The sequence below is a fragment of the Sparus aurata genome, chromosome 22 (genome assembly GCF_900880675.1).
Source record: "Sparus aurata chromosome 22, fSpaAur1.1, whole genome shotgun sequence".
Lineage (NCBI taxonomy): Eukaryota > Metazoa > Chordata > Actinopteri > Spariformes > Sparidae > Sparus > Sparus aurata.
The window spans coordinates 11,572,889-11,693,358 of record NC_044208.1 but is presented as its reverse complement, the minus strand read 5'-3'; the positions used below and the strand labels follow the sequence as shown (position 1 = coordinate 11,693,358).

General features: G+C 41.0%; 3 protein-coding genes across 3 annotated transcripts in view; 2 read left to right on the top strand and 1 right to left on the bottom strand.

Annotated features, from left to right (window-relative positions):
- Window positions 1–6,544: 6,544 nt before the first annotated feature.
- scara5 (scavenger receptor class A, member 5 (putative)) lies at window positions 6,545–87,182 on the bottom strand. Its single transcript, XM_030406304.1, has 12 exons — window positions 86,896–87,182; window positions 80,155–80,276; window positions 75,138–75,266; window positions 51,525–51,724; window positions 49,281–49,459; window positions 49,056–49,182; window positions 48,764–48,932; window positions 38,423–38,503; window positions 33,475–33,582; window positions 27,567–27,632; window positions 17,702–17,890; window positions 6,545–9,656 (listed from the first exon to the last, which is right to left on the bottom strand). Exons 2-12 carry the CDS (start codon window positions 80,264–80,266, stop codon window positions 9,523–9,525), a joined length of 1,494 nt encoding a protein of 497 aa, XP_030262164.1. The 5' UTR covers window positions 80,267–80,276; window positions 86,896–87,182; the 3' UTR covers window positions 6,545–9,522.
- Window positions 87,183–88,163: 981 nt separating this feature from the next.
- On the top strand, window positions 88,164–94,715 carry LOC115573678 (sterile alpha motif domain-containing protein 12-like). The gene is made up of 4 exons (XM_030404562.1): window positions 88,164–88,246; window positions 92,434–92,581; window positions 92,750–92,890; window positions 93,269–94,715. Exons 2-4 carry the CDS (start codon window positions 92,461–92,463, stop codon window positions 93,283–93,285), a joined length of 279 nt encoding a protein of 92 aa, XP_030260422.1. The 5' UTR covers window positions 88,164–88,246; window positions 92,434–92,460; the 3' UTR covers window positions 93,286–94,715.
- Window positions 94,716–112,163: 17,448 nt separating this feature from the next.
- Window positions 112,164–120,470, top strand: part of LOC115574023 (exostosin-1) — a 339,107-nt gene continuing 330,800 nt past the window's right edge. Inside the window, exons 1-3 of the mRNA XM_030405211.1 lie at window positions 112,164–113,657; window positions 114,883–115,501; window positions 116,415–117,166. Of these exons, the coding sequence (XP_030261071.1) occupies window positions 115,208–115,501; window positions 116,415–117,166 (1,046 nt within the window). The 5' untranslated portion in view covers window positions 112,164–113,657; window positions 114,883–115,207. The remainder of the gene's footprint in view (window positions 113,658–114,882; window positions 115,502–116,414; window positions 117,167–120,470) is intronic.

The following is a 120,470-nucleotide window of genomic DNA, read 5'->3' as shown; positions in this document are numbered from 1 at the left end:
TATTGAGATTACTAATCAACATCTTTCCTTAAGCCGAGAATATGATGCTGCCTCTTCCATCAAATGTTTTTCTTTGCGTTTACCAATGAAGACAAAGTCTCTTCTTCCCACATAGACGTTTTTCCAATCATATGTTTTAGAATACAGAATGTTAGGGCTTTTCTTTTCAATGATATACAATCCTTTATATGATAATCAGCCACACCTGCTTGGTTATTGGTGAGCCCTGTAATAAAGTGTAGTGATGATTTAAAGGTGCCACAGCCTCGGTTTCACGGACACATGTGAGCAATAAGATGAAGAAAGAAGAGATTTGTTTAAATTTCATCTCCCAGCATGTGTCTGTCCTTTCTTTAATGTCGGGGGCATGTCCGAAAGAATTTCCTCACTCTGATGCTGAAGCTGACCTCGACCTCGACTCTCATGATCCCATTTTTGTTTCATCTCCTTCACACGCTGCAGATGTTCCCGGCCTGCTCTCCTCATTGTGCAGATGGATAACCGTTTCATTATGAGGAAGAGGAGAAGGAATGCGGTCTGATGACAAATGGACATGAATGTGAAGACTGGGACTATTGCTTTTGTGTCTTAATCGTTCCCCCTGGAGTGAAATGAGCTAATGTTTGTGGGCTCTACTGCCACATGTTGTGGTGCGTTTTATAGAATAAGGATGGGTTACACTCTGGTCAGACCGCAGAGGAACAGGCAGTAAGACAAAGAAGAAGGCTAACTTGCATGAACAAGTAAAAAAAACAATTCCATTTTATTTAGTGTTTTATACAAAAAAATAAGACACTATTGTCTGAGTGAACTCCTGTTTTCTCATTTGCATGGATGATTCATGCTGCTTGGAAAAGGTTATTGCCATTGATGTACTTGTACATTTAAGTTTGAAGTTTAGGTTGTCTTTTACTGGGACTGTTGAAAAAAAGCCCACAGACAGGGAGGATAATGGAGACACAACGAAGAAAAAGGCTCAAACCAACCAAATACTATACTTCATATATGTAAACTTACACAGAGGGCCTGTTGTCCATGAGTAGATGTACACTTCTGCACTGTGATATGTAAATAAAATATCTAGAAAACTCAGCAACTTCAACCGAACACTGAGTGAGGATACAAATAACCCTACAGTTGAGAGGATTTGGGGCTAAACTGTTCCTTTAAGGAGCATGAAGTCCAGTTTTATTCCTGGGCTAAGATGTAAACCAGACTTCTTGTAATGTAAAATGATGCAGCCTCATAGCTGAAGAAATGAACGCTGGAATAAATTGGATGTCTTGCTCACATCTGGTTCAGAACATGCACTATAATGATCATGTAAACAATGAAAAAATGCTCTTTTCAGAACAGTTTTTAACCACGTTCATGTTTACGAAAATAGAGCTGATAGGAACCCAGGACCTTTATGCACCACAAACCAAAAATGATGTGGATATTACACCCCTTTTTTTTAAAGTCACGGTTATTAATATTCTGCTACGACAATCCATGAAGCAACTGTTGCCTTTCTCTTCTTTCTTTGTGGTGGTCCAGTTAAGTAAACAATAAATGTATAGAGTAGTATATCTTCAACATCCAAAATTCAGACACTCCACAACAAGTGCAGGGCCACCCAGGATTTATGTGTCAAGAGATGGTTTCTGTCTCTCTCTGGTTGTGATTTCCACTGGTGAGAATGTGGCTTTTCTACATCTACAATCACACAGAACTGCAGCCCATGAAAGATATTTTGCTGCAGCGCAAACATTCGGCATCTGTCCTCCAGTCTGGCGCTTTCTTCTCACCTGCACGGGCACAAAACACTTAAAAACAAAACCCTCTCCACTGTTAGACCCGTCCTATAAACCACAAAGCCGCAGTCTAACCAGCACTCATTAATGTCAAATGATGGGATAAAAATAGAGGGATGGCAGCTGTGTCATATGGAGCTGATGTTGAGGAGAAGTAAAAGCATCTGTTGTCTTTCCCTTCTCTTTTTTTTCGTGGTGTCAAACCAAAAATTGAAGCAATTTTTTGGAACATTTCATGTGCCTGATCGCTGGATGTGGTTCCTGCTGGATGAGGACCCTGTAAAAAATGTTTTTATGTATCGTGAATGTAGAATCAGAGCAAGGAATATTATGTAACTTCACATGCGAAGATACAGATGCTGCTATTGGTTTATTTGAATACAGTGGTTGTCAAGTATAGGTTAAAGGGACATGCAGGGGTACAGTATTATCACAACATAACATTACGAATTGAGCTTTAAGAAACGCAAATCTGCCACATAAAGAGATATAAAGTGTCAAGACATCTGTGGTTTGGCGATTGGGTTGTTTATTCCTTAGTGAAAATGCCATATTTGAACAGAAATCTGTTTAAAATCGGCTTGGTCATGTCTTAATTTCATCCTGGTCAAGACATAAATTTATAATGACCAAGTTTACATAAAAGAAAACACATAAAAGATGCTATTTTCAGAATTGTCACACTGAGGTCACGTGAACATGTGACAGCCAAACATACATCTCCAGAGAAGATATTATCAAGTCAGTGTGTTAGTGTTTCTGATCTCCATATGTGTAAAACCACTTGCATACCTTTACATTTTACTGTATCAAATAAAAACTTATAAACTCCTACCCTCCTGGAGGATAAGTGAAACCATGTTGACTCAAATCAAACCGGCCTCATAGTCTTTGTTCTGACTGTCGGCCATGTGTGTCTGAGACCAGGTGATTTTTCAGCCAATCATTTCTACATCCGGCAAACATGTGGAAACATTCATACCTGTAATCACCGCTCAGAGCCGTCAGTCAATGCACACACATAATGTACGCGTCCACGTGCTCCTGCGCCTGTGATCATGTGTGTAACTCATACACACACGTCCAACTCAACTTCCTCCCTCTCTCTTCACCTGCTGAAGGGCCTGTTTCCAATTCACCTCCACTCAGTGTTATCAGGAAAAACAACATTCACCTGTTTAAACAAATCTACTTTTTATTATTTCAGCAGTGCATATACAGCATTGAGTGGTACAAACAGAACATAAAGTAAAGAGTGTATTTCTTTAACGCGAAGCACTTTATCAAGTATTTTTTTTGACATAATCATGTATGATGTATGTTGTATGTAACTCCATAGCCCTTATGTGTGTTATGACCAGCACAATGTAATAAAAAACAGACACGTGTATACGCATATGAGCTCAGCCAGTGTGCCAAAGCAGCATAGTGAGTTCTTTGTACAACCACGTTAAAAAACCAAACACAAAAAAATGACATAAGTGGTTAAGTGCACATGGTTTTGCAATGTGTGTTCTCACTTTCAAAGGTAATAGACTGCTTTACATTTTCAAGGTATTTGAGTTATTTGACCCCGTGAGGCCGAAAGCATTGATGTGAGGTCAGAGGAGCCTCTGACCAATCAGGAAATCACATTACTACTGTTTTATCCTTCTGATATCCGATAGGCTGCAACTTCACAGAAAGGGGAACATCAATCAGAACATATTAAGCTGAGAGAAGAGAAAAAAACCCACTGGCATTGCATATTGCATTGTGCTGGCTGAGTTGTGCCCATTAGGTTCTCATATGTGGTTGGTCTCCACTAATTTCACCATTCACAGCCTTTAGAACCCTATATAGAACCCTATAGATATATATACATATATACATATATATACACACATATATCTATATACATATACATATATATATATATATATATATATGTATATATATATATATATATATATATAAATATATATACATATATATATATATATAAATACCAGGAACTGAAGTTTAGTTAAAGGAACCTAAACCTAAAGGAAATCAAACCTATTTGGGCCAAAGAAAACAGACATTTGTTGCATGGAGACAAAAATGTCGCGTGATTGATTATGCTTTAAAATTTTAAACATCTGTCCAGTCGCTACAACAAAAGCAAACCAATACATTCACACTTTTGTACATGTCATATGTAGTAACATATTGACATTTCTGCAAATCATGCCATATCGCGGTCACATGACACATTTTTGTGACCTGACTGTTGTATCAGCAGGTGGAGGGGATGGTGGTGGAGTTTCAGGCAAGGAGGCTGCCAAGCCAGTGACCGCTGTTCAAGACTGCGTTAAACTTTTGTAAGTGTGAAACCCCTGGATATTTTTTTTAGAAGACATTAGGACAGTTTCCAGCTGTGTTTTTGGTGGGAAGTCAATACTGTCATTAAGTTCTCAAGGAATAATGCATGGATCTTGATTTTGAGTACAAGACGGTATGCGCACTACTACCCTATCCCTCACTGTAACTCTATGTTCATGGCAACCAAAACAGGTAGACTATTTAAAGCCACAACATGATCTTCTCCTAAACATTACCAGGTGTTTCTTTTATTCCTAAACCCAACCAGATCACCAGCACAGCATCATAACAACATACAATTTTAAACTGAGTCCAAAGAAATGTGAAGTTGCAACATATCCTGGTTTACAGAAACACACATTGCTAACATTTATTCTGGTGATTGGGTTGCAAATATTAAAAGATAGCTAGACATACTTTTTATCTATGAAGCAAAGTTATATATGCAAGATGTATAATTTCTATATTTTTTGAACATCCAGTCCTGTTCAGGCTCTAGCCCTTACACTTTACATATTATATTTTTGTTTTTCTAAACTAAACTAATATAGTGTATAGTCCCTTTGATAGCCTATTTACTGCATGTGTGGTGCTGTAGTTAGCTTAGCCTACAATTCAAGATCACAGCTGTCATGGTCATGGACGAGAGAAGCTGTTGCAGTGAATCTGTTTTAGGTATATTTTGTAATGTATAACCCTGCAGCAAATACAGTAACTCCACTGTTCAAATCTGCTGGAAAAGATCTGATGACATGATAAGGAATGAAATTCAGAGTAGACCAACCACTTTTCTCATAAAAATTATATGCAGAGGTTTGAAAAAGTTAGAAAAATTGTCACTTTCTAAGAGTTGGCCACTACTTCTTCCACTTTGCAACTCTTTACTAATAAAGGAAATGGAAGAGAAGTTGATAAACCGTCTCTCTTCAGTGGCTGACAAGTGAAGAAACAAAAGATGGGAACACCGCCATCTTCTACACTCATAGCTGCAGCTTCTTACAACACTCTATTGTTCAACATGCTTTAATGAATATTAAAGGTCTGTTTGAATAAAACAAACTGGAACCTGTGTAAATACAAAACTATTTTCTGAGAAAATGTTTCACAGGAATTTCATCCAATATCATTTTGTTTGATTAAACACAGTAGAGATGACAAATAAGCAGAGTGAAGATATACAGATGGAGCCCTTGTTGTTTTCTTTGGCTGTTGTTTTAGAAAGGCAAAGCTTTAAGTTTCAACTCCACGGCTGAGGTGCTGAATGTGATGCCGTACAAGATAAATGACAGGCATCAGGACGAGACACACAAAGGCCTGTCTGTCGCACTGTCATCTACACTTTGGTGCTGCACAGAAAAACAGAGCAGATACTTGACAATTGTCTAATGTCAAGTATTCTACTTAATCATGCACACATTGGTTGGAAAGTATACAACTCAAAAGCCTTGTAAATATCTAATTTATTCTATTTTCTCTATTTATAGTACAACCAAATCATGGTGAAAAGAAAATAACTAGTGAAAACAGTTTACACACCTTGTGAACAAAGTGAAAACCTTACAACGGTGTAACTTGTAAAATAAAGACAGAATCTGAATGTAGGTAACACCTGAGTAACTGACATCTGCTGCTCTTTGCTTGCTATCTGTGACTGTAGCTAGCTAACTTTAGCTCATTAGCTCATTGCTTGGTTAGACATGGAGCTAGTGGCCCTAGAGTTTGGGTACCTCAGTTCACAGGGGGGAGTCTCCAAGGCCAATGGGGCCCAGCTCAACTGGGCTGAGCGGCTGAACAGGGATTACAGTACAGAGGCGATTTACAGCAGCTCTGACCAAGTCTATGTCTTTGGAAGATGAAAAGACAGGGCAGCAGAGGCATGAAGAGGGTAAGGACAAAGAGAGTCGGACATCGGCAGCAGGTGAAAACGGTGTGTAGAGACAGAATATTTTCTCATCTTAGGCTGTGAATTGAGGATTTATTTTAAACAAACCAGAGGTGATTGTGGAAAGACACACCAAGACTGTTTAAGTGGAGTTCACAATGCAATAAAGCTTGTTGCAAAATAGGGAAACTTGAATTCAGAGTCTGTGCAGTTGTATTTTCCTTTTATGTAAAGGCAAATGCTTGTTAAAATATCTCTTGATATTTTGTGAGTTTATCTTAGCAGACTAACCACTCTAAAAAAAATAATAAATCTGCTCACACCTCTTGAAGTGTTATTATAGGACAGGACTAGAGGCTAGCTGGTTAGTGTGCTTTAACTCTGCCACGCAGTACAAATACACTAATGTTTCTTCATTTTATTGATGTTTTGAACAAAAATTCTGGCCATATGTTACACATTGCTACTTTAAGGATAAACAAATGAACATGAAAAAATAATAAACTAGCTTCCTTGTAGGTCATAGAGTTGACAATGCTGTTTTTAATATGTCAGTTGTGCTTGTTGCTGTTTGGAAATGCCAAGAGGTACAAAAAAGGTATGTGTACAAAATGACCGCAGATTTCAGCGCCAGACATCGAGCTGCTGAGTGAGTTATTCAATTAACTTTTTAAGAAAAATGTACACACGTTACCCGCCTACACACAATTCCCTTTTTTTGTTGCTACAACTTCTTTTGAGACAAACCAGTCTATTGAGTTTGGGTTTCTCACCTCATTTTCCCTTTTCCCATAGTCCATTTTTCCCCTTTCCCTTCTTTAATGTGTCTTTTTCTGTGGCGGAGTCATGGTTTTTTAACAGAAACCCCTCGACAAACACCAAGGCACTTGAACACGAGGTAGAGAAAGACATTTCTGGATGCACTGGCTTGAAAAGTAAAATTCATATCCAACATTTTATCACAAACTATTAAATGGACATCATGTGGGCAGATTGATTTTCATAAAAAGAAAGTGGGCCAGAGAATTCTTGTTCGTTTAAAGTAGAACGGCAGAAAGAATATAAGATGAGAAGGAATTCAGCCCTATAGGGGGTTAGTGAGTTTACCATATTTTTAGGTTCACTCAACTGTTTTCTCTCTTTAAATATAAAACATGACTGGGTACAGAGACAGGTTCCTGCATATGTTTTCATTCCAACCCCGATGTCTCCTGTTGGCTCAGAAGGAGAAGTGAGCCAGAACATTTGGGAGGTACCAACCTTTTTGGATTTGAAGGCAGCCATAAAGAAATAACCCCACTGAGAGAGGCATAACTCTCAAAAGAAAAAGCTTCTCTGTTGTAGTTGGTTTAGTGTGTGCGTGTGTGAGTGCACATGTGCATCAATGCTGAAACAACCCAACTTTTGGCAGTAAACACTGACAGACCCACCGCTGTAAATCGTGCAGGGCAGGCGTCCATGCGTCCATCTGTTTATACTCATCTGTTCTCTCTTCTTCATAATCACTTCATCTGTCAATAGTGACCGATAGCTCTTTCCAAAGTCTTTGTTAGTTGCATATTTTGTTTTTCGTTGTTTTGTTTTTTTTTACATTTTTTTTATAAATATAAAGCACACAGCAAAAACTAATTTGATGATTTGCAGGTTAAAAGACGTCTTGATGTTGAGATTAAAACTGGTTAAAAATGACTTTCTTTTGGCCACTTGGTGGGAAAAGGAACTTCAGAACAAGCAGAAAAATGTACAACTGTAAAATATTTCATCTCCTCATAAAGTTGTTCTTGCCAATGTGCCATCAAGTATTTGCCAATTTAAACATCCAACAGGCACAGAACACGTTAACATTCATTTGGAGTTGTGTTTGTGTCCATCTGTTGGATGTTAGTCCAATAATCACTCTGCTTTTAGCTCTGTTTTGGTCTCCACTCACTATTCAGAAAAATATTGGCTCATTAGCTGCTAATTGTTCCATTTACTTCACCAGCTTGTCATTAACTTTTTGTGTCAATCCTGCGGTGCTGGACGGTTGACAAACACTGGGTTAATTAGAACTTTTTTGACTGAAAACTGCTTCCTGTTTTGGTCGATCGGAGTATAATTTGAGTGCTGGAACACACCAAAGAAATGAGCTGTTGTAGTTTGGTGTAGTTGCCCAATTCTACATTTACTGTTGGTAACAATTCTCTTTGTATAAAATGTAAAAATATTAATTAGGAGAAATATTTTTAAAACCTTTGATTTCCATTTAAAGGTACCCCGTTTTTCACCACTAGTGGAGCTCTTGGCCATGTTTTTACAGGTAGAGCTGGTTCTGTTTGCACAGGGACACACATGCAAGCATGTTGCGCTGATCAACAGTACTGGTATGTAAATAAGCACAAATACTCAAGTGTTGTACAATGTTGATGTACTTGTACTTTAAGTATTTCCATTTTGTATAATGTATAATCTATTTTAACTTCTACTTTTGATATGAAAGCACATTTGATATTCAAGTACGATTCATATGGGTGACTTTTACCAAAGAAAATGACTATAACAACATTATAGTCTATTAAATATGACACTGGTTGCAGTAAAGCCTATAAATCGTAGCAATTTGCCAGTAAAGGTAAGAAAGAAACTGCTATCTTGCTAATATGACTGTAAAGTAAAAGTATGTGATTTAAAATATTTAATAAATTCGGCTTTGCAATGCAGGAAATGTACTCAACACATTTGATTGCATATAACGCCTCAGGGCATCTTTAAAAGTAATACAAGTGAAAGCCAAAGTTAAAAAAGGTTTAATTTTTGGCCTAAAATTCAGGCCTGCTTCAACTCGACTCAGACTGTTTTCAACCTACAAATCCTCAAATGACAGTTTACTATGTATTGCCGAACGATACATGATAAGGCAACACTGGGTATGTTTAGCATCACTCAAAAGCCATTCCTACATAATACTGTGAAGAGCAGCTGCCTATAAATGAAAAATCTGTTTTGTCAGTGACACAGTCTTGTCTTAACAGTTTCTGTGTCGTTTCAGCTCCCCAGCAAGATGGAGGCGATGGCCGGCTGATGAAGACTCTGGGATGATGAAGTCGTTGCATTAGCTTTCTCCACGCGCTGGATGAGCCTCTGAGGGCTACACCTAAAAGATGACCTCCAGCCTTCATTGTAGATTCTGCCATTCAATCTGATGAAGAATCCGGTCGTGCGACAATCCCCGTCTTCCGGCTCATATGGTCGCTCAAAGTCTGAAAAGTGTGCATCTTCTTTGCTCCCATGATTCCATCTCAATGTTTAGACATGATCTAATAAAAAGCTGCAGATTTACTTCATGTACAACATGGAGGTTTGTCAGGGGAGGTTGCACTTCTTCATTTCTTCTGCAGCTGGAAAACAACATACTGCTCCTGTGACACCTCTGTGATCCTTGTGTCTTCATAAAAGTCTAAGGCACCGTTTAAGGCGAAGCTCGGCTGCTGCAGCAGTGACAGGGTCACGAAGGCACTAGTGTTAGATGGCGCAGGTCACACCAGCGTCCTCCATGTGGCCGCAGTTGGTTTTGCCCCAGCCTGAAAACTTACACTGGTGGATGGTGTCCTCAGTCCCCGCACAAGCCACGTCATCCATCCAGATGAGACCAGTACCTGAAACAAAAAAACATCACATTTCAGGTTTTAATTTGTAGCTTTCTGAACAGTATAGACTCTGATGCCTCTGATGTTGTGTGTCTTTTCTTGAGCTGTATTTTTGCACAGTCATTCTCAGTCATACAGCAAACCACTATAGCTACAGATACCTTTCCCTGAGACTAAAGATTGCAGGTGTATGCTGAGGTGGTGTTGAGAGGGAGAGCAGGACATTTCTGAGATCTTTCATAAACTGCCAAATTTAACGCTCAGGTGATGCAAAGAATGAGGTGTATGTCGTGTGTGAATACGGCAGAACTTGAGTGTAACATCACAACTTCCACGGATGCAGTTTTGGTATTAGAGGGAGATGTTATCATGAGGCAGACACATGTTTCAGTGGTTCTTGCTTTGGTTTATATGATTAACTGGTATATGAGGATAAAATGTTGACGGTTCAAGAAGAAGACCGCATTACTCTCTCTCCCCCTAACTCAGTCACCTACGCAGATCTATGTAGATGAGCCTAACCCTTTCTTTCCCTGCCTCACAGCAAGAAGATCCCAGATTTGAAACCTGGTGGTCCCAGGTCCTTTCAGCACAGGGAAAGATGCGTTCACATGCTCTCCTTGTACTTGTGTTTGGTTCTGCCTGGTGCTCCGGGCTCCGGTTCCCATCAGACACGTGTGTTGCAGTTAATACTTCCATCCAAGTCTTCTTTTATTTAACAGGAACAACAGAGGAATGAAGCAGAATGCTCATCAAGGGTCTCAGAGTCTTGACCCACTGGTTTTTATATGCCCCAGCCACCACGACTGCGTTTGGCCCTTGCTCATCCTTCTCCACGACCCCCAATTGTCCAAAACAACCCTCATTCTATCTCCCCGACTCCCTCTAGACAGTCCAAGCAAAACGTTTTGTTTATTTCATGTATCATAGCGTGGTCTTCATCAGTGAAGAGAAGGTTTTAGGTTTTAAAGGCGAGTGTCCAAAGAAACAGCCATCATCTGAAGTGTGCGTGTACAAGTCTTCAGATTGAGACAGCAAATACTCCCAGTGCTTCCTCGCAGACTTGTTGATCAGATAATATCGTATCCGGTAATAAAACACACAGTTCCAGCTTGTAAGCAGAGCTTTTGGCAGTGTTGTTGTTCACTATAAACTCGGTTCCTGTTTGTAAAGCCGGAATCACTGGAGGCTCATGAAGTCCCAGTTTTGCAACAGTTAAAGATGCTCAGAGGAGATGGTGCTCAGCTGCGAGGGGAACAAGATCACATTTGGTTGCACTCACACACTGATAATCCAGTTTAAGGGATACATAACCAAAGGGTTTATGTGCTGTAGGTGGGAAGAGAGGCTCAGTCATCTGTAATGGCCTTAAAGCAGCATCTGGAGTTGAGAACTGTCTGCTGCTTTGCCCTAAATCATGACTGTTAATCAGTCAGGTGTACAGGGAGAGGAGTTCAAACAAACTGTAATGCTCAGAAACAAAAGAGGAAATAATACACAAACATATTGGCAAAGTCACGACGAGGAAAATAAAAAGCACAAATTTGTAAATCCAAATTCAGAAGTATAATCAAAAACACTGGTCCAGCTTCAGGCCGGCTAGCTCGTGAGGCAAGTCTTAAGTAATTTCATCCAAACTCTTCATCTTCCCCTTTGTTTCCTCATACAACTGGCAAAAAGTTCAAGGCGCCGTCACGATCAAGACAACTGAAGGATAAATAATCACATTAGAATCAAGGAATGACTGGAAACAGACAACAATGATCCCACTTTGAGTCCATCGTCCTTGATTTACGGCTGACTTTGATAACTGTCCAGGAAAAAACAGGACAAGAGGTAACGAAGTTCATTAGTCAATAAAGAAACACATGACTGTAACTGCTTCTGACCTGTATCGTAGATGGAATGTAACTTGGTACATCTGCTTGTCAAAACAAGCGTTTTATTGTGGATTTACCCTTGATCTTACCCAAAAGCTTGTAGGCTTTTTTCATTAAATTAAAGGGGCAGTTCCACCAAAATCAAAAATACATGTTTCCTGTTATCCCTGTTCCTGTATTTATTTATCAATCTTGTTTTCGTGCGGGCTGCAACATTTCTGAGAAAGAAAGAAAGAAAGAAAGAAAGAAAGAAAGAAAGAAAGAGCGTTTATCTACTGTATCTATTTGTCCTGAGATCTCCTGAAAAATATCCAGTAGGCTTATCATGTACAAATGTTGAAATGCAGCCAGAAACTGTCCTCACTGGCTTGGCAACCTAGTCGCATCTTATCACAAAAAGAGTGCCATCTACTTTAATTCTGTCTGAGAGGATGGAGATACGTAGCTCCAAAACTCTAGACTAAATTGGATAAAAGCTTGATAAATACAGGTCAGAGGAAAAATATGGCATTTTGATTTTGGGGAGAACTCACTTAGTTTTTTTCATTTATGCTCCCTGACATACATTTTGTTATCACTGACATCTTTCAACTTGGAAGCAAATTTGGGAAAACACCAACCAAGCTGCACTGCATGTGATACAAACACATAAAGACATATCAGAGATGTTTTATGAACTTAGCAAAAGAGAAATATTTCCTGAACTCTCACTGGGAGGTTTCTCTTAAGTGTTCCATTAAGCCTTTGCTCAGAGGAAGAACGTTTTTGTTTATTTTACAGAGACAAGTCCAGACTTTAATCCTAATCAGTGGCCAAACACTGCAACTCCTGTGCTGTGCTGGGCTTGAATATATATGTGTTTTTGTGTTCTGAAAGATTCACTGCATAAAATATTATGCCTAAAAATGCTGATTAGTGTTTGGGAACTGGTATTTTTCCTGTCCTGCCAGTTACAACTTGGCCTGATTCTGTGTTTTTTACCACATTAGAGCTCAAGATCAAAGCTGAGACTAAATCATTAACACTGGACACATAAACTCTCAGCTGAAACTCAGACTAATAAAATGTCGGTCGACTCAGGTAAGGTTTATTTTCTAGACACAAAAACCCACATCAAAAATGTGCTTCAGATGTGCATCCTTGGACCCTCAAAACTAAAATAATAAAAAAAAACTTGAACCGGGAATAAAAAGAAGACATTTCAGGAAGAGCAAGCTAAAAAAGATCCTTCCTGCAAGACCAGGATTTGCCTACAAACAATGCATATTCCTGTTAAGTCTGCTCAAAACATTGACTTTAAAGGCTGATGACTGAACCAAAAAAAAAAAAAAGCAAAAATCAGCAAACCAGTACCTCGGTCGAGCCACATGCCTTATACATTCCTGCTTTGCTTCACAACGTAACGTAACAAAGAGAAACTGGATTCCGATTTGACATCTTCAAAGCAGCGTGAAACACCAGGCGCAAGTCTCTCCATGCAGCCGTGCACAGGATGGAAATGAGGTATGCACCGGGGAATACATGAGCCCCAGCTGTTCTGCTGCTCTGCTGTCTCAGGATTTGCTTTAATGGACATGGACCTTTAAACTGTTTACTCTGGGTCTCAGCGCACTTTTATAGCACCAGTTGCAGGATGAGTGTTGATCCGCTCGGACCAAATTTATGACAGCTCTCACTGATAAGTGTTGAATCACCGAAAACACTGTGTGGGATTTTGTGGGAACACCCAGGGACAATCTAGATAAGAATCATTACATTTGAGAGTGATTTAAAGGATTTAAATGTTTGTAAAATGCAAACGAGGCGCTATTTACAACTGTGCCGATAAAACACAACTCTGTCTGCAGGCAGTCCTGGATTTTGTTGAAGAGCACTTTTTCCAACCACAGTATTTCTCCTTCAGGTCTGTGTGTCCTCACTGATGACAAGGTCAGACAAACTGTTCTTTTGTTTCTAGTCAGTGGAAATGACAGGTCATGGTTCACCTACTCAGAGAAATCTACTGTTTAATTTACTGAAATTCCTCTGTTACATTTGAGCTCACAGACTGAAGGTTTAGGACCATGGGGACATTTAACAAACAATGAAGGTATGAAGGACAGTATCCTGTTTGCACTGTCAAGATTCAAATGGAACTACGTCTAACGTCTAAAAACGACTAGACCTTTGTTAGAAATTTTGTTGAGTGGTGTAAAGCCCAAAATGTTCAAACCAAGAAGTATGGGTTAAATGTGGTCGCCTGTTGCTATAACTCCCAGGAAAACATTAGAGGACACTTCAGACAGAAAACTTTGTCCGTGAACATTTCTGCCTGAGTCACGTCGGATAGATTTATCATCAATGTCAGCTGTTAACCAATAAAGACAACAACTCCCATGATCCCATGCTACTTCTCAAGTCATCAAACTAAGTCTCGTGTTGTCATTGTTTTGATTAAAAGACCCCTAGTGGCACATCACAAAGTTACATGCTCTGCACATAAAATATATATATTTTTTAGAAACTTGTGAACCTAAAAAACATACTGGGATGTTGTTGACCATAGACATTATTGTGACTTTCTTCTTAATGCATTAGATTTTTTTTTTTTTTTTTTGTAGATGTTCACTGGCTACCATATGCATAAATCAGCAATAGCCACAATATATTAACATTTGTTAAGCAAATCTTGAAGTATTGCATTCAAAGTTTTTTAGAAAAGGAAAAATTCATAAAAGGATTGTACTGAATTTTGCAAAAAAAGAAAAAGCTTCTACCCTCGTTTATAGGAGCATTATGTAGTTTTGGAGAAGGAATTCAAACACTTAATAAAACAAACTCAGAAATATGTATTTTTCCATAACTGAATAAACAAGAAGCTGTTCTCAGAGGAAAATAAAAACAGACATGAAAATGAGGAGAGTCTGTTTACTGAGTTTGTTTTGTCATAAAAATGAAGATCTGAAGTCAATGAAGATCTTTCTCTTCTGATTAAAATGTTTTTCCCAAAACTACATACTACATACTTAAAGGTGGTTTTTGCCTTTTTCTAAAAGACTAAATGTGCTTAATGGTTGATGGAAACACCTTCTCTGAATGAGTCCTGACTTTGCAAACATGGTAATGGATTCCAAAAAGAATTAATTAGAATTTTCTTTTGCCAATTTCCTTGATATTCTGACACATTTGCTGACATTTGGATGAAATCCTGGCTATGTCAACAAGTAAGAAAACACACGCAGGAGATGATGTTCCCATGAGCAAAACAACAAGGATTGACTCTGCTTAATTACTGATGTTGTAAACATCGGTGGACAAAACAAACTTGCCACAAAGTTAAAGTTTGAGTGTATTCTAAAGGTCAAACAGCTTGCAACAGCTACTTAGAAGAAGATGTCAAAACTATTGGCCAATGCCAACAAGGGGTAAAATAAACACTTTCCTAAAAACACAAGTCAAAATGATCAAGTGTTATGCTTGCATAGATGTTTATTGCCATTGTTTCAAAAAACAATGGCAAAAACAATTGTTTTTGAAACAATGGCAATAAACATCTATTCTATCTATTCTACATGACTTAAAGGTACAGATTTCAGTTTCATTTCAACAGACATCCATAAAGGCATGGCTTAATGGTTTGGTTATTTAAATAGTATCAATGATTCAGATAAATCAAACAAGTACAATATGAAGAATATGTGTTTGTTGTGCACTTTAGTTTCTATCCATTGCTAATACATTTTAGCAGAAACAAAACATTTTGAAGTTTCAGTTCTGGTGTCTGGTGAAGGATCTCATATGCACAACAATAATCTGATATGAACTGTTGACTTGGTTGCAATCTTGATTGCCTGATTGCCGAATGATTTGGTAGGGTTGCTGGTAAAGTGTGTCACATCTGGGTCTGAGAAAGATGTTAAAAGATGTTATTATGAATTGAAAAAAAGTCGAAGGCAGGCGAATCTCATCTCATCTGAAAAGACACATTTGAAATCCAGATCGCTTTTAAATTGAATCCAGGCGTGATGTTAGTCACTGCTGTTGTCTGGAGGTTGTCCTCTGGAACAAAGGCAATGTTTTCCCCCAATTTTCCAGACTTATTGGGAGCAACTCAGCCTGGACAGAGACTCTGAATGATGTAAGGCCGACTTGGTGAATGAAATAAAATGGAGAGCGAGCGAGTGAGCGAGAGAGAGAGAGAAAGAGAGAGAGAGTGATGGATATGACCTTGGAGACTTTCTTGACGACATCTGGCTCACATGGCTTTCCCTATAAAACCTTAATATTAATCCCCGCGGCATTTTAGTGCACTGTTCAAGTTATACCACTCAACAGCAAAAAAACAGCAGACTTAGTAAAAATCAAACTACTTCCATCAGTAAACCTCACGGCGGATCTTTACTGTGGGCAGAAGAGACTCCTTTGAATTCCTGCTGTGATTTAGATGTTTTTTATTCCACAAGCTGAACATCAAGAATGAGCTGAAAGGGACGCCGCCTTTAAATTTATAATCAAAAACTGATCTTTGTTTACTGCAGCCAGAATACCGGGGAACTTTGACATTGTGTGGACTTTTAATACAACCGATCCATTTAACCAAATTTAACCCCAATTTTAGATTGATTAACTCAGCCTTTGGTTTCTGTTCATGGTGCAAAAATCACCAGAATCATTTTTTATGTTGTTTTAATTTCAAGTGCATGGGAAAATGATTTCATTATCTTGCGAAAACAAGCTTTGCATTCTTGAGATCATAAGATAATCAACCCACGAGAAAACAAGAGGTTAGTTCCTCTTCTTAGGCTACTTACTGTATATTGTTTATCCTAAATCAATGCCAGTAAAAGCAGACAAGAAACAAAAGTTCTCTTTTCGTGATAAATTGTCCGGTTATCACAAGAACCTAGCTTTGTTATCCCAAGATAACCAAATAATTACTCTTCAAAAACTCGTCACACACTGTTGCAGTGGGATTGTAGGTCGGGTCGGCTTCCATGGGAAAGCATTAGTGTGTGATGAGTTGGGACTGAGACTCAAAAATCAACTATCCTTTGTAAAAAATAAGTAGTGGCCCGGTCTTCCTTAGCTTCCATGACAATCACAGTTTTTAGATTTGTCCTGACGTGCTTCAGAATAGATGCTCATACAGTTCTGTACATCGCACTACAAAGATCATAAAGTTTGGGCAGTGCATGAAAGACATCTTTGTAAAGGTTAACAGTACATCAAAATAAATAAATGAAGTAAATAAATAAATCTTGAACCTTTAAAACTGCTCAGGCATGTAATGTAAATCTGCCTCAATGTAGTTTTATAGGGACCACTGACTTTTATTACTTGTGAAAAACTTTACTACAACTGAATGAAAAACAAAATTCACATGAGCTGCGATCTTGTTTAAACTTCCTTTTCTTTTAATTTCTATCATTATCCCCAGTGTAAAACACTTTAAGCCACACTGTGTGCAGGAAAGACTCTATACAGTATTAATCACTGCAGTAATCATCGAGTGGAAGGCTTTTACCTATTTGCTTGATTAAATCCAGGTGGTGACTGTTTTTCTCTTGGCCAGGCAGTGTATGAATAAAGTTGATTATCATTACATTATATTAATGTTCATGTCTGCATTCTGTTTTGTCTTGAGGGGTTGATTTTTAAATGACTTGGCATGAGTGAAAACATGTTGGATGATGAGGCTAGTTGATCATCAGCCCATACTAGGGATGCACTCGATGGATTTTTGCAAAACTCCTAATTGCTGATATCTGACAACTTACTTTGGCCAATTGTGATACTGATACCAATATAAGTTTATGTTTTTCTTTCTGTATAATTGCAGAGAACATCCGAGTCTCTCCTGAACTGGAATAAACATTATTATGGCTTCTGGCTCACTGGCACAAGCAGACATTCGATCCTTGTTGAACAGTTTCCCTTATTCATGTATAGTCAAAGCGTCATCATATCTCCATGTTAAATCGTCAAGAATGATCATTTTGGGTCAATGCCGATATGTCATTTTAAGCAAATCAGTCAATTCCAATAATGTTATCGTGCATCCCTAGAATATACTGCATGAAGTTCCTTACAGACAAAAGTGCTTTCCGGTCAAATGTTCACAAATGGTTGGCAGGAAAGCAAATCAGGAATATATATTGGTAAAATAACGGCCTGTGTGTGTTGACCATCTCATACCCTGTCCAAAGCGTCCAGTCTTATGGACCTCGGTGGCTCCGCGGTATCCCAGCATCCTACACACCACGTCTCCATCGTTTTTATCCCAGACGTCGTCACACACTGTCCCCCAGCGGCGTTCATGGAAAACTTCCACACGACCTTCATGAGGACCCGACCCGTTCACCAGCCGCACCAGCGTCTCCTCAACTGCAACAAACAAACAATCGTTCGTCAACAATCTCATCAGTGAATGCAGACACACATATGGATAGGCAGAGGCATTTATACACATTTGTTTTTGCCATTTCATGTGTCTGCGGACACAAGACAAAGCTTTTATGCATTTAGTGGAGCCTTCCTGCAATAAAATGATTGTAGTAAAAGCACCAAAACACACCATGATCCTTGGTGTGCAGGAATACTGAAGTCATTATCATTTACGTCAACGCGACTGCATTGATAGAACACACGAGTCTCTTTTACCCAGCGCTTGCTGGTATGCCTTTGAACTCACACTGAGCAGATTATTTTCATTGTGAGTGTTTATGAGTTTAATGAAGGCCTGTAAATCAAACCAATACGAAAACAAGTGGCTGTTTTTCGACATGCTGCAACAGAATTGTTCCATAAACCACAGAAATAGTCTTTGATTCAACAAGAAAATAAGCAATTAATAAAGTATTCTGAGTGAAGGAACTTTCTCCCTCTAGTGTGAAACTCCATCGATGAAAGCTGGTTACAAAGATATGCGACTGAAGTCCTGTCCAAAAGGGATTTTTCAGCGGTTGCTGACCATCATTTGAACATCATGGCCTATAGTCTGGCAACAATCTTGTGAACCTGTCAGCACACAGAAGAAATTATATAGATATTCAGAACTTCCCTCTCTGAAACTCATGAACACTCTATGCATCTGAAAACATTTATCCTGTCACCTCATTGGACAAGACTCCAGAAGTCTTTGCTGTCAGTGAAGAAAACACTGCAACTTGTTGTTTTTAAATTTTTTGTTCCGGGTTTGACAAACATGATACAGATTGACATGTTTTTTGTGACCTCGCTGAGTGGATTTTCTTTTTACCTCTACCAAAGTTTCCTGTCTTCGCGCAAGGCTAAGATAGCTGGCTGTAGCTACATATTAATCACACGGACGAGAGTGGCATCAGTCCAAAATGTCAAACTATTCTTATGAAGACCAAGCTAACTACAGACCTGAGGATCCAATATCCAGTCCTCACCAGAAAACCACCATTTGGTTTGAGCTTTATCAGCTCAAGAATGACAGCACAAAGACACTGTATCCAGACTTCCTGCGTCCGTGTGAAACCAAAAGTCATTGGTGAGTTATTTTAACTGAGTAATGTAGTTGACTCACATTCATAATGACTTCAGTAGAATACTAATTTATTGCTATACGTATATAAGTACCACACTTATTCTAACCCACACCACAGTACTTTTCTTGCCTAAACCTAAACAAACTGTGAGGATACAACCATGTTACGCTACACCTGTCACTGGTACACTGCGACGGTAATGTTGTCTTGGAAACAGTGATATTTGTTATTTTTGGGAGTCACTGGCAATCCACCTATTCAGTCGTTGAGGAGAAAAAAAACATGTCCTCATCAGAAAGAACTTGTAGAAAAGCACTTATCTAAATTATACTCAGAATTTAGTGTGCGTGCGTGTGTGCTTGCGTTAGCAGGAGTTTCACAGATCCTCGGTACATCTCGTATTCCTGAAACTATGCAGCAGCTGTACTCGTATAATTGACTTGATTTATCACCTTTCAGAAGGCAGAGTGAAAATGAGGAAGAGAGGTAAATACACACACACACACACACACACACACACACACACACACACACACACACACACACACACTCTTCTGGACCCCACTGTGTTAAGACACGCGCTGACTGAGACTGTTGACAAAGTGCTGGAGAGTAAAGCCAGACACATTATCTAGACAGGATATTGGTCTCATCAGACCATCATAAATTTTAACTGTCTACCATTTAACACTCATTATACAGGCAAGTACTCTGCACTCACTAGCCCATCATAATTTAATATCTACCATGACACTGTACCATCATATCTGTGGCACATATTTGTATCATATTCTCGCAGGAAATTAAAAACAGCAATTAGATGTTCTCCAGTTGTTCTTTTCTGATGGAGAAAGAGAACAAAAAAATAGAGGAGCAACAAGCACAGGAAAAACTCAAACTAAATTTCAAACATGGCATGAGTAGTTGAATATTCAATTACCTGAAACAGATGTTGAAACTATTTGTTCACAAACACAAAAAAAGCCCTTTTTTCTATTGAAGTTGGGTAATAAAGTTCAAATGAAGTTGGGTGAAACTGGAAGACTCTGCTGGCATGGAGATGAAAACGTACCACACTTATTAATCTGTCTTATAACAGCTGAACAAAGGAGACTTTTAAATGTCCTTAAATGAACCTCTTGGGCTACCAGACTGAAATCTGCTCCAGTTGCAGCAGAAAAAAAAAGTCTTTCCACAGACGTGATGCATAATTCTGCAAAATAGTCATTTATTGTGGGAGTATACAGTTACCCCCATTGATTAACTGGTTCTGGTGAAAGAGAGGTGACAGAGAAAAACATGGCGTAGATCCCTCTCAGTCTGCTGACCTGACCTGTGTTGATATTGGGTTTTGTTTAGCTATAACTGCCAATAAATGTGCTTTTGCAGATATTTTGCCTCTGGTTTGTTGACACTTTTTAATCTCATGAGCCTTTAATAATCAGAAATCAACAAAATCTACACAGAGAATCACAGCTACAGGGCACATGTGAGCATGTTCATCAGGTTTTTTGCAAATAGGACCCAAATGCAAGACTCAAGGCAGGGAGAGAGTAAAAAACAAAAAGCAAGCATTAATAAAGTAAAGCTGAGTCTAAACAAAAACTGGCGGTGAATAAAACAGAGAAAACAGGCAGAAGCAGATTCATAAACAAAGGAAATACAAAAATACAAAACCTAAGTAGCCTGCACTGACTCAATGCACAGGGATCAGGGACAGGTGAAACAATTCAAGGCGATCAAAAAGACAGGAAAGACACAAAGACAGGAAACAAACCTGACACAAGGGCGATCCTACAAAGAAAAACAGGAAATGTCTGAACTAAAACAAAAAAACATGACAATATTTCAAATTTGGCTGCTGTGATTACAGTCTGAACTGTACAGACTGATGTGAATGTGACATAAAAAACACACAAACAGCCCCAGAACTCTGCTGTGAGGCAGTGATGCTAATAGATGCACCATGATGCCAAAAAGCACGTTTTCAATCAGGCTACCAAGTGAATTTTGAGACTGCATTTCAACATTTGTAAGTGTGAAACCACATTATACATATTTTTAGCCAGGTGGCAGGACATATTTTCTAGCTGGGTCTGTGGCACAGGACAGGATATTTTGATGAGACATCGAGACATTTCCAGCCATTTTTGTGCAACAAGAACTAGATATTTTAAGGCAAAACATGATATTTTCCGAACCCTAACCACATGCTTTTGGTGCCAAAACCTAACCAGATCATAAGCACAGCGTTGTCCCAACACAACAAGTAGAAAACTGATCCTAAAGAAATGTAAAGTTGCAACATATCAGCGGTTTGCAGAGCTGTGAATTTACCAACAGTTTCTCTGGATATTGGATGCCCTCCCTGATTACTCAGATTTTTTACACAAGTAAAAAAAAAAGCAATACCAAAGCATAGAAACACTTTGTTTTAAATATATGTTTAAAATATACTTGGGGTTTCACAGAGTAAAAGTAATCATTATACAGAATATTGTATAATATATTATTAGATTATAATATCTGCTGTATTAATATGTACATTACTGTAATGTTGTAACTGGTGAAATTAGGCTTATTATTTCCTATTGCTTGTAAATGTAACCAATTGGGATGAATAAAGTCTTAATCTTTATCTGCAAATTAACCATTAACTAAAGTTGCCCAATAAATATAGGGGAGGAATATTTCCTTATCATGTACAAGTAGAAAGTAGCAGAACATGGAAATACTCAAAATTACTTGAGAGAATACTAAATTACCTCAAAACTGAACTAGGACTTGAGAAAATGTATCTTTAAAACTTTAAAGATTGGGAACAAAAAATATCTCAATTCTGAAAAACTAAGCAAAGTTTATCAGATCAATCTTACCACTGACTGGCTCATATTTGCAGTCAAAGGCCATTATTGGTCATGTATCATTCTAATGTTAGTGTTCACATGTTTAAATACATGTGAGACGTGACTCACCACTTCTTCACATCTCTCTCACACTATTCATCTCTCAGCCATTCATTCCACCTCTCCCTGTAAAGTGCCTGAGGCTCCCTGCTGTGTAAATGAGAGGCTCTGGAGAGAAGACGAGGAGGAAGGAGAGGAAAGGTCCTGGATTTGAGGCAGCACATGTAGACATTAGTCTTCACGGATAATGAGAACCATACAAGCAAACTTCACCGGTAACAACATCTCTGCCATGAAGAGCTGGACTGCAACATATTGGAAATGTGATGGATTACGTTAACCTGGGGAAAGCTGACTTGATTTATTTAGCCAGAAACCTTGGTAGAAATCAGGCTGATGCGTGATGAGAATGATAAAACCAATCATTCACTTTTAAAAAAAAAAAGGTCTATGTAGCCAAGATGCTGGACGACACTGCTGCTCCTCAACAAGACCTGATGAGTTTTGTGCTGTGGGATGAACGCTTTTCATGCTATCAATCTAAATGTTTTAATGATTTAAAAAAGACTGGCATGCTCCTCCATACTTGGAGCCAGCATTACTTCCTGGTTTCATGAAATCCCTTCAAAACATGTCAACAGACAACAGCAATTTGGTCAGAATGGCAGTGAACTGTAAAAGCAATGGAATTTACCATTCTTTAATCCTATTCTGATGGACCATATTCTCCCTAATGCCACACTTTGTATGTAAATCTGACATCGTTAACAGCACATGTGCCAGACTCGAACAGAAAGCTAACGGGCTTAGCAACAGAGGCTAACAGCAGCACATTGGTGAAACACTTTCTAGCATCATTGGCCAAAACTATATGCTATATGTTAAAATAAAAGGAGCTGTCCTTCTTAAGGTAGAAAATAAGCATGAAAAAGCTGAATAAAACAAATTGCTTGGACTCTAGCTTTATGCAGTTAATGACTTTTCCTGAGTCAAAAAGCACAATAACACACATGCCCACAGAGAAAAAAAGCATTATGCAAAAAAAAATAATAAAAAAAATTAAGGACCCTGTTCATTACCTTATTCCGTCAGCTCTCACGTTCACCTCGGAAAGCCAAAAAAAGTGGTTCACCATAAAGTAGAAACTCCCTAATTTGGAGAAATCTTGACATTTCATAACAAGCCCTGTACGTTTTCTGTTAAAGTGGGGAAATTAATATGAGCTGCTGGAGTTGTAATGACTGTTTTTGTCCAGGGAGAACTGGACTCTCCAACTGTTGGTGGACCTCCAAGTGGTTCAAGCCTCGGAGGCTGGGGGGCTTCAGCACCAGTCTGTCAATAACTGAAGAAGTCCAGAACACAGACTGATCGCTGTTACTAGTGTTTATCTGGCAGGCAGGAAGGGTCTGGACTAGACCGGACTGAACGGCTTCAGGACAAATGTTAACCAGCTTCATCTGTTTTTGAAAATGCTCTTGTTAAAACACAGATGTAATTGTCTTTCACATTATTTTTCTTTTCTTTTTTATATTTTCTTCCTCTGATTGTTGCTTTGTTTTTTCTTTGTGCTAATTTTTTGCTTATATTTTGAATTTCTTGAAAGTCTTGCGTGCATTTAAACATCTTTTGAAACTGATTTGTGCCTCTCAGGTCTTTTTTGTTTTTGCATACAGCAACGGTTTGACAATTTTGGAAGTGCTTCAAGGCTTCAGTGAACAACCAGTTAGCTTAGCTTAGCATGGAGACCGGAGGCAGGGGGAAACAGCTAGCATTGCTCGGCGCATGGGTGACTAAATCCGCCAACCAGCACCTCGTAAGCTAAAAACAAATCATGTAAAAAAGGCACATGAAAGGGTCAAACTGGGTCTCGGAAGAATAAAGTGTATATACAAGTAAAAGACTGACTCATCTAACTGTTTCTGCATGTGTAGTTGCTTAACTGTGTGTGTATTAAATTAGAAATGAATGAAATTACATTAAATTACACTGTGGGGGAGCTGGATTGATCTGTTCCAGCAATGGATAATTAAATTCAGTGAATAAAGGGTGAACATAAATAATAAAAATGGAGTGTGTGGGGGGTTTTTCAACAGAAGTTAGTGCCAAAGAATGCAGAAATAAATACATATTAACTAATATCTGATTCTTTTCCCCAGTATTGATGTTGGAGGCTTTGCTTCAGGTGAACTTCTACATAAAAAACAAGACAAAATGATGTTTTCTTGAGCCCGAGGTCCAGGGTGAACATAAGTTTCTGACTAATGTCCGAGGCAATCAATGAAATCATTTATATTTGGATCTCTAGCTGCACCGGTTCACTATAAAAACAGCCTGTCAAACATTAAACCCACAACACTTAAAAGCTGGACCCTCGAGATCAAACTGTCACGCAGTCTCTGAAAACAAGAGCTGTGTGAATGTGTGTGGTTATAAGTGCATCACTTCCAATCTCTCTTGTAATACGTCAACTGTCAAGTGAAAATTACACAACATTTTGCAATACGCCCAAAAATGAAAAGGAAATTAGGTATTTTGTTACATACACATGAGAAAATGTCTTTCAAGAACATATCATAATAAGCCAGTGGTTGGACTTTAGCCTCAGCTAATGTCGGTCATATTTCATGACTTTATCCTAAAAATCAAAGTCATGCAGTTCTGTTGGCTTGGAAGAACCATCGAAAGATTCACAACAGTACACAATATCAGTGTGTGTATGTACCATCTCTGACATATGTCACAATTTTTTCACAACCTACACAAGTGTGTCCAAGCCAAGAACCTCATTAAAAGGTGACGCCGGCAGTTTTACATATAAACGTGTGTTTACGGGTCTTGGGGAGTACAACCGCATATGTAAAAACGTAGTATGAAGCCTTTTGTGGCTCCAGAGGAATCTGCATGTTATCTGATAAAATGCCTCCAGTGATGTCACCCAGTGGCCGAGCTGCATTTTGGCTATTGTAGGCACCAGGTCTAACACTGTTGGACACATTATGGACAGTTTATACAAAAGTAGATACAACAGAATCAGAGATTTCCTTTCTTCTTTTCAAAACCTTGAGTCTACATTACATGAAACACAACTGAGCCACCGAGAGACATCACTGGAGACACTTTATCAGATTTCATGCAGCTTCCTCTGGAGCCACAAAGTGCTTTAAACTATGCTTATCACATATTTAGTAAGAAACACACTTTAATGTGTAAAATTGGTGGAGTCTCTACTTTACTCTTTAAGTAAGTGCTTTACTCTGTGGGGTTACAGATAACATTAACAAACCTCTACTCCCAACCAGGGGTGGAAGTAACTAATTATCAACAATTACTCAAATTACTGTTATTCTTGAGTTTTTGTTTTCTTAAGTATGCATTACACCATGTAATCTACTTAGTTACTTCAAAATCATCATAATTGAATACAGAGTACAATTTTAGTTTATATCTAAAAAGTATGTATGGACAAAATACATGATTGATGTTCAAAGATGAGATCTCTCTCTCTCTCTCTCTCTCACACACAAATGATACTATGACATAAATGGACATCGCTCCATTTGCTCTTTTTTTTTAACTTATCGTTGTGTCGTCGATACTTTCTGAATATTCTGATCTACTCAGTGACATAACATCCTTTGTTATCCTGTGTAATCATTGCATGTTAACAGCCAACATGTGTGCACCAATGCACACTTTTCCCACAGACCAAAACTATCAGTGGTCTTCGGGCACTCTGGTGCTCATTCTGGTAAGTGAACGTAAAGATATGCTCTGTATGCTTTGAAGTGTAAAAAGATCTGAGTCATGCATCAAATGGTAAGTCAGCCACATACGGTTTGTGACAGACAAGTGCACGACACTGAGATTCAATATTTCTGACAGCTGGCAGCATGTGGTCTCAGTCTGTCTTTCTGTCTCTGAAACCTCAAGCACCCGTGTCTTGTAAATAATGTGACGACAGAACCGATCTTTAACGGCTCTCTAATGGGCAGAAACAGCGTTCAGATGGTCGAGGGATCACATCCGTTGGACGAGAGCACCACTCCATCGATCATCACATGATGATGTAACTTAAGAAGAATAACATTTGTGGCAAAAAATGAGGGTTTCGGGCCATTAATGTTTTTTTCTTCATACCTGAATCCAGATTGGTGTTTTCTTATTTTTTTTTTTACGAGGTTTCGGTTTACCGCCACATAACATATGCATACACATAAAGGTTTTTCAAGTGCTTTTGATGTACGCCGAGCCATGTAGTTCTTCATCATGTGTCGGAAACCGTGAGATTACGCTGAAAAGAAAAGCAGATCTGCTGATCCTTTAAACTTCCGGTGGGGCAGAGATGCATGAGGCCCATAAAGTCATCAGCTCGTAAATATTCGCTCTTGGGTTGTTAACTGTTGGTTTTGGATCACATGCTCTGATATATGTCCGTGCTCTTATTACAGCCGTGGTGCCAGGGAGGATTTTTCTTTACTAAGAGATGCTGCACAGACGGAGTGCTTTCAAATAAAAATTATATCTACATTTCAGAAGTGATTTATTTACTCCAAACTGTAGCTGAGTGTATTAGATTGACTGATTATACGATACATGTTTGAGTGCTTCATTAAAGTGTATCTAAGCAGCAAGAAAGAATCACAATCCAAAGAATCATTGTTTGTCTGTAAAGGTTTAGTTGAAGAGAAAGACTTAGGAAAAAATATAAAACAATGTCACTGGAACTGACAGAGCAGTTTGTTACCACACTAATTATTGGGTATTTACCATAACATAAATTGTTCCAACATTCTTTTTCCGCATTCGAGTCTATAAAACACTCGATTTCGGTGTTGAATCTTTTAGCAGACCGTGTTCACTTGACTGTTTAACCATGCTGGATTAGCTTAATGCCTGCGGTCATTTTACAAGCTTGAAACAGCGCAACATTAATGAAGTCGCTCAAGCAAAAGAGCCTCGGCCGTCCTCAAAGGATGTTATAATTCTGTTGTTCAGAACAGTCAACAACATACTGAGCAAAATGTATAATTAGAATAGAGGCGGTGGTGATGAAGTCAGTCACCACTGTAATAATTAATCTACTCCTCATTTCTGCAGGGCAACAATAGAAACCTCTTCAGTAACCCTGGCAGATCCCAAACCACGTTGAATAGTTACTTAATGCCCGTCACTGAAAACATTCTCAATGCAAACTATACAGGCTCCGGTGATGTGAACATCTGTTTCCCATGGCAGTTAAGCTCTTTGACAAGGGGACTGATGCTGTTGTTTTTGGGTTGAAGACAAAATCTTTTTTCAATTTCAAACATCTGAAACAACCTTACCTGACATGGATCTCTTTCTGGCTATGTGAATAATGATTACTGTCCCTTAGAAACAAAGGCAAGAGTGGCCTGATGTTATTGTAGCATCAGGAAGAGGGTTGTGGTGGAAGGTCCAGCCATTGTGATTTGGACACAGGCGACTACTTCTTAAGTTTGATTATAGTGCTGTCAAATCATCACGGTCCTATGATCCTTTTCCTAGGTATTTTGGAAGGTACAGACTGATTGGTCGTTCTGCTGACAGGGGTGCAGTTAAGTGATACACTTGCATTTCAATGTTGTGGACATTGAGTGCTGTCACCTGTTCACCTCTTACCTGTTTTCTCTCCTCGGTCTCCTCGGTCGCCTTTCTCCCCCTTAAACCCTCGTTCTCCTCGGTCACCTGAAGACAAAGCAGGAAAAAACAAACTGAAAAATGTATATAAAAATACAACTCCTACCAGAACTATAGGTAGGCCTGAGAACATATTTATAATTTATGTATAGCTTGTTGAGTAATACCATTGAATATGATTGTAAAAAATAACTAAAATGTGATTTTTTTTTCTGTGTTTATGACTCAGATTTTATTATTATTATTTACATAGAAAATGTCTCTAAGAGTAAGGCACACGTTTCATAGCAGATTTCAGTAAAAAAAAAAGAAAAAAAGAAAAGGAACCACAATCATATGAAATTTGGATTGCACTATTAACAACTGATAATAGTAGATGTACTCATCAGCAGGACCTGAACTTACTATGTGTGCTATCGTGATAACCACAATATAGCACACCTGGGGGCAGAAATGTGTGTGCAAATGCAATAACACACAGGAGCAGCTCTACCATCGACAGGTCTAAATTCTAAAACTGTTCCTCGACCTCACACCCATTTCCTCTCCTTTGTATATTTTCAGAAAACTGGTCAGCCCTGTAATCTCGCCTTGTCATCTGGGGATAAAATGTAAAATTAGAGGACACCCTCCCTGCCTCTGCTGCTTAATTTACCTCTAAAAGTTGTGGTTGAATGTTATTTTCTTCTGCTGTGGGAGGGGGGGAGCTGAATGAGGTTGAAAGACAGGAAGCAGAGAGAGTAGACAAAAGGATTGAAAACAGATTTTTGGACTCGTATGAAGGTACCAGCGTCAAGGTGATTTCTTGGAGTATCTCTGCAGACATAGCTGTGTAGATGTTAGCATGTTGGAAAAGTTAGTACAATGCCACACCGCTCAGTTGATGCAACTAATACTCCTCTCATTCGTGGTTTCTGCAAAATCACGGTACATTTACGCACGACACCTCCCTCCAATCAGCAGCCTGGAGACGACTTTTTCTCATTTGTTTTCGTTTCAAAATATGATTCTGTGCCAAACTCCCAGGAACAACCTCCAAAAGCAGGAGAGAGTCTGTTTCAGCTACATTTGTTGCTCAATTTCAGCCGTGACGTTTCAAACCTCAAGTCTGTTTTTGCTATAAAGCTATAAGAGGATCAGCTTCAAATTGGCATCCATCCCACTTTTAATTTGACTCTTTTTCACATCCAGGACCGCAGTGCAGCTGCCAGCTGAGGTGGCACTCGGTCCCACCTACCATGACTGAGGAGTGTAGCTCACACCACACCCTGTCCGTGGCGCCCTCAGCTGTCACTGTCACCTCCAGCTTGACCACATCCTTAACAACTAAATAACACCGCAAGGAAAACCCAAACACACTGGTGAGCTACTGCTGAGCCACAACAGACAGCGTTTGATTTAAAACGGCACAATTAATTTGGTGTGCTGGTGGTCCTGAATGTTGGCAATGGGAAAATGTCTGAAATTTAAGAACTTAAAGCTTCACTTATGAACCAATTTAGCCATGTTGGCGGCATGGCTGTATGGAAGGCAAAATCAGCCTGTTAGTCCACCAGAGAGAATTATCTCAACAACCAGGGATGGAGTGTAACATTTACTCAGGTACTGTACTATCATGCTGCATCAGTTCATTGTAGAGTATTTTGAATGTAATTATTAAAAAATGGGCATGCATATGGGATCATGAACAGTAAGTTATTTCAACTAACTACAGTGAATACCTAACTTAAGCTATATATAAGTAATGTACTTATTTTAATCTGAACTATGGTGTTTTCCTGAACCTAACCAGTAGTTTTATTACTAAATCGTCCAAACTGGGAGTGTACAGTGGAGCTGCTGTATGCCTGTTGCTGGTACGCTGCAGTGGATTCATGATCAACCTATTCACTTGTTTTTTGGTGTGAGGATGTGTTGTGACAATCAACAAACTCTGCAGCATCTTCTGAGCTTTTAAGCTGCTTTTAGGTCGCTGTTTTCACTCACTGTAAAACTGTTATCAATGAAAACCAAAGGTACGCTCAAACAAAGTCACTGACTGGTGGACATAGTGGACAGTTAAGCAGTTTAAGGCCCAGATGTTGTTCCAAAACAAAGCTGAAATGGGGGAAGTATTGGACTAATATTGATCAGGTGGCTGAAAACATGACTCCGGTTGAACTCTGAGGTAAACAGACAAATGTTTGCTCATATCAGCCAGAGGCACTTGATGACGTGATAATATTTCGTGGTTTGTCCGCGGCCTGTTATGAAGTTTTTCCCCCACCAATCATTAATGCAACTTCAAACAAAAAGAAATAAATTGCAGTAGTCTAATGTTTTGGCCAAACACAGCTTGTTCAACTCAGCGATCTGTGATGCTTTACAACCAAAGAAAGAGCCAACACCTAATGCACTCCCTGCTCAGCCTACATACCATTTATCTATTAAAAGAAACCATGAAGCTTCCCAGTGCTGTTTTAACAAGCTCTCAGTATCCCTCCTCCCTCAACAGCCGAGCAACTGCCGGCCTCCGAGGGTCCATTCACACCAAAGAGTCTACAAACTCTTCACCCTTCACCGGTTTGTTAAACCCAAAACCGGACCACAGATGGGTGGAAGCACAGACAGACATTGTTGTAAACTGGCCGAGTGTAGATAGTCCAACATCCCAGAAGATTCTTCATCCTGTCTCCGTAAAAAAAAAAAAACGGTTATGTGGTGTTTTTAGCGGCTCTTTACATAATTAACTTGTCAATCAAATGATGTGGCCAGTACAAGAGTTTTTTGTGGGTGACACTTTTTTTCATGTTTGTGCAGTTATTGTGCCGACTGCTGTGTGCTCATTTGTCACCTGTTAACTAAAAAAATATGATGCCCTGTGAGTATGCCAGTAATCCCGACTTTACCATTCTTATGAAACCAAATATTTTTTCACATTATGTTTATGTCATTCATATCATAACCCCATTTCCTTATTACTTCTAATCATTTTTAACAACAGACTACCTTTGGTCTAAACCCAGTTCTGACCAAAGAAATTGTTTTAGAACATTGGAAGGAAAGTTGCAGCAGTGTGAACTGTCGAGTGTGAGCTCGACTCTGATCGGCTGATGGTGTGGCCTGCAGCTCAGCTTGTTCAGGGTCGCCAGTGGCTGGTTTTCGAACGTAATTCATGTAATCAATGTAATCAGCGCCTGCTGCTTAACTGACAACTTCATTCCTTTGTCTCTGCTCCACTCGCATTCAAAGCCCCTCTGTACCGCTCGTCTCTATATCACTTAACCACACCTCTGTCCCCCACACTTTCTCTTTCACTCCAAAACACCTGCCTTGCAGTGCACGTGCTTCCTAAATGATACAGCGTCTTGTCTGTTCGCATTGGAATGAACTAACAGGTTCACTTTCAACTCGTTTCGTCTCCAATCTTTGGTCTGATTGAGGCTTAACTCTTCTTAATGGTATCTTTTCTGATTCTTAATCAAAGTAATTTGATTTGTTGTCCAATGCATTTTTCACAATTTTACTCTCAGTAAAGAGCTCAAAGGCCAAATGCCGTCTTCAACGTTAATATGGAGCTCACTTGCATAGCTGTTCACCTAAGGGCAGAACAATTATAGCAACCAGCATCTATTCAAAATGTATATCTATACAAAAATGCTCCAAAACCAGAGTGGAGTCTGGTGCAGAGTGTCAAACCACAACAACGAGGCGCATGCGCACATACAGAGAATGGCAGATGAGATCCGGTCCAACGATTTGAGAGCTACTGGCCAACAGAGGGACTGTGGGACTCCAACACTAGACATTTTAGCCAAACCCAAATCTGATCGGCAACAGCTGTTGGCTGAACACACATACACACAAACTATATACATACACACTCACTGACATGCTGACACGAAAATGACTCCAGCGCCTTATCATATTTGTCACGGTTGTCTTTTCCCTGACGTTATTCTGGGTGTCTGAGTGTGTTATTGTTATCATTGGCACTGTCCAGCGGGTGATGCCATGGCCAAAACATCAACACTCCAGGGTTATATGGACGAGACTGGATAAATTGATAAATGGGCAGATAAGTGGATGGAAGGAAAAGCAGCGAAGAATGAGAAGAGAAAGAAAGAAATCTCAGAACTACTTAGGTCATCAAGGTATCGTGCGTTCAGATAACGACCCTTTTTATTTCCAAAGTTGGCATCAAGTATTCAGAATGTGTTGTTGCAGATTGCTCTAATGTGTCTTCTTGGGAAATTTGAACGCTCATGTCAAAGAAATGCATATTTATAGTGTGCAATAGAAAAGAAGTGGAAACACAGAATGGTGAAGAGTTTCCTAATGTTCTCTTCCGATGTATAATGGTATATTCAGCTGTCCTGACACTTGAATACTCAGTATGGAATTTACATTATATATAAGAATGATTGTTGCACTTCAACTCTCAAATTGCCCTCTACACAAGCATATATTATGATTAGATGAGTGGCTGCTGTGAGCTTTCTATGTTTGACTGCATACCTTTAAATATGTTTGAAAATAATAATCACCTCTCCCTTGGAGCCTGCTTAGTCTCCAGAATGAAATGTGGGTAGTTAACCTTTCTGCTAACCGCTGACACACTCACATTTGTACATCATCAACATACCATTTTGACATTACTACATGTTCACATTACATGTTATTGCGCTGAGTCATACTGCGGAGGTGGATGGTGGTGGAGTTAAAGGCTGCCAAGCCAGTGACCACTGTTTGAGACTGTGTTTCATTATCTGAAAGTGTGATTCCACTGGATAGATCTGTAGAGACTTCAGGACAATTTCCAGTCATGTTTGGGCAAACAAAAAAAAAATAAATTTGATGAAGCCAAGACATCTCCAGCATCTCCAAACCAGATGGTTTAAACTAGACCTCAGGACATCCCCAGTCATGTTTTTGGCAACCAAAGCAGGCATTTTAAATCCAAAACATGAACTTTTCCAAAGTGTTTTTGCGCCAAAATCTAACCAGTATTGCCACATCATGAAATTGAAAACTGTAACTAAAGAAATGTAAAACATGAAACATATTGCTAACATTTATTCTGGGTTGTTGGTGCCCCTTCTTGCATCGGATCACTTGATGGATTTCTATTCATCAAAGAGTAGTAAAGCACACAGGCAGGTCCTTGTATAAAATCCTAATAATGGATCTAGAAGAGTTTAAGCCTTCTTGTTTTTGGGGGCAATAAGAATATCCATCTCTTGCTTAATCAGATGACTCCCTGCACACATGAATGATACATGGATTAAAAAAAAAATACTGATGATACAGTTGTTTATTGGACCAACTGTTCACATTGTGGGAAAATCATTTTACAGCTGAATGATTTCATGCGGTACAATATCTTCTTTCACTGACTCACTTAACAGCTGAAAACTGATTTCATTAGCACAGACAGCTGTCTTGTTGGAAAAAATAAAAGAAGATTTGGATAGTTCAGCAATTATAGTTTCATGTAATTAAGTTCATACTCTGGCAAAACAGTCGACATCCCATGAAGTTTATCAGATGAATGTCTGATGTGATTTGAGCCGTAAACCCGTTGACAAGTCAGCTGTGAGTCTTACAAGACAAGACAGTTTTCTAGTGAGTTGAGAATGACAAACTACTGGTTGAGTAAGCAAATCAGACACTTAAATGTGACTACTACTACTGTAAGTACTAAACCTTATATTTATATATTTACATCTGATTTTGATGATTAATCTCTGGTGTATGTTCGTGAGTGTGCATATATCTTCTAGATGAACCTGAGATGAGTAACCATCAACTGTTATTTGCTTTCATAGAGTAGATAAGCAACACATATGATAATATAAAGAAAAAAAGAAGCAAAAAATGATTAATATGACACATTAAAGACATACTGTACCTCTGGGACCCGTGGGTCCAACGTCTCCTTTTTCTCCCTGAGCACCGTCAACCCCGACAGGGCCTTTGACTCCCCGGGCGCCCTGGATGCCTTTTTCTCCTGTAAAACCTGAAACACAAACACATACTGGCTTGAATTTAACAAACTATGAAGTGATCATGTTGAAAGTAACTTGTGATATGATACTATCACAACACATTGGACATGATAATGATGGCATCAGTATACATATACACAATAAAGCATGATGTCTGTGTAAATTAAGAAGAAACAATAGAACAATTCTGGAGTTAAAATATCTAAAGGAAGGATACAACAATACCTAAATAAAATCTTTCCAATCTTTATAATTACACTATCCGCCATTAAAATGATCACATCAAATCAATCAAGATGAATTAGAGGAGCAGCTGTGGTGTTTATCAGAAATAGAATTTTTAACAATTTTTAAAAACTGATTTAAGTAACTTGCTTGCAAATCCCTGCAAGCCTATTCCAAAGACAAAAACTGAAATATCATAAGGTCTCTATAAACTCAATTCCAGTAAGCATTGTTGCTGTCTGTCCTCCCACCCCGCTGTCATTTGTTGAAGATACAAAGATGCGGAAAGTGATCCTAGCATTGGTCTTTCACTTCTCCCACCATCTGCCGGTGCCCCAATCTCTGCAGGTGCTGGAAGAATAGTACCGTCCTGTTTTTTTGTTCCATAAAACAATCCTGCCAACTCCTACCCCGCAGCACACAATGAGTGTGTTTACAGTAAGCACACTCAAATGTCTCAAAATTAATTTGTTATTGATTGCAATGTTGAAGGGAGAACAATCCACCCTGATATGCTCTGATTACACTGTTGTGACTACTCAGCGATCAGAGTGAAAAAATTAAACTGAATGCATCAGAGCCAGAGACACATAATAAACTGATGATGGATGATGCCATGTTTTCTGTGGTTTTCTGTCTCTCTGCTGTAAAAGGGTCAATAACTCCCTACTTAAAAGAAAACCCACTGGGGAAAAATTGCTATCAGTCATGTTTTGGAAAAAGTGCAGAAGTTCTTTGTGTTCTGCAGTACAGTCCAACTAGATCGTTCAATGAGTCCAGAAGGAGTTTTAGAGCCTGAGTGCGATGACAGGTTCCTTTGGCTTTGATGCAAATGGAGCAACTGAAGGACATCTGCTGCATTACAATCAGATTATGGAGGCTTGTTAATAGAATGGGTCATTTTTATCATCAACAACAACCGTCAGGAGAAGCAAAGTCTAAAAAAAAACATTAATTATAATATAATTAATAAGAACATTGGCCTGATGTATAAAGGCTTGAATGTCCTGTGTTCTGTTATGTATTTACCTTTGGTAATCTCAATCTGATGACATCTCATTTGATGCAACAAACATCCTAAATCCTCTTCCCCTGAAGGGCCAAAAATTTAAACCTGTTTAGACCTCTATCCGGAAGCTCTTGGACCATAGACAGTATTGCATATATATGCAATAATATGAGTATTTCTTTGCCATATCTTACGTGTATTTTTTCATTTCCTGATCACATATATCTTGACAATCAATTAAGTCATATTCAACTAGAGAGTTTGTGTCCTGTCTCTGACATGTTGTTTTTGGAGGTCTTTTTGTAGATTTCCACTTAGCCCAGTTGGCAGGATATAATGTTGGCCGTAAATGTTTCTGCAAACCAGTTACATCCAAGGTTGACATTTGTACCAAATTTGGCATTTCATTTACACACTGTATGCTTATTAGCCACCTGTCACAGCGCAGGTGGAGGGGAAGGTGGTGATGTTGTTATAAGCCAACAAGGCTGCCAAACTGCCGACCGGAGTTCGAGTCACACCACTGGATCTATTTAAGGACACCTGGAGAAATTTCCTGAGGTTTTAGTGGAAACAAGGCCAGGTGTTTCTTTTGGGAGCCTGGGGACATTCCCATCTTATTCTGTGCCTTCAAAACCTGTTGTTTTTTTAGGAGAGCTGCGGAAATCTTCAGCCGTTTCATGGCGACCAAAACCAGCTATTGTTCATCGAAGGTCGGACCATCTCCACCAGTGAGCGTGACAACCAAAACAGATATTTTAGGCCAAACCATGACACTTTCCTAGCCATACCAAGTTTTGATGCTTGAAATCAACTAGAGCATAAGCACTGCATTGTGACAAAGGAGAAAATGAAAATTCAACCTAAATAAACGTAAAGTTGAGACATAAAGAAACGTCCAGTTATAACCCATTTGTGGTTTTGCTAAAACATACTTAGCTAACATTTATTCTGTCTGTTGGTTTGTTCCAGCACCTAGTTTGAATTCCTTTTTACAAATATATGTCAAATTTCAAGATGAAATCAAATAATATTGCCAACAGCCCATAATGGCTGATCGGTACAGAGACTAACCAGAGATTAAAAGCCTCCTTCTCGACGAGATGACATCTCTAATAAATGTTGATGCTAGGTTTTAGTCCCAGAGGGTTTCTATTGGGGGTTTTGTATGTTGTCATGCTAACCATTAAAAAAGCATTTTTTTGCTTCTTGCCTACAGTCAGAAATTCTTTGTGTTCAGTTTTTCCTGGAACTACAGCGGTGGTGGTGGGGGATTCCTTTCAGCAGGAAGATAATGCTTCTTGGAAACATCATGTGAGAGCTGCAGTTCATCAGCCTGGGAATGTGCGATGGATGATGTCAGGGGAGGACCTGCAGGATGATGATTTGATGATTCAAGAGGTACCAAGCTGGAAAGGGTCCCAAAAACATTTGGACTCATGTTATTGTTTTATTTCTTACAGTTTTCTATGAAAAAACAGTCATTTAATGGTCCTGAGGCACAGATTCTGTCTGTATGAGGGTTCATGTCAGGCTTTTTTGGTGGAATTACCTGCAAGACAGAGATAGATGACCCGTCCCACAGGGCCTGTCCACACCCATCTGAACATAAATCACCATCCAAAGTCTGGGGCCTTGTTTTCTTAAGCGGATTTACAGTATATAACCTCTTTTATTCTCTGTGCTCACTGCATTATTAAAACAAATGAATGTAATCACAAAAGCAGAGGTAATAAAGTAAAACGTAGCAAGATTTTCACTTTTCATGTCGCTCAAACTTAAATCCTCTTGTGTAAAAGAGTTTTGTAAATCAAAACTTTGTGTTTACATTGGACATTTATTGGTACATTTTATGAGGCCTGTGAAATTCCTCCAAAAAACCCAAGCCAGTGCAAAACACAATGGCGTAAATCAGAAAATCAGACATTAGTTGACAGCGTCTCTGGCTTCACATTCATTACATTAGAAATAGTTTGGTTTTTTTATGAGCCAGTAGTTCTATCATATCCCTGACCTTTCTTACAATCATTACACAGTTTTGAGTAAACTATAATGCCACAACATTCACCAAAGGCTAAAGGTTTGTTTGCTGCAGTTGTCAAAGAACAATCTCATTTAAATTACAGTTTGTGCAGTCAGTGAAATTGGAAATGTCAAGTGTGTTTCCCTTTTAACTTCAAACAGGAAATATTAGACTAAAAATATTCAAAACATCTGCGCGGGGTGATGTCTACTTGGGTGAGCCATCTCAATAAATTATGCGTATCTTAAATTCAGTATAACAGATGAGTTTCTCAACTATTTCTGCTGATAGTTTGGTTTTAAGACCCCACATGCTGACATTTAAGAATGACATGTTTTTATGATCTATTTTCAAGAGCTTGAGAAGTACTTTAAATGGACTGCACTTAACTGAAGCAGTGCATATCATAGTGTTTGCCAACGGGCCTACATTACTGAGACGCATTGAAGGAAGTCTGTAGATCGATCCTGCTCTAAGATATATCCGTCAAATGTGTAGCCAGCTGGAGTCAGGAGATGGTTAGCTTATCTTGACATAGAGACTGAAAAAGAGGGGAAAAGAAAATAAACCTCTCAAACTCTCTAATTAATACTTTACATCTTGTTTGTGTTATCAGTACAAGTCAAGTTGCGTGTTTTTTTTGGACTGTTCTTTTGGCTGAGAGCGGTGACCTCCTGGGGTACGACCCAACCAAGTCATCTCTAAGGAGCCATGAGCAATGATATACAAGGGCAGCCTCCCTGGAAGACTTTCAGCTGAACACCATGAGGTACTACATAATTGCTCTGCTCTTATACATCTGCCACATTTGAATGAGACGGCGGACATCGCTTCACATGGCGCTCGAGAAGGAAAAGACATCTCATTACTCTTAAAACACATTTCCTTTGCATGCATCCTCAGTGGGATGGACTCAACCGCGAGGAAAAGACTCAAGTGAGGGGAACATGGATGAAATGTAATAGACTTGGGATGAACTACTGGAATCTTGGGTACACTTCTATACTTCTCTATAGAAGTATGTACGTTGCAGTGTGCATGTGAATGACAGCAGTCAATGAAGGTGCATTGGCAGCCATATCTGTCGTTTCCGTGTACCGACTGAACTGTCTGACTAGCATCTAATTCCTGACAAGCGAGCACTTTCTTCCTGCTGCTGATGTACAGTAGCTTCTTCTTCACCCAGCTCCCTCAGTTTGTGGCAACAAGTGCTGAACAGCTTCCCTTCTCCACCATTTTCCTCTATCATTGGCCAGCACCATTTTTTAAAAACTTTTTTCCAAAGTAAGACCATATCTTATCAGGTTTAATAAACTTTGCTTCAATTTGAGCCGAGCTGCAGGTCTACTATACCGCACGTGTCTTTAGGAGATGTGTCCTACTCTGCCTCTGATTGGCTAACACTCATTGGTCGGGCCTCATGCCATTGGTAGGTGGAAGTACCCTTCGCTTCGCTGCAGGTGATTTGTTAAAACAAGTCAAAAACAAATGTAAAATGAGCATACGCCTGAAGTCCCGCACCACGCCGGAGTACTTTAAGCTCTTCCATCTTGATTATTCCAATATTACGCTTTTTATGTATGGTTGTACCCACCTCTCAAGCCTGTCAACCCAGGAGCCCCAGCTGGCCCCAGTGGTCCAGTGTCACCCTTCTCTCCCTTTGGACCTGGAGGGCCTGCAGAAAGAAACACAAATGTGGTCACACTTGACGAACATAATACACACGTGATATAATGAAAACAATACAATGGTCAGAGAATTTCAAACAACTTGTTTTGTCCACAACCCAAAGATATTAAGTTTACTGTCTTAGATGTGTAAAGAAACCAGAAACCAATATAGTTGGCAATCATTTAATAGCTGACGATTTATGATCTATTGTTGCATCTCCATTGTACCTTGGGAAAAAACAAGAAGAAAATCTCAGTAAAGTTCTATTTCTTAGTAAACTAAAAAAGTTACTTGCGGATGCAAACACATAAATCCAGCTTTACTAATTGCAGCATGTTTTTCCCTGCTGAAACGTGTACCATGATGTAGGATCAAAGTCAAGTTAAAATTGCAGCAGTGCAAAGTTTTATAGCTCTGGAAGAAAGTGGTCCATTTATAATAATAACCAACAACATGTCCATGAAAATAACAATATTATTACTTTACTTTTACTGTCCTGAGAAGTCTTTTTCTTCTCTTAAACTACTGGGGTTTGTTTTGATTTATTTTATTTTTTTCGAGGTAGTAAAATAAGAGACAGTCCACGTTGAGTCACTGAGTGTCTTTATTATTACAGCATGTTGGATCACTTATTATCAAAGGTGTTGCCAAAATCAAGGAAGGCAACAATCGTGCAGATTGTGACTTCAAAAGGGAAGTCATGGGACCAGAAACTGTCTTCAGAGAACAACTTGTGAGGCTTTCATTCCTGCAGATAATGATTTTATTAATGTCATGAAAGGAACGCAAACACACACGCACACACACATACGCACACACACACACACACACACACACACACACACACACACACACGCACACACACCACAGTGACAGAGCAGCCAAACTGAAGGCAACTAGGTCTTACAACTAGTCTAAGGAATCAGCCAAAAGTTTGTTGTACTTGGAGAGAGTGAGTGAAGAAAAGCCAAACAGAGAGAGATAGAGGGAGAGAGAGAGAGAGAGAGAGAGAGAGAGAGAGAGAGAGAGAGAGAGAGAGAGAGAGCGCTCTGGCCACAATGGGAACCACATGTTTTACAAGGTGGACCACAACACAGCTTGTGGGAATGGTAAGAAATTCATGGTTTGTTATTGTCCAGCGGCTCTGATCCATCAGAGCTCTAATGTTCTTCATTTGCAAGATGCAGAGAGCTGATGCTCATCTTTGTGATACAGATCTGCTGCGGCTGCCCTCCTGCTGCTGCACAACTGCACACGTTTAACTGGTGGCCGCGGGTCATGGGACTGTGAAGAGGTCACATTAAGAGGGGAGGTGGAACGGCCTCATCTAAGTGTCTGCGTGTGTCCTTGTATTTCTATCCTTGTGAGACCATCTGTCCGAAGCAGGGACACTCATGGAGTTCAGGCAGAGGTCAGAATAAGGGGCTGTCAACACCATAAAGATCACCATAACGGTAAATATGATGATAAGTATGTGAGCATCCACACTGACTAATGGTTACTTTCTGTAAATGGTCACGCGAGCACACGCCGTGTGCTCCAGCTGTGTCGACAGAACTATATGGTTTTACAGAATTCTTAGAAAAGACAAAAGGTTCTTGATATTCAGATATTGAAGATATCTTAAAGACATTAATTATGTAGTTAATCATTGGCATTAATTAACTACATAAAAGAGGTCTGCTACAGTTAGAAATCAATAATATGAGCACTCCTGCAACATTATTTTGCAGAAAAAAGCCCCCAAATCCCCCCAAGGGCCCTGAAAAATTGACATGGATTCTGATTGGCTGTCAGTGTTTTTACCATCCATCAAACTGCTCTGGAAGTAATCCTAACAATATCGTTCGCCCAAGTTAAAATGATTGGACACAATAAGACAATCGACCACGATCTTGACTGTCCCTATTTTCTTGGAAATTCCCAAGTCCCAGTTTCTTCATGGTGAATATTTTGTACTCTTGTTAATTAATTCAAATTCAGTGAGTGATGGCACTTGTTGTAATGACCTCGGGCTTTTAGAACTTGCAATAAGCTGCAAACAATTATTGACTAATCAGGATAATGACCCGCAGATTTACAAAGCAGCATCTCTGTAGGGAAGATATTCGATCGAAGGCCTTTGTGCAGAGCTGTCAACACAAACATAGAAATGTAAAAAATGCTCCAGCTTTTCTCAAGAGAAAAACAAGTTCACAAAACAAAAAACAAAAGTCCCGGCACAAAACAGTTGTGATTCATCCTGAGGGGAACATGAATATTCGTTACATCCAATCCATCTAAAAACTTTGACGTGCTGCATTAAGAAAATGCCAGCAGAATGAGTCTTCTTCCATCTATTTGTTCTATTCGTACTGTCTGCACAAGAGTTCATGGCAATTCATTCACAAGTTGTTGAGAGCTTAGGTAAGATCTGTTGAGAGCAGATACGGTTGTGTACAAATGTTTTGAGGCCCATGACGAGGTCTGGTTCCACTTTCCACCCACTGAGACGCTGCAGTTTTCTCATTCCGCTTTGTCCATACCGTTTTCTTTTTATTGTGATGTCTGGTACGGACTCTGCTGCAAAATCATCAGAAGTCAAGAGAGCCTTTTGCTGAGAAAGTGCTGGACTTAGACTGGATCTGATATGTCTGGATATCTAATTCCTAAAATTCACATTTCAGTGCCAATTTTCTGCTTTTAATGTCCCAGTTTGGTAAAAGAATCTTCAGGATCCTCACAGGTCCCATAATACACACCTGTGGAGACAGTTCACTCTGGTGGTCCTGGAGAAACTGCATCCTCGTCAATAGTTTGTTTTAGCAAAGCCTCACATAATTACCCTCCTGACTGTCTGTCAGAGTCCTATTTGTTCATTCAGCTGACAGCGTTTCAACAATAACAAGCTCGGCGGCCTCTCCAGGACCGGCTTGAAAGCATCTGACAGCACTGAGTCCAAGAATACAACACTCGTGAGGAGCTCAGGCGCCTCCGTCCAACATCCAGTCTGTGTTACAGGGTGGAGCGACAGGGCAGAGAGCTTGTCTTGTTTTGTCTTTAACACGTGTAAGACCAAGTCTCATCGTGATGACATGTATGTACAATGTATGGGAGATAAGGAGCGTGTTGTATCATTCATCACCGTGATGAATGACACGAGTTATTATCAGGTTTTGTGTTGTTTCAGGATGATTATAACAAGGAACAGATGGTTCAAAACTGCGGTCAGAAGGAGGGTGAAATGTTCGATGTATGCACCTAATTTAACGGGACGGCGCTGCGTTGACAAGTGATTCGTTCTGATGGAGGATCTAGAGAAAAGGCTTTGTACAGTGTGTCTCAGCTTTACAGAGTAATATGACCAGGTGACATTAATGGTTTAAATATGGGATAATCGTTTTTTATGGACATCATGTCTGAAAAAGTGACATCTAATATTTGAGCACATTTTTTTTTTACAAGATCAAATATTCATTTTTAGTTGAGAGGCTGTTGCATTATGGCTTGTTCTGTAGTTTTAACAAGTGTCTTCATGTCTGTTTACAGTGAGTTAGTTAGCACTCAGATTGTTTTGTTGGCCCAGTTTTCTCAAGGCTCGTGTAATGTGTCCTGTCTCCATGAAGGAAATAAATTCCTGAAGAGTGAAACAAAAAGTCTCCCAAGGTATTAACAGCAGAAACAGACGAGGTCTGAAGTCAGTCAGACAAGAATGTCACAAATAATCAAGAGCTGAAAAACTACAAAAAGAGAGTTTTAGAAATGCCAACTCTGGGACAAAGTCATTTTGAATGGGCAGTTATGTTCTGGTTTAATGGTATTTGTTTCAGAAGAAGAATTCAGACACTCCTTCCTTGGATCAACAGCATCTTTGGGAAACTTTCTCAACACCGTTAAAGTGTGTTCAAAAAGTAATTTTCCATAAACAGCAGGTCTTAGTAAAGAAAGATCGTCTTATTTTTGGGCCAATAGCTGTTTTCACCCCCAGTAAAAGGATGGCTACCTTCCTTAAAGTTCACTGAGAGTTCAACACCATACATTTTTACTCAATAAGCCCTTAATCTAAACTCAGGTCAGTCTATGTAATGGTGGGCACAGTTGTCATTTTTCATAGCCAGCGCCCATGGTTTTAAAACAGTAAATGTACCTGTGCCCACCTGTGCACCCCTGGGCGTGTTGATCTTAAAATGAGGTGTGGTCAGGCATCTTGAGAAAGCGTAAAGTTTTTTTCAAAGGGCACATAATTCTTGTTGTAAGACGTGCCTCTATAGGTGGATTCACAACATGTCTATCTTATAATTTTATGATTAGAGAGGCCACTCTCAATTATTTCAAACATTTGCAGTAATGTCACTGCAGCGAACATCATGGTACATTTCAGCAGAAAAACTTCAAGCTGTAACTTGACAGGACAGAGGAAACTCTAGATAGGGAACATGTCATAGTTTGAGTTTAGCTATTTCCTGTTTTATCTTGAAGTTCTTCTGTCATGTGTCATGTTTTGCTTTTCATTTCCTCCCTTTGGCTATTTTCTCGCTTTTTCCCCCCCTCACCTGTATTCTAATAGTTGATCAAACTTTGTGTATTTGGTCTGTTCTGTTCTTGTTTCCCTGTGTCTCCCTGTCCCACCTTTCCATCGTGTGTTTGTGGCTTTTGGTTCTTCATTCCTTGCGTTATTTCTGGTTTGTACTTTGTTTTGTTTTTGTTCTTGGATTTCTTGAGTTTTGTTACCTGCCCTTTGTTGTTTTGCTGATTCTGGATTTGGATTTTCAGCTTTTTGTTATTAAATCTCTGTTTTTGTTAAGTCACTTGTCTGCCTGTGTGTCTGCATTTGGGTCGACTTTGTTTAAATTTCGACAGAACAAAAATCAACTTTAAAGATTTTATTTGCACCCAGATTATCTGCCTTTTAACTCTAAGGAACTAAAAGGAAGTTGTGCACACCCTAAATGCACTTGTGCCATGCATGTTAGACCATGCGCCATAGATGGTTTAAATGGGCCCTTTGTCCTTATATGAGATTCATACTAAAAATACATGTGGAAATGAGTTTTTTCCATCTCCCCTCTTATTGAGAATAAACAACTCCATATTCATAATACACATAAATGTCAAATATTTTTTAGGTTATGAGACAGCAGAATCTCAGAAATCCTCTTGGTTGGTTAAAAAAGGCAATTATTAAAAACTTGTGTGAAAAAAGGACTTCCCAGTGTTCAACAATGGATGGACATAGTAAGAGAAAAATGACAATTTCCTAAATGGCCTTCCCAAGAAAGGGGAACACTGGTCAGAACACGTATCTGGATTTGGATAAATTTAATGACAATAACAACATAATCAAGATCACGACATTTATTCTCCACTTCTCCACCACGCTTTCCCAATGATTCTTTTGTAAAATTAAGTTAAGTTGTCACAAATTAAAAATGACAAAAAATGTGTGTGATTTTAATGCGAGTGTCTGAGTCCGGGGTGTGACGATGTGTCAGCCAGCCTCTGGACTGATGGGAGCTGTGGGACTCCTCTACAGTAAAGCAAACATGTCACTCAAAATGTTCGCTAATGATCATCAGACGACACCGAGGCCTTAAAGGTTTCCAGCCTCTGCTCAGATTAATTCCTAACAGATGACTAACTCAGCACAAATTCCTGAAGCTCAGCAGCTTTCAGCAACAACAGATCATCAATCCAAATCATGTCACCATGTCGCTGTAAGTCGTGACTTCAGAAATGCACACATGCAGCTTTTTGTGCCTGTTGTTGCTTTTCATGGTGGGATGTGGAAATTCTGAAAACTTTTTGGAAAATCTTTAAATACACATGTACAAGTTTTATCTTCAGGAGCAACGGATCAGAATCATGAGTCATTTCCCGAAGGCACTGAAAAATGACCTAATTCTTATTGGTGTCCTTACAAAACAGTGTGTGGGCCTGTTAATAAATGTCAGCAAATACCTACACACATGACTAGAGGGAACCCCGACTGCAAGTGAACGCACCATTTCCCTCTCCCATGCACACACTGCTGTCAATTTGACTAATAGATGTGAAACCCTAGTAGAAGGCGTTTGCTTCATGCCAATTAAACACTTAGTCCAGAGGAACATGGTAACACATATACAGTAGAGGAAGAGAGAAGGAGTAATGGAAGAAGCATCACAGCATATGACTACACAGAGAGGAAAAATGGGTGGGCCTTTCCAAAACAGGGACTCCTTTTGTCAATCTGATTGAACAAAAATGACGTGGAGTTGCCCACGGCTCCTTCCTCGGGCCACTTCTGTTTAAAATCTGCATGCTCCACTGACTTATATTTTGGAAAACAGAAATATATGAAATGAGTTTCCTCTGTGGGGTGGCTGGGCTGAACCTTAGAAATATGAAACAGATGAAATTGCCTTAAGATTTAATCAATAATTAAAGGACTTATGTCTCAGAAGGATTGTCCATGCTCTTTTCTTCAGCAGCCTTGATTATCTAACAGTGTCTGTACAGGTCTCTATCAAAAGTCAATCACAGCTGCAGCTGATTCAAAAACTGGTGCTAAAGTCCTCCAGTGAGAACACATCAGTCCAGCTCTCAGATCTGTTTATCAAAACATTTTATTTTTAACAGGAAGCACTGAATGGTTGAGGGCTAAAATTAATTTCTGATCTGCTGCTCCATTCTGAACCACCCAGAACTAAACTCAAGATGAAGCATTCAGTTTTTATGCTCCAAACATCTGGAGCAATCTTCCAGGAAACCAGAGGTCTGCACCAACTCTCCGTTGTTTAAGACTTTTCTGTTTGCCACTGCCTTTAATGACATTAACTTTGGGACTATTGTTTGTCTCCTACACTGCAAATGTTATTTTCTATTTCATTTTACTCATCTAAATCCTGTAAAATACATCTTTTTATATCATCTTTTCCTTCTCTTTTGAAATACTCTGAGGTGCCGCACTCCTCATCCTAGCTAAAATAAGACATCCAATGATAATAAAAAACAACATTCAGGCTATAGATAATTAGAAAGTTGAATGTAGTTATGTCACATTACTATGTGCGTTATACTGTATCTCATTTTGGGCTAGGGAGACAACAAACCTTTAACAGAAAGCCTACGAAAGCAAACTAAGAGTGTAAATGTATAAACTGTGGACATTCACTTTATAAAAGACACTATGAGTTACATCATGGAACCAGTGTTTTCGTAGTTTAACCCATACTCGGAACTAAGGGGATTTTTACCCTCTGCTCTGCTGCACTGATTTTGACCATTATTTCTTTTTAACCTATCTCTATTGGAGTGAGCGACTTAGTTAACTTATTTCCTCATTAAACCTGTTCAAAGTAGTTAACTTAAGTAGTTTAAATCCAGCACATGTTGACATAAAACAGAATGGGGTCCTTATGCGGCTCCACAGCACTACTGGAAGTCAGAGACTCCACAGAGTGCCTCAAACAATACAAATATTCTGTTGAAAGCACTAAAAATGTGAACAAATTTCATATGATTTAGTTATTGACAACATAAATCCCCCAACATTATGAAAATCCAAATGCCTAGTCAACTAAAAGGCACTAATTGATGAGACCTGATTTACTTCATACATGATCAAATTCATCTGACATATTTTTCCTTAGTTTCTTTATGTTACTGTAAATAATGATCACATGTACAAAACTTAACATCTGCAGAGGTTAGATTTTCCTCCTCCCCATCAAATAATACTCAAGGCGATATTTTAAACAGCCTCTCATGAGTCTTTATCATTAATACAACAAGTAACATGTGTGGCATGAACATCTTGGAGTCACAGAGAAATTAAAGGCAAGTCAACTGAATCAGAAGAGGGGACAGAGAAAGAAGGAGGCACGAGAACACAGAACAGAGTTGGATAAACATGGATAGAGATGTAAAACTTTTTCTTGGCGAAGGTGGCTGCCAGCTAACAACAAACAAATGGGCCACAGAGCTCAAACTAATGACAGAGCTGAGTGGTTGGGTTTTCATTCTGGATGTATCGTCTAAATTTAACCCACAATTGTTTCCAGGTCCAGAACAAACGGCATCCCACCCACATGTGAAGCAGACACGAGATCAGGGGTCCCATTCGGTTTGAGTTGCCATCAATCAGCAGGGGGCGTGTCCCTTGCCAGCATTACATCATAGCATACCTATTCTGATTTTAACAAGCCAGGGAATTCATTTTGTGCCCTGGCAGTGAGAGTCGTACCGCGTCGGGACCAATCAGAACTGAGCAGATTGGAGGAAGAACATTCAGAGTTGCTCAATACCTTGGGGTAGTAACCCTCCGGTAAAAAAAATCATGTTTGCATGCTAGGGTCACTTGTATCATACTGCAAACATGTATTGGCTCAGATGAGCTATTGTAAATGAGCACAAGGTTCCACCCAAAGGGATTTGTTACACTGGGAGTTAAGAGAAGAAAAGTTCTCACGTTCTCCAGCTGTGTCCATGTTTTTCATGTTTTCCCCTTTTGTTAGTTTATACTAAATATCTCATATTTCCAGTTTGGAGGTCTTGTTTTGTAAATTTTATATTGTACTTCCAGGAAATTCTCCTCTTTTTCTCTTTTTCTTCTTCTTTTTTTCGTCTCATATGTTTCAGCTGGCTTTTTTTTGCCACACATAGTTTTCTGTAAAGTCCCTTCTTTTTTTTCAGGTTTATATCTCAATAATGGTAACTTAGAACTTCACAGTTACTGGCCAAACCACCTTACATGTGGATTGGCAGTGGTGTGCACAGGGAAGATTTGAAAATGAATAATGGGCAACTGTTCCCCAGGATTTAGGTGAAACCTAAGTTGAGCTACCCTGAGGTGCATTTGGATCATACCTTGGAACTTAAGCCAATTTTTTTCAATAAGCCAAGGGAATCTTTTGCAGAATCGTGAGCAATCCTAGCCATGCAGACTTGGTGCAAATGTCGATAACACAAACTACAGTTGCCTGTCGCCTGCAGCTCTTCATCGTTCAGCCAGCTGTGGTCATTTGGACTATTTTCTTCTTCATGATCTACTAAACACATAGTGTTGATCAACTGATATGGTGCTAGTTTGCCATTGGAAACAAAATGGGAAGCAGCAGCAGCAGCAGCAGCAAATATTCAGTTTGCATCAACATAATTAACTTAGAACAGATCCAACATTGCTAAAGCATGTTGAATCATTAAAAGGTAAAGTTAGGCTTATATTTGAAAACACTGACAGGCATCTAGTAATGAAACTAAACTCAAAGTCACTGAGATTCATTTGGAAGTTAAAAAAGTACTTAGAAGCTGAAAACACTGAGTCAGTATGAAGCAGGACATGGCTTCAGGGCCATCATGACCATCACAGGTTGGTGACGTTGTGGACCACAACGGGGCAGCTTGGCACGGCCTTCAACTGCTGAGATAACTCAATGGGAACACATGTTTGTGGCTTGGCCCAATTAAACTGGGAAAAACAACATTAGATTTGGGTCATTTCCAACTGACTTAGAACAAGGCTAAAAAGTCTGGATCAACTATAACCAGTGTCTGGACATTATAAAGGAGCATTTAAAAGCTTAACAGCCAGATATTTCCCTCAGGAAGTGGTGGACACCAAAAACAAAGCTGGGTTAATATTGGACTTATGTCAGCAGGGACAGCAGACACAACTCAAAATGAATGACAATGTTTGTGGTTAAGGTTTGATCAGATTAGTGGGAGGCAAACAACGACACAACTGTAATCAGAATGAATTTAAATGTTACAAAAATCCTGATAAGTGCATAGAAATCCGTGACATAACTTGGATCCTACATTAGCTCTGCCAACTTCATATCAGAGAAGAAGAGCACAGACAAAAGCGCGAATAGAGTGCCTAAATTGAAGCACTAAAACTGGGCTAAACAGTCTATATAAGAGTCTAGATATTACCATCGTTTGGGTATGGTTTGAAGTGTATTTGGGACAAAAAGCTGCTGAAAAAGTAGTTTTATGTAACCCGACTTATCCCAGCTGTAACTGAGACATGGAGATGCCTTCTGACCTGCAAATCACCAAATCAGTGCACACTGGACAGGAGCGCTAAAGGCTAACCATGAGGGCACTTATGGGTAGCATTTTGGCTGACGAGAGAGGCCCTTTGATTTCTCAAGTGTCTCTCTGGGTGCACACTTGGACCAAAATGAATCCTGGAATTGTCCCCTTTGGGAACAGCCAAATGCTTGTTATATAAAAGTCTAAAAAAGGGTTCTTTTGCACTCTCAACAACAATCTGAACAGACATCCATTCATCTTAGCTGACCTTCTAATATGGTGAGGTTCTTCAGGGCCAAGGAGTGCTCCCAGTCCTTCAGGCGGAGGTCCTCTGTGATTGTGTTGAGAATCTCCATCTCGTTCCTCAGCTGGGCCTCCGTGTGGATGTGAGTCACCCACAAACTGCTGGTGTCTTCTGTTATGTTGCTGATCTGGATCTGAGCAGCAGGAGTGCACCCAGATGGAGCGTTAGCAGCAGTAAGATGTCCTCACAGCGAAGTAAAACAGTGTTTATACTGAACCGTACAAATGTTAACTTTGTGATTCTAATATTTATTTACCTGCAAGTCTTGTATCTTCAGGTGGTGAATACTGATGTCATTGCTGACGGTATGATTGACAGCTCCCACCGTCCAATTAACCTCGTCCACTTTCTCTCTCAGCCTGCTCATCTGTCCTGATGTCTCCCTGAAAGAGATCGCAAACACACACCACCTTATTATTGATCTAATAAGTCACTTCCTCATGTTGGTGATGAGGTATTTTACCGTCATATAAATGTGTACCTGAGCAGGATGTCCTGGTCACGGAGCCAGGTGGAGGCTCGAGACACTTCCGCATTCAAGCCCGTCATGTTCCTGCCGGTGGAGCTGCTCAGAGAGGACAACCTGTCGTCCAGCTGCACTAAGTAGCCCTCTGACTGCAGGGAGTGAGCCTGGATGCTCCTCAGCTCCACCTCCAGACCCTGTGGATGGAACAACCTAGCATCATCTTCATTGCATTTCCGGAAAGCAGATCACGTTTATGATTGTCATGGCACAACCGCCATAATTTTTCTGATTGGTTGAATTCTCAGCAGTGACCGAGGTTTGATTTGATCCAGTGGCTGCACGTGTTCCCCTCTCCGTCCTCCCTTTCCTTCTTGGCTCTCCAAGCTGCTCTGTCCCATTAATGGCCAAAAGCCCCCCTAAAACTCCTTAACCCTAACTGTGGCGTTGAATAATGGCCAGAACCTTTTTTGACAGTGCAGTTGACATTTGACCTTTCAGATGTCAAATGTCATCACTTCATCATTTTAACCTATTAGACTTTTGTGGAAAATGTAACTAATATGTATGAATTATTGAGTTATGGCCAAACATTTGTTGAGGACAGAGTGATGTTGACGTTTGACCTCTGGCCACCAAAAGCTGGTAATTTGAGTCTCAGTGAACATTTGTATCTAATTTAAAGAAATGTCCTCAAGGCATTCTTGGTATATTGCTTTCACAAGAATGGGACGTATGTATGCTCAGACAGACAACGAAAACAGGTATATAACCAGTGCGTTCATTTCTTGTATAGTTCACAGTATAGTTGTAGTACAAAATTAGAACTTAGACTTAAAGCGAAACTCGCGCCAAAAAGCAACCAAGGCTTTATTTGGGATTGAATATGAGTCAAACCTTCGTGTAAAAGCATAATTACGACGAAAGAGGCACTTTTAAGATTTACCGTAGTTTCGGTTTGGGGCACGTTAATCTTGAACGGGAGAGCTAGGGGCATGATACGCTAGCATCAAAATCGCTATTTTTAGAACACTAAGAAGGCTCGACACAACATGAAACTTTGCTTGTAGCATTACCAGGGTCTCTACTCATGAACACGAGCATTGAGAACATTGTTTGTGTACACAGAGTTTATAAAAAATAAGGTTTTTGAACTACTCACGTTAGCTGCTGCATCTCCTGCACGTTGCCGTCATGGCAGACAAAAAGTGTCGATCCCCGAGTGCGACCTGACAGGCACGCTTGAGGAGCGGTTCACCATTACTCTCCTGCCTGTAAGGTCGCACTCGTGGATCGACAGCAGCTAACGTGAGTAGTTCAAAAACCTTATTTTTTATAAACTCTGTGTACACAAACAATGTTCTCAATGCTCGTGTTTATGAGTAGAGACCCTGGTGATGCTACGAGCAAAGTTACATGTTGTGTCGAGCCTTCTTATTGTTCTAAAAATAGTGATTTTGATGCTAGCGTATCATGCCCCTAGCTCTCCCGTTCAAGAATAACGTGCCCAAAACCGAAACTACAGTAAATCTTAAAAGTGCCTCTTTCGTCGTAATTATGCTTTTACACGAAGGTTTGACTCATATTCAATCCCAAATAAAGCCTTGGTTGCTTTTTGGTGAGAGTTTCGCTTTAAACTAGAAGTATTGAAGTAGCACACTTGCAAGTATACTACTGGTATATTGCTATAAGTGCAATTACTACATAAAGTATACTTGACTTGATTATAATAAACTAAATATTTCCCTTTAATGAAAGTCAATAAAGTACAAGTACTTCAAATATGTACTAAGTGAACTACTCCTACACTTAAAGAATATGTATACTTTCACGATCTAAGTTCCTTTATGTTATAGTTCACAGTATAGATGTAGTATGAGATTAAAACGTAAATGTAAACTAGTTGTGTACCCAATTTTTATGAATCTTAAACACAATCTTAGTCCAAATAACTTATTGAAGTCTTATACTTGCAAGTATACTAGTACATTGATATTAGTGTGCTTACCACATAAAGTAGGCTTGAGAAATATACTTGAACTGTGCTGAAGTTTACTAAATTAACTTTAAGCATATTTTGCTTGTAAAGGTTATGCTTTCAGACAAATCTAGTGGCGTGGAAAGCACAATATGTGCCTCTAATTAAATTAATACTATAACATAATACAGATAAAGCATCATCATCATCATTATCATCATCTTCAAGAACAGTTCTCTGCTCTGTTAAAGCTCTCGTCTCCTCTCTTCAGTCTTGTGTCGTACCTTGATGAGGATCTCCAGCCTCTGCAGCCAGTCGCTGTGGTTCTGGAAGAGGTTCTCAAGCTTCCAGATGTTCTCCAGCAGGTCGGCCTGAGTGGACCCCTCGCCCAGGGTCTGCTGGAGCAGCCTGGAGCGCTCTGACATCCGGGTCACGTTCTCCATCAGCACCTCCTGGCGCTGTGAAGACACCTGTGAACGAGACACTGGGGAGGGAGGGAGATGGAGAGAGAAAGAGAGTCAGAGATTAGTTCTGGATGTTGATTCACTGATCCCTCGGCTACGCAAAAGTCCCCAAATCGAGTATCATTTACTATCAATCACGACGTCAGCTTGGACCGAGTCAGCGTGTTAACGCAGAGCAGATGTCGATCCAGTCCTCTGCACTAATTTTGGATGTCTATTCATACTAAATGTATTGTTTTGTTCAGTCCAGACCTAAATATTTTCATGACTTCAAATCCAGTTTCCAGAGTTGGCGGACTGTGAGCTTCTCTGGGCTGTGATGACGACACATTATGGAAAGTCTGTCTTCATGGTGACTGATGTTGAAGTGTGCGTCTGGCGTCTGCATGTTGCTGATCGTCCAGCACTTAAAGCAGAGACAGCGTTAGCACAGAGCGTTGTTTGATTTGGTAAAGATTTTACTCAAGTGGAGTACTAAAGTACAATTTTTAGGAAATTGTACTTTCAGTATTTACATTTTTACTCAATGCAATCGTTGTACTTTTTACTCCATGACATTTATCAGACATCTATGGTTTTGAGTTTAGGATTATAGCTCCATCTGGACAAGCTCCAAGGGTTAATAATCTAATAGTGTCAAATTTCATAATATATCAGTCATAAGACTATTTTTCTCCAGAAACAGTACTTTTGGTTTGATTATTCTTCAATACTTAATCAAATTTTTACCTGAATTTTACTCGTAATGGAGAATTTTTTTACATGATCATAATGAGATGTTAAGTAGCACATTACAAATACTTTGTTACTATACTGCGCTGAGCTTCATTACTTATTTTTCGGACAACTTTTTACTTTTCCTCCCCACATTTCAACACAAAAATCTGTACCGTCTCCTCCTTACATTTTCAGAACAGGCTAGTTCTTTAGTTTTTAATGCATTTGAGGGTAGTCATCGACTATTTGTATTTTGCATCACTGCAAGCCGCCTTCCCAACATCACCAGACGAATTTCAACACAGACCTATTTCGAACAACCTCAGTTTATGGTTGTTCTCGGGACGCTTTACCCAGAGGAGGCTCGTCCATAGAGGCAGAGCAGGTTGGTCCTCCTCTATTTTTGGGGGCAAGAGGAAGATCAATCTTTTTTTTAAGAAAGAGTAACTGGTTGAAATAAATCATTACCAAATCTCAGTATCATTTATAAAATATTATATATATATTATATCATTAAAAAAAGTTTCTTCTTTGGAAGAAAATCCACTTAAAACGGTTCAACAGCGACAGCTGCAGACGGAGGAGACAGAGCAGTCTGTGAGAGGAGCAGGGAGCAGGAAGGTGGGGGCTAGAGGAGGACGGAGGGCTTCTGTCCTCCGTGGGAGGGATCTCCTTCCATTGACTCAATGCATTTAAGATTTTTTCATGCTGATCTATGATTGGTTAAGACACGTAAAATGACGCGCTAAGGGAGGACGTCCTCCCTTACCAATCAGCAACCAGAATACAAGATTGACAGCAGGTTGGTCCAATAACAGTTCCTAAATTTCATTCTCACATTTATACAACCATAAACAAAAAAATACTTCCATGTATTTTACAGCTTTCACTGCCAGCCATGCTCGGACAAGAAATATGGAGTTTTCAGCGATATTGGAATCGGTTTCAAAGGAAATATAAGCACATTTCTTAAAGAAAAAAAAACTGTTCGGAGAAATCAGAGAGAAGCAGTCAGAAACATAATTCATAGTTTTCGTTTCTTTCGTTCATCCTGCTGGAGGACATAAAGTTAGCGGCACGACCGGGACAGCAACACAGTTACAGCGCACACAATACAGAGCAGCAACAAAGCCACTGTCGTGAAGGTCATTTATAGAGGGCTAAGTTAGCACAGGGGGTAGTGCAGTTGCCTGCCATTCAGGTGACTGGGGTTTGAATCCTGGAAGTGATAGAAGTTTAGATATTTTTTTGTCTTGTATATTAGCCTTTTGATGAAATGTTTTTTAAAGAAGTCTTGTAAGTCATTGTTTTATTGCTTAATTTTCATTGAATATAAGAAAGTAGGGTTAATTAGTTGACTTGTATAAAATAACATGACACCGTGGACTGGTTTTCCTCCTGTCCTCCCCAATTTTTTCAGTTACCAGCCGCCACTGGCTTTACCAACCCAAAATGTCAGTTTTTGACATCCCGGGAATGACAATCATTGAATTATATCTGTACCTTTACTTGAGTAAAGAATGCATTCACTTTAGCCCCCTCTCCTGCTACTTTTACTGATGTAAAGGATCTGAGAAACTTCTTCAACCAATGTGGATTCACCACAATTTGTTCTTGATCTTTCCAAAAATACCAAAATCTGAAAGAAGCAGAAATAACAAGGATGAGGGACAACATGTTTTCCCTTAAGATTACTGGGACGGCACGATCTGGATTACATACGTGTTTATTGCGCTGAAACACCTGAAAAACGAAATAAGCTGAAATCTCTCATCTAACACGGAGCGCTTAACTGCTAAATGATGGTCTGTGGGCGCAGTGTTTTTTCAGATGAGCACACACAAATTTGGGATCAGCCAGAACTTGATAGAGATTCTCAGCAGTTCTTCTCCTTGAAATGGAAGAAGAGAAGGTGGAACAAGACCGAGGAGATGATGTGGGATAAGAGGAGGGAGAAGAAGAAACAAGTAAAGAGGCAGAGGATGATAAATGAAATGCTGCGATAAAATCTGTCTGTTTTGCAGAGATAATGCTTCTCCTATTAAAGCCTCCATTATTCCTTAATATTCATGCTTCATTTTAGATCTCATGATGCACAGAGGCTGTTATTATTGCTCTGAATTTCTGTGTTATCAGCGGAAACATGTGGGTGACCTGTGTATGACAAAACTTTTGTTTTGAGAAGCGAGTAGCTTCACAGTAGAGTGTTTGGGAGAAGTACCAGCATGTTGTGTTGGAGAGAGTTGCTCATGTGCATTGCTTAACGGACAGGATGTAGTAGGGCGGTCATGCCGAGCAAGGTAGTGTGATCAAAAATAACGCTGCCACAGCTGTATTATTTACTCAAGTACTGTTTTTCTACTCTTGATACTACCATAGATGCTGCTTCATACTTCCTCCACTACATTTATTTGATACATTTAGTTATTAGTTACTTGTTTTTCTATTGTTTATAGACTATTAATTGTGATGTGTTGCCAATCAGATATTGTTGTGGGCGGGACATTGTGTGAGAGGATGCAGCACCAGAGCCAAAGTAGCACATTTGAAATTAGTTCATTTTATCAGCAATCTGACAGAAAAACCACTGATACTGAAAATCAGAAAATGATTATCTGCCCCGATAATCAATGTCCCCCTACCACTTATGGTTCAGAGCTGCAAATATAGAAATGTAAGTTGCTCCACTGACAAAGCAGCCGCTTCAGAGTTATAAACAAACCAGCAAGGCACACCCTTAGAGCCAGACTGTGTGTGCAACTGGGCGATTAAATACAATTTATGGAAAAAGCGTCGCGATTCCGTGCTTTGTGCTGAAAACTTGAAAATATTTCAACCTCTAAAAACTGCTATAAAAGACAACATGCAATGCATAAGAGGAGCGCACACCAGGTGCACTGTACCAGAGGTAAGGACGAGGATAAGGAGAAGTGGAAGAAGAGCCCCACTCATTAAAATGGAAAAATCTGGCTTTCTAACTCAGTTTCTGAATGTTGACACTTGGGAAATTCACTGTTGTCCCAACAGTGACAACACACACATGGATACCACATTTCTGTCAGATAATCATGTCAAGATAATTTAAAGGCTACAGATGGAGCGGCGGGACAGAGCTTAGTGTTAATGTAATCCAAAGATTGGTTTCCAAATTCTCTGTAATTTGTCAGAGGAACCACAGTGTGGTTTTTCTAGTTTAAGGTGCAGAATTACATTTGTGAACCACAGACTGTTCAGGGCCTGTGGGTTCTCACAGTTCAGGACAACTGTGTGCTATTACAGTGAAGACATATAAACTCATAATTGTGTCTTGTTGCCAGAGCACATTTAAAGAGATTTTCCACCGTGTGTGTCTCAGTTTGTTTTCTCTGGTTTCCCCGCCTGAGGGAATGATCAATCAGCATAACAGATCACTCTTTATTAATTGATGTGTGTTAACCTGCTGCTCTGTTAACATGGAGAGCTCTGCATATGCGATCAACCAAGCCTCAGAGGTCAGTGTCAGGTGACTGAGCAGAGAATAAAAGGCTTTTCTATTCACGGCAAGTCGATAGAGCTGACATCTTGGCAAACAGTTTAGTAGTTACACATCCAGGAGAGTCTGTCATCAACCCCTTATAATGTCAGACTGCAGCAGCAGAGTCTTTAAGGTGAGTGTTGTGACTTCAGGCGAGGTTGATGAGACAGAGACCGAAAGATGAGACGTAAGCCTGACAAATCCATTTCTAACCTCTCACACTGCAGCTCTGTAGGATGCGAATGTCATCCTGTGTCTTTTCTATTCCCCTCCACTTCCTTCATTTCTTACAGACACGCAAAACAACACAAACACACGGTCACGTCAGCACTATACACAACAGACGATTCCCCAAATTCACAGCTTCATGGTCTTTGAAACCTTCTGTGGAGAAGAAGACAATTTCTACTCATGTTGCAAATGTTGGGAGAGGCGGCCAGGACACCAGCTGGACCTGACGGATTGTATATTATTGGTTCAGTCCTCACATGGTCTCTATGTATGTGTTTGAAATGGATTTAAGTGATTTTTTTTGTGAGTTTTATCGGCACTCAACATGGTTAGAATCAAAGATGGCAAAAGTGAACACAGTCTTTACTATTTAAGTATGTCATAGAGTACAGGCTGTGAAATGTACTCGAAGTAAAAAGTCATATTTCTGTCATTCGAAGACCATTAAACTTAAAGGTAGAATCCATAGGATTTGTCTGAGCTGCTCCTAAACGCACCACAAAGAGAGTTGATTGTTGAGTCACATTCCCAGGATGTCAGATAGCGACAGTTTGGGTTGGTAAAGCATTCGGAGCCCAGCAACAAAGTGAGGATATGAGACACTAACGCTGTTCCAGTCTCACCTTTTCTGTCTGTTGCACTGATAGGTTGAAATGAGTCTTGTGATGTTGGGAAGGCGGCGTGCAGCTTCAATAAAAATTATCGTAAGGAGAAAAAAAGCACAGATATACACCGATCAGCCACAGCATTAACACCACCAGCTTCATATGGCGCAGCGTCTTATTGTGTCACCAAAAAAGCTCTGACACTGAGGCTGTTTATAGTACACCGCCGCTGTTTGGGTGGGTGCTGCATGTCAGGTGGCATCCACATGTATCCAAGGACCCAAATTTTCCCAGCAGAACATTGCATTGTAACAAGAGGATCGGTGTAACTCCCATCACCTGTCAGTGGTTTTAATGTTGTGGGTTATCGGTTTATGTACAGTTCTTAAGTTTGTACAGTCATCTTTTTGAGGGCATCCTAAACCTGATTCTAACCCTAATACCAACCCTCAAACCGCCTTTTAAAGGTCTGTCCAAAAATAAGGACTGGACAACATGTCCTCCCTCACAAGGACTACAACTTTTTAAAACTGGTTCTCACAGAGATAGCTGTGCGAGCTCACACCTACTCACACTGGCTGCACATAAAGAGATAGATGAAGGAACCGTGTTGTGTTTGGCTTCACCCACGGAGGAATGCTGTTCTGATAGACCTCCCTCTGTCTTCCCTCTCTCTGCCTCCGACATGACACTGTCCAGCCAGCCTCACTGTGAGACTCTGCGTGTGCGCAACAAGTGGATAAGTTGTGCTCAGGCAGCAGTTAGAAGAACTGTATCATTCCCCCCCCCCCAAATGAAATCAATAAAATACATGTGTTAGTAGTAGTAGTTTCTGTTCTGTCTGCAAAGAGGATTTCCCTGGAAGGTAAAGTTAACAGACAACGTTTAAAACAAAAAGTGCAGCACTAAGTAACTATACCTCATCAATTCAGCCACAGTAATAACAACAGTAATTAGTTATATACTTGAAAAGCGGGCAGACATCAATACCTGTAGCGTCACCATATCTGTATGTTTTATTTATATCTCTAATGAGGTTTGCACTTGGGTTATAATCTCCATTCATTTTATATTTCAAAAACTTTAAATGTCCTTACGATGTTTATCACTATGAATGCGTTTTGGGTCCGTAGATGTTTCAATTGAAACACCTTTAACTGATTTGTTCTAATTCCTGATACTAACAGGTGTAGGTAAATAACTTTAGTCTTGACCTCGTCTGACCCTCTAAATCGAAGGTCTGTCATGAGGCATCCCTGTGCTGTGTTAGAAATGTTGGACGAGTCAAACGTCCTGCAGTTCTCTCCCTTGTGGCTCTGCACCCATGGTTACTAATCTCCCCGTTTAGCCCTCTCACAGGAGTTTTAATAAAGTTACTGAACAAAAAGTATGTGTGTGTGTCAGTGTGTGTGCGTGCGTGTGTGTGTGTGTGTGTGTGTGTGTTTCCAAGGAGTAAAAGCAGCTCCATTTATCTTTGAAGGACTCTGCCATTACAAACAGACTTAGTGATCTCCTGGAAGGACTCATGTGTGATGTGACTCAAAGTGACCTTTACACTGTGAAGTCGAGTTTATTTGTACAGCCTCACATGACTCCCAGCACATCCAGCACGACAGGAGGATACTCTCCACAGATGGATGGAGGTCTGTGTCCTCGCAGTCGCAGAGGACTGCACATGTGTGGCGCATCAGTTGATGATTACGGCTTTTGTTGCTCAAAATTTAATAAAAAATGTGAGTTTGATATTAAGACTCTCAACATTTCTCAAGTTTCGTATTACCGCTTATTTTTTCAAAATATAAATTGAATATAATGAAACAATACAAATATAACGCAACTGTATAATACAAATAATTCCAGGTTTCGTTTAAGTGTATGACTATAATCTTGTAGTATCTAGAAAAAGTCAGATTTGAAGAAAAATGTTGTCAGCTGTTATCATCATTTTCCGACTTTTTCTTCAAGTACAGCACATTTTTCTTAGATATTATTCCTTTATTTTTAAAACGTTATTGTTTTTTTCTAGAAATATTAAGTAGTTTTAAATGTCAGCATTGTTTTGAAACTCCTTCTCAAAGTATTACCATTTTTACCACTAAATAGTGCAAGTTATCTTTTGAACTTTTCCAAATCTTTTTTCAAACAAGGTTGCAAGTTAATTCTCAAACTTTGTCTCAAAATACGACAACTTTTCTTTTAGTCAAAACAACAGTTTTCACTGAACGTTTTGGTAACAAGAAACAGAGCTTTCTTCATTATCGAACTGGAAATTATTATTTTTTCAAGTTCACTGGATTTCTACAAAGACAAAATCTCTTGCTGGCAAAATATCGTGTCAAGCTGCATCGCTGCGTTGTAGAATTGGACGTAAGCATACAGAAGCAGACATACGAGCTTTACAGACACGGTGGGTTTCTACAAAGTCGGCCTTAATGCTTCTTTTTGTTTTGTGTTTGTTTCTTGCAGGTCAAACATGTTTGTACTGTATACAATCCCACGCCAATGACATTGCTATTTGGAAACAACACTAACTCTGACTCGAGCTCAGTTTGAGTGTCTTCCTGTGTGGTACTGTTTGCTAACACTGAAGAGAAGATGAAGTGTTGTCTTTTTTTGTTTTTCTGAGATCTAAAAGAGCAGCGCAAACCTTGACCACACCACAACTGTGGCTCCACATTGCTCACAATATGAATACAAAAATGTCAACATCATTACTGTGAATTTATCCGTAATCTAGTACTCTCAACATCAACCCCTACGCTGCAATTTATGGTCCAACCACGGAAAACACCTCAGTAGTGAAGCATAATTGAGCAAAAGACCTCCATGAAGGACTCAGACGTGGCCGATATACTTTGTCGCTTCAGAGCCTCTACCCGTCTACTCCTCCTCTTTCAGTTATCCAACTTAAACACAGAGACAATAAAAAGCCAGAACAAGCAGTTGTGGTATGTTGTTTTTGGTAAATGGAGTACCTGGAATGACCTTTCTGATCAAAACAGGAATAAGATGATAAAATTCTGAAAGACATTAGAAAGGAGGCATTTCAGTGGCTAATAAAGACGCTCATCAAGATCTCAAAGTGTTGATTAGGCTGATAAAGTAAGTAATATCTAGTTTTGACACCCTTAGATTTGAAATTATAGATTGACACAATAAACTCATTAGAAACTGTTTACTGAGGTAATAAACCAAGTGAGAAGTAGAGGTATTTCTGTCATAAGCTTACATGCAATCAGACTTCTTTTTGAAACCAGTGGGGTCAGTGCTGGCCTTGAGAAAGAATGCCGGTGTCAGGGACTCCTGGAAAGCTCCGTCCCTGTTTCATACATGAGTTTGGACCAGCAAAAAAAGATTTTTCCATTTCGGATTGTTTCATGTTGAGGATTTTTAGAGGAAGTATTGATGTTTTATACAGCTTCAATATTATTGTTAGGTCTGACTGTTGTTTACTGTTGAGACAATATGTTTTTACTTACTTTGTGATATACAGGGAAAAGGAACCCTGTGTTACACGTCTACTTTCAGCGTTGCTACATTAACCTTCTTGCATTAGCACTGACTATTGGAGCAGGTCGTAAAATCTGCATTGCAGACTAATCCAATAGGAATATGATTCCTCAGGGACTGAGCTGGAATGTCTGTTTCAGTAAAATGTCTGAAACGACTTCAACATTCACAGACCATGTAATGTAATTCTAAAATACAAATCCAATTCAGTGCAGCTTATATTATATAATTGACCAGCCAGAGGTGAAAGTGATCTGACCTGAGAGGAGGATGAGAAATATTAAAACAGCTGCTTCTCAGTTAAAAATAGCCAATTTACCACATGTGTCTGGAACATCTGTGTGTAAATACTACATTGTATTTGCAATTCTCCTCTTCTTTCTCTCACATTTTGAGATGCATTTTTTAAATATCTATCTAACATTAATAATGATAAATAAATAAAGTCAGATATGGACACCACAAGTGTCCGTCACGCTGTGTGTTCAAGTGTTGAGAGAACAGAGTGAAAGCAGTCACCTTCTCCCAGACAGAAACTGACCAACATCCTACTTGACTCTGAGGGGACGCCAGCAGCAGGAAGTCGGAAAGGAACTAAAGAAGAAAGAGTCTTTTTGTGAAGTGCAGACCTGAAAGTCTTCCAGCGGTGAATGAGAATGAAATTACGGGATCTTAAAATCCGACAGGGAACAACCTGCTTCGTTTGACCTCACATCAAAAGGCAGCCGTTAGATACATTTTAAGTGGATGAGTAAAAAAGGCTGGATTCATATCCGGAGTTAAGCTCAGTAAGCTCCAACTGGCTCAGAGATGAAACGTGTGTGAGATAAAGATTAAATTGGATTATTGCACCAGACAATGAGTATGTGATACAGCAGAGGAAGAACAGACATGACACTGGAAAAATAATGGGCAGTAGATATGGCATCCCCAGTGGATCTGTTGGTTCTAAAAGCATACTGGTGAGGGTCCGGGCCAAATCTGGACACAGCGTTGGAGAGGGGTTCGCTGGGCCATAGAAGTACCATAGAAGGTTCCACCGCCAAGCAGGCTAACTTCTGGTTCAGTGCCCAGCTACCTTGATTGGGGATAAAATAATTTAATCATGTGGCTCTTTTAGACTTTCTAAATTTGATTGGATTAAATGGGCAGTTATCTTGCATGGGTTGTGATGCTCAAAAACATTAATACACTGTTTACGGGATAACGTTTTTTTGGGCTGCCGTGACCGTTTAGCCAGTACCGAAACCGGCCTCAAAAGCTGGCGCTCTACCTGGAGGTTGGTCCAGGCAGGCAGGGACAACCAACAACCATCATGTTACATACAGTCATATCATCTGTTGTTAATTTAAATTTGGTTGCTCAGTTGGCATTTTACTTCTGACCGGCTCACAATTTCAGCACAAATAAAAAAAAGCGGAAACATCTAAAAGAGGCATTCAAGCATTTTTTTAAAAGCTCACACCAGATGAACTTGACAGCTGGCAGGTATTTCACAGCTCATTTATCAGTGACTGAGCCCGTGCTTCCTGCTGGGCTGGATGAGAAACAGCTTGGAGGAGACAGCTTTGCGATCAACCATGGTCGATCACAGCAATCAAACAATCGCGATGCATAACGTACACTACAATACACAAACAACACACACTGCCGAGCTCCAGCGGTGCAGCTGCATAGAAAGAATGCACTTTGATTATTTAGCGCTGATTGTTTGTTTTTATTTGAGGCATGGACAGGGAACCAGCGGGAGATTTGGCTGGCGTGGGTGTCGTGATAAGTTGTTGGACCATTTCTTAGCATAAATATCATCAGGAAAGCGAAATCATTCAAGCTATGTTTTTGGGTTTCACTGGAAATAGTTGCGCTTCACTATTGTCATACAAACCACATGTCTGGCAGAAGGTCACGGACCCACGCTCACATCGCTGAATGCAACCTTCTCATACAGAACTTGTTGTCATGGGTTAATGCCTGGTGATCGCCGCTCGCGCAAGGTCCGACACTGCAGCTGTGACAACATGGAGTACACATCACTGCTCAACTACCGAACTACACTGGATCTGATATGAATATCTTAAAGGAGAACTTCGGTCGATTTAAACATGCAGCTTCATTGCTCAAGCTACCCTTGACTTGCCAGTACCGAAGACGCGACCAAATTTGGTCCAGCCATTACAGAGCTCCGTGAACGGAGATGTAGCATTGAACGCTAACAGCATGGGGTCAGAACTTCACACTGTGTTTTAACCGTCTTAACATGCTCCACATCTTACACCAAAAGTTATGCAACATCAGCAGACACCTTAGCACACAGCACTGTAGCGTGTATGACTCAAACTGAATAAAAAAGTAGTTAAAACAGTGTGTTTGTGCAAGGAGCTACTTACCTGTTTGTTGACATCCGTGTGTTCCGGTAGCTAGACCAAGCTAGTCAATCCGTCGAGCGTGCGCTCACTCCCTCACTGGCGGAGACGGAAACGTATTCCAGCATTTTCGTGTTTATGTTCATAATGTACATGTCCATGTTACAGCCTGTCATGAGCCATGAGCCTTACAATAGCCTGTTAAGCCTGTTAAGTGCACACTCGATGGATATGCTAGTTTGGTCTAGCTACCGGAACACACGGATGTCAACAAACAGGTAAGTAGCTCCTTGCACAAACACACTGTTTTAACAACTTTTTTATTCAGTTTGAGTTATACACGCTACAGTGCTGTGTGCTAAGGTGTCTGCTGATGTTGCATAACTTTTGGTGTGAGATGTGGAGCATGTTAAGACGCTTAAAACCCAGTGTAAAGTTCTGACCCCATGCTGTTAGCGTTCAATGCTACATCTCCGTTCACGGAGCTCTGTAATGGCTGGACCAAATTTGTTCACGTCTTCGGTACTCGCAAGTCAAGGGTAGCTTGAGCAATGAAGCTGCATGTTTAAATCGACCGAAGTTCTCCTTAAAGTTCTGAATGTTTAAACTGAAGCTGAATGCAATTGTGAATGAATAAGTGTAGTGTTTGTTGGTTTCTTTTGTTTATTTGGTCGTTTAATGGAGGGTTAAACAACAGCGACTGTGCACTTTGCAGTCATGTTGGGTGAGGATGCGTGTGTGTGTGTGTGTGTGTGTGTGTGTGTGTGTGTGTGGAGCTTGGCCAGCTGTAGCTCAGCTGCAGGAATGTCCAAATGAAGTGACAGTGGTGGCGGCGGTGGGTTTGTTTGATTTCTGAGCGTGGACCCTGTCTGATGTGGCCGACATCAAAGTGAGGCCGAATGACTTAATGTGAGTCTGTGTGTGTGTGTGTGTGAGAATAGAAGTACCTGTTTTCTTGCTCCTGTTGGCGTGGGTGTTTGCTTTCTGGAGTGACGTTCAGGGCATTTCAATGAATGGAGCAACTGACTCTCACCACTAATAGACAGAGGTCCCTTTTACATGCATTTAGAATAATAAATTGCATTAAAAAAATTCCTAGACCATAAGATTTTTGATTTCCACATTGAAGCAGACAGCTCAACAAAAATACATATCAAAGTTCTGGTCAGTTTAGGCATTTTAATGGAGAAATGTTACGTAATATATGTTTAATAAGATGGAGATCTACCACCGAAGAAACCCCCCACTAAATCTGAATCTGTTTTGATTCACTTCCGTAAAGGACTGACTTGATTTGATGTCCAAAGCCTGTGAAATCTTACCTTGGGAGGCTATTTTATGCTGGTAACGTTTGGTTTGTATCAGGGTTAATGACATTGTACGGGGAGACTTATACTGATGTACTCCCTGCAGAGTTTAATCATCAAACTCGACTGGTTTACAGCAACTATTATAGTACAAGCAACTATAACATGGGTGCAAACAAAGCAGCGGAAATGCTTCATTTGATGGGCCATTTCAGCCATGAAATCTAACATGCTTTTTCCCTCCAGCTCTGAGGATCAACAGTTGAGGGTTAATCTCACCAGGAGACACAAGAAAATCGCCCGGACTCTTCTCTTTGCGGGAATAAATCAACTCCCAAGGGATATTTATTAAAAAAAGGACTGGGAACAAATGAGAACACTGAGTCTTTCTTTTTCTGTTTTTCTTCTCTTGCACTAATTTGCTTAGCTAAACAGCCAATCGGAGAGATTTCTCTGAACAACGGGCTCTGACACTGGTTCTATACATGTTCAACTGCCAACAACAGCGGGACACACCGCAACAACAGATGTCACAAAAGCTCAAAGACGGCCTGTAAAAAGTTATTCGCTGGCTGATGGCTGACTGTCGACTTGGTAAGAACAGATCTTCCTTCCAATGTTTTAACACTATCCCAGGATCAACAGGTGCCAAGAAAATGAGCAATTTGCCAGGAAAATGCAATGAAGAAGAATAAAAGCTCCCAAACAGAGATGTAAACAATGGAGGTTTCATGTTTTAATTGGCTTTAAAAAATGTTTTATGAGGAAGGAAATGCTTTCAACACGTTCATCAGACCTCGACGATACACAAAGAGAAGTATGCATCGTTTCATTTTAGTGCAAAATGTGCTGGAATCGTGAGGCCAAAAGCACATCTTAGTTTATTCTTACTATACGTTTCTGAAGAAAGAACTGTGTTCAAAGAGTTTTTTGCACTTCACTGAGCTCCAGCACCACAATTATCTCAATGAAAGTCCCCCGCAGTGAGTGTTTAACAGACTCGAGCAGAGCCTGCCCAGAGTCTTTGGAATCTGTTGTTGCTTAATTAGCCTGCTAGTAAAACAGAAAAAGAGCTTCAGAGGACTAATTTAGGCGCCTGCTATCGTGCTCTTTAAATCCCCGAGCTCCAACACTCCCTCTCCTGCAGAATCACTGCAGCCGTTTATGGAGCGCTGCATCAGCGAGGCCTGCTGCTTTTATTTGTTATTTACACACTGTTGTGTTCGGCTTTATTGCATCTGATGACCTAATTTGGCTGAACTGAATGTGTGAAACTTTACAGCATATTCTTTTCAGAGCTGTGCTGTCAGACGGGTATGAAAAGGTGCTTTACTTTACAGTTTTTTTGTCCTGACAAATGAAAAGTACAAGAAATCAAGCGTAAAGTCATTGTAATGATACAAATAACTGATGCTGGTTGCCAGTTCACTGGGTTTTTACAAACAACCTCTATAAAATGAACACTTGTTGCATCAGAGATGACTCAAACAAGACAAATGTTTTGGGAAATGTACACAGACTTTTATTTCTACCCGTCCATATGTGAAAAATCAGAAAATCATCAAAGTCATCAAGTCATCCTGAGGGGGGGGACACGTGTGTACCCAATTTCATGCCCAATCCTTCATAGTCGCAATTATATTTTGGTTTGGAACGTAGTTGTGGACTGATCCATCCATTCACAAAGCCACACTGATAGCATGGCATGTTTTTCTTCATTTTTCTTTAGCTGTGACTCATCGGTGTGTCATACTCAAAAGCAAAATACTCTGCTTTAGGGGCATGCCGCCTCAGTCGCTGATATGTTTCTATGTAAACAGCCATCACTGTCTTCCTCCCCTTGACATTTCTTTTTCTCCCCTAAAGTCCGAACTGAATTGAGAAAGGCATTCAGCACCTGATGCATGGAACAATCTACAGACTGAACGTTGACTTCAGAATATTGTCCCACTGAACAGCTTTCAAACTTTGGTTAAATCAGTCGAGTCCAGTTTGTCTGCGTGCAAATGTTCAATCGGATTATGTGAGCAGGATTTTTCTGTTAATGTGCTGTTGTAACTCTGTGTCGCTGCCATTCTCGGCCAGGTCTCCTTCGTGAAAGAGATTTGTGATTTAAAATGGCATGTTGTGAATGGGGGCCATCAACACACATGTATAGTAGTATTTGATTTACTAGCAAGCTGTAGCACTCTGTGTTTCATGCTGAAGACAACGCACACACACACAGAGAGAGAGAGAGAGAGAGAGAGAGAGAGAGAGAGAGAGAGAGAGAGAGAGAGAGAGAGAGAGAGAGAGAGAGGGAGAGAGAGAGAGAGAGAGAGGGAGGGAGGTCTGGTCCAATTAGTCTTGACATGTTAATGACCTGTGCTTGACTTTGACTGCCTGAATGAGGCTCTACACTGACTTTTGTGTGTGTATATATGTGTGTGTGTGTGTGTGTATGTGTGCGTGCGTGCTCCTCTTATGATGGACTCCCACTGGGAACTCTGGACCTTCTCCAGGCTCTCTTCTATACAGAATCCCATTAGAAAAGGCTTTATAGTCTTAGAGTCAGTTTAGGGGCCCTGGGACTGTCTGTGACATAAATGTCTATATATGTGCCTGCAGTCATATATGTGGTTTGTGGCCTGTTTGATTATCTGAATGAATGTGTCTCAGAATTCTACCTTTTGTGTGCATTTGTTTTTATTTGCTTTCATGCATTCAGTCCCTGTCTTTGTCTACACATACGCATAAAAAAAAAAGAATGTGTGTGTATGTGAGTGTGTACATGTGTGTCTCTTTTGGCGCGTGCTCTGGGTCTATGATGGAGGATTTACTTTTTACTGCAGGGGAAGTGTGTTTAGCGAAGGAATTTCTTCTCACCCGAGTCAGACATAAACAAACCGAGATCAGAAACACCTCATCCCCGAGTCCTGATCGTTTTCACACGGCAACGGGTGTGGTTCAAGGCCTTTAAAGTTTCTCTTTACAGTCGTCAGGAATGGCACTTTGTGGTGTCAGATTTACCCTCTGAGGGTTTTTCTATGGACAAACCCAGCCAAACACATATGGTCCACATTCAAGACGGGTTTTTATCTTGTATTATGTTGAGAAAGAACGTGTGCTTTCTTAAATGACCTCAAAGGAGGTTAAGTAAGCTAAAGGTGGTGATTTGGGTAAAATTAGCCTGTCATTGTTTTTCTAATGGTCAGGAATGTAGGATGTTTCAGTCTTTTATGGAAGCAAAAGAAAAAGCTCTAGACCAATATATATATATACTGTATATATATATATATATATATATATATATATATATATATATACACACACACACACAGAAGTATATCCCACAAATAAAATACACAGGAAACAGTGAAAGTTCCTCAGACAACAATTGAGGTTTGGGTTAAAGTTAAATTTGTATTTCTCAAGTGTGAGTGAGCTTGTTTACCACATGGGTTCTATATGATCATAATGACGTATATTTTGTCGAAGTGCAACATTTTTAGTGAAGAAGAAAATAGCAACAAAATAATCATCTTTAAATTGAGAGAAGGTACGGAAGGTTCTTCTCAATGTTGTTGGCAGTTTTTTAACAATTCGAAACTAGAATAGCACCATAATGGGCTGGATTCTTCATCAAGGTCGATGCATTATTCCCTGAGAACTAAAATGTTGATCCTTGATCTGCACCAAAAGTTAATGGGATCTATTCTGGGCCGAGACCCATCCTCCATCCACATTTCATGGTAATTCCTACAGTAGTTTGTGTGAAATCCTGCTGACAAACCAAACAACCAACCAACCAACAAACTGATACCAGTGGAAACAAAACCTTTTTGTTGGCGGAGGCAAATATTGTAAACTTTGCTACAGAAAACAATACTTAACACAACAAAGTCAACGCACTGATTTGTATTTACAAGATAATAATCATCCAATTTTTATCTGATCTAACCGTTGTTGATGCTCATCTCTAGATTGTTCATGCAACAGGGGCAAGCAAGGCTATTGGTCGAACAAATTTTGAATGAAACCCATTTCATCTTTGTAGGCTAAGCTTCATGACACGACAGGAAAGAGAAAATGAGTCCCTTTGGCAAGTTGAGGGGTCCCAGTTACTTGGGAAATGTGTAATTACAGCAGGACAGAGATGTGATAACGCTGTGGATGCTTTCAGAGAGCAGAGGTTATAGCTATTACATTGGAAAAAAATTACCTGGGAGGAAAACATTCTTTTGATTCATTGCTATGGACGAAAAAAAGTTACATGACACGAATACCTACACTTGTAAATATTAATGGATGTTATAGTTTTTTCTGTGCATGTCAATTAAATTGTTTAACATTTACAAACAACATGTTTGAAATCACAAATGTATCAATTTATAAAAGCCAGTGACGTAGTTCATGCAGCTTTGCCCTGGAATAAGGAAGGTACGCCCGAGGAACATGCTCAATTTTTTTTCTGAAAGTCCAATAAAAGAAGTGCTGAATGATATGTTTTTATTAGCTACATAGCTAGTGGAACATGAGCTAAACAGGAAGTGACATCATGCATTCGGGTCTCCATGGAACACTGGTAGTAGTGGTTGCTACAGCAACACAATGTTTAACTGAAACCAACCGCCAGTGTCAAAATAATGAGAGCCAAAACAGAGATCAGCTGCAGCAGGCAAAGTTGATGTAAAACACAAAAGTGATCATGATAACATGCATGATCGAACCAAGGTTCAACAAACGTCAGATACCAAAATAACCCCGAGCTGTGTCAGGGACCAGGGCGCTGTGCCTATTTCTGCTTGGCAATAACATCCCTGTTACCGATCACTGAAAGACACAAACTCGAGCTCAAAGACTTTATGGCTTACAAGAAGAATAACAAACCCACCGTCATGTTTTCCAGCAATTAAATGGCTGAGGAAAAGAGCACAACCAAGCCAAACCTGTGAGATGCATGTTTGCTCCAACTGGAAAACATGACTCAGATATACGCTGAAGAGCGGCATCTAGGCGGTTTAGGTTTTAAGACCTGCAGCATGTGGAGGGAAAATTACCCTGTAAACATCACTGGCTCGTGCCCTCAATCATACCTGTAAATACTACAGGTACTTCTTAAATAATGTGCAACAGGCGAATCTAAATCATTGAGGGAATTTTACTGGCTGGATCAAAATGCACCACTTTATTCATATTCTGCATGATCAGGCCAAGGATGGCAGACACAAATAGACCAATAGATCTCCATCCAGCTCATAAAAACAGATATAAAATGTGTATATCCAGTTTAAACCTCCTGTCCTGAACACCCAGATAGTTATCAGTCCGAGCTCCGGCTACAGACCATATATGGGCCAATTTCTAGTTATTAGATGTGTTTTGTTGGGTGTTTTACACAACCTGTTATTCTGAGAACTGACTCCAGATGTAGCACAAGGCATTTGTAGGAGCATGTGGCCAAAATGTAACTAAAAACATCCACAGAGAGGGGAAGGTTGTTGGAAGGTTCTATGGCTTGGACTTTTTCAAAATAAAAATGCTGAGAAACATATGAGAACCAACTGATTTGTTTGGAGTGCATATTGTATGAGTCAACATACACACAAGGACAATGAAGAGCAATGTAGCATATAACTAAGCTCATATGTAGTAATGTGTATGAATAATGTGTTGACATAAGGTGACCATAGCTCACAGGGAAACGGTTACAAGCTTGCAATGACTTGATGCAGACACGCATAATGTTGGACATTTAAAATGGCATCAGTTATTTCTTTTGGGCCACTTGGGGGCAGCAGATACAAGATGCGAACACATCACTGACATATATCAAGTTGATATACCCAACAGCTCCCTACTTACATAATCAGTGTTTGCAATCTGAGACGTGTAACTCCAATAGTCACTCTTTTCACTATGTTTTTGGTCACCACCGTCTCCTTTGGTTAATATTTGGTTCTTTAGCTGCTAAATGCTCTACTATGTTCGCCACCTACTCTCTGACTGTGTCTGTCACTTGTCTGGTGGTGAGCAGGAAGCGTACAGTGGTTATTTAGAGTTTTTGTGCTGAAAAAGATGCTGATGACAGCGGTGAGAATGAAGCGAAAGAGTGACAGAACTTTCTAAAGGCGCTGAGGGCAGGTGCAGAGTAATGTGACAAAGAAAGATCCCATGTGATTCATTGTTGAAACAGAAGAGCGCTATGATATAACATCAACAAGTGCAACTGCTGTATATGTGTGGACATGTTTATAATAGTGCCGATGCTACAATTACACAGGTTACTGTCATGAATGCTCCATAGCAATGCCTTCTGTATAGAGTTTGAGCTACCCCAGAGGATTACTGGTGTCCATTAATGGTGACATCGGTTCTTTGTATGCCTGCTACTGGCTGTGTTTAGACACTACTGAACTTCTCTACAATCTACTTGATGGTTCACAAAAAGGTAGAAAATGAACTTTCAGAAACCCCAGATTTAATGGATTCTTCCTAGGTCCATGCTACACCCATCCAACAAACCCAACTGATAACAACCTCCATGTGAGTACACCCTTTAAAGACACTACTAGAGAAATATTCTCTAAATGTCATAAAAAAGGACAATATGATGATTTCCAACATGAAGATAGTGTGCTCTTTAATCCTTAATCTGCTGAAACACTTGAACTGATCTTCCTTTTGCATCTTTGCCCAACTTAGGGTGCAGGACTTACACATATTACTAATGTACTGAACAATTAAATTCATTCCACTAAAAAAAGGCTTTTGGATTTCACTGAATTTGCGTAAGAGGCACGGTCACATGTAAAAACACGTATTACAGCAATTAACTGCCTATTTCTGTACTGGTTGTATTAAAAATTTAAAAATATATACATATTTCAGCCCATCGTCTCTCTTTTCCTGCCCTGTGGTAATGTCTTATGTGCAGACTCTTTGGATGCACTCAGTGATACAAACATCTGAAAGCGCTCAGTAGCTTTCCATAAAGAGTTTATACTATTCTACTGCTGATTCTTCTGGCACTATTGTTCATGGAGGGACAACAGAAAACTCTGCATCTGGTTTCTTTTTGGAAAAGTTCTGAAGATCTTAAGATTATCACATGTGATACGGGCCAATAAGCTGGGAGTTCAGGAAAAAGACTGCTACTCTGGAGCAAGGAGGGAGAATTTTCTCACTCAGGCACCTACTCAGGTTATAGGCCACAGGACTTCTGGGAAGTTAAATCTTCAAAAGTTACATCATGCCACCCTTTGGGCTGCCAACACTGCACAGTTCTCCAGCGCAGCTTTAATGCCAAAAAGACAAAGCATGTCTTTTAAGTGACGGCCCTCCTCTTGAACTGTGTCAGCCAAAACAAGTGACTACAAAGACAGAAAGTGTCTCCAGCAGGCGCCAATGAGATGATAGACGTCTCGGTTCTGGCTCAGGAACGTTTCAACAGTCTATCATGGGAATAGAACATGTGACCTTTCAATTGAGCAGTCCCTCCGCTGAGCTCTGTCCTATCTGCGTAGAGATAAGCTTCTAGAGAAAATGGACTGATAACAGAGCAGGATTCATCCGTCTCTTTCATCCTCCTGTCTCTGTTTCTGTTTCTCACCCGCCCCCAACTTCGCTTGACAAAAAGATTTAGGATCAGAAGCGCTGACACAGTAAATATTTGACTAATCATGCCATGAATGCAGATGTTTTCATCCAAAGACGAGGCTCCATCATTCTGCTGCCGATGAAATATGGGCGCGTTTAAGTGCTCGGGCCGGGACATGGAGTTGGGAGAACGCCAGGGAGGCGACGTCAGAGTCGGAGTCAAGTGAGAATTCAAACAGAAAAGAGCGGAGAGTTGAATCTGTGTTCACATTGGAAACCTGGCAGCTGATGCGAGTGCTTGTGCGCGCATCGCATCAGTGTGTGTTTGTGGCGACGGGGGCCTCCCCTGCAGTTACGCTGGAGCCACTTAGCTTTTGGATGGCCGGCATTTAATTTAAGAGAGGCCGGTTGAAAAGCCCGGTTTGATTGCTTCTTCTAAAACAACTTCATCTAAAAGCCTTAAATAACCGAATACCTCTGAGACGACAACAAAGCCGATCCAAAACTCTTAACTACATCTCTGTGCCTGGGAATACACACACACACAGCCACAAGCCATTTAATGGCATCAGCCGTGTGGTTACGGCATGCGTGGGTAGCTCGGGGGAGAGCAGGTCTTGAAATGAAATTAGGATTAGTGAGAGCAGTTTATTCCTCCAGGATCCCGCTGGTTTGAAGCCAGACAGCTCTTAAACCTGTTTCTGGGTCCGTCACTTCTCTCTCTATCTCTATCTCCCCTAATTTTTCTGCCCTTCTAACCTCTCTCCCCCTCTCTCTCTGTTTGTCCTCCTCTGCTCTAATAACAGAGTTGACATTTACAAGGAGGCCACAGCAGGGCTCTCAGAAGGTAACAGCCATAAAGTCTTACACACCTCCGAAGCGTTCTCATTCACACACACACACACACACACAGACACACACACACACACACACACACACACACACACAGGATAGAATTGGCCATGAGGCGACTGCAGCTTCACGCCAGGGTATTTCCAAACGAAGCAGGAGGAACTGCGGCGGTGTGAGCTCTGAGGACGCTGGAATCTATTACGCCGCTGTGTCACACACTGAGTGATATGAAACAACAACGGCTAATGCCGATTTCCATAACTCACAGACCCCAAATTTCCACATACAGTTTCACATATTTTTGTGCCAATCGGGGAGACACAGTGAGGTTTGAAAGACATGTTTGTTAAAGTTGTGTAGGACTTGGTGGTTTCCATTATTTAGGAAATGTTTTGGTGGGGAAGTGAATGACTATCTGCCCTCCTCGATTACATAATGCACCACTGAATGTTCCCTGAGCAAAGCACTACTGCTCTAATGGTTTAAAACTAAAACATAGAACTTTAATCCTTGAGTCCTGCATTTTAAATCCTTCTCACCTCTTCATTTTACCCCCTTTTCTTCTTCTTCTTCTTCTTTTTCTTCTTCTTCTTCTTCCAAACAGCAGCTAACTTGAACATGAGGTCATGATTCAGTAAAAGAGGACTACCTCAGAGACAGTAAATGATAAATAGATATAACCTTGTAACCTTGGTAGCGCTCTCCTACTGTTGATCCAATAAACAGAAGGTTCCTCCTATCACCTGCTAAGTATATTCTGAATGTCTCTGCCTTTTTCCAAACAGCTTTTAACGGTGCCTTTCCAGATGGTTCTGTGAAACAAACATCTGGCAAGCACAAATGGACAATACCATTGTCTGGGCTGCAACACACCAGACGAAGTACCAGTGGAGAGCAGTCAAAGGTGCAGTATGTAAGGGTTGTCCACCTGTCAAATTCATACTCCAAACAAGCAGGGGGCAGCACATCACCTGAGTAACTGCTAACTGCTGCTAACTGTAGCTACTGTTTAGCTCAGTTAACTGTGCAGCTAACGGCCTTACAAACCGGCTATGCCCCGATTGTGAGCGCCGAGCACCAGGGGAAACTTAGTGCTGTTTATGGCCCATCTACCTCTTGAGAAACAAACTAGCAAGTAGGCTAGGAAAGCTGGTTAGCAGGCTAACTTTAATAGATATATCTGTATCACAATAAATAGATGTCTTCGACATAACATCAAATTGTCATTTCTTCAAATCATGTTGATCATTCTAAATTACAATTCTTACATTGTGCACCTTTAAGGACTTGCTATTAAAGGAAGTATCATGTTTAAATTGTTAACAACCCAAAATGCATCAGGAATAAATGCCTCCAGGTTGCCCTCAAAAATTGCAAAATCCAAACATCCAGCCAAGTATCATTTAAGTACTATACCCCACTTCCTGTACAATCAACTGGTTTTCGCTTGATTTACAGCCGAGAGATGCTGAACGCTGAAAGCTGAACCCTCACAAGCTGTACAAACCAAATTATCATGGCCTTGATCTCCTAGAAAATCAGTTGTGATGCCAAATTATGAATCAGGCTAAAGGTGCAGCTGTTTCTTCATCACCCTGAGAAGCCTTCATGAAAAACAGTCTCTAAAGTGAAACCCCTCCAGATTGAAACCTGGCATTCCCAGGGAACCGTGCAGTACAAAGACGCCGGTCTCTTTCAGGCTTTATCTGCTCTCCGTCTTTAACACAGCTGTCTTTAAGGTCAATCCTGTCACGCTTCAGAACTGCTGCGACAAACGTAACCTCAAATGTGGGAGTCAAGTTAATACCTGTCACACATGTAGAGCTTTCCGTCGGCAGCAGGAAGCACGGAGGTCAAACGTGCACTGAACCTGGAACACTGATTTCACAATTCAGATTAGAAAACTCTCCCGGGGACAGAGTGCAGCCACGTTAAGCGGACACAGATCTGTGGGACTTTTGGCATTAAAAAATTACAAACTCTTCTGCAGATACGGCAGTAAAATAGCGGTAAGTGAGTCCATAAAATCACCAAAAGGCCTATACATTACTACAGTTTATGTTTTCAAATGATTGCTTAGTCATTGTGTGTGTGTGTGTGTGTGTGTGTGTGCGCGTGTGTTCTCAATGCTAAATGAGAACAGACAGTTTAAGAGGCGTGTAGGGTTTCAGACCGCATCTCAGAGTGTCGCCTCAAACTAACTGAGCTGGGGTTTTTTTTTTTTTTTTCTTTCGCTGCATGTGTGCATATGTGAATGTGTGTGTCCTTCATTACAATTCAACCTTGAGGAATGGGTGATGTCATCTACGTAACAGAGCACTGAGAGCCCTGAGAACAAAGGGTGGACAATATGCTTTCTTTCCCACTGTGTGCAAACCATGTCTTTTTCATACTGTTCCTTTCCTTCCATCATCTTCTTGAGACAAAGTAATGATGAAGCAAAGTCACGAAGATGAGATGAAGACAGTTTTGATAAAGCGCCAGTAAATAACAGATGATCTATTCACACTGTATGAACAACACTCTCTAGTGCACATAATCTTCGCTCCGATCTAACAATCATGTCTCTGATGTAAATTGAACCTCCCTAAATCCTCTATTAATAGTTGAGCACGCTTGGTATCTAGATGAACTACTGTCAACTTTCCCATCGCTAGCATAAAAAAAAACTACCATTGTTAAAATGTTTGTGGGGATCAAAAAAGTGTTTTACTGTTGTCAAAGAGCTAATGGCAGAACATGAATACACATCCTACCTGCCAGGCAGAGTCCAAAGATGGTCAGAAGAACCAGGATGTAGAGGGAGACAATGGCGTACTTGATGGCTGAGAGGGAGTTCAGGTGACTGCAGCACTGATCCTGCTTCCTGCGACGCTTAGCAGAACCTGGCCAGGACCGAAAAATTAGGACAAGAAAACAGGAGAAAAATCCAAATGTGGGTCAATATGTTTTTGGAATATGGAAGGTTTTTCTCATGAGCGTCGTTTATTAATGCTGTTTGAAGATCTGTTTGGTCTTTTGCCTTCTACAAAAACAAAACCATTCCTCCGAGAGTTTGTTAATTAGTGGCTGGGAAAGTACGAAAGAGGCAGGAGGGGTTTGTAACCAACAAAGCTCATGTTTTCCAGTTGTTTCCTCAGTCTCGATGAAGAAATGTTTGGAAAGTCCAGAGAAGCAAGAACTTCTAGGAACTTAATGACGACAGTGCACGCATTCATACTAATTACCTCATAGCAATCTGTTGTGAACCTGCTCTCGATTAGATGTAAACAGGCAGCAAAAACACCTGGTTTAGTGGTCTAAAACTGAATTGCATTATGACAATTTAGACTGCACACACACACACACACACACACACACACACACACACGCACACACACACACACACAGCTACAGCTTATTACTATAATTCATTTCACCACTTCACAATCCTCTCAGGGTCAAACAGATGTTGGAGAATCAGTCTTGATAAAAGTGACACAGGACTGTTCATGTAAGATGGAAGTGTTATTTTTCCGTGTGTGAGTGTGTGTTTGTGCATGTGTGTGTGTGTGTGTGTGTGTGTGTGTGCATGTGTGTGATAGAGTGGCAGGATGCAGGGATTCGGCTGTTGATGTTGAGGGAACATTCCCTTCAGGTCAGGAGGATAAAGAGATTTTCGAGGGTTGCTCCCTGGAGTCACGTCCTTCATCAGTCATTGGAGCGGGAATGTGATATTCCTTTTAAAGTGTTTTCAGACATCAGAACATGTGGCTACTAACAAATTCAGACTGTCAAAAGAAAAGCTTAAATAACAATAGAAAGTGTTATTTATATAAATGCTGACTCTCTGAATTTATAGTTTGCAAACCTCTGCACCTCTTGCTAAATTTTTCCAGTTATGTGTTCAAATGTAGCTTGACATACATAGCTGGTGGATCACTGGTTGAATATCCAATTTTTCCAGATGATTTGATTGAAGTGAGAGCCCTGTAAATGGTAAATTGACATGCATTTCTATAGCGCTTTTCCAGTCTACTGACCGCTCAAAGTGCTTTACAACACATTCACCCATTCACATACACATTCATACACTGACACTGTTAATCAGGAGCAGTTCGGGGTTCAGTATCTTGCGCAAGGACACTTTGACATGCAGCTCAGGGAGTGTAAGAAAAGTCATTAGTATATGTTTATAATTGCTATATTCATCATATACTAACACTGAGGCAAAAAAATAAATAAAAAATTGTTTTGTCAAGTTAGCCTATAACAAGGAGAAATGTGCATAATATCAGCCCGTTGGAATGTTACTATGATTCAGAAAAACATATTTAGAAAAGTGACATAAAAGTCACTTTCATGCCCATGATCTTTAGTATTTTCAAACAATGCTTTACCTTTACAAGGTAACATAAAGCCTATGAGTTTGAGGATAAGTACTAACAAATAAAATAAACAGCAGGATTGTGCTTGCATTTGGGATTAGCTGCCACACAATGGATGTGTCAAATTAGTCAGTTAACTAACAATAAAACCAATCACAATGTTAACAATAACTTTCAGGTCGGTAGTCTTAACATGATCTTAATTGGAAGTGGAAACATCCAAATCATCTAAAATGCAAGTTTGATGCTTTCACATCTCATCAAAAACAATATTTCCACGAACGCTGAGTTTACTTAGCACTATGAGTTAATCCAAGATGTCACTGTTGGGTGGATATCAGGGACGTTACATTAAAACCTGGACACAGCGTTGGAGACAGAGTCCTGTTCATTCCTATCAAAGCTGCTCAGTTGTGCATGAAGTCAAAATGGCTCAACTTCCCTGTGATAAAAATACCTGGATAGTCAGTGTTAAGTGGCCCAAAGAGCGAGCGCACTAGAGACTTCTCTCAATTGAGCCAGCTTACCAGTTTAAAGCTCGGCTAACTTGATTGAGAATAAAATAATTTAATCTCGTAGCTCTTCTAGATTTATTGGACTGAATGGCTCAGATTATGACAGTGAAATGCATCATTTTGCCAGGGTTGTGATGCTCCAAAAATGTATCCACAGTTTTAAGGTGCTTCTTTCTCAGTGTAAGCTTATCGGGCCCAAGTGCGGGCAACCTAAACTGCCACCAAATATTAATAAAGAAAGTAGTAGCCCACTAGCTAGCTAATCTGAGTAGCCTACCAGTGCTTTCAACACATTTAAAACAGACTGTGCTGAACTGGAGGGAGATAATGAAAGTAGGACAAAAATTGTTCTGAATATCTTCTGAAAAATCTTCTGAATATATTAAGTTAACCGGCCCAGGAGATGTGAAATCTGACAGGTGTCTCTGGGAAATCACTGTGTCCATTTGACATTAACATTATGATGATTATTACACCCGCTGGGATATCATGAGGTTATAACGAGAGTCAGTCTTCCTGTGAGCAGTCATGATGTTGGCTCATGTCTGACTTTAAAATCTAAACTCTGATTATGCAGCGAGGCCTCACAACGGTATGGTTTCATTTGGACCATGACAATCTGTCAGTGGATTGTTTCTGATGCACACACAAGCACACACACTTTCCCTCTATGATGAAGCACACACACGTTCCTCCGGCGTAAAACAAACACAGCTGGCTCAGATGTGTGTGTGTGTGTGTGTGTGTGTCATATGGATGGAATGTATAGAAGCAGAAATTTAACTCTGAGCGAGTCCGCCTCTCAAGTTAAACTCGTGCTGAACTTCAAAACAGTGGAGAATAGAGAAGTTGTTGTTCTCCAGCGTTTTCGGGAATGCACTTGTCTGCTGTCATCCAGAGAGTTAGATGAGAAGATCGATTGGATATCACTTTCCTAGTGCCTTTATGGTCCAGTGTGAAGGATTGAGTGGCAAATCTCAGATTCCAAAATTGCTGTGGCCCAGTTCTGGTCCACTCTTGTTTGCTAGATCTGAGCCAAAAGCAAAAAAAAAAAAAAAAAGCCCAGAACTGGTCCAAAATCTGGGCCACAGTTCATTACTATTCTGATGGGCTGGATCTGGTCTAGACTTGGGTCAGTTCTGCTTTATTGGGATCACACTTGGCTTGACCTTTTATTCAAAAAGGGAAACCAGAAGACTGAGGATATACATCTTTTTCACGCCATTCTTGCAAATACAGCCATCTTGAAATCTAGAATATGGGAGAAATCATCTATGCTACCAATGGGCTCCACCGCAAAAACTACGGCAGCAGATGCTAACGGAGGGCCCAGAACCTGGCTCTGGAGACCTAAAACCAAACTGAGCCCTGTTTCTGTGGTTTTCACAGGAAAAGACAGCACAGTGCAGCGAAAACAAGATGTTTCAAAGATGTTCTGTGACGCTTTGGAGTCTTTCCAGTCGACATTAGCAGGACAGAGGAGTCAATATTTATATATCACATAACTGTAAACACATTTGGAAATTAAATTATTGCTGCGCTGTATGTTCTGACTCATCGCCGCCTGTGCTGCGGTGAACATACTGTACTGTTTAGACAGAGAGACTGGATTTAATAAACAGATTAGATGGGGATTAGCCAATTTGGGAGGCTTTTTTTAACGGCAAGCTTGGAGTCGTAACAATAAACGTTGACCCGATCTGACACATATCACCAGTCTGTATTCTTCAAGCAGGCCCAGCATGAGTCAGTTACTGGCACTACCTGTGTGTGAATTTATAAGGGCAGGGCATTGTTCCTGGTGCTTTAACTTTCCAAATCAAACACACATGTGCCACAGATTCCATAAAAGTCAGGCATTGACTTGAACAACACAGAAAATGCTTGAAATGCGCTAATTTGTGTGTATATTTGAACGTTAACATGTCATCGTCAAATTCATGGTAATGCGCTGTTATAATCACAAGCGGGACCGCGGCGAAGAGGCTCGCGTTGGTGCCACAGTTAACAACCTTTACACCAAATTAAACTCTGATCTTTCTTCCTGGCTGAACCCTTTTTTTTTTTACCCACAATGCACAGGGTGTTTAATCGGTCCTATAGTTGCGTGAATAATGACTGGCTCACGCTCTTACAGAAAACTCCCGACCGCTTTGTTTCCCCATCGCTCTCCTAAACCCCCAAAGAAATAAACTGCACCGCGGTCGGGGAATATCTCCTCTAATTGAACGAGGTGTGAAAATGTTCCAGGATTAGAGAAGCTGGACGAGGGCGATCTGTCTGATGTGTGAGGCCATTGTCCACTTTCCATTAAAACGTCAACAAATTCTCCAGTTAATGTTCACTTAAGACTTTCCCACCGAACTCGCAGAGCTCTGGGTCGAAACCTGAGAACACCAGAGGGTCAACTGTGGATGTGTAGCAGCTGCACCTGTATATTTGCACACGCACACACTCACTCACACACACACACACACACACACGCACACACAATTGCACAGATGTTGCTCCTGGACATTCCCGGCAGACGATCGTAGAGAGAGGAGAGCGGATGCCAAGTGGTGACAGCATTGCCTCATCTTGTGTGTGTGTGTGTGTAAGCCTATTTGACCTGAGTCTGTATTGGTTATTAGTGTGTGTGTGGGGGTGTTTCTGTTTACATACAGAAACAGTTCTGCAGAAAGTCCCTGAAAGTTCTGAAAATCAATCATTACGTGCGAGAAGATCATTTCAGATTTCTGTGCCAGAATGAGGTTTAATAAACCTTATTTTTTACTTTTTATTTTTTTAAGAATAATCTGGGAATTTAGTCAAGGAATAGTTGAAGACTACTGCAAGACACACGTTTAGCTCAGTGCTCCAGTTTACTGCTGTCAAACCCTCGTCCTTACCTTCATCACACAGGTTGAGTTTGGACAGGTTGTGTCCGTCGTAGGCCTCTTCATACATGGAGCCGCTTTCCCTCTCTTCATACGTACTCAGGTACATGGCCTTGTTCTCCATCTCCTCCTGACTGAAGAGACAAGATACACACAGTGAGATCTACTGAAGCTGGTATGCGTTATAAGATGTAGCGTCAACAAGGCCGGGTCAAAACATATGGCCAGAGCGTGTCTGGTTTACGGTGCACAAATTGGGTCAAGTCATTACTGGGGTAGTAGAGCTTGCTATATGACATCCTTGACATCAAATGCTAATATGAAAAAAAAAAAAAAAAAAAAAAAAAAAAAACCGTCAGAATATTTTGTTATCAGCTGGCAATAACTCAAAAAAGGTACCCATGACAAATCAAAAGAAAAGCTGAGGGGATGGCTGCCAGAACTGTTTAACGGCAACAAAACTGGACATTTCTGAGAAGATTTGACAGTTTCCAGTCATGTTCCTGTGACAGTGGTTTCGTGGCTAACCAGACCACATGAAAATTGGACCTAAAGAGAAGTTTAAACCTGTGCATGCTTCATAGAAATGAGCGTTGCCTCCACATATTCTGGCGATGAGGTTGACAAATGTAGGTGTTTCGATGCAGCTGCAGCACAATTTCCCTGCATGGTTTTGGGTCCGCCTGTCCCTTTAGAGGGAAATTTACAGCAAATACAAAGTTATTCTGAGCCACTAGCTTTATTCTATAATCATATGTCTCAGTGCTGATGGGATAGTGTCTATGGACACTGCTACGACCCACAGCTCATTAGGGGTCACTGACTTGATTGATGAATATGAAAATAATGTTAATTATCTGATAATAATCAGATCCAAACCACATAAATCTCCTCCTTATGGATTCGGGTTAGACACATAGTGAGGTTTAGGGTTATGAAGCGCACTCTGCCAGTGAGAGTGCGACAGGTGTACAGGACAGGTACAGAGATTTAAATGTGTGTGTTTGTTTGCGTTGGTGCCCTCTAGTGCTGTGGCCCAGTTGTGAGAGCTCTGACTGTCTCAGTTGCACTTTTCGAGCCACAGCACAGTCAGACACACAAATTATGTGCGTGCACACACATACTCACACACACACAGTCGCACACAAATGTAGATCCAAGCTAAACAAACAGGAGGAAATCCTCGTGGTGTGAGCTCTGTGGCTGTCTCCAGACCAGCGTTATGTGATTTGTTTCTTCCGCCAACAAAGTTGGACAGCGGTTGTGTTTTTGCCACATTTCATCCGTCTGCTTGCCTTTAAGCAGGATAATAAAAAAAGGCAGCTCTGAATGAATGTGCGTAAAGCATTGCAGAAAGGTCTATCACAGGGTGAGAAAGAGCTTTTTCATCTTTTTTATGAACTACACGAGGGGTTTATGTGGAAGTGGCTGCTGCGTCGGAAGAGGTAACCCTTCATTATTAAGAACTATATTGAGGTGCTCAGTTCTGATGGAGACAAACAGTGACTGCTCTGACAGTTTTTCCAAAACATGCATGCTGCAGTGTTTGAACGTCAGCCCAAATGGAAATGGTTGCTCAACAAATACAGAGCTGATAGCCACAAAGTGAATCCATCCATTCACACATCCTTTTTCCACCATTTATCTATGTTGCACTGGCAGCAGAAGAAGCGAAGCGGCCCACATCGCCACGTCCTCCAACCCTTCCAAGGAGGTCCTGAGGTGTTCACAGGCCAGCTTGTTCCGATCCTGCCCCTGAGTCTCCTCCCAGTAGGATCCTGAAGGAATCCTGATCAGATGCCCCGGAAAAATCTTAACTAAGCCCTTTCAACACAAGAAAACAGCTGTTCCTCTCTGAGCTCCTCATCCTGTCCGTCAAACTTGCAGACTTTTGGATTTCCTGCACAATCAATGAGGAGTACACTGGGCTCACGTCACATGGGATGGATGGCAGAGTTGGGAGAGATTCTCTTGCTGACCATGAGGCATCCATGTCTGTTCGGCTTTACAGAACTGCTGTATTACTAAGCATCACGTCAGCTACATGCAAGCTTTTTAGAAAAGTTTCCCAGTCGTCATTACGACTTGGATGATTTGGAAACAAAGCCAAAAGATTAGAGTAACATCCACATAACTATGGGCACGGCTCAAACCTTCCAGTTGAACTATCATACAAAAGCCTACCCTTCAAATAATTCCCCAAAGTTTTACATTTGACAAATAAAATATGCAGAAAGTGCTTCCAGAACCATACATTTATCTTATAGAGCCTGAACATTATCAGAACATGATCAGAGATATATCGGTATCAGCCTATATGTTGTCCAATATGCAGAACTTTTTTTATACAGAACATAATGATGAAAACAATGCTTGGGGTAATTAATTATCACTTTAAGTTCACTGTCTCAGTGCACTAATGTCATTTTAGACATTCAAATGAACTATTAATGAGTTCTGAAGTGATGAGACATTTTTGTAGGCTAACCCTGAAGTTAGCATCACCGTGGGTCCCTCCACAGACAGGGATTTGGGATTTTTTTCCATTGGATTTTGGATTATTGCAGATTATTGTGGCCAAAAAAAGATAATGTCATTGACACATTTTGTTAAGCAGGATCATTTTCATAGATGAACACCACTTTTATGATTTTTGAAGCGAAAAGCTGGAAGTAAAAAGCTAATATTAGGCTATAAACAGACTACATCACGGTCACATGACTTCAACATCACCACCACTGTACATCTTACAACATTATACTATCTGACTATAAATTGATCAAGTCACTGATTAAATCGATCAATCTACAGTAGTCTGCAACTAAAGTAGAGTAGTCTTTTTGCAGCGGGATGACATTAAATGTCCAAGACAGCTTCTGTAATCTAATGTAGTCTTGTTAGCAACTGCCTTTTTTAAAGACACGTTAATGCCTTTTAATTCAAATGTGTGGTATGTCCTGACATTTTCATGTCACAGAACAAAAAATGAAAATATCTTAAGCTTGTGTGATCACAGATCTTACTTCATTGAGTACTTCATCTACTTCAAACATTGACTTCAAGACAACAGAACCGGAAGTGTAAAAATGCCAACTTGTTTCTGGGTTTAGGACTCTACACTGCAAAGTATTCTTTCTCCACAATGTATATCGGCATCCGCCATAAAATTCCAGCAATCGGTCAGGTTCCGTTGCTTTACGCAGCTGTGATGTAGGCATCTCGAGTATTTCAGCACATATGGATTACGAGAGGTGAAAAATGAAGAGTGCTCTGACAGATACAGTCGTGGCAGGATTCCAACGTATACTCCCTTTCAAAATCAGAAGCCGAACGGGCACATAAATCTGCTGAAAACTTTCAGTGGGGGAGGAAGCTGTCTCAGGAGCTACTTATCTTCACAAGGAGCGATTCAGTCTTCAACACATGGCTGACAGTGTCATCCAAGCAGGTGATGAGTTTGCATAATCTTGTGCGCAAATTTATGGTGGCATAACTCAGTTTTTGAGTAAAAGCAGATTGAATTTCACATTTTCTTTGTCAAGGCTTTAGCTGACAATGAATCGCAATCAGTTTATCCCCTTGTGAACAACGGACTATTTGCTCTGAGCACGTTTGCTCTACTAGTTTGGGTTAGGGTTAGTTTCCCACGCCACATATGATGGTAAAACAAATATGGCCGCCATATGAATAAAGTAAAAGGGAACACAGAACAAACAGATAAGCCTCGTGACAGAGTGATTGTGTCGGACATCTCTGAGGGATAAAATCAAATCTGCAGCAGCCAGGAGTCAGTGGGCGTTAAACTCCCAGAAGCCCCGGCAGCAGATCTGTGACTGTTTGACAAAGTCGTTAAAAAGCGCTCAGTCTGGACTTTCTCATTGAGGAGGGGTCACGTTGACATTTAGACTAGCAGGAACCATTATGGCTGCTAGGAGATCCCAGTAAACCCTCCACGCTCCTGCATGTGTGTTTGTGAGGTGAGTTATCTTCTAATTACATTTAAGTTTGGCTGCTGTTAACAGCTGACCGCGACTCAGCTGGGCTCTGTTAGTCAGCGCCAACAGAGGATGGTGGGAAAGCAAAGAGTCACCCTCTGTCAGCGCAACTGTGGACAAAATAATAGGGGCATCAGTGTCAGATCTAAAGCACAAAACAACGAAAACCGGTGAACTCTACCGAGACACCTCCAAATCCTCCAGGAGCAGCAGAACTGGCCCAACCCAAACGTCAGGATAAATGTTGGCGATGTACGTGACTGCAAAAAACACGGATAATTCTACACATTTCTGTCGCTGTGCTGGTTAGCCAAGGTTTAGGCACAAAAGACCACTTGGTAAGGGTTAGAAAAAAATCATGTTTTTAGCTCATTTTGTCACCACAAACACGGCTGGAAATTGTCCTGATGTTTTTTGTTAGTTAGTGCTTACAAATGTGGCGACCCTGAAGTGGTCAGAGTCCCTGAACTGGCAGCCCGTCGTGCCTACCTGCCACACCACCTGCAATGAGTCATATAAAATGAAGTTCAAACGTGATACGATAGCTGTTGAAGAACTTTTGATATGACAAGCATGAAGCCTGCCATCAGAAAAATGACCACATAGAAAGGAGCTTCTCACGACCCATATTTACGGTACTTGTTGGGCAGCGACCTCTAGTGGTTGGTAATTATTACAGCTGCAAAGGAGGAAGTGAGGTTTGTGGATGGATGGTCAGGTGAAACAACTACAGGATTTTTAATCCGGTAGACCTCCCTTGGTGTCCAGTGTGCCCACATAAGGCCGTTATCATGCTTTATTCCCTGCAAAATCCACCAATTACCGAATTGTTATGTTTGCTTTAATATATGTGAAGGGGATACTCAAATAACATTTTGAAGCCATATCTGAACCGACCTTTTTGATGGAAAATGGAACATTCTACACAGCTATACCTAACGCCTGTCAACAGGTCAGATTCCAACTCTACCGGGTCAGATAAGTCGCCTAATAAGAGTAAAACGTTTTTCTCATAGCCAAGGGTCTAAGTGAGGAGTCTAACAGCCTCAGGAAAAGAAGCTGTACACTGGTGGTACGGCACTAAAGCAAAGTTGAGTTTGTATTGCTTCGTCCACATGTCCTCCAGGATCAACAAAAAATGAAAGTTCCTTGTAGCAGCTTTAAGTGTCAAAAGCAGAAGTACTTGTTCTGCAAAGTGGGGCATTATCTTGTTGTTAATCCTGAGGCATTTACTGCTGCATCAGATCAAAGTGGAGCCGGTTTTAACATCTTTATTGGTCAAGTGGTTCCCAGTCGCGAGGTCTGACCCATCCAACGGGTCACAGGATAACTCTGAGATGTCGCAGGGAGATTAATGGGGAAGAAAACACAAACACACAGTTCTGAAACACAAATGTATCTAATCTTTCAATAGAATTTCTCTAAATCTTTGCCTTTTTTGGGAAACACTGGATTATTTTTCCCCTTTTTAGTCTGAAGCTGTTGTTTACATGGAATCATGTGAGAGGTTAAGAGGGGAAATGTTTCTCTGGTGGAAGTGCTGACAACTCACAGAGACATCTTTAACGTGACAAGGAGCCTCAACCAGACACTGCTGCTTTGCGAGAGGTCACGAGACAAGAAAGGTTACGAACCACTGCTCTAATCTCTCATAGATTGTAATTTATAGACGTATTCTATGTAATTTTTGATGTAAAATCCTCATTTGAAAAGCATACAGAAAACTTTAACTAGCTACTTTCCACAACTGTGGCTGACCCGTGGGACGAGCGAGGCAGACAGTGACTGTCGGGTGAACTTGTGGTGCGAGAGAGAAAGAGGGAGACTAGTGAAGATTCACTCAGCGAGACAGGAAGTAATTATCTTGTCATGCGTCGTCGCGAGATTTGCCCCCAACTGAGCATCCGATTGTCTGCAGGTCAGAGGGAACCAGCCTGTGTGGTCTGTGGCAGAACCGCTAAAGAACATGTTCAGAGATTCAACAGAGCAAGCAGCTCCACACTGTCAGTTCATACAAAAACACATTTAAAAGTCAGTGCACATCTGATGTGACATATTCGGTCATGTAATTATTAGAAGCCGGGAGCTCAGTTGGAGTCCTTGAAGGCACCGTCTCCCTCAAAAACCATATGGACAGACCTCCCATGTCATCGCTCAATCATCCATGAGCAACATTAACCCATTTCTCGCAGTTAATTACAGGCAGAGATACTTCACCCATGGCCGCTGAAACACAAAGCAGCAATTTTCTGCGGATGGGCTCCATTGAACGTGCACTTCCTGTCCCGTTAGTGAGCTCTGTATCTGCTGTCAATCTAAGCCTAATTGCAATAAATACTTCACGGATGTCAAAGAGTTTGCCCCCTTTAAAGGTCAAAGTGTGACTGACACTGAACTCAGCGTTACATCCCGTGGTGCTTTTAGAGATAGATGCTGAATAAATCACTTTAACCTGTTAACTCTCAATGCAAAGAGGCATTCCACACTCAAACGCACGGTTTTGCAATGTCCCTTTATGAGTAACTTTGCTGACATGCGACTAAGAGCTTACTGGTGTGACTTTTCAAACACCAGAGCTCCCCAGTGTACTATATATTTTGCATTATATATTTTGCATGACAGGTGACACACAGCCCACTGAGATTTAAAACAGGTGCCAGCGCTGCGCAATCAAAGGAGAATTTAAAGCACTGTAAGTAAAGTTTAAACACTCAGACTGAGATAAAACCAGTGGATTAAAAAAGTCCCCCTCTCTCACCTTGTCAGCTGTCAAATGGAAGAAGAAATCACAGCTCCACGTTTGTCATAATTCCCCTGAAGAAGCTGCCTCTGGAAGCTGTAACTCCGGACTTTTCTCTCCGATCACTCAGTCAGCTGTCAAACTGTCACCCAGCACTGCATCAGATGAATCGACCAGTTAGAGTGAGACACTGCAGCGTGCACCCCGCACAGACAGACAGACAGACAGTCAGCAGCTCTGCATGTAAAGCAGACCGAGCTCGGTCATTTGCAGTAATATACCCACAACATCGTCATGTGACCATCACAAAACTCCAGCTGAAGTTCGCTGAGCTCGCCGGCCGAGCAGCTGCAGGAGAGGCTGAGAGGTGGACAGAAGGTGCTGCGGCGCCACCTGCTCTACGCTGGCGCCCTCTGCTGGCAGCAGGGGGTACACCGATGGACAGGGGGGTTTTGTGTGAACTCATTTTATTTTAAAAGTGACTAACACAGACACAGAGAGAACAGAAATTTTGTAAAAAAGAAACCCCAAAGTCATACTTGAGTGAATTAAAGCTAAAGTGTTAAGATATTACATTGGTAAAAGCGAAAGGAACCCATGTGAATAGTACTTGAGTCTGTAAAGTATCGCATATTCAAAGTTTATACTTAAGTATATTGCATACTATCTGTCAGCTTATTAGAACCAGTGTTTTCTTTTTCTCTTTTATTCAATTGCCAGTATAAAATAAATTAATTTAAAAGTGTGATATTTTGGCTCTGATGTCAAATGTAATCTGCTAAGCAACTAAAGTTACCAAAAAGAACATCAGCTACAGTCAACAACAACAAGGAGATGAAAGAGAGAAATTCTCCAGACTCCCTTTAAAAAATGGCTCAATTTTGTTAGACGTTGAGTTATGAGAAACTTTGTTAACTCTGTGAAAAGCTGTCTCTGACCAATTCCTAATCATTTGGGCCTCCTTGTTCATTCGTCCTTGATCTAGCAGGTGCTGCAGCCCCCTCAGCACCTCCAGCTCCCACATCCATGCATAGGAGCCAAAAAAAACAAAAAACAAACTTGAAAGAAGCCATAAAGAACGCTTTTACATAAAGGCAAAGCTTAAACTTGTGTGTAGGTGTTTTTCCTATGATGCAACAAAAAGTACCAATAATATTTTAATGTGATTTGATTCAACACGATACAATATGTGCATGCACAGCACAGATACCAGTATTTTAGACTGCACCTGAAGGCATCTCGAGCAGCTGTGCAGCGGAAGGAGCGCGCCCTGCTGAGTGGGCGGAGCCAGGAACACTTCACGGACTGAACAGGTACAGACAAGGGTCGCCATTAACACTTTAACAGTACCAGCCGGACCGGAGCGGAGGTAAATATGGCTCATAACGCACTAAAAACACCCAGAAAGCTCGTAAATATGTCAGTGTGTTGTGTTACATTCAATCTGTTATGATATCTGATGTTATTGACAGACAGCTGTTGATGGGTGACTGTAAAGCGTCTGGGCGGGGCCGTCTATCTTCTTATGTACAAAGGACTACACGCCAAACTCTATTCAAAATGTTTAGATTTTGACTCGTGCGTTTACCAGAGCAGGTACCTGCCTGTTATAACACAGACAAGACGTGTGAGAGACAGTACTTTAATTCGGCAATAGGACGTCTACAAGAACATACCTTATTTGGTCAAAATGTTAACATTTGGAAACAGTTTCTTTACAGTGTGACTGTAAGGTAATGAAGTTTTGGATGAGGTGATGAGTGATGTGTCCCCATTCGCTAAAAGGACACAACACCAAGCTTTGATTGTTTGATTTATGAACAGAAAGCGGTCTAAGTCTCCAATCATAGGAGAGAGAATGCATCAAGGCCAGGTGGCATCATGCTAAGCTGAGAAAAGCTGCAGATTAGAGAGCTGAAGTTGGAGCATTGAACAGTAACTCTTTCAGAAAGGCTTACATTACAGGAGGTGGGGTTGTTCTGCGAGGCACCACAAGATGGTAGAGCTACACCTTGGGATGCATGAAGGTAGAGTGCAGCCTGCAGCTTCAATATACAGCCTGTGTTTGTGGTCTAGATTGCTTCCTTGCACAATATGAGATCAGACCCATTCTAACTGTTAGGTCTCCAAGCTTCATTTCCAGGAGGTGTAGTTGTTTTTAAAGAGGAAAAGAAAATTCGATGGAGCTGCTGGATGACTGTTGTCTCATGGTTACACAATATTTGTATGAAAATGTTAATATTCATTTGTTTCCTAATGGAATGTAAATCTGAATGAATTAAGTATTAAGGCTGTGTTTATAATTTTTCTAATTTGAATGATAGACTGTATTTTATTTCAGCAAAGCTGTGTAATTGCCTGTGCCTCCATGTGGAATACTGCTTTGGGTGGAGGCATGTCATCCCTACCTGGTCTTGTGGATGCAAAACACTTACAGGGATTCAGATTTGGTACAAATGTCCACTTGGACATTGAGGATGAATTTGAGGATTGGCAGGCAAAGGTCAGAGGTAGAACCAAGTTAAATTTTCTCCTAGATTTTTTTTTCTGTGTGAAAATGACTTAAGTTTTGTTATTACTGGGGGAAAAAGATCATTCAGTTCCACACATGAATTTCTTTTTCTCTCCTCTTCACTTATTCATGGATGGATAAATTAACAGACTTTTACACTTTTAAAAAAATGAACGATTATCGCAAAACTTTTATTCACCCCAGTAGAAAAATTTAAAGTCATAATTTAGATCACTTAGAAAATGGATCACCGGAAACAAGTCTCACTTGCCTCTCAGGGCAACAGGCAACCACAAGGCTAAAATTCCATTCTTTTTGGTCATTTTTTTTATGACAGAATGAGTTTGTTTATATTCATCAAGGAGGGAATACAAAAAAAATTTAAAAAAATTCTATCGGTACTGAAACTCAGGTAACTTACAAAAAATCTAATTATACCCATGTCTGCACAAGAGATATGACAGAAAAGTAAGAGGAAGAACCCTCTCTGCCCACTGCTGTGATGGCAGGATATCAAAACTAAAGGCACAGACAGTCACGTACACAGACGGATAAACAACGACCAAACAAAGTGTTTTTCTCCAAGTTTCGGAGAGTGTTCGTTATTTAAATAAAGCACCCACAGTGACATTAATGCACCGCTTCGTGTTTACAACACCACATTATTTTTCATTCCCAGGAACACACTGACAATACAGTTTCCGCTGTTGTCTTTGAAATGAAGTTGCAAAGAAAAACTTTAAGGCGCTGCCCACACATTCGCTGTCGCTGGCTGTAGCTACCTCGACGCTCCATAAAACTGTCAAAGTAGAAGCAGAAGGTGGCAGCGGGAGCAGATGATATGAAAGGTGGAGCGATACAGAAAGAGATGAGAGATTAAAGCACTTCAGTTCAGCCGTAGATTACTTTTAATATACATTTATAGACACCCATTTGAATTAAACATTAGCCAATAAGTCGCAGTTAAATATAGTAGAGAGTAGTGGGATGTAAAAACCTATCACGCAGTCAAGCAAGTGGTACAAAAAGCCAATTTTCCAGCCTGCTTGCTGCTGTATATTACTTTTGTGTACAAGTGACTTTATCCCCCTGCAGATGCAGACTCATTCAGGCCCGGTTTGGGGGCCGTATACTTGAAGAAACGCCATCCTAAGGCATAAAAACTAAAGTTATTGATAACAGTAAGATTTTCTTTCCCCTCGGCTCACCCCGACTCTGAAGAGAAGTCTCCTCAGTGTCTTTGCCCCGGTGTAAAGGTCTTCACTCTCTGTATGTCAATTACTCCGCTGGGACCTCGTTACTGCCCCGGCCAATCACGCATCCCCTTTAATTAACACAGGCAATTACGTTCCTATATTTATAACCCAATAACTAGACTGGCCCGCTGAAAAGGTCACATCAACAGTTTAGCAGTTTTCGCCCTATAGCAGTGCAGCCCAGGAGGATATAGCTGGGAGGAAATCCAAATGAACCGGAGGCGTACAGGCAAGTTTTTCTTGAAAAACTGCAGAACTTTTTTTTTTTTGACCTCGGGAGAGTCGGAGCTGCTCGGTTTCACCTTGCTGTTATGTTCAGCTCCGAGGAATCCCTCAACCGTGCTCAGCTATTTGTCATCGTGTTCAGCACGTTGTTGGATTAATCACTGGAAAATAGGCTTATAGTGTGTTAGAAGGTGACACCACATGAGAAGGAGAATTTAATCCAAAGCGCCAAATATCAAGAGAAAATGACATTTCCTCACTTTTTTGAGGGTCTACCGCAGACAACAATGTCCTCAGCCCGCTGTGCCCGGGGCAAAAACCTGCACATGAGCTGCTGCAGAGGGACGGCTGCACGTTCACAGTGACGGAGGCTGAATTACTCTGCTCACATTCTGGCTCAGTGACCTTTAATAATCACGGTAACACTTTTCAGGGTTATTTTCAACACAGTGCTGCTGGTGTTCAGCAGGGTTTTAACAGTATGTGATTTTCATGTTGCAAAAAACATCTCAGTAAATATCATAGTTTCACGGTATCACTTAGGGTATCACACAGTTATTGTTAAGGATCGTCAACAGTTTCAATGGCAATTAAAGGTGCATTATGTAAGAAGTGGCCACATGTTGAATTCATACTCCAAACAAGGAGGGGTAGCTTACCCCCAGAGAAACTGCTAACTGCTGCTAACTACCTGCTGCTAGCTAGTAAGCACATTCAACAGTGCAGCTAGCGGTTGTGTTAGCTGACTCTGTCTGGACTGGGATCTCGGTGTACTGGGGGAGTGTTAGCGTTGTTTTCTATTATTCAACCACTGTACAAAGTGGCTAGGCTTGCAAGTTAGCATGGTAACTTGAAAAAGATAACTCTGCAACACAGTACAGAGAAATCTTTGACATCACGGCAAAACTTTTATTCCTTCACATTCTGTTAGTAAATGTAATTGATTTTTGATTTCTTTAAACAAAAGTTCTTACATAATAAAGGAACGAGGTCATAAGGGTTATTTGGTTTAACATATGCATTATTATAATGTTACTAAAAAGTATATCTATCCTGACAGACAAGAAACTTTTTTGTAATAACACTTAATGGTAGAATTCAATACTGTGGCTAAAGCAAATGTACATTGTATGATAATCGTCACATTTCATATAGTAAACCCTGAAAATGTTATACCACTAAGACCCTCGTCCTTGGACCAACAAGCAAACCATTTCTCAAGTCATTTGTCAAGCAAAATATACAATCATGTGCTTCTTATATGTGACATTTTCCTTCTTTGCTATGTTTTTTTTTTATCATTCTTAATGAAAATGTTTAGATTATGAACTGCTGTTTGCAAAACACAAGCTATTTAAAAATGACATTGTGGATTCTGTGAAGTTCCAAAGCACTTTTCTTGCTTTTTTTTTTTTCTCTTCCAAAATTTAAGTACAACCGTAAACTGAGAAAATAATTTACAGCTTAATTGAGAATTGATGAGTGAGAACAGGGGCCACTTGGAAAACATTTTCACACAATCTTTAAGGTTGTTCTCTTTACTGTACATCTTTGCCTTCTCAGGGTGCTGCTGAGGTGCTTTGAGGTGCGATGGACTTGTCCAAGCGAGTGTCACTGTGGTCGGTGGAAGACGTGCTGGAGTGGGTGCAGGAGCAGCATCCAGCCCACATGAACACGCTCCAAATGGCCATCATAAAACACGCTATATCAGGTACCAGTCAGGCATTAAATTCAGCTTGTTTTATTGGCACCAGTGTCGGAAAGAAGATCCACACATCAATAGGCTGTTAATTATTTTGCTAAATAAGATTTTGACACGCCTCATTTTCACACATCCAGCCTGTGAATAAATACTCACACACCAGCATCTTTGTTCCAGGCCGTGCATTGCTGAGATTAAAGGATCATCACCTGGAGCTTCTCGGGGTGGAGGCTGAGGAGCAGCAGCAGGAAATCTTGCAGGATCTCCTCCTCCTCAGAGTTCAGGAAGAAATCAATGAACTCAATGACATCTGCGCTGGTGAGAATGCCAAACCACTTTATCTTCAGGGTGTAGCTGAGCGCCAAACTTACAAATCAGTGGTAGGAGAGTAGCTGTTTGTAGCCCTGCTTTCGAAACGCTGCGTGTGTGTGATGGTGTGCAGCAACATTCCCATGTAATATGTGTGGACATTCACACAGAGTCACGGGAGAATATTCAGGATATTAATGATTCGCTGGCTGGTTTCTTCTCCTCACAGTAGAAAATACGCATTCTCAAACTCAGGCATATATTAAGTGTACAAAGAAACAGACAGCCTTCATGACCAACATTTAATTCCTGTGCAGCATGTGTGTCCATTAACAAAAAAAACCTGTTGACATCTTATCTCATCTTATATTTTCTCTCTCTCTGCAGAGTGTTTTTCTGAATAACAGGAAATAAATAACCTCAGAAGAAATGCGGCATCCTTTTTTTTTTTTTTTTGATTTTCCATCCATTCATTCATCCCTGTGAAGGAGAGATGGAAATAACAACAGAAGGTGAAGAGAGAGAAGAATCAATGAAGAATGAAGACAGAACGAAAAACCCATTTCCTGTGTGAAATCAGACCTGTGCAGATGGATGAGATTGGTTTTTGTCTGACTGTCTTTTTCTGATACCTTCTGTCCATTAGTCTTTGTCTTCTATCTTTCGCTATCCTGGGTTTGCATCCCATCAGCTTATTAGGACGTATGTTTAGCTAGGCTAGTTGTGGAGCTTTTGGGATGACGTCACAGGTCCAGTACTGGTCATCACTGAATTATCTCATCAGCTATTTGAGTATTTGTAATGACACTTTGTACAAACATTCATGATCCCAAGAGGATCAACACTACTGTGGTCTCCCACATACTGTGCTGCATGGATGACATTTTTCTGAAGGCCAACACGGAAGTTCGCCCTGGTTCCCCTCATCAAAAGGCCTTTGGGATTTTTCCGTTTGATTTTGGATTACTGCAGAACACAAGCTTTAGGTTGAAACAACTACACCGTGGTCGGTAGCTAAACGTTAGTTTAGAAATGGAGTCCGCTAACGACTACACTAACAAGCAGCTTCCAGAAAAACACAGAAGTTGCACAGAGCTCCTTTAACTTGCAAAGCATGAGCTTGTTGCTTATTTCGTTGTGAGCACGTTGCCATAACAGTGTTAACATTTAGCCTGCGACCATCAGTATTCCCTTATGGTCCAAAGAAGAACACATTTGATGTGATTTGATTGCATTGTTGAAAGCTTGGATAACACACTGTCAGCATTATAGCCATAGGCCAAATAACATAGCCCACCTGTTTATAGGAAAACGGGGAAATAACAGGAGGAAGCAGAAAGAAAAAATTCAAGAGTAGCAGAGTTTTTATCTTAACGTGTCCGTGTGTCATATTACAAAAGCTGGGTCGAAACAGTAAAACCTCCCACTGTTCTCTCACACAGACACTGACTGAAATTGATTTTAAAATCCACTTGGTTGGTTTGAATCCCCTGCTTTTTATTTGAAACGTTTCTCCTTTTTGACTGATAATCGCGAACAATGCATTGTTGTTAAAGAAAAAACCTTTCTGGATTAACTTTTTTTTAATCTGGCTGCAGCTGAAAGAATCATATCTCGTCGATGTCCTTAATGCGAGTGATCCGCAGCGTTTCCTTTTTAAACATGCCCTATTTCCTTTATTTATGACGTTGGCCTCATTTCAGTGTGAATTATAGGCATCAGTACTACTGTGCATTTGCATTACTTAAAGGTCATGTCTGTTTCTGAGCATTTTTTCGTGGTAGTGCTACAGTACGGTTGGTTGAATTAAAAAACTTCTGCTTTGGCAACACAATCCTGCCTGCTGAGTTTCTTTTTAATCTCTTTGGCAGAGAGACTCTCCTCAGACTTCAGTTGGTCTCCTCTCGTGTGATCGTCAGTCATTTCTCATCTGTCTGCTATAACCGCCACAGCCTCACGCCTCACACAAAGACCCAGTGTCCAACTGCAGCTTTAGTTCCTGGTTTGTTTACAAAAGACCGCTGTCAAAGATGTCGGACTCTTGTTAAATAAAGGTCGTACCAATATAAACACGTGACACAGACCTGTGTGCAGCCCGGATCAACGTGTCAGAGACCTGGTTTTCATCCACATTTAGCATGTGGACTCAAAAACTCACAAATATTTATTTTCTCCATAACTGAATATACTGTTGTCAGCTGTTCTCAGAGGAAGATAAGGTCCACAGAACACAGTTTGAAGCTAGAAAGGGTTATAAACAAAGTAAAACTCAGTGATAAAAAAACAAAGAAAGCTTTTTTATTTTTTAATGTCTTCCCCAAAACTACATACTGCTCCTTTAGCTGGCTAATGAAGGCCAAGTGCAAAAAACAAATGACATGACAAAACAAATCCTTGTCTTTTTTTGTTGTTTTTGGACTATCAGCTTTAACCAGTTAATGTAGGATGTAGAATGTAGTAGCTTATAAGCTTCTTAATAATCTCTTTCCATGCCGTATATTTTTTATTATCGACTTGCTTGAGACGCGTTCAAACTCTCCTGTGCATCATTTTATTCACATGTCCTCAAAATTCAACCTTGAGTAGTTGATATGCCCGGCAATGTTTGAATCTCCACTTGAATTTATGATAAAGTTCCTTTTTGTTTGTCTGGCTGCACAGGATGAATATGTAAGGACTGACCTGCTGCTGGGTCAGAGAGAAAAAACTGAAAAAACAAGGAAAGAAAAACACTTCTATACACCCAAACATCTGTTTGTGCTCCCCAGAAACATATGCAATTAGAATTATGCTCTCAGACTCTCTATCTCACACACAGGAATGCAAAGAGGCAGGAGGACAAGAAACAACCCGCCTGTGAAAACACAATACGTGAACCTGGAGTGTGAGTAAGGGCCCGAGAGCGTGTTTACAGCGCTGTTTCCGGAATATCAAACTTCTTATCATGACCTTTCCTCTCTTTTTCTTTCTGTGTCTGGGCCTGATAGTGTCTGTGTGTGTGTGTGTGTGTGCCTGAGAGTGATTAATACCCCAGGAGATTGTGTGACATTTGATTTGGCAGGGCGTGGCTGGGGGAGCGCTTACTCAGCACCGACGTAAATCCACCTCACCGATGGAGTGAAGGGGGGGGGGCGGGTGATGAAATACATCGCCAGCTCTGATGAAATGAAAGCTGAGACGCTAAACACACAAATGCAAATTGCGCTCTTACTTCCTCTTTTCAGAAAATCACACCACAAGAAGGGATTGTATTGACCAGAAGGTAATGCGACCTAAAGCTGTGGACATATGCATCATATAAGTACACTTATCATGATTCTAAAAACAGAATACTTAATACATTATACGGCAGAAGTATGTGGACACCTCAACATTATGAGCTTGTTGAGGACCGTATTTAAAAACCACTGACATGAATTCTGAATAAGAGGTTGTTAATCGTGTCCTGTGTGAAACCAAAAGTGCGTTATTTTAACGTAGCATTAACGTACTCATCTTAACCCGAACGACCATCTTGTTCCTAAACCTAACCAAGTATTTATTTTTTTTGCTTAAACCTATTTGTCTTTGCCCATTTCACATTAAGGACATATCTATTATTGTAGGCCACCTGACATCATAATTTCCTACATTCCCAAAACTTGTTAAATGCGGCGGTGTTCAAATGACACGAAAAGCTTGAAATGTGAAGACGTGATACACACTGACTTCCCGCCACCCCCCTGCAAACACGTTGCCCATTGATACACGAGAACGTGTTTGGAAACAGAGGGTGGATAAAGAAGCCTGACACACAGTTGGTGTTCCAGTTAATGTTAACAGCGTTTGCTGTGGTTGAGTTCTGGTCTTGTGCTGGGCGGTCAATTCTTTTTCTACCAAATCCAGAAAAAAACATCTTTCTATTAACTTGGCTTTAGGGATAATTGTTGTAACAGGAAAGTGCTTTCCCCAAAGTGTACCACACACGCTCCAAACCACTCCACACTGCTTTAAATACACCACGACTTGAATTCAGCTCGAAGAGCCACTTGGTCCTGTTTTTTCTTTCAGGCAGACAGATTGAGGGCTGAATCCACACAGAAGCGCGGCCATGATATGACAAAAATATGTCTTTTCATTGCTCCATCCAACCGACACTGCAGCCGTGATGGCTACCAGGTGTTCTGAGACCGGTTCAAACGGGCCAGCTGAAAGTCAGCAGAGAGCCTCCTCCTCATCCTCCTCCTCCTCCTCCCTCTCAGTCCTTCGCTGTCTGCCAGCCACCACAGCCTCTCTGTCACGTTCTTGTGATTTATTCATGGCTGCAGTGGGGGGAAAGACGGATCAATAGATTCTGAAAGAAAAATGAGTGAGCGTCAGGCCATGAGGAGGTGAGGAGAAAAGAGAGGTTCACTGCGAGTTCAGAGGGGATGTGAAAGTTGAAGAGGCCACGTCAGAAAGCTGCTGCTCAGCTCACGTCGCTGGGTTCCCGCCGTTCCTTCCTCAAAACGGCAGTAATGTGAAGAGTAACATTATCAGCTGCACTTGTGACTCCCCTGGGAGCGGTGATTTGTCACATCATGCTTCTGTTGCACCTTGAAAAATTGGCTGTTGGCATTCAACTTACTTTGAAACAGCAGTTGGTTTGTGAGTTTCTGAGACAGCTGCTGGTGGTGACATGGATTAAGAGAGCGATTTAGTTGCAGTCTTGGCTTGATAGTTTGCAAATGTCAGCTAACGGGACAAGAAGATGACGGTGCGGACCGGAGCTGCTGGCAGTTTAAGCTAACACGTCAGGCGGGCACAACGATGTGGTATGGCTAACGCTACACTGAAACCATGTTGGCTGCATTTAATTAACAGAGGTTAGCAACCCAACTTTTAATCACGTTTTGGAGGTTTCATGTTACGACCAATGTTAGCCGTGTAGTCACACTTCATAAATTTAACAAAATTTATAAAATAACAGTGGTTATTTTAGCTTTTAGGTTAATGTCTCACTATTGTAAAATGTCAACTACATTCAATGCTAGCGAGGCGCGACATTTACAAGTTACTGGCACACCGGTAGTCAGCTAACAAGACATGAAACTAATATTAATGAGTCAATAGCACATTAAGCTAACGTCACGTTACTAATAAGCTAGGAGGTTGACAATCCAACCTCAGTATACAGCCGGCACAACAAGCTAACATAAAACATGAGGGTTGCTTTTGATTATTTAAAAATCTTTATCCCCAAGAGGTCTAAATACAGATTTTTGCTTTGCTAACCCTTTATTTATTTTTTGTGTGATTTTATAGCCTTTATGCTAATATAAATAAATAAATAAATAAAAGTAACAACGTTTCATTATATGTTATGCACAGTTCTTTTAGGCCAGGTTTACTTGAACTTTTTACAAAATATTAGGCTCTCCAAGTACCACCATTACTGTATGACCACAACAAAATATAGTAACCTAGGCCCACTGCTTTTCAGAATTCTCTTCCTGATAGTTCCCATTTGGAGCCATAAAAAGCCTTTAATTTAATCTCTGTTTATAATCTTGCCATCGCATGTTTACTGTGCGTACATGTGCTGTTGGAATTAACAGAAAAATGTTTTTCAGAGGAGAAAAATACACTTGAATGTGTTCTTAAGTAAAGTCGGACAAAACAACTTAGAAAAGATGGAGAAAATGTTGGTCAGTTGACATCATATGACGCTGACACTGGCGGAAACAAAAATAAACATCACGTTGATGGTAAGAAACTACTACCACAATCATGTTTTATAAGGTCACTGGGCCTCATTCATGAACCGTTCTTACGAACAAATTTGTTCTTAAGTCCCACTTACGAGGATTTTACAAAAATTGTGGCATTCATGAATTTTTTCTAATCTAGGATTTTTTCTTAGGCAAGAACAAATCCTATGAACACTCAGGAGTACTCTTACGCACATTTCAGTGCCGAAATGTTGGCATGGTTGTGTTTTCTTCTCTTGTGTAGTTCAATAAAATGCAATATAACAGTGATAATTCTGTCATATTTATTCATTTATTTATTTATTTCATATTTTTGGTAATTTACAAAGAATTTAAATTCTAAAATAAGTTGAATGTGCCAATGATTTAAGATAAATCAAGTAAATTGGAAACATGCCATCAATAAGTAACCCCCCCACCCTATTTATACGTGGCATTTCTCCATCCAAGGCCCGCAAAACAATGGCATATATATTGCTCCTGCGGCTTTCATCAATGTAAGAACACAGCTGCGAACAATTCTGAGGCTTACGAAAGGGTTGGTGAATCTGACTTAGGGTTTTCTTAAGGAACCTCTTAAGAACAACTTAAGAAAGAATCTAAGAAGATTCTTAAGAAGATATTGGTGAATGAGGCCCATTGTTCTGAACACACTGGAGTGGGAAGAACCCCACTTCAGCTGGAAACTGGACCATCAAAGGAGCACATGAACGCAGCATCTGTTAGGCATGTAACTAATCATGGAGGACGTATATGCATGAAATGTGAATGTACGTAACTACTTAGCATGCTGCAACTAAAACGATAAAGGAAATACAAAACGTATTTCAATTGCATTACAGTTGTAATAAGTGTTTTCATTCAAAGTTCTGCAGTATTTTGATAGCAGCCTATTATATGTTTTTACATTTACTTATTGCATGTTCCAAAGGATTGCTGGGATTTTTCTTGAGTTACATGGATGTTATTGCATTATTGCTCACAGTGCTGATTTATTATTTCATTTTTGGGGTGCAGTTGAGTCATGTTATATTTCTTCCCTGGGAGACAGCTCTCCTGCTGTTCATCTTAGACCTGGCAGGGAAGCACAACACACCCGGTATTAGACTCACACAGTGTAGCGGGTTCGATATTTGTGCATTTGAACAATAAGTGCGTTAAGCTCACATTCGCGCATACATCCGCACATCTCAGCATGTGTCCTGTGCATAAAATTGCCTGTGCATGCGAGCATTTTACAGTGCAAGTGAAACTGTCACTTGAGAGCACCCAAACACCACATCACATTTATTAAATTTTCCCCGAGCCTGCGCCTGCAAAAAACCCCACTCCTGGCCCGCTGCATCCTGTAGGTAACCAACTGCGGAGCAACAAAATGTGAAACACGGTGTCTGACAAATATGTGCCTTCAAACGTATATTTATATGCTGCTTTTGTTCAGTCAAGATGCAGAACGTGTGGGCGGTGGAGTGAGTTCAGAGAGTGAGGTATCGGCTCCTGCAGAAGACTGACCGGCTGCAGAGCTCCAGAGCAAAACAGTGGATTTCAGCCTGCTCCTGCTCCAACAGTGAGGCTTAGGGTGAGCGGACCTAATTGTGGAGAAGGTCATTAACAATTACAGGTAACTGAATGTCACTGAGAGGAGGTTTGTGAATGAAGTGGTCCCCTTTGAGTCCCCAGATTCTCAAGAAAGCCTATTTTTGAGTCTGATTCCCAACCCGTCAAATACTGATGCTTTGGGTCGGTTCTCCAGCTCACCTACCATCCGACAGCGTCCACCGCAGCGTCGGGCTCGGGCAGCGATGCCAGCAGATATAATGCCGTGATATTCATTAGCTTAAAAGATCACTTTAACACCCCTGTCCCTTGTTGTGAAGCTGCCAAATCTCCTTCGACATTTTAAACATTTTAGCTTTTCGACACTGATACTGCCATAAAGTGTTACACTCGGAAAGCTTTCATTTCATTCCCCCTTGGCACCAGAAATTGCTGAGATTCAATGTTTTCAGCTGCATTCAAACTGGATTTCTGCCATGGAGCTTCTTAGCAATCGAGTTAAAGTGGAAAGAGAGACATCCAGCAGCTTTTCCCTCCCGAGACTCTTCGTCTCGGCTGTATTCAATGTGGCGTAGCCGGCAAAACTGTCCACACATGCAGTCAAACCATCCCCCCCCCCGGGGCGAGTGTGGATATACATGGATCAAAAAAAGGGGTTAAGGCAGAAGGAGAGGAATGTATGTTTGGTATGCCTCATACACACATAATGTGATAATATTAATGGATGCATGATGTTTGTTCTAATCACATGGGCCTCAATTATAGCTCCCTTATGGCGCACTCCCTGTACATTCCCTATATCGTTGGTTTTATGAGTTATCTGGTGAGTATGTTGGGCTGGGGATTCGGTAAAGCGCTGCACCTGGTTAAGAGTAAACAGAGGGAAAGACAGAGCCGGAGGGGGACGATGGAGACAGCAAAATAAAAAGCAGAATCAGAGCTCCTGCTGAGTTTATTAGCAGAGCGCACCTGTTCACAGGCTACAGCAGGTGCCTCCAGCAGACCAGGCTAGACTGAAAGTAAGTGTGTGTGTGTGTGTGTGCGCACACTAGTCCAACCGCTATGACCGTCCGCTCCAAAACACACCCATTTGTCAAGCCAAACGAGAGACACAGGAAGGAAGGGAGCGAGGCGGATGAGGTGGCAAACCTCTAGCTTCAGCCCCTCCCCCCAAAAAAAGAAGTAGAAGAAGAAAACACAACACCTTGTACTTTATTACCTGGAAGCGGGAAAATGAGTTTTGTCAACAAATGGCCCATCCATTTCCCCTCACATCGATGGACCCGCGGCACTTGATTTATCTTCTCTGTGTTGGAAGCAATGGGGTGAAAAAAGGGAGAGAGCGGCGACGGGCCCCTGCTGCCTTTAAGTCTTTCCATCACAAACGTCGCGGCGGCTGAAAGGCTTTTAACCGGGCGCACTTCAGTTACGGGGGAAACCTCCGATCAGAGAAATTTCACAAACACAACGTCTCAACCATTTCAAACGAGTCAGGTAGTAAACATACGTTCTGTTCTCAAGAAGGCAGATGTTTTTTTCAGATCGTGCACGCAGGTTTATATTCTCCTCAGAGCTCTGTTCCTGTGGAAACAACTGTGTGGGAGGAGACGAGGCTGTCGCAGTGTCACTCACGCTGAAGAAGGAAAAGCACAGTTCAACTGTTGATAGTTGCACATGTCTGTGCAGGCATGCGCCGCTCTATTTCGGTGTCTTTGTAGACCTACAACGTGCCTGAAGTCTCACGTGACTTAACGACACAGCCTTTGTATGAAGATGCTGGTTTAAAACAGTTTTATAGGCTATACAAGAAGTTTGGATCCTTCAGACCGAGTCTGGATTGTAGTCCGTGACCATCGAGAGCATATCAATTTGGGTTTCGACTCATTAGCGACAAGAGGCACCGTCACACCTGGTCACAATTTTTCTTTTTTTATGATGTAAACTTGTTTACAGCTCTGCAGGATTTGTCACTCTGGCACAAGAGAAATCCAACTAAGGCCCAGTCACCACACCATTTCAAGGGTAATTCTAGTATGTTCAAACCCGGGCACTATGTCTTTTACATATGTAGTGCGTGACTACCAGGTACAAACATTTTTTGCAATCGTTCCAGTAGATCACTTTTAGCCAGCAGCCACAAAACGAGCTGCAGAAGCTCCAAGGTAATCCTTATGTTTATTTTTATTTAGTTTTTCAGCCAATGCAGGTGTTGGGGAAATGATAGAGAACTTGAGCAGGAAGCTAATTGTGGTGAATTTTAGTCAAATTGGAGTTTCTGGGCCAGAACTGACGGTCATTTGTTTTGAAGACTAGACTGATGCATAGTTGGAGGGGCTGAGTGTGGAGATGTATTGTGTTTGTTTCTCCTGCACACCTCCCGCGGCTCTGCAGCCAGCCATCGCTCTGTTCTGCTCACTGATCCATAATGTTCTTTCTTTTCCTTTTCTTACTGCATTGAGCGTATTTGAGGGGCAACAATAAGTGATGCATCTGCCAATGTAAATAAATATATAGGATTTCTCTCTCTGCCTGATATCAGCAGCTGGTTTTTCTCTTGCGGTTTGTGCAACTGAGATTTGTTTGTTGCCAGCAGAGCGTCCAAGCTGCATTGTCTGTCACTGGAACCAATCCAAGAGTGTTTTCGGGATGGAAACGTGGAGTGGCAGGGATCTGAAATACTGTATGGGATTTACATGGTTGACTAAGAAAACTTTATTAACAGGACCCCTGGACACAGGAGGAAATACCATACGCAACCATAGATATGCTGAAACTTTTCTGCATTTCTCTATGTTGCAATGCTACATTTCTTTGGGTTCAGTTTTATATTGTGCCAAGGCTGTGCTTATTGTCTTATCATGTTTAGGTAAGAAAACACTTGGTTAGGAGAAGATCGTACTTTGGCTTAAAATTACTGTTTTGCTTGTCATAAACAAGGCCGGAGATTTTCTTTAGGTCACTTTAAAAACAAACTTGTGTCATGCTGACAAGTGTCAAAACACAGTGACTACCGTGTCAAAGATAGCCACTGGTTTCAGCACCACAAATTTAACGCAGTCTTTAACTCTGGCCATTGGCTTGAGAGCCTTGTCACCTACCTATAACTCAACCATCATCCCTTCAAACTCCCCATATGAAAGTCATATTGTCAGGCTGCTACTGGGTCGGCCATGTAGGTGTACGTGACTTCAACCCTATCCTCCCTGTATCTGTTTTCAGTGTGGCAGGTCACGATCTTTCTCATATTACAGCAAAACAACAACATCGAAGTATGTTTTTTGTCAATTTTATTGAGTAATCCAAGAATATGTTTGTTTTGGTCTGAGATGCCGGTGGTCTGGTCGATATCCAAGGCCAGTAAATGTTTTATACGTACGCTAACCTCTGAACACAAAACGTCTGACAGCTACAGAAAATGACGTTTAATAATTTAGAGCATAAAGACAAAGTGCACAAAACACAGCAAACAGTCACTAAAGCGACACGGAGCGCGGCAGCCCACGTGTGTGTGTGTGTGTGTGTGAGTGTGTCTGAAATGATACGAAGTGTAAGTGTTGTGGATTCGGGTGTCATGTTGATCAAGATAATCACATATTACAGTCAACATCAGCGTCGTGATGCATGCTCTCCTCAATGCCTGCTTGCTCCTCAAATGGATTACCTCCTAAATTATCCCTCTTCACAGACTCACTCGAAAATGTATGAGAACGTCATTCATCTGGCTCCACATAAATATTTTACTCCGGTTAGTCAGTGAGGCACAGCTCCGACTATAAATCAAAATTTGTGTGTGTGTGTTTGCACTAAATACATACACAGTATGTATGTGCTGCCCGAGTGTTTGCGCGTGTGTGTGCGAGCCGGCTTTTAAAACGGAATATTAAAACATTAAAGTTGACAGAATGACAGAGTGTGCCGCGCCGGGTGTTGTGGATAATTGAAATGCCAAAACCTCAAGATGGCCGCTTCGTTTTAACACGAATTTACAGCTTCCATCACAAGCCATTAATGCTGGAAAATATTTTATGAGCGAATTCATTTATCCGAGCGAATATTCACCGGATAGGACCAGTCATCTCGACGTTGACAGAAGCAGGGTTGCTCTGCCTTCGCTCAGACACACATCAACAGATAAACAGAGAGGCGGCGGCGGACAGTGGAGAGTAATTTCACATCACCTGCATCGTCATGGCCACAAATTCGGAAAAATAATAAAAGGCAAAAGCAAAAGACACATAAAAGGAAAAGTAATGTGACGGAGGACAAAAGAGCTACACACACACACACACACACACACACACACACACACACACAGCCCTCCCGTCCCTTCCTGAACAATATCCAACTGCCATTCCAGCACATTTCATTTTTTCCCCAGGAACACAACGGACGGGCTCTTATCAGCAATGTGAGTTATATCATCTCCACACTACTTTATAAAGAAAAGGAGTTTCCAGAGCGCGAGAGAGGACGCTGAAATGAATCCTCACAGGAGGAGAAGCCATCTCTCCAGGTTATTACATGTCATTTTGCTCCAGTGGTTGAAATTATATGAAAGAACATTATAAGAACCTCGCTTTGAGATAAGCTGTGAGCAGACTGGTGCCTTTTAGACGGAGCGGAGCGGCCAGCAGGCCTCAGAACGACACTGAATCATGTCGGTCAGGATGACGGCTCGAGATCTGTGTCAAGGGGATCTACTTATCAAACTAAAGTGCAGGTACTGCAGCCAGTGTTTGAATATTTGAGTATGGAAGATAATAAAAATAAAGGTTAGGGACTATTTGACCTGTGAGTGCACACGTCCTGTTACTGGACGCCGGTACATCCATTGTCTTGATGTCATTTGCTGCTTGTTTTAAGCCAGACAATTATTTCTTTTATCTGAAATTTTAATCTGTTAATTTTTAATTTTTGTAATTTAAATGTTTTGTTTTTTAAATGTGTTTTTCATTCCTTTCAGCATTTTTAAAAAAAAATTTCTTGGCCTGGACTCCCTTGTATAAGATTTGAATCTCAGTGGGAATATTCCTTGTAAAATAATTGTAATCTATAAAAAGGGTATTTAATGTGTTAAAACATTTAAACATTTTACATTTTACATCCTTTTCTGCTATAGATGACGTCATGGATGCCTGTTTTAAGTGACAAAATACTCACTAGCAAACTAATAACTTCAATATAAGATATATTTATAATATATGTGTATAAATTAACCTCAGTTGGACAAACCACCAAAGTATATTCGTATTACACAACTATTTTCAATCATTCAAAAGAACAGTCTACAGTTTATATTACTAGAGATTTGCAGGTACACTGTATACTAAACTCAAACTATACCATAACTAAAATTGAAGGATTCCAATTGGTTACATTTTATTGCAATCATTTTGTAACAAAATATGTAACCTTTGAGGTTTTCATGATGTCAAAAGTAATAAAACGCGCAGTTCAAACATCCTTCGTCAATTCCATATCTGATGCCTCACACTTTAAAGACGCAATTTGTAAGATAAGGGCATGAATTTTGTTTAAAACATAAAAAAATTAACTCATGAACTCAACAACATGTGACCAAACTCCAAGCTGTCTACTGAAATTAGCAATTGCTAACCAGCTAGCCCTTGTAGTACCCATTTGTACTAAAAAAAAGTGAGTTTCGGCTTCACGTCAGGCCACCAAATCCAGTTAAGCTGGTCCCCGTCGCCTGTTGGTGACTCCCCCTGTGATCTGAGGTCCTGGTCCGGACCAACTAAAGCTCCACTGACTCCACAGCTAACTGAGCCATGAGCTAATTAGCTAAGGGTAGCTAGCTATGGCCAAGGACGGCTAACAAAGAGCAGCAGCTGTCAGCGACACTGGTGACACGCTGCCCCTTGTGTTTTCGGAGCTACCTTTAAATTCTGGTCATATTCTACAAATGACACCTTTAAAGCTCCTGTTTGTAAGATGGTAAAACTGACGCTTTGGGTTTCCCAACTCGTCAGATACTGACGCTTTAGGATTGTAGGTTGGGTCGCCACCATCTGAAAGCGTCAGTATCTGACGAGTTGGGAAACCCAAAGCGTCAGTTTTACCATCTTACAAACAGGAGCTTTAAGTATTGTGGTAGTGGCTCATATTTTAGAAAACATGACATGAATATTGTTGATGTAAACGCTGCCAGAGCAACACTTTCCGAGCAATAACAGAACTATTTGCGGCAGCCTCTTTGGTAATAACGGCACTAACACCCGGCACTGAAAGGTTTAAACTATGATGGCAGGAATTACTCACTGAGCAGGAAAAGGCGGATGTGATGCCGTCTCCATAACGACGGCCCATCCTCACTCGATGAGCTGTTGTGACATTACAAGTATCCTCTGACATTTAACAACTCGGGCTAAAGGTCAGAAGTCCCGGGCTGAAGGAGACGACCAAGTGAAAGAGGAGGGGTAATATAAGGGAGGGGAGCAGTGGTGGCTGTAGACCAGTTTTAATAGGGGGGGCAGGTTGGGGCCGGAAAAAAGACAAATCCTTTATTCAGACAAGCGATAAATAGGACTTAAAACAGTGTTTACAATTCCAACACTTTTTATTGGGTAGTAAACTGCTGAGACACTTTATTTCTGCCTTTCCCTTCAGTACAAAATCATTGCAAGAAATCTGTCATTGTATTATTGATGCAGACTCCCTGTCGGGGGGGCCACAGGGGGGTCCAGACTCAGAGTTACTGGGGCACTGGCCCCTGTTGGCCCCCCCTAGAACCGCCACTGGAGGGGAGAGAGGTCAGAAAGGAGTCCTGCTTTTCTTCATCCTGAGTCCTCCAGGCTCTCCCTTTTATCGATTGACCCTAATCTGTCCTTCTACATGAACACTCTCTGTGCACACACACATGTGCACACACACACACACACACACACACACACTGCCAGTGAGCACTGGTGACATGAAGGAGAGCCATGCTTCCACCTCGCAGCTCCCTGACTCTGAAACTGACTGATCTGGGAAGCGATTCTGATGGATATCACAGATGAGTCAAGGCCCATTTGGAACCACTCAAAACTGAGGGTTGTATTATCAGGAAACAGTTTGGTGTACTGTACTGTCATCCAGTAAAGTGGCCGGTAATATTTTCCTTGTCCCATTTCCTGTCTCTCTTTCAATAGTTAGTTATTGATCACAGAATCTGAAGACAGTTTTTATTTGTTTAGTTTTTTTCTGGTAATGCCTCATTTTACAGGTCTGCAAGTCATTCAGTAGAAATATATTTGAACGACACAATATATACTTCAACTTTTTTTTGATAATTAACTCAGCATTTGTGATAATAATATTCCAGATCGTCCGACACGTAATTAATCTGTAATTTGAAAGCTGTTGTTGAACCATTTAGAGTACAGGCCTGGTTTTGGGCTATTTTGAAAGGTTATTAGCTGTTGTTTTTTTTTCTTTCTCTTTCCCAAGCCGTCAGAATGGAAGGACTTAGAGAGCTCTAAGTCATTAATTTATTTTTTAATGTGCCAAAATAAGCCTGTAGACAACCTGTAACTGCATATTATCTAACTATTAGCTGGATAACACAATGGGTCCACGTCTTATATTCTCACATGGTTCAAATTCAAATTTCATAAAGTGATCACTGAAAATTGACACATGACACTTGTTCTTCAAATCAAGGCACTTGTTGTAGGCTCTAGGGCGGACTTAGAAGCTCCATTCTGCTCAAATGAGCTGTCAATCAAATGGCTGCTTGGCATCGCTCTCTCCGCCGCTGCCGTGTGTGATCATGTGACATGTCGGCTGACAGCGCGGCAGGAGAGACATTCAGTCAGGCACAAGAGTGTTAAACTAAACAAATATGTATTATTTCTTGGACTGATGTTTTGACATCATAGATGATGATCAGAGCTGTTATGATTAAGTCTCGCAGGCGGGACATGAGACTCGACATGAGGATGATCTGAAACAGCATAATTTGATCCTTTTGTGTTTTTCGTTGGAGCTCCCCTGTCATCAGGTTCTACATCCCACTCAGTTTCCTCTTCATCTGTTGCTCACGTTAATGTGTCATTACAGTAATACAAAAGCAACTTCTGAAACCCAAGTATGACGTATGCCTGTGATGATCACCGTATTGAAAGTTAGGACGTTTTCATCTAACACTCATTGATTTGGTTCCGCCATGAAAACGATGCTGGCTGCCGATCCGTCGCGTGTCGCCTCACGCTCTTCTCTAGATGGAGGAGGCTTTTAGCTGTTCTGTCGGTTTGTTATGATTCTCATATGGATAATAATTACAGCCCCACTTTGTGCTTTGTTTTTCCACACCAGATGGTCGGAAAATGTGGATTGTTTGAAAATTGCACCGGAGCCGCTGGAGCTGGAGCGTCTGAACAGAACAGGACTAGATTAGAGCAGCTAGAGGCCCAGCTGGCTTTCTGTGTGTGTGCGTGTATGTGTGTGTGTGTTACATTATGAGTTAGCTCCAGTCATTAGATGAAACAAACAATCACACACCAGACTAGAACCATTGATTTTTTTATTTGTGTGTGTGTGTGTGTGTGTCAGTGTGTGTGCTGGGGAGCGTCTACATGTGCTCCCAGCCAACGATGTGACTCAGTCAACATTGTTAGCATTTAGATGACTCCTCCACATGGCATACTGAACAAAGATTTAGACAGAGTCAAATAATTTTTCTCTCACGCAGGAATCCCTCCTCGGGTCGCTGATCATCTTCACAACTATTCAAACTTTTTGTTTCCCCCCCCCGCAGTCAGCGCAGTGTGACTTTAAACTTCTCCTCTGAGGAAATCAGAGGCTGGTTGACTGAAGAAATTCTCCCAAACTGGCATGCACAAAATTCCCCTCAAGTCCTCCACTTACTTTTTAATCTCGTATTTAAAGGCCCAGTGCGTCGTATTTAGGGGAAGACATGTGATATAACATAAATAATTGGGTTTTCGTTTTCGTTGAATAATCACCGTAAGCTAAGAATTATTGTGGTTTAGTAATCTTAGAGTGAGCGTCTGAAAACTGATGAGTGGGCCGGTCCTCTTCTACAAATCCCGCCATGTCACACCGTCATGTTTCAACAGTGTCCCAAACCAAGCAATCACTGTAGAGAGGGTGTTTTTCATTATTTTGATGGCTATTGTATCAGAGGATGAGGTGAGGGATAGTCACTTGGTTGTTATCTGCAACCACATCGGTAGTTGACTCCGCCCACACACTGGTCCTTTAAAGATGCAATATGTAGTTTTTGACTGATTTATTTTTAAACTTCACCAAACTGAATAAACAGACTATCTTTGTTTTCAACTGAATAAACAAACCTTAAAGGACAGCCCAATTTCATACTGTTTTTCTTTGTTTATATGTGGCGGAACCTGCCACCTTTTCTTGCTTCAAACAGTGTGCGTTGGAACCTGATTTTCCTCTGAGAACAGCTTGTTAGTCCAGTTATGGGAAAAATAATTCTGTTTGTATTATTACCGCATCAATATTTTGAATATTAAAAATCTAAGTTTGAATTTCTCTCCAGAACTACATAGTGCCCCTTTAAATTTCAGTGCATCCATATGATTAGGTTTTTTTTTTCTGTTTTTTTGTTTGTTTGTTTGTTTGTTTTTACCTAACACTTCAATTAAGAACACATTTTCTCTTCAATAAAGAATTTGGAAAAGTGGAACCCCAGATGAGCCAAAGATCTTCTTTAAACTTCACAATTTAGTGTAGTTGTATTTAAATATTGTTGATGTTTATTTAGCTGTGAAAATATTTTTTAAAATATTTTTCTGGTTTTATTCAATCTCTTTTTTTGAGATCTCTCTCTTTCTTTTTGACCTCACAAAATAGCTCAGAAAAACAGGTTGAGGTGGGCAGAAATGTTGCAACTTAACATTTCCTGAAGTTCTATTTTCAATTGTATATAGTCTCAATGCTGTGATCATGGCCTGGTCAGGTTTAGGCAGACAACCTACTTGGTAAGTGCTGGAAGTTGTCCCGACACCTTGATAAAATATCCTGTGATTTCATACATACACTGTTTCATACACTGTTTCGTACAGTGGTCTCTGGCCTGGCTGTATTTTCATACTGTCACGCTGGGGTAGGGAGGGTGGGCCCAAATGCGTGAGACGGCAGGCAGGAAAATGCAACGGATGAAGTTTTTATCAGGATCACGGCAACACAAGGCGCAGGCAAACAGGAGGGAACATCAGGGCAACAGATCAGCAGGCTCACAGGAACACAACGGATGACCTGACAGAGGCTGAACAAAACACTGGACCTAAATACAAAGCAGACTATCGAGGGGACGAGTTGCAGGGGAGGAACACAGGTGAGGGTGATGAATGGGAAAAAACAGCAAACAGGGACGGCGCTGATAGAAACACTTGATATGACGCGTATGATTGGCAGCTAACATTTGACTCTGGAGACTGGGCTGGAATGCACAGTGTACTTATCGAATAAGACACACTTTTGTGTACCCTGGCAGAAAAGAAACCCAAATTCAGTCTCTGTGATACATCTCTACTCTGTAGTAATCCAGTAAAGTCAGCTATGAGACATCATCCGAATACAAAATCTGTTTAAAGCTGGATCACAGCGTCATGAACCGGAACGGGGAGAGAACCAACGGTTACCTGAAGTGCCCCATAAGCTTCCAGATCGATGGCGAAAATGAGGAAGTGGAGGGAGTGAAGCGATGATCTGAGATCAACAGAGGAAACAGATCAACGTCATCTCTCTCTCTCTCTCTGTCTCTCCCTCTCTCTCTCTCTGTGGGTCTTGCGACCTTTTCAGATTTATCATCCCCTAATCAACCATGGAGCTATCAACAGCAGCCAATCCTTCAGAGTTATCACAGCCGCAAGTAAATAAAAACAAAACTCCGGGTTCTGGTGCTCAGAGGGAGACCGGTGGTGTTTATAAAAGAAGTGCCCCGTGCATTGCAATTGAAAAGTCACGTCCGTGGATTTATTCTGCTGTCGTGCAGATTAAAGACGGGAGGTTTCCTTTCTCTTAGCGTTTGAAGGCCAGGATTTATGCTGCTCCCATCTCCTGCGTGTTCCGACACACACGTTTAACAGCTCAGTTTAGAGGATGATGAACGAAAAGGAACAACGATCAATTTGAAAATCGCGGCGTGAATGGTTTTAAAGGCAGTGCACGGCCTCATGCCTCGCCTGGCACTGGTACCAGTGAAGAGGAGAGGTTTTAGGTCAGTCGTCTACGGTAAGCCTCCGGATTAATGGCACACTGAACCGAGACTGGAAACAAAATCTAAATTCAGCTTCCCCCAAGGACACACATGAGATGAAATGACTTAATACATACTACCGACCTTTGTCTTACATTTATGTCTCACAGCTACAGAGATGAGCTCATAAGCTGTCAGGCTCCAAGATTCCAAATTGTATTGAAAAGTCTCTATCTAGACACTTTTTAAAGCAGAAATCTTAATGTCTTTCTACATCAGTTGTTTAGGAGAACGCTGCTGTGAAGCTCCAGACACGTTTTGTCGACTATAAAACTTCACCCGACTGTCCGGCTGCACAGGGGGGGCTGAGTAGACAATGACTGAATTCTCATTTTTTTGGGTAAGCTGTTCCATTAAAAAAAAAAAAAAAAGGGGGGGGGGGGGGGGGGGGGGGTGAGTGGGGGGACCTCTGGGTCGGCTGAGAATGACTAACAAATCTCAGTTTTTGAACTGACTGAACCTGAGAAACACAATTAATCTCCACTTAATCTCCCACAATAAAAAACCTTGCACCGTCTCACCACTCAAATGACAGCTGCACCGTTGGCCACGAGATGGCGCTGTTTGCCACATGATGCTCCTCTGCGAGTGGATCCACGACATCTGTATATAGCCCCTCTCTAATTTATGAGATAATGACATCCATTAAAATCACGAGCAAGTTAATTGCATTCCGTCAATGACTTCTGTATACAAATAGCAGCAACGTGACTGAAGGGCTGGAGAGATGGAGGGGGAAATGGTCAATGTTGATTAATTGGGCTGAATATTCGAGTCATTAAGAGGTTCAATGAGCTAAGTCTTAATTAAGAGTGCATAGGTTTTGCATGAAAGTCCGTTCGCTAGATCCTGACATGCCACGACGAATGTCTTTAATATCAAGTCATGTCCTCCAGAGGAAGCCGCGAGATGTTAGAGGAGCAAGTGCAGCAAAAATATTCCGAATGACCCCAGACGTCATAACTGACCCCCAATAGTGGAGCGAATTCATTTTTAAAAGTTCACATCTTTGTTGGAGAAACGCTAACACGAATAAAACGTGTGATCGCGTCGTGTTTTGCAACTTGTTTGAGCCCACGATTGATGAAAACGCGCGTGTCTTAAATTCGCAGATTTCTGAATGGAGTCGAAAAAACCCGGACGACACGGGCAGTTTAACATGCCCTGAATTCTCCTTTGGGACTTGTTGTTTCCAAACACATCTCTAAGGACTTCACTCGCCACTGCACTGATACAAACCAAACCCGCATAAGCAGACGGAGACGCTGACTTATGGCGGGCTCCCATACCTTATCAGAGCCAACTGACGCCCCGTGCAGCTCCGATCCCCCCAGCCTGCCAGCTCTCTGCTGTCTGGCTTATCAGCGCTGCTGCTGCTGCTGCTGTTGCTGCTGATGTTGCTGATGTTGCTGGATGCTGCACGGTGGCGCAGCCCAGATCCAACTGGAGGATTTGAGGATGGAAACGTGAGGACAGCGGGTCTGTCGGAAGCGATGGTATAACCCACAAGACCCCAGAATACACTCGTGGATTTCATTTGATCCGTGTCTCAGAGAAAAAAAAAAAGAAAGAAAAAAGAAAAGAAAAGAAAAAAAAAACCTGCTGCCTGTCGTGAAGTCGCTCCTAATGGGATTTTATTGAAGCGCGTCTCTCCGGATCAGGTGCGCCGGCTTCTCTTTAACTCACCTGGGATGATGATTCCTGCTTATTTCCCACCGAGCGCACAGGTGGGAGTGTGGATTTAAATTCCAAAGTTTGGATCCTCTCTTTCTCTGGATTTCTTTTTCTTTCCTTTTGCGTCGCACGGGGCATGGCAGTTTGGAGATGAACGCGCCTCGTTTGACACATCAGTTCATTCTGGATGGGCGCTGTAGATGTTATCACGGCTGCTGTGGCAGATGATTGTGTGTCCGGATCAGCACCGTGGATATCTGCCGCGCTGACGGAGAGCTGCGCGCTCAGCCCGTGGTCGTTTCTCGAGGAAAGTTTGTGACTGGGACGCGGCGGAGGATGAAGGCAGCGCGCCGCGTCGGGCTCCCCTAGACCTCCCGCTGACTGCTCCTTTTATTCTTTACACGAGATTTTAATCGGATTCATCATCTGTGGATGGATTTGCGATAAGGTGATTCGGAGGTAGAGCTGGAGAATGTGCATCCAAACTGTGGAGTCCTGCTCAGGCTGGAGGGGAGAGCAGCGGATATCCCGATCCCTTCCTGGGACTACAGGTGTTCCCTGTGCACAGGTGAGTGGAGTCCAGTGATGGATGTCCGATCATGGACTCACATCACTGAGGAAACAAATACACGTAACGTAGTAGGATCATAGTAGTAGGATCATCATAATAGGATAGTATTTCCAAGAGAGATGTTTCTGTTTTCTGTTGGTTTCCACATTTATCAGGTCCAGCGCTTTAAACTCCATTCAGAAATCCTGCAGTTTTAGTGCCTAACGAACATGCTGTAAGATCTTCATCTCGCTGGCTTAATCTCCAGCTCAAGCTCTTTTACTCTGCACATATTGTAGATATATTTAATGACAGCTCCCTTGAAAAAGAGGTTCTTAATCTCAACGGGATTTTTCCTGGATAAATAAAGGTTAAATAATGACAGAACAATCCTTTACGCTAAAGTTAAACCTGTTTGAAAAAGTTCCACCGGCTGCTGCACAGTTAACGCCGAATTCTAATAAATGCAGCTGTTGTTTGTACAATGTATTAACCTATGAAGAATTAGATAAAAATATTTTTGCTTAAAGTCAAATACATAATTGTTGTAATTGTCAATCGCACATGCCTAGGGGTTTTATCATTGCGTCTAAATCATAAAAAGTGCCTCAGTGATTTGGGCTGATGATTGACAATAACATCTGATGACATCAGTAATAACATATTAGGGGGTCAGAGTGATTTTGCATTGTCTCTTTCAAAATAAGACTATTTAGATTTATGATAATGTTTAAGACAACATAATTAATTAAACTGACTTATGATAGACACGAACATTTGTGTGTTTCTATAGCTCGTTTTAGGTCTTTTCTTACACGACAGACCTCTTTGAATGTTCATTATAATCAGTATGGACTGACCACAGGTGATCAAATCTGACGTAACCTTACTCCCTACCTACTCACCAACAGGGTCAGAAAGTCATATTGTTGGGTTGTGATGTGATTCACAGTTAGTGGGGATGATCAGTTTTGCATCGCAGTTTTCACATGAATTTAAAAAAAAACTGTTAAAATCGTGATGATGTGTCAAGCGAATGTGTTTTCTTACATCCAGAGAACGAGACTTGAAGCCGCTGCAGCACTACAGTACTTCATTATAATGCTGTTTTTCTCTTCTATAAGTGTAGCTTTCACTTACTGTTAGTTTACTTGTACGTTTTGCTTTAATTAAACCTGATTTGTTTGAGACTGTATTGGTGACTTTTTCGAAACCTAAATGCCTATTTCCTTTTATCTTTCAGTGACTCCAAATCCCAAAATGCCGAGCTGTGGATAGAGAGGCTTCCCTCTGGGTCGAGCTGACCTGTGTCTACCTCCCTGCACCTCCTCTCCGCGTCATTTCCTAGCTCCTTGTCCTCGCGTTTACCTTTTACTTCGTCTTCACCCTTTATCCTCTCTGTCCTCCCTCTCTCTTACCTGATCCTCTCTTTCAAACCCACTGCTCCTCCGTTGTTTCCTCACCCCTGCATCAGCCTCTCACCCGCCCTCAACTCCTTCTCCTCCTGTCCTCTCTGCCTCCCTCGTTCTACCCACCACGTCCTCCTCTTCCTCCCCCCCGCAGCACACATGCAGGCCAAGAAGCGGTACCTGCTCGTGTCTGTGGGGGCCGGTCTTCTCTTCCTCGTCTACCTGTGGGCTCTGCAAATCGGGGAGTTCCAGCAGCAGCCGTACCAGTATCACCAGTTTCCCCAGTACCCACAATACCACCAGTACCACCAGCAGGAATACCAGTACTACCGCCAGAGCCAGGAGGCGTACCAGCCCCAGCCCCTGCCGCAGAGAAGTCCGTCCAGACCGCCCAGGCACTGGCCGGAGTCGGGCCAGCTGCTGGAGCCGTACCTGGAGGGGGGAGAGCAAGAGGTAGACGTAACAGATTTACTTCTTCTTCTTCTTCTTCTTCTTCTTCTTTTTCTATACCTCTGTACCTCAAGTGACTATATATTAATTATTAAACACAGACATAAGAAGAAAACATATTTCTGCAAACTGTGTTTATGTTCTCAAACTTTTTCCAAGTACTTTTTTTTTTACGAGTTACTCGATAGAATAAGCTCCTCAGGCCTTTAGAAACTACTCCAACCATACAGTCTGAGAAGGGAACATCACTATTTGGGTAAACCGCTCACAGTTCATGGCAGCCGTCAGACTGACAGCACCATGTCAAAAAACGAAAAAAAACGAAAGGGCTCTGAATGTGTTGCTTCAGGTATCAGTGAGGGGATGAAATATGATCAGGAGGCCCGGTCGGATCCAGAAAATGATAGATCCAGGATTCATGCGGGCTTATGGCACGCCAAAATATCTCTCAGCCTTACAGTACAATAAAAACAGTGAGAAAGGATTTCTACCAAGACAGTGTCCATGTATCTTCTGACCAGGCCCATGCTACACTGTCCTGGATGACGCTACATTGTATTGCAGCAATAGTTGAGCTACAAGTTCAACAGACGAACGATTACAGGTCAGGGTGGTTGGGAACTGCTGCTTTAGTGGAATCAAAAGCCTTGTTTCCACCAAGCAGTTCAGTTCAGTTCAGTTCAGTTCAGTTCACTCATTACAAATTAAAAGTTACTTTTGTGTTTTCATTGTCCAAATTTGTGGATGGTACCAAAAATGAGGCCTGTGGCAAATCTTTGGTCTGAACAGGACTGGTTTCATGTGTTAGGCCTATCTGAACTGATCATGCAGGATAAATGGACTGATGAAACGGTATGTTAGAAGTAGTTGTGTTGTTCTTTTGGGTTGTTCAAACTGTTTGTGTCTGTGTGTCCAGGAGGACAGCCCTCAGCTCCATCACCAGCACACCTCGCCTCGAGAACGTCGTGCCATCCGCGACAACATCTACAAGAACAAACGCTGCCGCATGGAAACCTGCTTCGACTTTTCTCGCTGCCAGTTCGGCTTCAGGGTTTACATCTACCCTCCTCAGAGAGGGGACGAGGTTTCCGAGACCTACCAGAAGATCCTGTCATCCATCGAGGAGTCTCGCTTCCACACCACAGACCCTTCGCGGGCCTGTCTGTTCGTCCTGGCCGTTGACACGTTGGACAGGGACCAGCTCTCGGCTCAGTACGTCCAGAACGTCCGGCTTCGCATCCAGAGCCTGCCGACTTGGAGCGATGGCAGGAACCACCTCATTTTCAACCTCTACTCGGGCACCTGGCCGGACTACACGGAGGATCTGGGCTTTGAGGTGGGCCAGGCCATGTTGGCCAAGGCCAGCGCGGATGTGGTCAACTTCAGACCCAACTTTGATATCTCCATCCCTCTATTCTCCAAGGATCACCCGCTGAAAGGAGGGGGCATAGGCTATCTGACGCTCAACGATGCGCCGCCCTCCAGGAAGTACCTGCTGGTTTTCAAGGGGAAGCGATACCTGACGGGCATCGGTTCTGAGACGAGGAACGCTCTGTATCACATCCACAACAGGGAAGATATTGTCCTGCTGACCACATGTAAACACGGCAAGGACTGGGAGAAACACAAGGACTCTCGCTGTGACAGAGATAATGAAGAATACTCAAAGTAAGGGCTGCTTTTTGATCTTGTCTTGATTACGCTGCCTCTCTGTGTGCTGTTAATCAAAAAAAAAAAAAGACGCATCTTGTTTAAAGGATCTATTAGTGACTTCAGACAGCTCGGTTCATGGTCTTTGCTGGTCTTTTTGTCACTGCTGTGGTGCTTGTTTGTCTCCCTGCGAATGGAGCAGACGGGCTGCGTCTCAGCAGACACCAACAACGTGGCGGTTACCTCATTATCGGCTCTTATTGGCTGTTGGTTATTTCAAATGCAGCATGTGTTTTTTTTTGTGTGTGCATCATTACCTCAACAAGTGCTTGTTGTGTTTGTGAGCAGGGATGTTACCGCTGTCGGTCATTACCAATGTGGTTTATTGGCTGAAAACTCTCCTGCTGGAGAGTGTCGGGGACTCGCTGCTGTGCACGAAGCTCCTCTTCCTTACTTGAATGAAACAGGTCGGATGCTTTCATGTGCTTCCCTCACAATTGTCATGGGAGTTGAGCCTCACTGTTGCCGTGCTCCTGAGACAATATTCTCCGAAAATGCAAGTGTGTTTTGCAGTAGTGTGTGTGTGTGTGTGTGTGTGTGTGTGTGTGTGTATGTGTGTGGGTGGGTGTGTGTGTGTGTGTGTGAAAGAGAGAGAGAGAGAGAGAGAGAGAGGGGAGCAGAAGAGCAGGAAAGTTTTGTCAGCTCAGCAGTTGGTCGAGAGAGACGTGATCTGAGCTGAGAAGACCTTTTGAAATTTTTAGCGAGAGCTGGCGCCTGAAAGAAGAGGAACCAATGCATGTGAAGAGAAATGGGAACAACACTCTCAACTTCTCTCGCTTTTTCCTGGATGTGTTAGCCTGAGAGTCATCTGTTGCATATTTTAGGTTTAGGTATTGGTGAGACCCAAAGGAGAACCACCACAGATCCAGGATCCCGATAAGTGCTGACGAACCGCCGCAGAGAGCCTCTGCAGACAGTGCAGTCCGCCAATGTGACTCCTTTCATGTTGTATCTTAAATTAAACAATGGCTGTATGAATAATGTTTCCAGGTCTGTAATCAGAAACAGGTTTCTTGAAGTGAGAATCCTGCACATGTCAATCACTTTCTTAACAACTTCTTTTTTCCTCTACATTGTGACGCATCACTGCTGCTTTCCTCTTGGCGGTTGATATTATATTTTATTAGCATAATAAGTCATTTGATGAAAGCAGTCTAGCATTTTTTCCAAGTTGGCTCTAAGGGAAAAATGCCGCATGAAACCCTGCGGTCAGTTACTGCAAGTGATTTATAGCCATGTTTGAAGTAATACGACTTTATTAAAGATTGTTTTAATTTTTTAAATACATTTTATACGATGATGCTTTGTGTAAAACGGGGCCACATTTCTTTCCTCTGTTCATGCAGTCTTGCATTGCCAGACCGATCGCTGTGTCAGCGCTGAAGAAAAGTCTCACGGCAGCCATTATCATCCTGCTGTAATGGAGAAAAAACAGCCCCTTCTCACTCCCAACGCGTCAAATAGCAGCCTGGTCAGGGGCTTCATGCTATTAAGTTCTCCGTAGGTATCATTCTAGCATCACTTCTTGAAGCACCCGTCTAATTCAGAGGCAAAAGTAAGAGGCGGGCGGTCAGAGTGGTTGGATGGGTCAGTCAATAAACTTTACCGTTCTGTTTGTGACATCAGTGACTTGTTTGTAAGTTAAGGTGCACAGTAAGGTAACATTGGCTTTGCAAGTTAGATTTTTTGCATCCTTCCCTGTGTGGAGTTCCTGTGCATCCCTAGATGACTGGTTCTGGGAATTTCTGTGGACTTTTTTTTTCATATATATATTGTTTTGGCCTTAAAATGGCTTTTATTTGTAGAACAGCTCAAGAAATGACAGGGAGCAGGGTGAGAGAGAGGGGGAGTGACATGCAGCAAAGGGTCCCAGGTCAGCACTCGAACCAAGGACCACTGCAGCGAGGACGAAGCCTCTGCCTCAGACAGCCGCTCTACCCACTGAGCTAAATGGTGCCCCAGTGTGGACTTCTTTTTAATGTGCTGTTCCAGTATAGCCTGCAGCAAATCAAATTGGATGCCTGACATCCTGAAATACACCTGGAAGCGATCAGGATAGCTCCTTTTATCAGCAGGTGAAACTTTACTTGCTCTTGCCTTGTGTTTCAGGCTTGGATGGACCAAGTGTTGTCTTTTCCTGTTCACAGGAATTGTGGACCACAAAATCATCCTCACTGCTTAACCACTCTATCTTGTCTCCTACTGTGAATTTTTGTAATGAATACAACGATTAATGCATTGGACTCATCGGATGATGGATTCAGAAACTCGTAAAAAAAACCTTGGTGTGCAAAGGCCTAAACTTCCGACATGCTTGCGTCGCTTACATCATGTGGCGTTACTGACGGAACGTAGTCATTTTATTGGATCAAACTGTGATCTTTTCCTAAACCTAACCAAGTTGAGCCAAAAAAGCTTCCTGGCTATGTAAATACCTGGATCGCTTGCTGAGCCCGCTGACTGTTTCTGGTGCAATTGTGACATTTTTTAGCAGGTGTACTTGCATTTAAAAAATCCTGCTGATTTTGGTGGAAAGCGGTAATAGATTGACGCTTAAATTAAAACTCTCGCCAAAAAGCAACCAAGGCTTTATTTGGGATTGAATATGAGTCAAATCTTCGTGTGAAAGCATAATTACGACGAAAGAGGCACTTTTAAGATTTACCGTAGTTTCGGTTTTGGGCACGTTAATTTTGAACGGGAGTGCATGGGGCAAGACATGCTAGCATCAAAATCGCTATTTTTAGAACACTAAGAAGGCTTGACACATATTCAATCCCAAATAAAGCCTCGGTTGCTTTTTGGCGAGAGTTTCGCTTTAAGGCCACTGGTAAAGCTGCTGTTTTTTTTTTTCGAGTTGGGATTGAGGAACTGGAAAAAAAACATTTTGGCTTGTTTGTATTTCATTAAACCAATCACGACGCAAAAGCCCAGGTTGTAGCTACATTTTCACTCGTTTTGGTGGAACAGAGCTGCTAGCTGCTCGATTTTGAACCGTCGGCGACCAGACTTTGGTTAGGGTCCCTTTGCCATTTTCAGCGTGCAGGTTGCTAGCTGGCTTGTGGTTGTTGCTCCATGTAGCAACAGAGATTTTGAAAACACTCAGGCCCACAACCGGTGAGTCAGAGTCAGTCCGTTGTGGTCTGATGTGGATGTAATTACCAAATCTAATGTGGTGGAGAACAAAGTGAACGCAGCAAAAGGGTCTCACTTTTCTCCTGCTAATGGACTGCAGCGTGTTTCTGAAAGTCCAAGGACTATA

Excerpts from the sequence above, each read along its gene's own strand:
- scara5 (XM_030406304.1), bottom strand. The coding sequence starts at position 80,266 with ATGGAGAACAAGGCCATGTACCTGAGTACGTATGAAGAGAGGGAAAGC. Across the intron at positions 27,633-33,474 it reads TGGACCCACGGGTCCCAGAG|GTGACCGAGGAGAACGAGGG; the intron begins GTACAGTATGTC and ends CTTTGTCTTCAG. Across the intron at positions 17,891-27,566 it reads AGACCGAGGAGAGAAAACAG|TTGAGGAGACGCTGGTGCGG; the intron begins GTAAGAGGTGAA and ends TGTTTGTTGCAG.
- LOC115573678 (XM_030404562.1), top strand. The coding sequence starts at position 92,461 with ATGGACTTGTCCAAGCGAGTGTCACTGTGGTCGGTGGAAGACGTGCTG. Across the intron at positions 92,582-92,749 it reads CATAAAACACGCTATATCAG|GCCGTGCATTGCTGAGATTA; the intron begins GTACCAGTCAGG and ends TCTTTGTTCCAG.